Raw genomic sequence first — 131,736 nt, forward strand, 5'->3', positions numbered from 1 at the left:
ACCTTTCAAAGTTTTGGCCCAAGCGAGGCGGATGGGGGCATCATTTGAGCTCCCTGCCTCAGATGCCAAAATGTTGTGGGCTGGCCCTGCATCTGCAAATGCGCAAAATTCCCCTGGGAATAACAACCTCAGTTCTGCCCCTTGTGCATATGGCATTATGGCAGAGTCTTCAATTTCATTATCATATACTATTGTTTTCATCAGGAGTTCTTGCTCTTTCAGTGCATGGGATGGACTGTGCTAAAGCAGGGGCGGGCAAACTTTTTGGCCTGAGGGCCACATCGGGTTTCGTAAATTGTATGGAGGGCCAGTTAGGGGAGGGGGTCGTGGCCCGGCCCCCACCTCCTATCTGCCCCCCCCGGACTCTTGCCCCATCCAGCCCCCCCTGTTCCCTGATGGCCCCTCTGGGACCTCTGCCCCATCCACACACACCCACTCCCTGTTCCCTGACCACCCCCAAACCCCCGCTGCCCCATCCAACCCCTCCTCTAATTCCTGACGGCCCCCCGGGACCCTTGCCCCATCCAACCACCCCTTCTCCCTGTCCCCTGACTGCCCCCGGAGCCCCTGCCCCTGGCTGCCCATGCCACCCCATCCAATCCCCCCTCCTTCCTGACTTCCCCCCCTCCGGAACCCCTGCCCCCATTCAACACCCTGTTCCTCCCCAACCCCCCCAACCCCTATCCACACCCCTGCCTGCTGACCACCCACCCGAACTCCCCTGCCCTCTAGCCACCCCTTGCTCCCTGCCCCCTTACTGCGCTGCCTGGAGCACCAGTGACTGGCGGCGCTACAGCCGCACCTCCCGGCTGGAGCCGGGTCACGCTGCCGCTACCGCCACCATGTAGCACAGAGACTGGGTCAGGCCGGGCTGTGCAGCTGCGCTGCCCCAGGAGCTCATAGTTCTGCCACCCAGAGCATTGCATTGGCGGCGGAGCGAGTGAGCTGAGGCTGCGGGGGAGGGGAGACAGCAGGGGCTGGGCCGGGGGGCTAGCCTCCCGGGCCAGGAGCTTGGGGGCCAGGCAGGATGGTCCCGTGGGCCAGATGTGGCCTGCAGGCCGTAGTTTGCCCACCTCTGTGCTAAAGGAATGAATCAGGGTTGTTAGTGAATGAGGCTGTTTGTAGGATCTCTGCCTCATTTGCTCTAGAATTTGGAAGATGTACAGTGAGCAGGCAGGGGATTGCAGAAAGTACATGAGCTCCCAATGTGATGTAGCTAACAGGGTGAATGCAATCCTTGAATGTATGAAGAATATCAGGTAGGAACAGGGAGATGGTGTTACCTCTGTATACAGCATTAATGAGGCTGTTACTGAACTACTATGTCTAGTTCTGTTCACACTTGAAAAAACATGCTGAGAATTTGGAAAGGGTTCCGAAAAGTGCTACACGAATGATTAGAGATCAAAAACCATGCCTTATACCGACAAGCTAAAAAACCTCAATCTATTTAGTTTAGCAAATAGAAGGTTAAGAGGTAACTTTTCCACCGTCTATAAGTACTTAAAGAGAGAAGAGACTTCTGCTAGTTGAGGGCTCCTTCATCTAGCAGGAAAAGGCATAATGACATTGAGTGTTTGGATGCTGAAACCAGACAAAATGCAGACTAGAAACAGGATTGCAATTTTTTAACAGTGAGGGTAATTAACCATTGCAACAACTTCCCTAGGGATGTCGTGGATTCTCCATCACGTGCAGTCTTTAAGACAAGAGTGGAAATCTTTCTAGAAGATATGCTGTAGCTCAGGTAGAAGTTATGGGCTTGATGCAAAAATATTCTGAGGCTCTATGGCCTGTGTTATGGAGGTCAGACTAGATCAGAGGTCGGCAACCTGCGGCTCCAGAGCTGCATGCGGCTCTTTGCCTGCCCCCTTGTCGCTCTTTGGCTGCCCCCATTTTTTGAGGGGGTGTGAGGAAGGTGCTAGGTGCTGTACAAACGCAGGGGGTGTGCCTACATTGCAATCAGAAGTGTGATTGCAGCTCTGCTAGCTTTAATCTAGCCACCCTGGCTAAAGATATCAGTGAAGATGCAACGGCATGGACCCAGCATGGTTTAACACTGCTGCTACATACCCAGGCTGTGGGCAGTCTGGTACGGTCCTCGCTGAAGCACCTAGATTCTAGTCGCATTAAAAGTATTGGTGAGTAGTAATAACTTTAATATGTTCAATTATTATTAGTTGATAAATTCTAACTCTACAAGTAGCTTTGCGTGTGATGTGGCTCTCGAAATATTTTGGTCAAAGACAAATACAAAAAAATGGCTCGTCTTCTTTGAAAGGTTGCCGACCCCTGGACTAGATGATCATAATAGTTCCTTTATAATCTATGAGCAAAGAGTTAAGGAAGGTGAATAATACAGTACAAAGGAAGATTCAGGTCTAGCTCTGCCACAACCTTCATATGCAATGCAGAGCAAGTCACTTAAACAAAAATTTTGCTAGGTGACCACTAATTGTATATTTCTAATTCTCAATGTGCAAAACTTGACACAATAGGGGCCCGCTGTGCAGAAATGCTGAGCACTTACAGCTGCAATAGAACTCAGTGGTGCCACAGATGCTCAGCACCTCTGCCAACAAGACTTTGTTTTCACTGACACAAAGGTGTGGGGGGGTTTACAGCAAGAAAACAAACGTGCAATGGTTATCCTGCTATAAAATCCTAAGAGAGACAATAGTGTTTGCTGTGAGGCATCTAGCTGAGGTCAGCATTATATACCTGTGTTTGATCTCATGATAAACGCTACAAGTGTCTTTTCTCCACTATGGTAAAGCAGGATAGTTAATGTAGTTAGGTATCCCATGGTAAAAACATACCTTTTTATCAGTGACATCATAGTATAAGAGAGCTTAGTGTGGCGGCCTGGGCACAGGCTTAGGGATCTCATGGTGCAGAGCTCTAATCCTAGCTCTGTGTTCCTGTGGAAAAAGTCTTTGTCTGTTTTTCCCATCTATAAAATGAGGATAATACTCTTATCTTGCAGTGGAGATATGGAGATAAATTCATTAATGTGTGTGAAGCATTCAGGCATTACAGTGATTAGTGCCCTAGAAAAGACCATAAGAAAATGAATAATTATGTATTCATTGCATGGTATACACTAAATAAGGCAGAGGACACTAACTGTATGTTGAGGATAAAAATATTAAACAGCAGCTTCATTCTCTGAACCAGGCATTTTTTAAACAGCTTTAGAAATCCTAAATGTAAATATCAGAGACAAAACAATCATTACAACTGTGAGCTTTTGCTTAGTGAAACATTATACAGTAATATAATAATCAAGTCTCTCTATTTAAGCCGGGTGTTACCATGTGACAGAGTGAGCATCTTTATACTACCCGTGACATAGCATTTCTAGTGATTTGTTAAATTGAGTGAAATCTCTGATTACACATATTTAACACCAAGCCAATATCTATGTCTATCAAATGCTAATATTCAAAAAGATTGGACAGGTGTGCCAACGGGTTTTTTGCAGGTGAATGTACTTTTGTTTGAGTACTGAGTATATAGTAACCAAATATCTAAGTATCTATTTGTCCTCTGTCTATTATGCTGAGCATGTAACTGCTGCATTAATTTTTCCATAACAACCTCTCATACTTTGTGAACCATTCCTCTAGAGTTGGACCATTTTTTTTCCCAACGAGAGGCTATCAGTAGCCTAGCAGCTACTAGCAGATGACAGATTAATTCTTCATTTCCTTTTGTGTGACCATTTCTGACAGGAAGCCCCAGGAGGATTACCAAAGGATCATTTGGTAATAAATATCCAACAATTTGTGATAAATTATTATGAATGATGTCCCAGTACTTTCTAATGACTGGACATGTCCACCCTGTATGTGTAAAATCTCTTCGTTCACCACAGTTTCTCCAACATTTATCCCCATTAAATCGCTATATATATATATTTTAACCTGACTGGCATGAGATACCATTGAAACACTTTAGTAAAGAATTTTTCTTTTATCATGCTACAGACTGAGGTTACTGGTCCTCTTGTACCATATCACCTCTCATTCCTCTGGGGTAATTTGTTTATCCAGATCCTATCTCCAGCATGTCATATATGGACTTCTTTGGTTAAGAAAGTTGTCTGCAAAGATTGATGTAAATTAGTTATAATTTTTTGTTTCTTAACTGACCGTATGCTATCGCTTCTATTGAAGTCAGCGTCTTGTATAGAACAACTTTTCTAGAAAGTTGAGTAACATAATGCCTAATTTGAAAGTATCAGGGGAGAGTGGGCCAGTTAACGTTTGTTTTGATCTCTACATAAGTTAGAAAGGTTTCTTTACTGAATAGCTGGGAAATCGTTTGTATTCCATAACTCTCCCTGTCTTTAAAACTCTCTGGTTCATGATTTGGGTTAAGAACTGGATTATTTGAAATGGGTGTAATTAGTGAGGGAAAAGCAGTTATTTTTATCTCCTGTTCTATCTTAAACCCATGGAGTAGCCTTTGCTAAAGGTGTATATAAATTTCTGGAGGGCATGTGCAACATACATTCTGGCATTTTCTAACTTTTGAGAGCTTGACTTTGCAACCTTCATAATGTTCTTTTAACACAGTGGTTTGTATGTAGTGTGTCTTCACGCATGATTGTATGCAACACGTGTGTATTATGCACAGTTCTGAGACACTGCAGTTCCAAAGTACAGCAGGGTGAAATAAGGACAGAATGGCAACTTTAACTTGGAATTTCCTTGCTTTTGTCAGTTTAATTCAGACCCTGAATGTTATTGCAACATACTGTAACTTCTTGTATTTAATTAGATTTACATCCCACTCAGTTACCACAGGCTGGTTGGAAACAGACGTGTATGTACTTTCCTATGGTCAGCACATTGATGCTGCTACTGGAAAATAGCCAACAAGAAGTTACAAAAAGAGGACTGCATGGGGCAGCACCCGTTAGGGGAGTGAAAATAGTTGAATTTGGTTAAGCATGACGTTCATTTGTGAGGCCAGCTAGGCTTGAATATAGTTTTGGAGGCCTCAGAAAAAGCTTCATTTGTAATAATGTTTTCAGTCTTTCATAATGTGTCTGAAAGATTGAAAAAAGCAGAGCATGACTATCTCAGCAGGCTCAGAATCATTTTATTATTACACTAAATATGTCTTCTCTGACCTTATGAGCTTTAATTTACATTTTCAGTTGTTTTCTCATTGTCATTGCGTGTTCAGTTCTTACAGCTGAAATACCACTGTGCCTGGAGGCTTAAAAATACTATAGACAGACCGTACATTGTTCGTATGCAGCAGGTAGATCTTTTCAACAATTCCATTGCTCACAGTTCAATATCTGTAAGGCATTTTACTTATTAGGCAACCCAATTCAAATATTCCCAGTATGGGCACCTACCTGAAGGTCCCCTTATGCTGTGAGTACAGTTCTGTTCCACCTTTCTCAGAAAGCCACATCCATTAAAAGCAACTGATTTATCACTCTCAAGCAGTCACTTAGGACAAATTTTACTGTGTAAATAAAAATAAACTGTCAAAATGCAAGAAACACATTAATTTAATATTGATTTGGAACTTTTTTACATACACAGCAGCAATTGCACTAATGATTACAATATTCAGTGATACAGTGGACCAATGGTTTAAGACAAGAGCCCAATCTTGTTTTCCTTACTCAGACAGAAATCCTATTGACTTCAGTGGGACATTTTTCCTAATTAAGAATTGCAGGGTCAGGTGCTAGGTGCCTGTAGCATAGCCTCCACTATCTGTGAGGGTTTTGTTCAACTGTGGAGAACAAAAACTTCTTGATACACAAAGGCTCATTCTACTGAGCATACTCACCATGAGGGGAGGCAGACTGACCTTACACTGTTCAACTAGCACACTAAGTACAACTCACTCTCTCTGTAAACTGGTCTTCAAGCTTCTGAAAGGTTTGCGATAGACTCAGAAATGCATGTTTTAAAAGTTGTATTTGTTAGTGTCAAATGGCATTTGGAGATGGACATAGAGAAATTATACAAGAGGCAGCCTCCTACAGTAGAGAGAGGGAGATCTTCTATATCAAATTTCAGCCAAGAATTGCTTTTAATGGCTGAGTGATAAACACTGCAAAATACAGTTGGTAACAGAAACGCAACACTGACAGCATACTCATCTATAGCTGTGCTACCAAGAATTACTCTAGTGAATGTGATAATAATAAAGGCCTATCTTAAACAAAAGTGATTGCAAAGTTTAAAAAAGTGCAGAGTAATGTACATTTAGAAGATTAGAAACAAGAGAAATTAACTTTTTAAATTTAATTGAAAAGGTCTCCTCAGCCTAGCATAAAAGACTAGCTTTAGGTCTTAATCTGAATCTTTAAACAATGTGTAAATGAGTCTTGCATTGTGTGACAGGTGTACCAATCCCGCACTGGGTCAACAGGGCCTGACTAATCAATGTGGGCCTAGGAGACAATGCCCCTCACCACTGCTGCACATGCTCCCGGCGGAAGGGACAGATAAAAGGAGGCAACTCAGTTCAGTAGGGGCTGGCTGAGGAGGAAGGACGTGTGCTGCAGGTTTCTGAAGAGGAACCTTCGACTCTCCAAGCTGTTGAGACCATGGACTCAGACTACACTATGGATGACCAACTGACCATGTAGACTGAATGGGACGCTGAGCCCCTGCCAGCAGAGAAGATGCCCTAGATGGGCCTTATGGTAGGAAGTACCCAGGGAATGTGTTAGGGGTTCAAGCATCAGCTTCTAATTGGGAATTTACAAGCTTCCTAGAGCCCTGTGTTAGAACCCAGTGGAGTAGGGTGGGCCCAGGTTCCCCTATGCCTCTCTTCTGCACTAGGCATGGCTACTGGGGGGCCCAGCTATAGACTAAGTGTAAGCAGGGTCTGATTGAATTCTTCTCTGACAGCCAGCTGGGAGGAGGAGAGAGTTTAAGTATGTCCATGTAAATACAGTTTGCTCCTGCTCTGCTTAGACATCCATCAGATAGAGCGGTGTTTTGCTCAAAGTAATCAACTTTGGTTGATGTTGGGTTACAAATCACTTTACTACTGAAATGCTGTTATCAATGTGTTGTAATTACTGTATGAATAAAGGGGAGCAAAACCTGTCCCAAATGAGGGGGTCACCCTCAGTTGAAAGAACTTGTTAAGCCAGGGGCTCAAATGCCAGAGCCCGGTGAAAGTAAGAGGGTTGGGGACAGCTGTCCCAGTCAGGAGGTGTAGATCTTCCCAAGGGTCTTCCACGGACTCGTTTAATCAATGCTGGCCCACAACATTTTGGCATCTGAGGAAGGGAGCTCAAATGACGCCCCCCATACCCCCTCGCTTGGGCCAAAACTTTGAAAGATCTCAATTCTGCCTTCTTCCTGTTCTACACCTCTAATGGTACTGCTCTATTACCTACCCCAATAAAGGAGAACTAACAACTTAAAATGCCTTGTTCAAAAATTTTAAGTAACACAACTTTCAAATGCCTGAACACCAAATGTAACTTTTCTTGTCTACATAGTAAACACTGGCATTTTAAATTGTTTGAATAATCAAAGGGGTGCTTTCCGAGCCTTCTTGGTTGCAAAGATTTGAACTGCTTCCTGCTGAAGGTCCACAGTCTGGGCCAGCTCATGCTCTATTGAGATGGTTGCAAGGCTGACCAGCCTCTCCTCTGTCATTGTGGAGCGTAGATGTGTTTTTATTAACTTCAACTTGGAGAAGCTGCATTCTCCACTGGCAACTGTTACAGGAAGTGTTAGAAGTCTACGTGGAGCATCAAATGCATTTGGAAAGAGGGTGGTCATCTTATTTGTGCACATATATTCCAGAACAGCCTTTGGAGTTCATCCTGCTGAAATGTATCTAGAAAGGGCTTTCAGTTCATCATCTAAATCACTCGCATCAATATCGTGCATGTCATCATGTGTCAACACTGTCTCTCGTACCCTGCATTGTTGGTGTAGGTCTTCTTCAGGTATAGTGAGGCGTTTTGGAATATCATACAACATCCCAAATATACTGCTGTGTTCCTTGAGCTGCATGAAACGTCCTTCAACTGACTGTATTGCACAATCTAGCACCTGGTTAAAGAATTCAACTTTGAATTGTTGTTTGCGGTCTCTTATGGGATTATCCCGTGCCTCGTAATCAAAATGTCTTCTTCATCGGTGACTCTTGTATTCTTGAATGGGTGGAAAAATAGCTTCAGTGTGAAGTTCCTCTGCCAACTTCTGTGCACTCTTCAGAACGTTTTGAAATCCCTCATCTGACCGGTAAGACTGTAGGTATGACTTTACTTTGTCCAGTTGTTCCATTGCTCCAGATATATCAAGGTCAACACCTTGGAGTCTTTTGCTTACAACATTTATTTCAAACAGTATGTCAAGCCACAACACTAAGCCACACAGAAATTTGAAGTTATGTATGTTTCTGGTGATTCCATTTCCCTCTGCCACTGTTCTCCCACAAACAGTTCCTCTCATAACATTATCCTCCATAATGGCAACAATGGCATCATCTATCTTCCCAATTTGGTGTTTGATAGGCTTTATCGCTTCCACTCAACTTTGCCATTGTGTGGCACTTAGTGGTTTCAGTGTCAGAGAGTATGTTCCCAGATGTTGCATCAAAATTTGCCATCGATGAGTTGATGCAGAGAAAAATACATAGATGCTTTGAATTACATAAAAAAATTCAGCAGCCTCACTAGAAGCTGATGCTGCATCACTGACCACCAAGTTCAATGAATGAGAACTGCATGGGACAAGAAAAGCTTGAGGGTTTAACTCTCGGATCCGTGTCTGCACTCCTCTGTTCTTTCCTCTCATGTTGGAACCATTATCAGATATGGACTGGCTACAGAGCTTCCTTCCCTCAGAGATATACACCAGATGTGTTCACTATAAGATCCTTTAATGCTTTGCCAAGTATGGCTGAGGTTAGCTTAAATAAGGTAGGTTACACATAGTGCCACCTTGTGGCTATACAGTATACTACAATTTAGCATTCCATTACTTCTCCCCCCAAAAGTTCTACGTTCCTACCATTTACAAAATTTACACTGTCACGCTATCTCTAAAGTTTGATCTGCTAGTAGCAGCCCTGTAACCTACTGTATACAAGGTACAGTAACTCCTGGTTTAAAGTTGTATTTATGTTCCTGAAAAATGTGACTTCAAGCGAAACGATGTTAAGCGAATCCAATTTCCCCATAAGAATTAATGTAAATGGGGGGGGGGTTAGGTTCCAGGGAAATTTTTTTCACCAGACAAAAAACTATATATTATATAGATATACACACCATATACATTTTAACAAACAATTTAATACTGTTCACAGCTATGATGATTGTGAAGCTTGGTTGAGGTGGTGAAGTTAGAGGGTGGAAGAGGGAGGGATATTTCCCAGGGAATGCCTTGCTGCTAAATGATGAACTAGCACTCAAGGGTTAACACGTTGTTAATGTAGCCTCTCATCAAGGCAGCACGAACAGGAGGGAGGGGAGACAGCATAGCAGACAGAGACAGACACACACCTTGTGTGTGGGAGAGAGAGAGATGCACACTGCCCTTTAAGTAAGCTGACCCACTCTTAAGTGCATATCTTTTTAAGTGGATCAGGAAGTTGAGACAGCAGCTGCTGCCCCAAGCTCTCTCCGTCCCTGTCCCCTCCCTGCTCTATATGGAGAAGGGGTAAGCGGGGTGCAGGAGCAGGGGGGAGGGGAACACCCTGACATTAGCCCCCACCCTTTCCTTCCTGCACAGCAAGCAGGAGTCTCTGGGAGCAGCTCCAAGGCAGAGGGCAGGAGCAGCACATGGCAGTGGGGGGAAGGACAGCTGAACTGCCGATTGATAGCCTGCTGGACGGCTGCAGCACAGGGAACTTAGGGGAGCAGGGAGCTGATAGGTGGAGCTGATAGGGGGGCTGCCGGTCCACCCTGGTTACAAGCCCCCACCAGCTAGCTGCAAAGGGCTACTCTTCCTGCAAACAGTGGACAAAGCAGGCGGCTGCCAAACAACATTAGAAAGGAGCATTGCACAACTTTAAATGAGCATGTTCCCTAATTAATCAGCAACATAACAACAAAACAACGTTATCTGGGACAACTTTAAGTGAGGAGTTACTGTATACATGACAGGCAGCCACGCTAAGCATGCATCCTACTGTTTCATGATAGATATCTGGATGCCTATCTCCCGCCTAAGCTCAGAGCGATTGTCAAACCAGGAAAGATACGCATTTGGCTGCCCAAGTTGCATGTGAAGGTGCAGTCAGGTACGTGGTCTCTGAGCACACCTACTGGACTGGGTCCCTCAGGCGAGTTCACACAAAATAGCTGGGGGGAGGCCAGCAACCTCCCTTATCTTTAGGCTAGTGGCTAGAGTACTCACACAGGATATGGGAAACCCCCAGTTCAAGTACCCCTCCTCCTGTGGGAGAAGGGATTTGAAATGTGATCAGCCACTTCTCAGGAGAGTGTCCAAACCATAGACAATGGAACAGTCTGATGTGGGGCTCCATCAGTCTCTCCTGTTGAAGTTGTTCCACTCCAATTAAACAGCGGAATACTGAAATGTTAATGGTATCAAAGAAAGAATTAGAATAACTCTATAGTCTAGTGGTTAGGCACTCCCACTCAGGAGGAGGGGAAACTTCAACTGGGGGTCTCCCACATCTTGGGTGAGTACCCTAGGCTACAGGTTATAAAGGAGATCCTCCTCCTTCTTCTCCCCCAATCCCCAGCTGTTTTGTTTTGGGTTCTGCACAAGATAGGTGCCTCTGTGCTGCCCAGATTTAGGCACCTGTCTCTGAGAGAGGGGCAGAGCTTAGCACACACCCCTATAGTTGACATGTCCCATTGACCAGCTTAGGTGGCTCCCCTAGCATACTGGCTTTGAGGATTGTTTTCTAAGCTATCTCTCCCCATTCATTGTATAGGAGCCTAGCTGTCTAACTCGGCTTCGTGGATCACAGTGTTGTTCCTGTGATTTTTTTTTTTCTAGGCACCTAAAAGTTAGGAGCCGTGTGATGCTCAGCATTGCAACACTAAAGTCCCTTTGTGGATCCTATCCTAGATGCCATACTTCTTCCCTCCACCCCCAAAGGCCTGCAAAGCAAGTCAGATGCATTGGCAGAGTAGGCTGCATGCAACATTGTGCATGCAGTCTGCCCACTCTCTTGTGCACTGTGGGAGCTGAGAAGAACTGGTTTTGTTTGTTTGTTTTTTTCCTACCTTCTCCCGCTCAGGCCAGTGTCTAAATGGGTGAGATTGTGCCAAACACTGTTTTACCAAAAACTTCAGCCTTTTCACTGAGAAATTTAGAAATGGTTCCTTCTGTGCTTTAAAAAATAAATCATATTTCTCATCCCAAACATTCTTTTGTATGACACTGCTGTTACAAGGTCTACCCAAAATGCTTTATGTTTAATAGTCTCTATCCTTTCAGCAGAAGGGATTTACAGGTCTGAGAACAAACTATACAGTAAAAGGAAAACCTTCAGAAGTCCTTGGCATTCCTTCACATCTCCCACTCCTCCTCCCACTTTATGAGTTTCACTCTCTGGAATCCCTAAGCAAACAAACAGAAGGAAACTGCAGGAAACCCCATTCTATGCAGTTCTCAGAGATTCCCTTCTTCCTCAGACCCCAGACAAGAATTGGAGAAGGAAGGGGGAACATTTTCTTAAACAGATAAATCCCACTGTTATAAAACCCTATATACTGCTTGACTGCGCTCTTGAGTGCAGGATTGGCTACTTGCTAAAACAATATAGGTTACAGGTGAAAATGTTTAGTCCACCAAGTAATTCTAATCTCCATCACAATACCACCACACAATGGCAGTCCCTTCTCATAAGACTCTAAAGGAATGGAATAACAGGGGCATGGCAGATCAGGATTGAGATGCTTTGGGGGAGCAAGATTCAGATACTCAGATAGTACCCACCTGCAGTATATCTGGCTCTTCCAATATTATTAGCTCTTCAAAGAGAAAAACATGTGAAAATATATCTTTAGTTTAGAGGAAAAAATAACTTTTAAAGAAACAAACAGGTGGTACACCAGAAACTGACTGAATGAAAATGATTAGGGGTTTGGAACGGGTCCCATATGAGGAGAGATTAAAGAGGCTAGGACTTTTCAGCTTGGAAAAGAGGAGACTAAGGGGGGATATGATAGAGGTATCTAAAATCATGAGTGATGTGGAGAAAGTGAATAAGGAAAAGTTATTGTTCCCATAATATAAGAACTAGGGGCCACCAAATAAAATTAATGGGCAACAGGTTTAAAACAAATAAAGGAAGTTCTTCTTCACAGAGCGCACAGTCAACTTGTGGAACTTCTTGCCTGAGGAGGTTGTGAAGGCTAGGACTATAACAGGGTTTAAAAGAGAACTGGATAAATTCATGGAGATTAAGTCCATTAATGGCTATTAGCCAGGATGGGTAAGGAATGGTGTCCCTAGCCTCTGTTTGTCAGAGGGTGGTGATGGATGACAGAAGAGAGATCACTTGATCATTACCTGTTAGGTTCATTCCCTCTAGGGCACCTGGCATTGGTCACTGTCAGTAGACAGAATACTGGGCTGGATGCAGGGGTGAAAGTAACTTAAAGGACTTACCGGTACGCCGGAGTCCTGAGTGGGGGCATGGCCTCAACCGGAAGAGGGGGGGACCTTTCAAGATTTAAAGGCCCTGGGGCTCCAGCTGTGGCTGGGAGACCCGGGGCTCAGGGACGAATTAAAGGGCCTGGGGCTCTGGCCGCCGCAGAGCTCCGGGCCCTTTAAATCACCGCAGGAGCCCAGCTGCCGGAGTCCGGCAGGGATTTAAAGGGCCCGGGGCTCCCCACAGTGGCCGGAGCTCCGGCGGGGATTTAAAGGGCCCGGGGCTCCCTGCAGCAGCCGCAGCTCCGGGCCCTTTAAATCCCCGCCCGAGCCTGGCTGCCAGAGCTCCAGTGGGCATTTAAAGGGCCCGGGGCTCCCTGCAGCGGCTGGAGCCCTGGGCCCTTTAAATCACCGCCGCGGAAGCCGGTCCAGTCCGGCATGGCGAACTGGCTCTTGCTGGTGCGCCATACCGTACTGTACCAGCTTATTTTCACCTCTGGCTGGATGGACCTTTGGTCTGACCCAGAATGGCCATCCTTATGTTCTTAAACTGATAGCTGGGGTATAGATTCATTGTCAGTAAAATACTTAATTCTCAATTGTAATAAAATCCAGCACATAAATATAATATTTAATAGAACAAGCTGAACATAAATCAGAGAGCGAGCAGTGAAGCTGTGAGACCACTCCAGTTACCTCAGAAAAGTAATCATGGTTGCTGGATGTGCTAAATCACTCAGAAAATTTGTTTACCTGGACATTCTTTTCATGCTCCCAAAATATTCTGAGTGATTAACACAAAGGCTATTAGCTATAAACTCATAAACTACAATAAGATTAAGCAGTGAAAGTCTTTAAATGAAAAAAATGGTTTGTTTTAATGCCTTAGGCTCTATTCTTGCAAAGACTTACACGCATGCTTTACTTTATGCACATGAAGAGTACGACTGAACACTTGGGTAAATCTCTGCAGGCTCAGAGTCTAAGAATAAATCACAGCTATTTTAATGTAAAGACTTATAATGTTTGATCTTACTCTGTAGTTTATGTATGTATCAGTTTATGTGCAGTATGAATGGGACTGCTCATGTATGTAAAGTTAAGCACATGCATAGGTGTGACAGGTTGTACCAGCCCCGCACTGGTTTCGCAGGGGTTAATCCTACTCTGTGGGCCGAAAAGGGCCCCCTGTCTGCTCGCTGTGCATGCGCCATCTGGAAACAGGATATAAAAGGGAGCAACTCTGCTCAGTCTGGGCTGACCGCTCGAGGGAGTGGAGGTGTGCTGCAGGCTCCTGTGGATTCCGGCACTTCGGGACATGAAGGCCAGCCAGACTGTGATGACCCATGACCCCCAGGATCCTGACACCACAGAGAGAGGAGAGACATTGGGAACCCCGAGATGCCAAACTGCAGCGTACCGGGTAGGTAGTGACTCAAGGGAACTTTGCAGGGAATTGTTCATAGAACCATAGAATAGATTGGTGTGTTTCCCCTGCCGAGCTGGTGGCGTGCAACTCTGCCACCCCCAGAGCCATGGGTTGGGACCCAGTGGAGTAGGGAGGCCCTGGGTCCCCCTACCCTGGCCGATGCCCACCTCTCCAACCCTATTGACTCTGGCCGCTAGACCACACAGCCCAGACAGAAAGGGCAACCATATTGACTCTGACTGCTAGGCCACAGAGCCCGGCATAGGAGGACCACCTTGACGAGCCCCAAACATTAGGCCACACTGCCCCGAGACTAGGGGTGGTCATTCAAACTCAGCCACGGGGACATAATGCCCCTTCGCCCCGCCCCCAAAGCATGACAGGGTGTACTAGCTCCAGGGCAACAGGTCTTTAAAGTATTGGGGCTTAGAATAGTTAAGTAGATAGCTGCTAAAATATGTTTTAAAAATAATTTTTAAACTCTTTTTCAGAAATATTTTTTTTGTTGAATTGTTTTGGCCATATGCAACACCAAACTTCTAATAAACATGGCTAGAATTGTAACCATGAGGCTGCAGTTTATTTCTGTCATGAGGGAATGAGTACATTGGTAACGGAATGGTTCTGGCATGTGTCAATGGGACGGGAGGTGCCATTCTGCTGTTACCAGTACTTGCCAGCATGAAATTCTGTCTGCTGATGTGTAAGTCTCTGACAAAGAAATTGCTCTGCAACATATGATTGTATAATGGAACTGGAGACTTTCAAATTTATTTTAACACAAGTTCTATTTTGGGTAAAAAAAAATCTAAGTGGATTACATTCAATTATTTTTCATACTAAACCAATTTTAACAAACTTATTTCCAATAAGTAATACAATTTACCTTAAAACATCTGTGAGAAAAGCCTCAAAAACTGATAGCAGATAAACAAGATTGCAACTTCTTGTTTCTTTAGAAATCTTTGTTTTTATATGTAATTACTTGCACATATTTTTACAACTAGATAAAGTAATTGTAAAAATATTCTAATTAAACTCTGTTCATTTTTTAAAATGGCATCTTATCCTTTCTATACTATCAATAGCTTGTGTGCAGTTTTCTAGTGAATAGCAAAATTACTGACGTTAAGCATGCAGGACTGGGCCCATGATTAGAAGAGACAGTGATTTCTTTCTTTTTGTCAGGGACAATACATAAACACTTGATTCAGTGCTGTGGAAATCTATTTAAGGTTTCAAGATTTCCACACATTCAAATTGTGGTCAATTGGTACCTACAATTTACAGTCCTTTCTTTCTGGCTGTTACCAAATTCAACCCTAATGTTTGAGAAAAATGTAATAAAATGAGGAGTATTGTATAACTATATATCTCTGAAGGAATGAAAAAGTGGATAATGCATGTGTACAATGACAAATGTTTGATTAATATAGCTTTGGATTCTAGAATCAGTCATCTGACTTTTTTCCACTATTTATTAATTAGAGTTACATACTAGCTAACATATTAAGAGCTTTATGTATCTGGTAACTTAGTGCATAAGCTTATTTGCTTCTGTACAGCCAATAAAATGCTACTTCAAAGGGCAAATTAGAGTAATTAGTTTTAGAATTACACATATCATTCAAAGCTCCACAGGCTCCTTGGGAAAATGAATGGGAGACCTGGCCAAAACAAAACTTAAATAATGTTCTGCATACATCTGCCAAGACAATTTCTCGGTGTGACCTCAGAGCAAAGATCCTACAGTTACACACATTCATGCACACTTTTAGTGCAATCTCAAGAAAGAAGGGAACATAACGTTATGATGGAAGTTGGGAGAAACCTCATTGAAGTTGGTGAGAGAGAGCTGCTCTTCATTCAGGATAAACGTAAGAAGTAGTTATCTTTTGGATAAGATAGCTGAAACAATAGGAGCTACTGCCCAAAACACAGGCCACATGCAATGCCAGTCAGTTACAGAGCTAGGTGGGTGGAGGGATTTTGCTGGGGGCTGAATGCAAACACAGGGAGCTGGATATTGTTGTTTGTAGGTGTTAGCAGCCAGATCAAGACATAGTAGGCAGCAAGAAAGCCAAGGAGACAGTGAGAGAAATACTTGTAGAGTGGCCCTAAGAGAAGGACAAAGATTTTTGGGCAGAGCGCTGGCTGGAATGAGGCTTGGAAGTGCGGGCAAAGAGACTGCCTCCTGTTTGTTTCCTATTCTGTTCAGTGAAACAGGACTTGGTGTACATTCTTTGCAAATAAACAAGATTGCATCAAAGAAATATTTGCTTCCATCATCAATTTCTCCTAAGAGAAAAAACCTGCAAAATCTTCAATACTGGCTAACTGCTTGATGGTAATTATTATTACCAAAAGAGGTAATAATAATTTCACACGCATTCACAGTCCATTTTAGATTGTAAAGAACAAGGCTGCTTACAGGATGATCCATAAGTAAAAATAGTGTGATCTCAAAAAAGAAAATTTTGTCTCTCGCAGAGCTGCACCTTGCAAAGGAAATTAAAACCAATAGTGAAAGGTTCTTTAGTCATATAAATAAAAAGAAAACAAGGAAAGAAGTGGACTGCAGAACACTGAGGACAGGGTGGAGATTAAAAATAATCTAGGTATGGCCCAACATTTAAACAAATACTATGCCTCAGATTTTAATAAGGGTAATCGGGAGCTTGGGAACAGTGGCAGGTTGGCTAATGCGGACAGGGATATGGAAAAAGAAATTGCCACATCTGAGGTGGAAGTCAAACTCAAACAGTTTAATGGGAGAAAACTGGGGGACCCGGGTAATTTCCATCCAAGAATATTGAAGTAATTTCATGTGGCAGTAGAGTTCAAAGTGATGACCAGAGTTGCTAGAACAGGCATTATGGGACACTTCTGGAGGCCGATCAGAGCGCATTAACAGACCAGGTGCTCGGAGCGAAGGACTTCCCGCTGAATTGCCGCCGCAGATCGCGATTGCGGCGGGTTTTTTTGTTTTTTGTTTTTTGTTTGTTTGGCTGCTTGGCTCCCTGGAGTCGGCCCTGTGCAGTACATCTAATTTGCCTGGATTTCAGTAAAGCATTACTGATATATTTGACATAGTTCCACATGGGAAATTATCAGTTAAAAGGGAGAAATGAGGATTAATAGATGGAAAGATGGGCAAGGAACTGGTTAAAGGGAAGATTACAGCAGGTCTTGCTGAAAGGTGAACTATCAGGCTGTCTTGAGACCTATCTTATTTAACATTTTCATTAATGACCTTTGCACAAAATGTGGGCGTGTGTAGTAATAGCTATAGAAGACACAAAGTTGTGAGATATTGCCAATTCAGAGGAGGACTGGAATATCATACAAGAAGATTTGGACAATCTTAATGGGATGAAATTTAATTTAATAATGCAAAGTGCAAGGTCATGCACTTATGGAGTAACAGCAAGAGTTTTTGCTATAAGATGGGGATTTACGAGTTGGAAACAACACAGGAGGAGAAAGAGCTGGGTGTATTGGTCAGTCACAGGATGGTTATGAGCCATCAGCAAGTTTAGGCTTGGAATTAGATGAAGGTTTCTAACCATCAGAGGAGTGAAGTTCTGGAACAGCCCTCCAAGCGGAGTACTAGGGGCAAAAAACTACCTTGTTTCAAGACTGAACTTGGTAAGTTTCTACAGTGACATATGGCCTATCTGTGTCTGGTGTTAACAAATATCTCTAATGGCCAGCTATGGGACACTAGATGGGGAGGGCTCAGAGTTACTGCAGAAAATTCTTTTGCAGGTGTCTAGCTAGTGCAAGGGTTCTCAAACTGGGGATTGGGACCCCTGAGGGGGTTGCGAGGTTACATGGGGGGTTGTGAGTTGTCAGCCTCCACTTCAAACCACGCTTTGCCTCCAGCATTTAGAATGGTGTTAAATATATAAAAAAGTGTTTTTAATTTATAAGGGGCGGGGGGTTGCACTCAGAGGCTTGCTATGTGAAAGGCGTCACCAGTACAAACGTTTGAGAACCACTGAGCTAGTGGGTCTTGCCCAAATGCTCAGGGTCTAACTAATCACTGCATTTGAGGTCAGGAACCTCCATAGGTGCTGACTCCATGGGTGCGCCAGCCCTGGAGCACCCACAGAAAAAAACTAGTGGGTACTTAGCACCCATCGGCAGCCAGCTCACCCCTCCCCACCCAGCGCCTCCTGTCTGAAGTTGGCCCCACCGATCAACTCCTCCCCTTCCCTCCCAGCACCTCATGCCTGCTGCGATCAATTGTTCTGCAGTGTGCGGGAGGCACTGGGGAGTGGACGGGGGGGGAGGGAGGACAAGCGGGGATGGGGCATGTTCAGAGGAGGGGGAGGAATGGGTGGGAAGAGGCGGGATGGGGTGGGGACTTGGGGGAAGGGGTCAGGTGGGGGCGGGGCCTGGGGTAGAGCAGGGGGTTAAGCAGCCCCCAGAACCAGAGGAAGCTGGTCCTGTGTCCAGGTCAGATTGGCAGAGATCCTAGGGTTTTTTCCACCTTCCTCTGCAACATGGGGCACAGATCATTTGAAGGTTTGAACTAAAGGAAATGGTGAATTCTCTGTAACTTGAAGTCTTTAAATCAAGAATTGAGGACTTTAGTAACACAGCCAGGGGTTATGGGCCTGTAGCAAGTGTAACACTGATAGACCTTGGTCGGCGGCGGGTGGGATTGAACCTGGGACCTCTGGAGCTAAATGCGTGGGTCTCTACTGCATGAGCTAAAAGTCATGTGGCTGTTAGCTAAGGCTTTAGCAGGCTCATTAATCTCTAAGTGGTCTCGGTGCCACTAGAGGGGACAGAACACCACACCCAGGAGCAAGGGTGGCAAGTTGGTATATTTTTTGGTGGTGCCCAGAATGCGTCTAAGTTCTGTCTCTCCCCCGCCTAAGACTCTGGGAGGGAGTTTGGGTGCGGGATGGAGGAGGGGTCGGGCTCTGGGAGGGAGTTTGAGTGTGGGCTCTGGGTTGGGGTAGGGGTGTGGGGTGCAGGAGGGGATGCAGGGGGCAGGCTCTGGGAGGGAGCTAGGATGCAGGGTCTGGGCTCGGGCAGGGATGCAGGAGAGGGTGAGGGATGCAGCGCTTACCTTGGGCGGCTCCCAAAAGCGACCCACACCCCCCTCTGGCAGCACCTCCTAGGTGGTGAGCCGGTGAGGTCTCCATGCGCCGGTGCCCGCAGGCACCACCCCAACTGCTCCCACTGGCCACAGCTCTGGGCGTGCGGGGAGACATGCCCCCCCACAGGGGCCACAGGGACATGCCATCCGCTTACGGAAGTGAAGTGTGTGTGTGGGGGAAGCTCCCTTAGCCCCGTTGCGCTGCCGGTGGTGGCGGTGGCAGCCCGAGGCCCTTTTAAATTGCCTGGCGGGGGGGCAGGCAGGGCCAGGGGGGACGCTCCCAGGAAGGCACGCAGAGTGGCAGGTCAGGCCGGGGGACAGACCTGGTCCTGAACTTTGGTGGAGCTGGGCCCCCCGCTCTCATATTGGTGGAGCACGGGCACCATGGGCCTATACAACTCGCCGCCCCTGCCCAGGAGGTGTGTGGGTTACACAAGCACAAGAAATGGTGGTGTGCACTTTGTCTTTGACTCTTTTTTGTGTATGTCTACACTGCAATTAAAAACCCATGGCTGGCTCACGCAGGCTTGGGCTAAGGGACTGTTTAATTGCAGTGTTTGGGCTGGCACCAAGGCTCTAGGACCTGCGAGGTGGGAGAGTCCTAGAGCTCAGGCTGAAGCCAGAGCTGGAACCTCTCTACACCAGTAGTTCTCAACCTTTCCAGCCTACTGTACTCCTTTCAGGAGTCTGATCTGTCTTGCACACTCTTAAGTTTCACCTCACTTAAAAACAATTTGCACTGCTTGAAGATGGTATAGTGCTTACAAAAGCTTTTTAAATTTTAAGCTGGCAAGTTTGGAACTCAAAGCTTTTTTTGAAAAAATCTACTGGCTTATCTGCATACACAGGTTGTTTTGTCTTCAAATGTCATTGCAAATGCGCCAGGTTCATATCCATAGGCGTGCGCAGCACATTTCATTAGGGTGTGCACCCAGGGAGTCTTGCCCTAGCCCCGCCCCCCATCCTACCTCCATCCACTCCCTCCTACTTCCCGTCCCCTGACTGCCCCCCTCAGAACCCTCAACCTCCCCTGCTCCTTGTCCCCTGACTACCACCTCCTGGGACCCCTGCCCCTAACTTCCCCCCAGGACCCCACCCCCTATCTAAGCCTCCCTGCTCCTTGTCCCCTGACCACCCCCTCCAGAGACCCCCCCACCCTAACTGCCCCCCCAGGACCCTCCTTGCTCCCTGTCCCCAGACTGCCCTGACCCCTATCCATCCTCCACCCCTGACAGACCCCAGGACTCCCATGCCCCATCCAACCCCCCTGCTCTGTGACTGCCCCCTCCAGAGACCTCCCACCCCTAACCACCCCCCCTGGGATCCCACCCCCTATCCAACCCACCCTGCTCCCTGTCCCCTGACTGCCCCCACCCCTTATCCAACCAGGGCTGGCTCCAGGTTTTCTGCCACCCCAAGCAGAAAAAAAAAAAAAAAAAAAAAAGCTGTGGCACTGCGATCGTGCCGCTCCACTCTTCAGCGGCAATTTGGTGGCAGGTCCTTCGCTCCAAGAGGGACTTGCCGCCGAATTGCTGCTGAAGACCCAGACGTGCCACCCCAATAGCGGCCGGAGTGCCGCCCCTTAGTATCTGCCCCCCAGCTGCCAAAGGCTCTGGGATGGAGTTTAGGTGGAGGAGGGGGTTTGGGGTGCAGGCTCTCGGATGGAGTTTGGGTGCTGGGTGCAGGCTCCAAGCTGGGGCAGGGGGTCAGTGTGTAGGAGGGGGTGAGGGGTGCAGGCTCTGGGACGGAGTTTGGGTGCAGGCTCTGGCCTGGGGGTGGGGGCTCTGGGAGGGAGTTTGGGGATAGGAGGGGGTGCAGGGGTGAGGGCTGTGGGGCTGAGGATCAGGGTTCATGATGCAGGAGGGGGCTCAGGGCTGGGGCAGAGGATTAGGGTGGATGAGGGCTGGGGTTGAGGGGTTTGGGGCGTTGGAGAGGCTCAGGGCTAGGGCGGAAGGGCAGGGTAAGGGCAGCCTGCCCTGCCATTAGGGATGGGGGGCACTAGGACCCTGGGGCAGCAGACAGTAGTTGAGCAGGAATGAACTACGCCAGCAGCACAAGCAGGCACGGGAGAGGCGCACACTGCTTTCTTTCAGGCAGGGATGCTCCGGGTTGGGGGGGGGGGAAAGACCCACAGGGGGGTGGCAGGCGAGACCCATGGGGGTGGCAGGTGGGGGTCAGCCCAGGAAGGTGGGGGAGGGGCCAGCGGCTTGCTGCTACCGGGAGAGTGAAGCCATTTGCCCACCCCTGCATTAGGGTGTGCCTGTGCACGTCTGGCACACCCCATGCGCACGCCTATGTTCATACCGTTATTTGACAGAGTTTCTTTGCAAAGGAAACACAAAGCTTGAAGTGGATTGCTAGCTGTAGATGTGAATCCAAAAGCAATAGATTCCTTGCAGAAGCCACAATTTTTTTTCCAGTTGTTTTCAATTTCTTACTATTTTCGGTGTGGCCACTACTGCTGCTTCCAGCTTCTTGTTTTAAAAAAATCTATCCATTTTTATATCGCAACTGCATACACTCCATGACAACTTCAATTTCATTAATGTGCTTGCATGCATAAGTAAACGACATAGAACATGTGTAATACAGTGCGTATACACGTTACTTTACAGTATAATATAGTATATAGAACAGCATAAACAAATCATTGTATGAAATGGGCATGGCTACACTTGCGAGTTAGAGTGCATTAAAGCAGCCTGTGCGCTCTAACTCACGACATGTCCACACTGGCAAGGCACATAGAGCGCTCTGACTCCGCAGCTGGGGCACTCCTGGTAATCCACCTCCGTGAGAGGCATAACGCTTGGTGCGTCCTGGCTGGAGCCCCGCGGCGCTAGTGTGGACAACCTGGTCTGTTAATGCGCTCTGATCGGCCTCCAGAAGTGTCCCATAATGCCTGTTCTAGCGACTCTGGTCATCACTTTGAACTCTACTGCCCTGCCCTTAGGTGACCAACCGTCAGACCCGCCCTTTACATTCTCTGGGATTTTTGAAAATCCCCTTCCTGTTTGCTCAGCAAGACGTGGAGTGCACTCAGCGCATCTTTGCAGGTGACCATGCCTCCACCTGCCAGGTGATCCCCACTATGGAGCAATGGCAAGGTGCTGGACCTCATCAGTGTTTGGGGGGAGGAAGCTGTCCAGTCCCAGCTGCGCTCCAGCCGTAGGAATTACGATACCTTTGGGCAAATATCAAGGACATGATGGAAAGGGGCCATGACCGGGACATGCTGCAGTGCAGGGTTAAAGTGAAGGAGCTGCGGAATGCCTACCGTAAAGCCCGCAAGGCAAACCGCCGCTCTGGTGCTGCCCCCGCGACCTGCTGTTTTTACAAAGAGCTGGACACAATACTGGAGGGCGACCCCACCTCCATTCCAAGGACCACCATGGACACTTCAGAGCCCAGTTCAACAAGGCAGGAGGAGGAAGAGGAGGAAAGTGGGAGCGAGGGTGCTGAGGAGGAGGAAGACACCCCAGCATCCCTAGATGCCTGCAGCCAGGAGCTGTTCCCAAGCCAGGAGGAAGGTAGCCAGTCACAGCGGCTGATGCTTGGGGAAGGACAAACACCAGAGGACATGCCCGGTAAGCGGCTTTTATTTTGGGAAGAAAGTTATTCGGTGCAGGCTTTTGGGGCGAGGAGGGTTAGGGCTGCACACATACCTACATGCAGAATAGGGCATTGATGTGCAGGAGCGGTGCCAAGGTTTTTGCTGCCCTAGGCGGCAGTGCTCCTTCTCTGAGCATTTGGTGACGGGGGTCCTTCCGCTCCACGTCTTCGGGGCACTTCGGCGGCGGGTTCCAGAGCGAGTGAAGGACCCGACGCCAAATTTCCGCCGAAGACCCAGAACGGAAGGACCCCCCACCGCCTAATTTCCGCTGAGGACGGCAAAATGCTGCCCCCCAAATCCTGCTGCCCTAGGCGAGTGCCTAGGGTCGCCTAGTGGAAGCGCCGGCCCTGTTGATGTGCTCTCTCACATCTCGGTAATCGGCCTCAAGTGATCTCTTCAAAGGTCTCATCCAGTAGCTGTGCAATGCGCTTTCACAGGTTCCTTGGGAGCGCTACTGTGGTCCTTGTCCCAGTCAGGCTAACATGTCCATGCCACTGTGCTGTGACGGGCAGGGGGACCATTGCTGCACACAGGCAAGCTGCATATGGGCCAGGGCAGAAGCCACATTGTAGCAGAAGACACTTCCTTGCTTCCCAGGTCACCCTTGGCAGCGAGATATCTTCCAGGATGAACTCCTGTGGAAAATGTAGGGACAGTGTTCAGCATAGGGGCCCACTGCAGCTACTGGCTCTCCCCAAGGCACAGAACCCCAGAGGACAGTACAGCAGTGAAACCATCAGTTCCCCCCAACCTTGTGCATACTCACCATTTTGGGGCTCCTGTGGGTTATATGCACTTGCTTTGGGATGGGCAAATTCTACTATTGTGTAGACTGTGCTTGTCTTTAAGTATGGGCAAATCATTGCTCTGTCTGGTAGGAACAATGCTGCCTCTGTTAAGTGTTGCATTTTGCCTTATAGATGCAACCTTGAGATCTCAGCCGTCCATGTTATCACCGTCCGAAAGACTCCAAAGAATTAGGAAGAGGCCACGTAGATGCAACGAAGACATGCTGCATGAAATAATGCAGCAGTCCCTTCATGAAAATCAAGAAGCGCAGGAATGGAGGGAGGGTGAAAGGAGGTACCACCAGCAGAATGCGGCATGCCGGCACCAAAGCGTGGAGCACCAGCACCACAGCATGGAGTGGCTAATAAGCATTATGAAGCGCCAAGCAGACTTGATCCAGGCGCTTGTAGTCATGGAGGTGGAGCACTACCGCGCCACTCCCCCCCCCCCCCCCGCAGCCCTTGTCTCAAAACTGTTTCCCTTGTGCCCCCATGTCACTGCCAACCCACTTTCCCCAACATCCAGGTTCTTATCGCCACCAGCTGCCTCCAACACCTGTAGCTTCACCACCCAGCCCTGCAAACTATGACCCTTACCCACTGCACTCAACCCCCATCATCATGCATTTTAGCCAGCCTGAAGTGCAGCACTCATTGCATAGCACTCCAGACAGGAAGGCTGAGTATGAGAACAGGACATACACAAATCTGTGATTGAACAGTTCCCCACCCCTTACCCTTTCTGTTTCCCAAGCAGTTGTGTTTCTTTTCAATAATTTTCTTTTAAATAATTGGCTTTGAAAACATTCTTTATTAATGCATTAAGTAAAAGATACCTTAGCCCAGGAAAGCAACAGGCACTGCAAGTCAGTGTAGCAAGCACAGATTCCTACTAACATTGAAACCACTGCACTTCACTCCTGTGTAGGGCACCAAACATTTCTGGTGGCTTTCAGCCTCAAATTGCTCCCTCAAGACATCCCTAATCCTTGCAGCCCTGCACTGGGCCCCTCTAATAGCCCTGCTCTCTGGCTGTGCAAATTCAGCTTCCAGGTGTTGAACCTCCAAGTTTCATGCCTGAGTGAATCTTTCTCCCTTCCCTTCACAAATGTTATGGAGGGTACAGCACACGGATATAACTGCGGGGATGTTGTCATCAGCCAGGTCCAGCTTCCCATACAGAGAGGGCCAGCGGCCCTTTAAATGGCCAAAAGCACACTCCATGGTCATTCTGCACCGGCTCAGCCTGTTGTTGAACTGCTCCTTGCTGCTGTCAAGGCTGCGTGTGTAGGGTTTCATGAGCCACGGCATTAAAGGGTTAGCAGGGTCTCCAAGGATCACAATGGGCATTTTGACTTCTCCTACAGTGATCTTCTGGTCTGGGAAAAATGTCCCTGCTTGCAGCTTCCTGAACAGGCCAGTGTTCTGAAAGATGCATGGATCATGCACCTTTCCGGGCCAGCCTGCGTTAATGTCAATGAAACGCCCATGGTGATCCACAAGCGCCTGGAGAACCATAGAGAAATACCCCTTCCGATTAACGTACTTGGATGTTAGGTGGGGTGGTGCCAGAATTGGAATATGCGTTCCATCTATTGCCCCTCCGCAGTTAGGGAAACCCATTTGTGCAAAGCCAGCCACAATGTCATGCACGTTACCTAGAGTCACGGTTCTTCTGAGCAGGATGCGATTAATGGCCCTGCAAACTTGCATCAACAAGATTCCAACAGTCGACTTTCCCACTCCAAACTGGTTAGCAACCGATCAGTAGCTGTCTGGGGTTGCCAGCTTCCAGATTGCAATAGCCACCCTCTTCTCCACCGTTAAGGCAGCTCTCAATCTTGTGTCCTTGCACTGCATGGTGGGAGCGAGCTCATCACAGTCCCATGAAAGTGGCTTTTCTTATCCGAAAATTCTGCAGCCACTGCTCGTCATCCCAGACTTACATGATGATGTGAGCCTACCATTCAGTGCTTGTTTCCCGAGCCCAAAAGCAGCATTCTGCGGTGGTGAGCATGTCTGTGAATGCCACAAGCAATCTTGTGTCATATGTGTTACGCGAGTCAATATCATCATTGGACTTCTCACTGTCAGTTTGTAGCTTAAGGAGTAACTCGACTGCCAAACGTGACGTGCTGGCGAGACCTATCAGCATAATTCTCAGCACTTCGGGATCCATTCCCACAGACCGAAAGGGAAGACAGAGCACACAGTACAAAAGTTGAAAGATAGCACCAAAGGTGGATGGAAGCACAGGGATTGCTGGGATGCGAAGCAATGCATCACAGGGCACTAGGATAGGACCCAGAATGCCCCGCACCCCTTACCCCCTTCCAACAAGCCACAGTGCCAGAATGGGAAGAGGTGCTCTGTGGGATAGCTGCCCATAATGCACCGCTCCCAATGCCGCTGCAAGTGCTGCAAATGTGGCTGCGCCAGTGCACTTGCAGCTGACAGTATGGACACACTGCAGCGTTTTCACTACTGCGCTGTCCGATGGCTGGTTTAACTCTCAGTGCTCTACATCTGCAAGTGTAGCCATGCCCTTAGTTTGTACTGACTTTGCTAGTGCTTTTTATGTAGCCTGTTGTAAAACTAGGCAAATACCTAGATAAGTTGACATACTCCTTAGAGAACCTCTGCATACCGCTAGGGTACCCCTGATTGAGAACCACTGCTCTACACCACAATTAAACAGCCCTGAAGCTAGCTGAGGGTGTCTACTGCACTGCAGACATACCCATCATTTCTATTTTCATAATTCCTCCTTTTTCATCTTCATTTTTATTAACTATATTGCTCCCTCTTTATAATTTTATATACATCGGTATTTTAAAAAGAACATGAAGATACATTTTTACAGTGTTTGAAGCTTAATAAAACAGCATCTAAACACTACAGAAATCAACTTCTTGGTGTCCATTCACAAGTAATGAAAAAGCAATTTAAAACCCTCGTGCCTCATCTTTTCAAACGTGCAAAATCAGTAAGTTTCTACAAGGAAACTTCTGGCAGCCCTTCTCGGGAATGGGCCTGGCAAACGCACTTCTCTGTTGCCCAGCAGAAAACAGTAACGGACACACGCAAAATTCCTAGTTCTTCCTCCTAGGCCGCTTCTCTGTTTTCTTTAGCAACTTCTTTGAGGCCTGGGCTGCGACTTTTACACCACCAAAGCCACTGTCAGCGCTTAATACGCCGCGAGGATCCCAGTCTCCTGGGGCGGCTCCAGCATGAGATGACCCGCAGACCCTCGCACAGCCCAAGCGCCTCACTACATTGTGCACTGAGAGTCCGGGCAGTGACGCGCCAGATCGTGCAGCCTGCCCGACCCCAGGTGGGGTGCGGTGGGCAGGCTCAGCCCCGCACGACGGCCCGTGCGCTGGAGTTCTGGGTTACGTAGGAATATGTAAATTAGCTCAAGCAGGCAGCACTTGGGATAAACTGTTAGCGCGAAAGCGAGGCCCCCGCTACCCGAGCGCGTGCTCCCAACGAGCGGCTCCTCCCGCCCCGCGTGAGCCCATGGCTCTCCCTACCAGAGACGCCCCGAGCCCCTTCCCAGAATCACACCCCCTCCCTGGCCCCGGAAGAAGTTGTGGTGGTTGCCCCGGAAGTTGTCCTGGGCAGAGTCCGGCCCAGAGCGAGGCCCTGCTGCTGTCGCTATCGAGAGTTGCAGTTGTTCCCGGGGCTGTGGAAGGACAGAGCGCCGCGGTCTCCCCGCCCCCGGAGGCTCGGCCCGGTCCGGGCCGGTCCCGCCCCTGCCGGTTTCGCGGCCAGTCCTGGGCTCATGGAGAATGTAAGTGCTGGGCAGGGCCCGGCGCCTTCCCCCGGGTGCCTGCAGCCGGCTTCTGGGGGCGCAGCGTCCTGGGGCCCGGCCCGGCTCTTCCTGGAGGTGACTGGTGCCAGCGGGAGAGTCCTGGGCTGCGGGAGCCGCTGCTCCCTATTGGCCCTGTTCTGGGCGTCCCTTGGGGAGAGACGTGCCGCTGGGAGAGGGGGGCCGGGCTGGGGACGTGTTTCTGTCAGTGGGGGGAGGGGGACCTGCCACCGTGCTTGGGGGGCTGAGCGTGGGGTTGGCAAGTCGCTGAGGTGAGTGTAGGGCTGGAGACCGTCGCCGTGGAGGGCTCAGGTGAGGGGTTGGGTTTGGTTTGCGGGGGGGCGGGGGGCTAACCTGTCGTGGCGTGTGTTGCCAGTGGGGGTGGAGTGTGTGTTGGGAGGAGTTGGGGGAGGTCAGAAATGACTGTAAAAACAAAGGTGAGCCCTAAAAGCTGTCTTGAGTGTGGGTTTACTGGAGGCAGAGCCTTTATGGTGTGGTCCCTGGGCTTGCAGACCATTCACCAGCTGATTTGCGTGCTGGTCAGCCTTACTTACCCTGTGTGTCCTGTCAAGGTTCCCTCTATAGCTATTACTGCTTCCAAAATGTGCATTTTAGGACTAGTATGTTTGCTATTGCATGTCCCTGATTGTGGTGTATTAACTCCAGGACGCCCAGTAGTCCTGGAACTTTAAAGGTACTGGTCCTGACTCTCAAAACTAATTCTGAGTTTAACTAGATTGATGAGTTAGTGCCAAAATAGCAGAAGTGTCTGATATATGTGGATGGGGCGGGGATTCTGAAAATTTACCTCTGTCAGTGAAAATATATTAAAAGTTATACCTAACGGAATATATTTCAAGTAGAAAATTCCCTTTTTGTAATCTCCTGCTAGGATTGGGGGGGATTGGCCTCAGAAAGTTAAACATGCAAATGGTGTCTCACATCCTAGTTAATTATAGTGGGCCACCAGGTCTGCTATAGCTAAGGTTTAGACCAGCTTTTTGTTTAAATCAATTCTGTGACAGTTTTGCAACTTTGTAAGTGCTATGTCTGCAATACTGAGTTTTAACATTTTGAGAAAATTCTTAGTTAATTTTAATCTTCCTTTCATTGGCAATCCATAGAGATCAATGATCATATTCAGGTACCACTTAAAATTTTATTTGACACTTAAGTCATAGAATGATATACCTTTCAATTGTGGTGCATGTACATAATAGAAGTCAGGCTTAATATTGGGAAGAGTTTTGTATTTGTAATTTTCTCCAGTGTAACCTCAATATTTTGTATTTGTAGTTTTTTCTGATGATTTCATTTCCTAATGACTCTTTTGTAAATATACTCCTCTAAAACTTCTTAACTCTTTTGACTGAACACTAATACGTAAGTGACATTTAGCATAATGTGCATATAGTTTTTCTGAATAACTTATTTTGGTCTTAAACAGCCTTAAAATATTCGTAGCCCTTCTACATTAAAATACCACTTTTATAATCTGGTAACTATGTTGTCATTTTTTTCCTTTTTGGGAGATGAGCTGTATGCATTATTGCATGTTTTTGTGGTGCATTTGCGATGGTCTGGTATTAAGACATGTGGGTTCAGATCCAGTAAATGCCCTGTATTCCTACTGAAGTCAGCATGAATTCTGCAAGTTGACTCTGTATATTTTCCTTGGTTAAATACTGCACTGAAAACATACAGTGCTTTATAAATGTATTTGCTGTTTTTTTTGTTTGTTTAAAAGGAAATGTGTTTATATTGGAATAAATTTACTAGTGCAATACTAATATTAATAAATTTCGTTCCCTTCCTTATTTGACTCTAATTTGGATGTCGCTCCTTAACTAACAACCCCTTAGTTCATATGATTCTGTGTCAAGAAAAAATGAAAATGCTTATTGAAACAATATTCCTGCAAATGTATGTCTAGCTAAACTTCTTTCCATGATTTTTGCTTACTTTCATGCTTGTTTATTTTAATCACAAGGTGGTCACTTTAGTTGTTTAAGATTATACTGCAATTTTTCTGTGGACCATCTCCTTGTAAGGTTGTCAAGACTTCAGATTTGAAGTGAGTGTGGAGGAAAGAAGTTTAGTTTAATTTTACCTGAAAATTTGCTGTATTTGGTGGAATTATGTATGCTCAGAGTAGCAAGGCTAATCAGTTCATTAGAGGACAACCTGATCCTTCCCAGGGTCATCCCTCTGCAGAGCTGTCGCAAGCACTACTTTGAGACTAAAAGTAATTTAGCACTCAGACTGATAAGTGACCAATAACAGAGTCATCTGACATAGGTAGGTGGGGAGGGGATTTTCAAGATGTACCAAAAAGTAATCCTGTATGTACACATGTATGAAAAGACATCCCTAACTGAAATATTTATGCTGCTGCTGTTTTGCATTTTATTCAACATGGAGAATGAAACTAAAACAGTGAAGTTGATCAGTTTGTAGTTGATTTCATTTTCTGGGTTTTGCACGTCAGCAGTTAGGTTTCTAAAAATTTCCGACAACACTTAAACTTTAATTGAAACAAGTTTATTTTTTAACTTACTAAAATCATGAATAGAGCTCTATTTGTGTTAGGTATTGGTAAACTTTTTAGCAACCTTAGACTGAAAAATACTACATCTCTTTAATTCTGGGGTGTCAAACTCATTTGGCTCAGAGGGCTGAATTGCATGTTAAATTATGGTTCATGGTCTGGGGCATAGAGGACTTCAGACTCTTCTCGATCCAGACCAGTCTGACATTGATGTCACTAGGAGCTTTGCAGTGAGATCAAGGGAAGGATCTGCCCTTTTTGTAGTAACTAAACTTAGGCATTCTTCATTTAGTACTTTATTGTCACATTCAGTAGGAAAAATATGACCCCCTTTTAGAGCCACTGTTTCTGTCCTCTTCCCCCCCCCCGTCTCCTTTCTTTCTCTCTCCATCTTCCCTGTCTGTTTACTGTTTTTCCCTCTGCATTTCCCTACCTGAAGCAACTCCCAGTTCCCACCTCCTTGTAAGCTTACCTCCCACACCTCCTTCCCCATTCTATCCATGAAAATGATCAGCTGAAAATAGTTGATGTGGACACTGAAATGTTGTCACTGGATTTTAGATCTGAGCCACCAGGCTCCTCCCCCACACCCCATGAGATTAATAGGAAGAAGGGGAGTGCATGCTCCTCAGTCACTGTTTCCAGCTGTCTGCAGACTCAGGCACCTGTCATTGCAGCAGTTTAGCTAAGTTCACATTTACAAACTTTTTTTTTTTTTTTTTAACTATTAGGATTAGGAACTTGTTTAAAGAAGAAAAAGAGAGCTGAAATTCTACACAGTCTGAACATGTCCTGTGGGAAACGTAAATACATCAAGCACACCATATCCAGCCCATGGGCATTATGTTTGACAACCAGCTTTAATCAGTTTAACTGAGAAACTTTTGGTGGTGAGGTTAGGAGGGACAAATCTGTTGAATATGTGCATGTTCTTAAAGGCATGAAGAATCACAACATCCCTACCACCTAAATTAATAAGAGGCTTCAGTATAAATTGACCTTTTTAGTGTTGCTACATTTGTTATAATTTTCTATGTATTTACATTAGTGTGGTTTATATTTTGGCAGTGATCATTCATAATGCAAATAGGTTCCTGAAACAATGATTCTTAATTTAGCATTTATAGCAGATGCAGCAGTGAATTAAAACGTCTACCAAGGAAATGGTAAGACTCTACAATGTAGTAAAGGGGTGTGTGTATGTGCTCTCTCTCTGTCAGTAAAATTGATCACATTGACATCTTCAAAATAATTGAAATGGTTTTTATCACCGTAACTCTTACACACACACAGAGAAACGATTGTCAACGGTGGTCAAATTTCTTGGTATAACAGAAGTTAATATTCTGATTGTGTGGAAGTTGAAATACAGCAGCTCTAAACTGTTCCACTATAAAAATGTTTAAGGGGGATGGATTTAAAATTTTCTGTTAATAGCCTTTTTCTGTCGTAATCAGTGTATACAAACTCATTCTCTTTATACTTGGATCTGTGATGTATTCTCTGGCATACCACTATCTTCTGCTCTTACCACTTCATTGCTTCTAGCTGAGTTGCAAAGCAAAAGTTTCTAATTGTCATGTTTGGGGAGAAGAGTTTGCAAATATGGATGCTAATGACTCAAAAACCAAAGGGTGAATAAAAAGAACCCCACATTTATTTAGTTTTAAAAATCTCATGATTTGTTTGGGGGCTTAGCTCATGATTTTGGTGTGGTTGGCCTTGACAATATTCTGCACACTGCTTGGTGAGGACAGAGTGGTGCTCCTGCATTGTTGTGACCAGCTGCTGTCTTTCTGTCTAGGACATCACATCTGTTACCCACACAACTTGTTTTGGCTTTACCCAAGGTGCTGTCAAATCCATGAGCGTGGTTCAATGGTTGGAGCAGAGAATTGGGTGTCAAGACCTGGGTTCTGTTCCCATATGTCACTGATTTGCTTTTAAGTTAATGATAGCTGGTTTGTGTGGAAACAGTCCTATTACAGTACACTTCTGAATCAAGGTCTCAAGTACATTTTTAGGTTTTATCTACCTTCTCTTTCACGCTATGTAGTAAGTCAAAGAGGAAATATTCTCTACTGCAAGTGAATTAGTTTGTTGGATGTAAACTTCATTTTTTAAGTTTATGTTCAATAGGCTTTTGGCTTTTTTTCAGGTATTCAGATTTCTTTCTGTGTATATTTGACTTTGTGACTTTTGTTCAGGAAAATGTGTGCTTCAGAACTACTACTTTTTTGAAATATCTATATCTATAATAAAAGCCAAGTACTATACAGCAGTTGGCATATTTGTAATACTGCAAGATTTTTGGATGACTACTCAAATTCAAGAGGGGTTTGATCATCACATTTTTAGTTCTAAGAGAAGACCTTCTTTTTCCTTGACTCCTCTCCGTTGGTTTTTCTTCTTGGTGGTATTGGTACTGGCAGAGCTGAGATGCTGCTGCAGTCATTCATATAGCAGATGACGGTTAGTGTAAACCACTGATCCATTACTGTGTGCTGGCTCAATGGTGAAAAGTTGCTGTAATTTCCTGCCTCTCTTTCAAAGAGAAAATGGACCCTCTATCCTGGTATTCTGGAAGCTGGAATTCTGTAGTTTGCAACAGTTGATCAAAGTTCTTTAACGTCTCTTCAGAGCTGGAATTTAAATCATGTTGCCTTGCTGATAATTCTGGTGATTACTATTGTGTGGTCCAACAAACTTATGTCACCCCACAGACTTATTTGCCGAATTGCTTATCCTTGATTGATCCTATAACTGCAAATGTTATTTTTCAAGCAAGTTGGTCTGTAAACACTTTGGGGGAGAGGCCATGCCTTCCAACATGTTTGTACAGCATCTAGCACAATGTCATCCCACTCTGGATGGAGACATTTTCAGTATTACCGCTATACAATTACTAATAATGATTATAATTGCTTAAACATTTGGATGATTGTACTTAAATGTTAAAATATGGATGTCAATAATCAATATAATACTAGTTAAGAACCTGACAATTGTATTTTCATCTTCATGCTAGTTGACAACATTTCCTTAATTGTACAAGTATTCCTAGTATGGAATGGCTTTATTTTATTTTTTGTGTGGTAGAACAAGCGTTTTAGAGGAAATCTTGAATGTGATGGAGAGTTGGCTGTTTTTGCTATGTCTTTAGAAACTAGTGACACCTTTGCCCCTCATGGAGACATTGAAGCAATAATTTTAGAGGAACTCCCACTGTACTTCACAGAAATGCAAACTTGGTTTTATATATAAACTGTTTCAAGTGAAGAATGAATGATCTAGTGTTTGCTATATTCCAGTTCAGTACAAATGCATCGTACGCTGAGCTTACTTGAAGTGACAGCAATAGTTCTTTATTTACTTGCATAGCAGAGCAAAACAGAGCCGACTATACAGCAGTTGTCTTTCGGACATGTCTAAATTTTTCAGTCTATTTATGACTATCAACAAACACTTTGTGCATAGTTTTGCTATGTGTTGAATGCTTCTATTTTCCTTTAATTTAGCTTAAAACTAGTAATGGAATTCCTGAGGTTTTGAAAGGAATAGTTCTTGGCAAGCCTACAGTTTTGAAACCAAAGGCAAATTAAGATACCAAGCAACACAGGGAGGACTAGGAATAATTCAGAGAAGAATGTTAAAATTCTTCTGACATTTTAGAGACAGTCGTATTTATATATATATATAAAAAGACTTTTCTTTTTTAAAATAAGTGTTTAACCGTGCAAATGTAAATATTATAATTTTTTTTTAAAAAACAAAATATAATCCTCTAGCTCTACTCAGTGTCACTTAGATGTTAGTTTTTTTTCAGCCAAACATTAAGGCTACAGAATATTTCAGACTTTTGAGGTTTTTCTCTGATGGACTGTATTAAATATTATTTCAAATATTGATTTGCAGATGTAATTATTTCCTTAATCTATAGAATGATATTGCTTTTAAATTACAGCAAAAATGGTAACTGAAAAACAAATCTAATCCTCCTCAGCAGTAAAAACTGTACAACTATCAGAGGGGTAGCCGTGTTAGTCTGTCTCCACAGAAACAATTAGGAGTCTGGTGGAACCTTAAAGCCTAACAGATTTATTTGGGTATAAGCTTTTGTGGGTAAAAAAACCCACTTCTTCAGATGCATGGAGTGAAAATTACAGATGCAGGCATAAATATACTGACACACGAAGAGAAGGGAGTTACCTTACAAGTGGAGAACCAGTGTTGACAGGGCCAATTCAATCAGGGTGGATATGGTCCACTCCCAATAACTGATGAGGAGGTGTCAATATCAAGAGAGGGAAAATTGCTTTTGTAGTGAACCAGCCACTCCCAGTCCCTGTTGAAGCCCAATTTAATGGTGTTAAATTTGCAAATGAATTGTAGCACTGCAGTTTCTCTTTGAAGTCTGTTTTTGAAAGTGTGTTTGTTTTTTTGGAAGGATGGCTACTTTTAAATCTGTTATAGAAAAATTCTCTAAGTTATATCCAGGGAGATTGAAATGTTTTCCTACTCGCTTTTGTATGTTACCATTCCTGATGTCTGATTTGTGTCCATTTATTCTTTTACGTAGAGACTGTCCGGTTTGTTCAGTATACATGGCAGAGGGGCATTGCTGGCACATGATGGCATATATCACGTTAGTAGATGCGCAGGTGAATGAGCCCCTGATGGTGTGGCTCATGTGGTTGGGTCCTCTGATGGTGTTGCTAGAGTAGATATGGGGACAGAGTAGGCAACGAGGTTTGTTACAGAGATTGGTTCCTGGGTTCGTGTTTCTGTGGTGTGGGGTGTAGTTGCTGGTGAGTGTTTGCTTCAGGTTGGGGAGTTCTCTGTAAGAGAGGACTGGCCTGCCTCCCAAGGTCTGTGAGAGAGAGAGAGAGAGAGAGGGATCATTTTCCAGGATAGGTTGTAGATCGTTGTTGATGCGCTGGAGAGGTTTTGGCTGTACGTGATGGCCCGTGGTGTTCTGTTATTTTCCTTGTTGGGCCTGTCCTGTAGTAAGTGACTTCTGGGTACCCGTCTCACTCTGTCAATCTATTTCTTCTGTTGCCTCACTTCCCCAGGTGGGTATTGTAGTTTTAAGAATGCTTGATAACTGTACAACTATTAACCAGTGCAATATGCCAGTCCAAAATTTATTTAAAACTGGGTGAGACACACCTGACTGCCCCTCTACACACCACTTCATGCACCATTTCTATGAATCACTTGCGCAGTACTCAGCCTTTTTTGGTGACTGCATCACCTCCTGATTTGTGTGCCACCATTCAGTCTTGCCACCATTCAGTCTCCTGCTCGATTTCTTGCAGTCATTTTAAGACTAATGTGGCCTAAATTGAACTCCTCATTCCTTCCAATCTCTGCTCATTCCCTCACCATTCTCAATCACTGCTGACAAATACCACCATCCTCCCTATCACTCGGGCCAATAACCTGGGAGTTGTCTTTGATTACATTCTCTCCCTGGACCTGCACATCCATGTTTTTTGTCCAAATACAGCTGCCTCTTTCTCCAAAATGTTTCCAAGATAAGTCCTTTCTTTTTATCTTCACAGCTAAAGCCCTCGTTCAGGTCCTTATGTGACTTAAGGTGTCAGGGTAGCCCACACTGAAAATGCCAAGATCAGGGCAGGCAAAAAGGAGAGCAGATTTTCCCCAAACTTGTGGCTAACACTAGTTAGTTACTAGTCAGTTCACAAACTGAGCTCCTGATCCCTCCTACTGGTTATCAAGAAGCTTAAAAAAAAAGAAATCACACAGCCCCCTTTATTGCATTCCAGTTTCTGGCTCCCAATCAGCAAATAAGTCTAATAAAGTGAGAAGTTATTTAAAACTCTAGATGCTACAAAATGTTCTTCTGATCCCTGAAAGGCCAGTCACATTACCAGATCAAGATAGTTTGGATCTTACCCAAAATACCACGCTGCCAGTCAATCCTTTAGTATCTAAAACTAAAGATTTTATTGTAAACAAAAAGAAAGAAGAGAGTTGTTAAGTGGTCAACACAATCAGATAAATATATAGACTTCAGAGTCCATATTTCAGGTTCTTAGCAGCATTGGTGAGTTTGCTGTCTTGTAAAGTCCCTTTGGAACACATGCAAAGTTTGAATGGTTGTATCAGTCCTTTATTCAAAGCTTCAGTTTGTGGAGAAGTTACTCCAAGGTGAGAAGCAGGTTTGAAGACAAAATGTAAGTGTAAGTGCCTCTTCCCCAGCCTTCTTGACATCCATATTGCTGCAGTCCACACAGAAGACAGATGCTAAGAATTACTTCTGTAGTTGCTAGGTCCCCCTTGTGTACTGCATCAATTTAGAGCTCTTTTTCCTTACCATGAAAACACTGTTTAATTCTTATCCTCCCTCCTTCTCTGCCCTTGTTCTTTTGTGCATAAACCCACCCCCACTCCTCTGCCATTGATGTCACTCACCACCCTATATGTCTGTTGCCTTTCTTTCCATGCCACATTTTATATCTTCAGAATAGGGACTATCGCTTAATATGTATTGCACAACACCTATCACAGTGGAGCCCTGATATTAGTTGGAGAACTGTTATTTATTAATATAAATAAGTAATATACATCTATGCCTATGCACAACAAGAAGACCAAGTTGTTGTCCTAGTTGTGTCTCAACCAAGAGTAGGTCAGCATAGCTATGATGCTCAGGAGTGTGGATTTTTCACACCCCTGAGTGGGTGTAGTTATGTTGACCAGACCTCATGATGTTCAGGTACCCTAGCATGTCTGTCTGTCTGTTTATAAAGCACCAATTCCTGAAGCCTGCCATGGGCTGCCACCTTGCCTCCTTAAACTGATAAGGAGGCAGGCCAACTATGCACCTCCGATTATAGACACACATTTGGTCTCTGTCTTGTGAGTGTAAATTATTCCTTCTAATAGGCGTATCCCACAGTCTTATACTTAAGCACATAACTAACTTGCCTGAAAAAGTGTGTTGGGTGAGTCTTCCAAAACTGGTTCCCTTTCCTAGTAATTCAAAGTGCTTTTTACCTGTCTCATAGAACTGGAAGGGACCTTGAAAGGTCATCAAGTCCAGTCCCTTGCCTTCACAGCAGGACCAAGTGCTGTCCCTGACAGATTTTTGCCCCACATCCCTAAATGGCCCCCTCAAGGATTGAACTCACAATCCTGGATTTAGTAGGCCAATGCTCAAACCACTGAGCTATAGTGGGGGGCTCATTGGTGACACTATGACAATGCCATACAATAAAGGTTTTGTGGGAGGGAAAGATGGCTTTTTATAACCATAAGTAAATAGTTGCTAACAGTGATTTCTTGCATGTGGTTTGTCTCTGAAACACTTTTGAGCCCAGGGTATATGGTTTGGTGAGAAAAGTAATACAGTAGGTTGTCATCACTAATCTGCTGACCGAGGTGAAAATGACCTAAATATTTGTTTAAAACTTGAACAAAATTAATATTAAACAAGTTGTCCTTTAAATGGTCTTACTGCAGAATTAATGAGGGAAACACATTTTTGAAATTGGGAAGGCCAAGTGGATATTTTAGTCACAATGTTGCCAACTCTCACGATTTCATTGCAAGTTTTGTAATATTTGGTGTTTCTTCTTAAAGCCCTGAGCTCTCGGAGTTAAGTGATTATGGTTAACTCTTTTTATCGCTTTTCTTTCTTTTAAAAAAAAAAAAAAAAATCCTAGGTCTCACATTTGTGGAGAAAAGCTTAAACATGAACCCTAAAGGCTCAAAAACTAAAAGGTAAATAAAAACATCAGAATATTTTTAAAGTTTTAAATCTATTCCAATTACTGTAAAGAGTTTTTGAGGCCTTCATGTTTTGAATGTTTGCAGTTCACGGACAGTGAAAAGATGAATTTATTGTTAAGCTGTCAGTTGAAACATAGTTACAGTTTCTAAACGTATTTTAAAAGCAGTTTGGTTCGCTGTACAGTAGGAGGTCAAACTGTTAGAAACAAGACCTACTTTTAAATCAAATTAAAGTCTGTTAAAGGCCCTCTGTTAGGGGTATAAACAAGTTAGACAAATGCTACAAAAGTTACTTCATCAGTGCTTTTGAAGATGTCCTCCTGTTGCCTCTTTCTTCAGGAATTTATTTTGTTGACATTCAGATTGATTGGGGCCTAGATTCATCATAACATCTGACAAACTTTACCTGTTGCATCTGACTTTTATAACTTGTAGAATTTTAGAACTTAAAGGGGCAGATCCTCATCTGCTGTTTTGGCCCAAAGTGTTTGCCTTTTGCGTGTTTAAAACCTTTGATCAATTAGGATAGCACTTAATATTGTAGCTTTTATTGTACAGCATTTAGGCTAGTCATTGGTTTGGGAGTTTCCAGATAATAAATTGCAAAAGTAGAAGACATTGGTCATTTGAGTATTAATTTTCTTTTTATACACAAAACATGACCAAAAAAAATCTAACTGGGTTAATATGGTAAACTGGACGGTCTTCATCATCCTACATGATACTCATATTGGTACAATGGATTATAGTTAAAACAAATAATTATTCCTTAACCTCTGCTTTAAATTTTTTAAAAGAATTTAATTGAGGCATGGTTGGTCTGAGAGGATGCCAGCTTTTAATGCATTCTGGGACCTTGCCATTATAACTGACTGCAGTTTTTCTTCGTTCACTGTGTTTTTTTTAGAAGTTATGATATCCCAGTTCCTGATTTACCCTCCCTCCCCCAAGTTGGAGTTTTGGTGGGACAGATAATACTGCATGAGCCTTATTAGTTATAGACGCTTCAGATATTAAATAAAATAGTCAGTTTAATTTTAATCTTAAACTGGAATTTTAAAGTAGAGATGTTTAGGTCTAGGTAGGTGGTGGTTTAGGGTATTTGCGGGTCCCACTTCTGCAATGGGGTGAAGCATTGCCCAACTCTGTACCAAACCTGTATGTCCTGGATAATCTCATGTTGGCTGCTATTTAGTATTATGCAATAAGGAAAGGAGTTGCATTAAAACTGGGCATTGACAAGGACAGGATACATTTATGCTAATAAATGGAGTGACATTAACCAGCTTGTTATGCCTTCTGTATGTTTTTCTGTTAATTATATAAGGTAAATGGATGAAATGGAACTCTAGAGATCAACTGGCTTCTATACTGATTTAAATTCAGAATAGGATTGAGTGTAATACTTCTCTGAGATGTTAAATCCTAGGCATAAATTATTAAAATTTGAATGAATGCAATAGTGTGTGTATAAAGCAAGTAGTTATATTCTTCAATAAGGATGTCTTCTGCTTTATAAAAATTCGGAAAGTTATTTTTGTTCCATTTGCTATATCTTTAGGTGCTGCAATGTTTGACAACCATATACAGTTGCATAGTTCCTTTCTTAAAATAACAGTCAACATTTTATTCCAAAACCTGTACTCTGTTCTTCATGCGAGAAAATCTAGACGGGATGTTCACATTTTTACTTTCAGACTCAAATATTCTACATAAAAGCTTGTGGCTCTTTTTTTAGAGAGATACTTTATTCTAGTTATGAAAGGTACTTCAGTCGTTATGTAGATTTATATCTAAAATTATGGTTTTGTAAAAAGAGGCAATTTGCTACAATTTAGATGACAAATTAACTTATGTTTTCTTGAGAATGCTCATAGTTTACTGATTATATACTTTTTCTGTAAAACAGATTTTCAGCTTTCTCTGTTTCATCATATGAGTGCATTCAGGCTTAAATAAGTTCAGCTCTTCCATTACTAGAGTATACAAATGCTAGTCATTCAAAATGTCAAAATTTGGATGTAACCCAGAAGCTGAAAAGAATGTAAGCTTTCATGTATTGAGAGATATTAAGCCTTCCTAGTGGGGAGGGATAAGTGAGATACTGTATTTATGAGGTTATTTAAACAGTTAGGCTTTAGAGTTGTTGCGTGCCAAATGTCTTTCTGAAGTGTATGGCATACTGTACCAATTAAAGAAATGTAGCTGCAGAGTCCTTTAGTGTTCTTGACTTTTTTCTTGAGTTTTTAAGATTAATCATGGAAACATAGCAGAACACTTTGAAAGAATGATGGAATACTAAAAACTAGCAATTTATGGTGAAAAGTTGGAGTATTTCTGTGTCTCTGCCACTAACAGTATACGTTCTGGGCTGTCGGTTGGAGTTCTTTTGAGAATGAGCTTTTTTACTTACCACTACAAATGTTTGATATGAATCCAGCACCAAACAAAGTATTAGTGGATTTTTCAGTCAGACTACCTTCCATGAATGCTCTACTTGAGGTAGCTGGTCAGGAATGAAACTTCAAATTATAAAGTGACCATGTTTAACATTGTGGCATTTAGGAAGATTATAGAAATGGAAGGAATGAGAAGATGTTTCATTTTGCTTATAAACCTATAGTTGCTATAAGTGAAACTGTAGCAAAGACTATTAGTAAAAAGTATGGTGTTAAATTCTTTTATATCAAAGGAAGCTTCCTGCCAGGTGCCTCATAATTTAACCCTATTGACAAATGTAAATTAACTCTCTTCTTGCAAATTCTAATTCTAGATTGGTTGATTGCTTTTTCCTAATCTAGATTGACAGGGAGCAGAGATTGCTAATCTCAGGAGTTTTGGCTCAATTTCAGTCTGTTTTCCAGTGCTTCAGGAGACAGTGGTACCATACTGCTGCCCCTTCACATTTACTTTCAGCATGGAGAGAAAAGCAGCACGTTTAATCTTGAGAAAAGAAGGTAGGGGTGTGTGTGTGTGTATGTATGTATGTATGTATTTGGGGGCGAGAGGGGGCGCTGATAACACATTTCAAATAGGGCTGTTATAATGAGGATTATAATTAATTGATCTCCATGTCCACTGAAGGTAGGACAGGAAGTAATGGGCTTAATTTGCAGCAAGAGAGAGTTAGGTTAGGTATTAGGAAAAACTTTCTAACTATAAGGGTAGTTAAATTCTCGAATAGGCTTCCAAGTGGAAAGCCTCATCATTGGAGATTTTTTTTAGAGCAAGGTGGACAAACAGACAGGGATGGTCTCAGTTTACTTGGTCCGGTCTCAGTGCAGGGCGATGGACTTGATGACTTCTCATGGTCCCTTCCAGCTGCACATTTCTATGATTTTATGATAAATTGGTTTTAATCTGAGCTTTCATCAGAACAGTTTATAGTTCTGGCATTTAGGATTCTGCTGTTAGTGCAGGAGCCCAAGTTAGAACTGAACTTTGAACATGAAGCTAGGAAATCTCAATTTCTCTCTTGGTGCCACTATAGATTAGTCCCACTCACGCTTCCCCTAGATGTGTGCATTTCTGTTTTGGAAGTTAACCTTTTGTCCAGCACCCTTTAAGTGTTAGTAGCTGTTCTATGAAAAGGGGTAAAACAGAAAAGGTTTTTCAGATGACATCCATTAGTGATATGATAGGTAGCATCTTGATTAGATCTCCAGTTATACCAATAGTTATTTCCTGGAACCTCAGTTTGGCTCAGAGGAAACTCTGAAAGCTCGCGTTTGAATGGTCTAGTTGTGTATGTTAGATTGCATCTTCCATAGAGAATTGAGTAAGTGGGATATGTAGTACTATACGTACCATGGTAGCCCTGCCATTTTAGGTGCAGTTTTATCCTGAGTCTGCATTCACTTAATTACTTCATTGCAGTTGCATTGGTTTTTTTTGGGGGGTACTTATGCCATAATTTCTGGCACAGGTCTCTGAAGCAGTGATCTGAGAGAGATTTTGAAAGGCTTTTTGGAAGTCGCGTAGCATTGTGGAAGATGTCAACCTCCCATGATTTTAAGGAAACGTCTGTAATTTCATGGCCACTCTGTAACATTCACCTCTGCTAGATGCACTGACAACCAGTCATAAACCAAAATGTTCCAAGTGACTAAATTCAGGTGGGTCTGGATCTCCTAACTCCCTTGATGGCTGGTCAGCAGCAGGGTGATTTTTTTTTTTTAAATTATTTTTTAAAAAAATAAAAATCTTTTTTTATTTAAATCAGATTTTTTTGATAAAATGCTTTTTGAGGCAAAAACTTAATTAAAACTAAGTTACATTATAGCTCAAAGACATCTCATCATGGAATAGGGATTATAAATTCTAATTCTATAGTATGAGACAATATATTCATGTAATGTTTAAGAAAATTTTGTAAATGAGTTCCAATAGTTCATAGATTAGGGACCCAATTTTATGGGGCTCCAGGGGCTTCTGTATAAATTATTCAGGTTAATCTTTCTATCTACCCAGTGGTGCTCAGTCTAGAAGATACCATCAGAGATGCTTAGTTTTGCGGTTCTCAAACTGTGTATTTGTGTCTCCAGAGATAACATGCTTGTTAACGGCAAAAATGTTTTTAAATAAATAATGTGTAGAGCTGAGAAATAACAGATCTCAACCCTATTGTCCCTCTGGAAATTTGTGTACACAGAGTCAATCCCTTACCTCTCTCTAAAAGTGCAAAGTTTCAAAAAGTTCAATGAATAGAAGAGTTTTGGGGGTGGAAGTCTGGAGATAAATGTGAGAAGCGAGGGACAGGCAGTAGAAAGAAAAGTGAAACTGTTTGAGCAGCATATTCCAGAAGACTTGGGCTGTGGCTACACTGGCACTTTACAGCACTGCAACTTTCTCGCTCAGGGGTATGGAAAAAACACCCCCCTGAGCGCAGCAAGTTACAGCGCTGTAAAGTGCCAGTGTAAACAGTGCCCCAGCGCTGTAAGCTAATCCCCTGGTGGAGGTGGAGTACCTGCAGCGCTGGGAGAGCTCTCTCCCAGTGCTGGTGCGTGACCACACTCGCACTTCAAAGCGCTGCCGCAGGAGCACTCCCATGGCAGCGCTTTGGAGTTTCAAGTGTAGCCACGGCCTTGAGGTCTTTCTGAATGTAGCCTTCATTGATTTGAGATCTACCATACCATTCTCTTGCTAGAGGGGAAAACCTATAATGTCAGCAGGCTGTAAAAGAGATCCAGTTTGGGGAAAAGAACCATTCAAGAAATAAATGTTTGCTGATGATGTTTGAAAGAGAGTCACACCAGTGAACTGGTGGAAGTCACTTAAGCACTTGGATTCAGAGACTGTTGAAGTGATAATCTTACTTTTAACAGCAGTAGCTGCTTCTTCTGATGTAGAAAGAATATTTTCTTCCTTTGGACTAATTCATTCCAAATTGAGAAATCATTTGGGACCTGAAAAAGCAGGGAAGCTTGTTTTTCTTTTCCAGATTATGAATAAACAGGAAAATGAGGTGAAGATGCCTGAGTTAGCAGCAGGAGCCAATATTTTAAGTTTCTCATGTTGACCTGGCTGACATAGTCAATTAAATTTTTGTTTTTGTAAAAAGTAAAAAAAAAAAAAAAAAAAAAAAAAAAAATTAAACAAAACACGAATTTAAAAAACTTGAATATTTAACTAAATTCAAAAATTCATATGCTTGTTTTATTAAAATATTCTGTTTTCTGTTGAAGAAGAAAATCCAGAATACATAATGTTGTTGTTTTAGTTAAATAAAACAATTTAAACGTCTGTCTGGTGGTGATCTCCTCCTAATACAGCATGGCAAGAAATCCTCCAAATATTAATGATTAACTTGTTGAAATGGAGATAGTTTACCTCCCAATGACTTCATAAATATCTGCTTCCATTACCTTTGGTAAATTCATTTTCTGATATAGCTGTAAAACTAATCTGAAAAGTTTTCAGAGTAAATCACTTAAAGTATAGTGTGTATCTTCTAAAAATGAAATCTACATCTATCTCTGAGTTGTGAAGAATATGTCTTAAGGTTATAACAACCAACAAGAATGCACTTTTATATAGAAATCCATGATTAAATCGAATCTTCCTGACTAGTGATTTAAATCAAATCCACCCTGGTCAGCAGTTCCAGTGTGTCGGCTATAGGCCAACTGACAGTACACTAAATAGGAAGGCTGCGATGTGCTATAGATTGAAGCAGAACAAAATCTAATGAAGCTGAAGAAATCAGCCACTCCTTAAATAGTGCATAAATGAATTCCACAGTGTTTGCAGAATTAATTTGTACAGGGAAATGTCTTCTACCTAACTCAACTCCCATGTAGTGGAATGTAGAAACAAGACCACAGACTACCTTAGCAATGTGGGGTAAATGCGTGTGTGGTAAGGTAGTGGGAGGGTTATTTTACACCATTGGTGCCCATCCAGACTGACTCTACACTGGTGGACATTGGTATGGTGGAGGATTATATGCTGATTTGTCTTGCTTGAAGAAAGTCTAAATCAAAATAGTAGTGTGACTACCTGTCTACTGTTGGGATATTTTATGTGAATGAATGGAGCCAGATCCTTAGCTAGTGTAGACTGGCATAATTTATTAATTTTAATGGAGTGACAACAGTTTACAACAGCCCAAGATCTTGTCCAGGAGGTGTTGCAGGTGTGCTATAGGAACCAGTTGCTGATTGTCATGCTAAGTTTTTCTAGGATAGACTCAGAGTTAGGTTTCTTACTTGAAAAGTGACTTTTCTGTTAGCCCTATACTTATAGAATGATAGTTAGGAACTTTATCATATAGATTACAATTTATAGTTTTATCGCTGGTAGGAGGACATGATGTACAACTTCTGGGAAGTTGGCTGTTTGAAACTCCAAGATATTGCTCTTCAGAGTTTCAGCAGTTGTTCTACTGCAGAGGTAGGCAACCTATGGCACGTGTGCCAAAGGCGGCACGCGAGCTGATTTTCAGTGGCACTCACACTGCCCGGATCCTGGCCACTGGTCTGGGGGGCTGTGCATTTTAATTTAAATTTAAATGAAGCTTCTTAAATATTTTTAAACCCTTTTTACTTTACATACAACAATAGTTTCATTATATGTTATAGACTTATAGGAAGAGACCTTCCTAAAATGTATTACTGGCAAGCGAAACCTTAAATCAGATTGAATAAATGAAGACTCAGCACAGCACTTCTGAAAGGTTCCCGACCCCTGTTCTACTGTAATACCGAAGGTAGTCCATTTAGAATACTCTTAATTGCAATACCTCGATGCCTTTCAGAATTCCTATTAACTGAACACACAATATGAATAATACTGCTGTTCAGGAACTGTAAATGCGATCATGCTACTGGACAGGCCCATGGAGTTTGGAGACTGCAAATCAGTACTGGGACAGAGACTGACCTTGCTGTCTGGCCAGGGGTATCTGTGGGATGGGATGCCAACCTTGATTTGTTGGTGTGGAAGAAGCAAACAGGTAGTGATGAGCAGCTTGTATGCTCTTTGTTTGTATGGAGCAGGTCGAATACAAATCATGATTTAAAAAATCAGTTTGTATTTAAATCATTTTTTTGTTTAAATTTGCTAGTTCTTTTCTTCCAATTTTATTATCTGAAATTGCTAATATGGATATCTTGTTCTTGTTCCTTTAGTTTTCTAATGTTCAGATTTTACTTAGATTTTTTTTTCTACTAAAAAGTTTCAAACTTAAAATGTTCATCATGCTGAAAGAGATGAGTCCAGAAATTCAACCACCATCTTCCAAAATATTGAACCATCACAATTCAGGAAAGCCAAAATGCTTTGATCAGGCTACACTCCTACAGCAGGGTTTGAAGTCAATTAAATTTGTGCTCCTAAATCACTTGTGATTTTGAAAATCCCACTAATGGGTACCTAAATATGAGTTTAGGAGCGTCGCTTTAGGCTCCTGTTTTTGTTAACTTTGGGTTGTGCATGTACAAATAATTGTACTGCAGATCTAAGTAACTTGAGCATTTTTGTTTTGAAGTGACAAAGATTTTTGTGCCAATCAGAAGTTTTTAATAAAAATACGTCACTTTCTGATGCTGGAAGCACTTATTCAATTATTGTACTTTAAGTACTTAAATAATCCCATTGGAATCCACAGGACTGTACATGTGAGTTAAGTTTTTGTTTGTGTTTGTGGTATCAAGGCCTTAATTTTCAATATAGTGTGTTTTGCTTTTAGCCTATAGCAGTTTTGTAAAATCAGTACTGGCATTTAAAAAAAAAAAAAAAAACAACTTAGCAATATATAATATAGTTGAATATACCTATTAATCTAAAATTGGTATAGCAAAATTTTCAATATAGTTTTATGAAGTCCCAATCTGATTTAAATCAATGACTTCAATTGCTCCACCCTGCTATGGATATTGAAAGTTTTAACAGCAAACTGCCAAAACCATCGTGACACACTGCTAAATCAGTTGAAGGCATCTCCATTGAGCAGAACTACTGTCCCATGCCAAATATATCAGGATATGTGAGGAAACCTTTGTTGACGGAGTTCCAATTTCTAACATCCTAAAAGCCCATTTCACTGTTTGTACTTTTATATATTTTAATACAGTATGATTCTGGTAAAAAATTAAACATCCAACAAAGATAAATAGTCAGAATTCAATAACAATACATGTACATGGACATATGGTCTACATAATAGTATGGCTGCATGACAAGCAGCAATGATCATGGAACAAAGAACCCATATGTAATGACCTGTTGCAAGGTTAGTGAGCCTTTCAGATGGTTCAGGTCCCAGCTTTCACCTGAGCTTAGGTTCCTTAGCTTGTGTAACTGTTGGCCTCAGCAAGGCCTGGACTGGGCTAGAAAAGATCTCCCTCTTGCTCCTTGTTGTTAGTACTCTTGTAGCAAGGGGTCTGGAGCCAAGACTGGTGTGGTTCTGTGCTGAGTGAGAGTTGTAGAAGGAGCAATAGAGGTCTACACCTAGGACTGGCCTGGAGAGAAGGTCTAAGAGGAGACAAGCAGATGTTTGACATGGCCCTGGGGAAGAGTAAAGTAGAGCAGTTTGGAGTGAACAATTACTTCATGGTTTTGGGTCCTAAGGCCATAGATAATGGAAGAGAGAAGCTCCTCTGTAGTGCCATAAGTAGGTTGTATGAAAACCCCTACAGTTTAGGGGAAGGACTTGGAGGAAGCTGTGGCCCACCAACAGCAAAGTACTTATTTGTGAAAGGCTTTGTTGTGTTTTTGGTCTTTTGTTTGCTCCAGAAAGGAACTTTTTGGTTTGGCTGCAGTCACAGGGAGCCCAGGACTGGTGGGGAAACCAACGCATGGCCATCAGGCTCAGACAAGGTAAGCTACATCTTCACTGTGCCCAAATAAAGTGAAACAGACCTCTAGAAATAAGGCATAATACAGTCACTCCAAATCCCCTGTATACTTCCTAGGAAAGCCTAGAAGAACAGATATGTCTTGCATCATGCCTGGGAAGTTAACAGACTTGGGGTCTCTTGGACCAACAGGAGAATTGAGTTCCAGAGTCAAGAACACATTCTCAGTAGTAATTAACTTTTAAAATGAAGTGGCTGTGAGCTTTGTTGCCTCTGATTGCAGCTGCTGGAGCAATGCACAAGGAGAGATGTGATTCTTTAGGTAGTTCGGGCCCAAGCATTTGAGCAGAGATTTTCAAAAGAGCATATGGGAGTTAGGAACCCAAAAGTCATTGAAATTTGGGCTTGTGGCTAACTCACTTATGGTTTACAAGTCCATAACTTGTAAATTCCCTCTGGAGTTTAATTTAAAGGCAGTGCAGCTCTTGGAGCATGCTAATGTACTGTCTGTATAAAGCACTGCTTGCTTGCTTTTCTGCAACTTAAATATCACCTCGGTTCTTCATTGTGTCTCAGCTGGCTAGCACATCTCCATCCTTCAGTCTCATAAATTAGGTAAGTAACTCAACTGCTTCAGCAAGTTCAGATGAGATTGAGAAATAAGGCTGAGTTTTAGTGTACTAAATGTGCTGTAGCTCATACTATCTCACTAATTCTCCTAGCAGCCTCGCATACACACTGAACATGACCAGCTGAGAAACCTGTAGCACTGTAAATGAAAAAGCTATGGGGCGTGGAGTTATTGCTCAGCATAATCAAAGTGACTCCATCAGTCACTGCTAGTGACTCCAGGCATGTGACCAAAACCTCATGATCAGTAGTAACAAAGGCAGTAAGCACCTAAAAGAATCTGCTTGCATACTCGATCGTAATCCATCACCAGCAGGAGATTTACCAACAAATCCATTGCAGCGACTGTATTATCTAGGCTTGAAACCAGGGTCACATGGATGAAGGATATTTGAGGATCCCAGATATTGAAATGCTGTCCGTCATCTTCTCCCAAAAATATTTCTGTACTTCCTCCATATTATCTTTCCCCAATGGTAGGCCTATGAGATGTGCCTAAAGGGATCTGGAAATACCTGAAGTGAATTTAAAGGTACTTTACCATATGAGAAGAGAATAGCCCACTCTTCAATTCAGAATTGTTAAGATAAAGTAATCAAGCAGGTAGAATTTTCCTTTTTGTACTTTGCATTCACTAATCTGGTACCATATTTCTGTGTTGAGGGTTTTTTGGGCGGGGATGGAAGGAAGGAAGTGTATGTCTTTGTATATTTTTCTATCCTATTTTTTGTGAAGGAAGGATTTATGTGAATTTCCTCATAGTTTAAATTTATTCCCGATTTTGATAGCTATTTCTTAAGTATACTATGGAAGCTGCAATTTCAGATGCCTAGTGAAGGCAGGAGTGCAAGTTCCTAGGGTATATAAAAACCTTTCCTAGGCACTGGTTCTGCTACCTTTCAATGTAGATGATAAATGCTCAGCTGACTAGTTTTAGACTGGTATACTGAGATGCCAATGGGACAAAATTCTACTGGTTCTCCTCTAACAGCAGTTGGCCACCATATTTTTACATTTGCTGTTCTAAACTACTTTTTTAACTTCTTTAATATTGCTATGTACTGTTAAACGGCTGCTGTGCTCCATTTTGGAGGTAGCTGGCTTCCAGTAGTGGGCAAAATAATCACAATATAATTTGTAAAGCATCTTTGGGATCTATTTGGATGAAAGATGCTGTGTAAATAAGATGTTAAATAACTTATCTGAAAATAAACTATAGTACAATGGTACATCAGGTGTTTAAAATAAATTCTTATGAATGCTGAATGAAGGGGAAAAGTTGTCAACAGTATACATATACTGCTCGTGGTGGCTATGAACTATAGAGCTTTATAGTCCTGTTTCAATACAGAGCTTTATGTCAAGATCTATTCTTGTAAAATTTGCCTCCATTCAAGTGCAGAAGTGAGGTTTTTACTCTCAAAAGCTTATGCCCAAATAAATCTGTTAGTCTTTAAGGTGCCACCAGACTCCTTGTTGTTTTTATAGATCCAGACTAACACGGCTACCCCCTGATACTAGTAAGGAGGAAATTCTGTTGAATCCATTGACTGTTTTAAGAAAAAATCGTTACCTTCTTCCTCTATAAAAATGTGCTTGCTTGCTATTGTGAAGTATCTGAAATGTGTGGTTTTAGTACTCAGGTTTAAGTTCCTCTGTGAAGAATAACACCGAGAGCTTTATGTTGTTTGCTTGAGAGAAGGGAGAGCGGAGTGATGAAAATCTTCCTAATGTTTGTAACCACCTTCGTGTTGGCCATAATTGGATAGACGTAACAAATAAAGAATTTCCAAAGGGACAGTCTGTTCATTAATGCCAAGTTTTACATACATGCAATTTTTACTGAGTCAAGTCAACACTTTTGAAGGCAGCCCTTTAAAGGCTTGGCTTTCATTTCAAAGCTGCTGAGCACCCACAGTTCCCATTGACATTTTAATGATGCTGGGAGTGCACAGCATGTCTGAAAATCGGGCCAGTAGTTTCATTTTGATGGGCAAAGGTTTGACCAGAACTTCCTGGGCATTCAGGTGAGAATACACCTCTTATTTCCAAGAAGAAATAGTTTGGAGCATTTAGCTTTATCTTATAAATTTCTCCCTGCTAGTTAAGTGGGCTATACTCTAATTCCTAGATATTTGGAATTTTGTATTGGTTCTGTCATTTTTGCATGGTATATGGTTTTGGATGCTTCTAATGCAATATAAAAATAAGTTTAAAATATAGACAGAGACAATTTGAAGGTCACCATGCTATTCACGTATGTCTAGATTTGCTAAGTTTTAAAAAGATGTATAAATGCCATTTCTGATATTAGAATTTAAATTTCTATCATAAGCCCTATTTTTCAGGAGTTTATAAATGGGGTTTCAGTATTTGTTTGAAATGAAACTTTTCTTATGTGACTGCAGATTTGTGAAGAATTCATAGAAAAATCTTATTAAGCAAGCTTAACAAACTGGCTATTTTATTTTACTGTAAGTTTAATGTATTTTGGTCAAACTCTATGTGAAAAGTCTAAAGTACAAAAAGTCTTAAATTTGATCAGATGCCTCTTGGTATCTTTCTAAACAGTCTAGTGATTTGTTGATTTTGTGTGTGTTTTAAAAAAAAAAAAAAAAAAAAAAAACTACTGAACATTCATAGTAACTTTTTTTAAAAATAACTGCTTTGGGGGAAAAATAAAGCCTTGATTTTATTTTTATTGGCAGTTGATCAGCAATAGATGATTCATCAGAACGAAACATTTTAACAGATCTTTTAGAACTGTTAAGATACATCTCCTTGGGTCTACTTAATAACATCCTTATATTATAGAGCAAGGTGCTTTTTTTGTGTGTGTGGGTACTCTGTTCCATATAACTGTCTTAAGAGAGAAACTACAAAACCTGTTTTAAAATATTTCAGGTTCTGACACAAATCCAAAGCAAGCTATTTGAAATGCTCCAGCCTTCTTTCTAGGTTGCAGTAAAAACAGTATGTAAGATCATTTTTAGCAGATCCATGCAATACCTTAATAAAAAAAAAATAATCATAGTGAGATAAAGGAAAGAGATCCTTAATGTAGAATTTCCTGACTTAAGATTTTGACTTGAGTGTTTAGCATTTTAAAGTTTTTCATTCAACCCTTTTATGTCCTTAACCTGACCTTTTCTATGTGGTTGGAGTATCAGAACCCCCACTCCCACAACCATGGCTACAGATTTGTATAAATTTAATTTGTATTGCCATAGGAATAGAAGAGCTTACCTTTTGATATGTGCATACTGATAATTACTGAAGCTTGTATAATTTACAAAAATTTCAATATTCTTTTGGTATACTAAATGTTAATGGTGACCAAAAAAACCCCAACCCCAGCAAGTTGTTTGGGTGTGATTAAAGTATGTAAATATTAATCCTGAGTCACTTGGATTTCTTTTGAAGTATTGAAGATCATAGCAGGAAAACTAGTCTGAAGTTAAGGTAGAAAAAAGAGCTGGTAGTCTAATAGTTTGCGCAGGAGCCCTCTGCAATATTTAGTCTGTGAGCTGTATTGAGTCTTTTGTCTTTTATAAAATGCAGTTGTTGGATTGTTTCTGGATATTCACAATATTTTGGCTTGGTTAGAATTGGCTTTATAACATATTTTCAACTTAAGATATAGTACTGGTGTTGCTCTTATTGAGTAATATCAACTGCTCTTGTTGAAGTACACAGATTATACAGTCATGGGTATGATAAAAGAATAGCATATAACTGCATTTCCATTACAAACCTGATTTTGGTCCCTTTCTCATTCCTCCTTGCCTTCAAACCACCAAGCCACCACACATTCTCTAAAATGGTCAGATTTAAGGTAGTTTGGCTTCCTTAACTGTGAATTTTCATACTTCCAAAGGTTTGAGTTTTGTGTATGTTTTGAACACTGAATTTATGGGAATTTAACTTTTTTGCTAGTGCTAACATTTTTGAAAGATCATATATGCTTTGCAACGTTAGCTTCACTTGAACAAAACCTTTTTGTGGTAGGGGTATAAAATGTGCAAGCTGCTCAGTTAAATTGTCTATGTACAAGAGCAAAAGAAACTTGTTTCTGTAGTCTTCGGTATTCCTCTCCCTTTCACCCCAATAGGATGACTTGTTCCTATGGATAAACTTTGGGTGCCTGTGCAAACTACATGTTGTTCTACCCTGAAGTGTGAAAGATCATATAGCCTGTAATTACATTTTCCAGTTTTTTAAGACTTCCCTTTGTTAGCAGAGGTCAAGGTTGCATTGCGTGGTCTCTGCTCACTCGTCTTGTGAATATGGACAATTAAATTTTTTTGAAGGGATCCACCTATTAGTGAACTAGGCAAAGTGATCCTTATGTCAGATTACAGATGGGCATAATGGGGGAGGGCCAGTCAAATCCCAGTTCAGTCCAAGGAATAGGTACCAGAGAGAGAGTGTGTGTGTGCGCAGCATCCACCAGCTGGAGTACTGTGTCCAGTTCTGGGCACCACATTTTGGGAAAGATGTGAACAAATTAGAGAGAGCCCTGAGGAGAGCAACAAAAATGATTAAGGTTCTAGCAGATACAATCTATGAGGAAAGATTTGAAAAAAAATTGGGTTTGTTTCGTCTGGAGAAGAGATGACTGAAAGGGGACATGTACTTGAAGACTTGTTATAAAGAGGATGGTGATAAATTGTTTTCCTTATCCACTGAGGACAGGGCAAGAAGCAATGGGCAAATTGCAGTAAGGGAGATTTAGATTAGGCATTAGGAGAAACTTCCTATTTGTAAGGGTTAAAGCCTGGAGCAAATTACCTAAGGAGGTTGTGGAATCTCTGTCATTGGAGGCTTTTAAGAACAGGTTTGACAAACACTATCAGGGAAGATTTAATCTAGATAATACTTAGTCCTATCTCAGCAGAGGACTGGATTAGATGACCTATCAAGGTCCCTTCCAGCCCTACATTTCTATGATTATATGATTGGAGGTTTGCAAGCACTTTTTCTTCCATGGATATAATGGACTTGGGCTGGTTGTGACAGTCAAAATGGTTGGTGCGGTTTTCATACATCAGCTAGGAAAAACACGATTGGCCCGACTCCATAGAAAGTATCAACTCTGCTCTGCTCAAGACAGAAGTTTCCTTTCTCTGTGTACGCTACCCCTCAAACGAGACATGGAACACCAAGGCTTATGTAAATCAATTTGATAGGCTGATGATTGACTTATTTGCATCTAGAAACAGCAGTGAAGTGCCCTGTAGTCTCTTCATATGTCAGGACCTGGGATGTGAGGAATTGAATGAACTGTTCTAAAACTGGGCCATGTCTCTGTATTCCCACCTCTTCCACTACTCCTCAGGACCATACACAAATAGTAAAGAGAGAGCAGCAGTCATACTGTTTGCTTTTCTGGCTGTAGAATTTATGGCTCTCTGGCTTTATGAACCTACTGTGACAGTTTGGAATCTGTGTGATTTCATGAATTCCGATTAGATTTTATGAACTCTGTTTATTTCCTGGCTGTCTTCCACTATATCTCTTGTATCATATTTATTGTAATAAAGGGAGGGTATTGGCACCTGGTGACTGCTCCTGAATGGGACAGTGGTGAAGGGCCATCAGCAAATGAAAACTTTGCCGTAGACCTGAGGAAGAGCTCTGTGTAACTCAAAAGCTCGTCTCTCACCAGCAGAAGTTGGTCCAATAAAAGATACTCTCTCACCAACCTTGTCTTTCTAATTTGACATATCAGGACAGATAGTGAATGCTCAGTGTAATCTGTTCTTCCAGGTAGCTGGGTAATCAAGCAATGGATCAATCAATGAGGGATTGGGAGTCACTGAAAAGTAGTCACCTGACAAAAGGACCTGCAACTGTATAAAGGGAGGCCTTCTGACTGGACACTTAGAGAGAGAAGTGAGCAGATCAGGACCAGAAGCAGGCAAGGTGTATAGGACTGAAGGGAGAATCCTGCACCCCTGAAAAGGCACTACCATATCCCAAATGACTCTTGGAATTGTTAAGAAATTGAGGTAGGCTTTTGTTGTTTTTCATAGATCTGTATATCTCTTGTACTTTCTCCAAGTGCATTCACTGTCACATCTCCTTGGGGGAGAATAAACTGGAATGCAGCAGCTGCTTGTGAGGTTTGGGAGAGCTGGTGCCAGTTTCAAGGCCTAGGCAATTGGACTGTAGGATCTCTGCAGCCAAGAGGAGTATCACTCACAGGTTCTGCACCTAGTGAGGGTGCCTAGAGGCAGAGCTAGAGAGATGGTGTCTAAACTATGTCAAGTCCCAGCAACCCAAGGTCATATGGGATCATAGTTCCACCAGTAAACAAGTAAAACATAACCTTGAGTTTCTCTAGGAGGGTCTTAATGTAGTTATGAATGTCCAGGAAAAAGCCAAATCTCCATAGTGTATTATCAGCATGTTCAGGAAAAGGAAGTTTTGTACAAATCCCATCCTTAAATGCTCTATTTGGGCAATGATCCTTATTCCTGCCCCATAAGGTCATACAGAACAGCCTTGGAACCTGGTTCTGCTCCTTACAGAATTGCTCAGATTGAGTTCCTGCAGGAGGTGTCATATTTCCTGTCCATTAAGGAAGACCTCCCGATTGACACTACCTCCAATCATGAGGTGTGGGGCTTTTTTTATTTTTTTATTATTATTTTAAAGTTAGGAGCTTTCTTGGATAAAACCCAGTATTGTACTTCTAGTTCCAATCAGTAGTCCTTTCAACTGTCATATTATTAATTTGCAGAGTAAATCAAGAAATATTCTTCCTTTGGCGAAGCGTCAAAGTCCAGTCCTTTGCAGCACTGAATCTCAGAGCAGAATAGTCATGTCTCCTGTATTGAGAACTTCAGATGGCCACCTGGCCATGAATACAGAAGTTCACCTAATTTTATACATCTGTCATCCAGTCTTTAACCAATGCCATTTTTTGGCATAACTCACTCCACATCTTAATGCCAAGTGGAAGATAAGGGGATGTATAAGCCTTATGTCCCTCGGTTTCTCAATCTGTAAAATGGGGATAATGCTACTGACCGCCTTTGTAAAGTGCTTTGAGCTCTATGGATGAAAAACACTATATAAGAGCTAGGTATTATGTATTATTATAATATACTTCATTTTGGATTTCCATATTTAAATGATGATTCCACTTTCTATCCTGGAAATGTGCTGCTGTGAGAATCACATTATAACAGATCTGTTGACTTCAGCATGATGAATAGGCGAATGTTTCTCTGCTTATCTGAAAACTTTCTTCAAGTCTTAAGGTCCACAGATCTGGGCCACCCGGAGACAAATGGAGCATTCAGAATAGAGACAGAAATTGACCTCCAAACTTTTGAGAGCGTTTTCCACACTCTACAGTAGGAGAAATTATTGTGCTTTTTCCTAAAAGTATACTTAACACAATTTGTAAATTAGGAAATGAGAATTGAATTAATCTGATTGTGGAAGTTCACAACTGTAAGGAACCTTAGTAGTGGAACATTTTTGTTTCTAGTGACTGACAGTTCTGGTGCTGTTCCAGGAAGTATCTATTGCATTGGTTCTCAAACTTTTTTGTATTGGTGACCCCTTTTACATAGCAAGCTTCTGAGTGTAATTAATATAAAAAAAGTGTTTTTAATTTATAACACTATTATAAATGCTGGAGGTGAAGTGGGGTTTGGTGGTGGAGGCTGACAGCTTATGAACCCCTCCCCCCAAATAATAACCTTGCGACCCCCTGAGGAGTGTCAACCCCCAGTTTGAGAGCCTCTGACCTATTGTAACAGTTTGTGGACTTCATTATTCAAAGGAAGGAAGTTTTCAGATAAGAACAGATAAATTTCTCTATTTGGCGTACATTTTTATGTTTATGTGAATTAAATGTTGCACTGTAATTCTCTCTCGCTCAAATTGGAACAAGTGATTTTATTTTCCCTAGATGAGGAGCTTGGTTTTTAATGAGTTTTTCCCCTGCAATTGGGTGGATTGATTTAAATCAAAGCTATTTAAACCATCAATTGTAATCACAATTTAAATCAGCAAGCAGGGAACCTTGATTTAAATAAAAGATTTTAATCATGTTTTGCAGTAGTACTTTTTTAGTTATTTTCCTACGGAAAGGTTGATTCTCATTGGTTGGTAACCCATTAAAACGTTAATTTTCAACTAATTACAGTTTTTTCTCTAAATTTGGTGCTGCTTTTTACAAACCAGGAGAATACATTATATCTATACACTTGTATAGTTTAACATATATTCATGCACATTCTTTTTTTTATATTGTTAGAAAGTGGTGAATGATGCATTTCTTTAATTTTTTTATTCATGATTTGTGCCAAACTCTGGGTGGAAATTCAAATTCAATTAATGCACAAAACAGAATTTTGAAATTATTCAATAAAACAACTAAATGTGCTGGATACATTAAAGTTTATGAAAACATATTTTGCATTTAAATGGATTTATTAAACAAAGGAAGTATTGTCTGTAGTTGGTGAATGGACTGATTGTTTCTGGTCACTAGTCCTTCAAGATTTTAGAACTACTAGATCTCATGCTTCTACACCTACTTTTTACTCATAGCTTGGAAGGGGAAAACAAGCTTTCCTGATTTTTAACTCCCGTTGGTTTCTGAACTTTGAACAAGCTAGTTGAAAAAAATGAAAAAAAAATTCTTTCTGCATTTGCAGAAGAGTCTGCTGCTGTAAAGTAATTTAATATGTCAATAAGCTCTGGTTACTAGATACTTAGCCAAAGTTTCCTACCAGATCAGTGGTCTGACTTTCTTTAAAATTTTGACAGCAAACATGTACTGCTTTAATTAATAGATTATAGTTAGCTCAGGCCTTAACATAAGTTGTTTTAATTTCAAATATAATTTTAAATAGGTTTATTTTTTAAAATCCAATTTAAATAAATCCAATTATTTTCTTTTAAAATAATCTTCCCCCACCCCCCATCCACCTTGCCAGGTAGTAATTAATCAGATTTGATTGTTCTGGATTGGAATGTGTGACAGTCGCAACATTCACCATATCACTTGAAAAGATATGTTTAAACGTGTTGTTGTTTTTTTACTCCTACGATCATATCTTTGCACCTACAGAGGTATACTTTGAGTGATAGTCATACCATTATTTTATCATACTTAAGCCAGTATGTCATGAATCTGAAGTCAAAGCTAGTAGTGTACACTTAATCATCAATGGAAGGTAATCTCATGTTTTTAATTATACTGTACATATACATAGAATTTTCTTGAGTATGTCATGCTTAACAAATATATAGTAAGAGTCTTTCCTCAATAAACCCTAGTTTTATACTGTTCAGGCCCCCACCTCCACAAAAATAACCTTGTTAGAAGATCATTTATGAAGGTTGGAAAGTCAAGGATATAGAAGTTAGGGAATTCCAGTATTTTGTCTTACTGATTTTACTCAAAACCTGTGTGTGTGTGTGTTCGTTCGCACACACGTACATATATATATATTGCTAGTGTCTCTGTAACCGTGTTTCTGTTGCTGATACCTGGTCTTCCTTCTGAATCCTTTTACTGTACAAAGAGGGTCCTCTGCCATTGCTTTTTCTTTCATTGTTTGCTTTGCTACTGTTTATCTGTAGAATTGCACATAAAATCTCCTCAGTGCTGCAGTTTCATTTTAAGGTAATCTTCAAGAGGTGTGATCAACTTAATAAATGGAATCCTTTCTAACATTAGTGGAAATTACAGCCTGCTTAACAGCAGCTGTTGTATACAACAAACTTTTACTGTCTGGGTAGTCCAAGGCAACAGGTTACTCCTGTTGTGAGGAGAGGAGTGCAGTAAAATGGGCCAGCCCAGTTAAACAGACCTAGATTGATGGAAAGCGCTGCTCCTTAGGGAGCTAGATTTTCAGGGAATTTTGACTGTTGACACAGCTCATCGACCAAAATAGTCAACCGTCTGGTACACATCCCCCCATTGATTCGCTGAAACCTCCATTGTTTATAGGGGAGCCAGTTGCTGCTGCCAGGTATCACTCAGCTGAATCGGAAATTCTCTTAGGAGAAGGAACAGTGTGTTTTCTCTCTTGAGAAAAGACAAACATATATAGATAGAGAAGGCAAGGGTAAGAAAGAAGGAAATTGAAGAGATTACTGTTTTCAGTAGTTAGGTTTAAGGGATCAATTATTACATATTATAACTTAGTTGGAATATGCACTCCTTGAAACTGTTTCCTTATTTGTAATTACAGTGAGTCTTGATTTTTATTTATTTATTTCTGTCTGTGCACACTATAATTGGCAAATTTGAAAATACAGGTTTGGGCAGGCAGAGTATATATTTAACTTTTATAACCTTGCTGCTTAGTGAAGACTTTTTATGTACGAAATCTGTCTAAAATATATTTGGTACTCTTTCAAGATGCATATACATACACGCACGCTAACATTGTCTTCCCCCATGCTAACAGTTTAATTTGGTCGTCCAGTAGCCACTTACATGTTTTTAGTCAGTCTGAGAAGTTTGACAGTGGGATATTCCAAATCTTATTTAACAGAACAACATATAAGGTAATTTAATGTTGCAATGCAGTCACCGACTGTTCAGCCTTGCAAGGTAAAATTTGAACGGTAGCTTTTACTTTTATGTATCAGAATTCTGTGTAAAGCCTGTGTGTAGATGTTCAGTAGTATTTTGTCTTATGGTCTTTAAACATTTTGAAGCACAGTTTTTGTTTCAATAATGTAGACAGTGTGACAGATTCAGAGGGTTTAAGGTCAGAAAGGGCTATTAGATAATATAGTCTGACCTCCTGGTTATCATAGGCTATTGCATTTCATCAGCTACCCCTTTATGGAGCTAAAACAGGGGTGGGGAACTTTTAGCTTGTTTGGCTAAAACGGGTGGGGAACCTACGGCCGGTGGGCTGGATCCAGCCCATTGGTTAATGTCATCCGGCCTGTGGCGGACCCGATTTCCCCCCTCCCCCCCGCGCTCCCCGGGGCTGGAGCCATGAGTACTGGCTCGCCCCATGGGGAGGTAGGGGGAGGGAGGCCTGAGTCTCTGTGCCCCCTCTTATCCCCCCAGTGGGGCTGGAGCCATGAGCACCAGCTGTCCCCGCTGAAGGGGAAAGCCCTGAGCCTCTGTGCCCCCCGAGCTGGTGAGTGCTCTGTGATTGATTTCCCCAAATATGTCCTCCCTGAGTTCTTGATTACCAGATACTTGGACTGTTCCTCTCTGTTTCTTCACTCCCCAAAAGTGTGAAACCAGTCCCCAGTTCACTTTGGGATATACACTCCACACAGTTTGCACATCAGAGACCTGCTTAGGGTAAAATTAAACAAAAAGCTAATTTAATAGAAAAACCACAGATTCAGAGATGAAATAATCAGGAAAAACAAACATATACAATTTCTTATAAAGTCAAAGTTCAAGCTGCAACCTCAGGCTTTACACTTTCATATTAGATAAAATCCCTTTTCTAATAAGAGTTACCTATTGCCTTAAAGTAGTTTCCTAGCATAATCCTAGCTAGGGATCCAGTGTTCATGGACTGCCTTGAGACTGTCCCCCAAGTTCTGGATACTCTTTTAGTTCAAACCCCTTCCATTTTAAAAGGTTTTACATTATTTCTTTTCCCTTCAGTCACTATAGGCTGGGGTTTTCTTTTCAGTTTCAAGCTGTTCCTGTTTGCTTTGATGGTTCCTCACTCTTCTTTTCTGCTCTGGACAATGTCTAGTTGCTTGAGGCTAGTCACATTGGGTTGGAGAGGTAGCCCCTCCCTGTCTGTCTGCTTCCCAGCGCTGTTTTGAGGTGATGCTGAAGTTGCATCACAGTTATCATTACAGGTGGGTGGGTGGTACACATACATTCACACCATCGGTATACATATCTCATAATGTCAAGTTCCATGCATTACAAGCTTTCATAAAAGAGCTTACTTGATGTACTTTTACAGTAAAGTAAAGTAGTTGGTTTCACTGATTACTTTTGGAGATTTAAACCTTCTGATCTCCCCTTGGTGTCTTTACCCTGATTGTCATAGTTGTCTTTTTAGAAAACATAGTGTTTTGGTTTTTAGTTATTTGTGTTTTTAAAAGACCCTTACTCTTAAAGGTGCTACCATGATGCCATGGGGTGTAAGCAAAGGAGCAGCCCAGTCTCCATTTCTAACACATTTGAATGTTTGGGGTTGGCAATACTGTCTAGATTGCTAAATCTAGAAATCTATTGCCAAAATCTTATTTAAGGCTCATTTGCTCATAGCAGTGACAATCACATGGGCTATAATATCCTACATCTCCTGTGAAGACATTATAAATCATTATTGCCCTCCTTCACAAAATAATACAAAACCAATGTACATTTCTCACCTGACAATGTTCAGAGGGAAAAATCTACATGCAGTGGTTCCCCAATAATTGCTGTTAGATTAGTGTACTTAGTTACTAAAGACAGCTAATTATTCCAGTTAAAATCACCATCTGTATTTTGAATGCTGTTGATTAAATTTGATTTTAGGATCTCTGAACCTATATTTGTTGATGAATGGTAAAACATGCTACCTAAATTGTCCTTCCTTCTAGTAGATGAACCAGTAGATCTGGGTACCTCTATCAAAAGCAGAGAGAGAAATCTAGTCAACTGTCTATTTTGTGTTTAGAGTTTTCCTGTCTCTTCATTAGAGCCGTCTACTTACAAACTAATCATTTAACTTTTAACAGAATTAATTGGTTTTATCTGTCATAAAACCTAAGATATACTAGCTTTGACATTTGTTGCACTGAGTCAATGAGTGAGGCTTAGCACCATGCTAGTAGCCTGCAGATATAGATCTCCCTCCAGAGCTACCTAAAGTAGTGTCTGTGGACCTGTCTACTTGAAGAAAGGGATTTTTAAAATAAGTAAACACATTTTCCTATTCTAATTAGCACATTGTCAATAAACTGATAGAAGATCCATGGTGTTACTTTCCGTTTCTAACTTGATTATTTTGTTTTTGATGGTGAGATTCTGATCAAACAATGCATTAAAAGAGAAAAACCATTCCTGGTTTCTCATGGTCTTAATTGTATTTAATTTCACTGTCTTTCCCGGTGGACTGAAAAATGTTCTGGAGTGTGAAAAGGTGTGGATATTTAAAATAGTGACAAATTCCTTTTAATTGAAACAATTTTAGTTTAACTGTACAGCTTTATTTCAGAAATGGTAATAAAGATAGACGCTAAGGGCTTGTTTACACTAGCAAGCTTACAGCAGAGCAGCTGTGCTGTTGTAAGATGGCTCATGTACCGCTCTAAGCCGATGGGAGAGAGCTCTCCCGTCAACATAACACATCTCCCCGAGACATGGTAGCTACGTGGGCAGGAGAAGCTCTCCTACTGACATAATTGTCTGCCGCTGCGCTTCTGTCGGTGTAAATTTATGTTGCTGGGGGAGGGGTTTCACATGGGGTAGTGTAGACAAGCCTTAAGTCAATGAGCGAGTCTACTTTTGATTGTAAGCTCTTGAGGTAGGGGCAGTCTTTGTCTGTTTATACAATGCCTAGCATAGTGGGGTCCTGGTTCATGACTAGGACTCCTAGGTGCTACAGTAATTCATAATATATGCATATTGCTGTTATGGTTTCTCACCTAGAATAGTATATATAGAAGAAAATTACTCTTGAGCTTCTAAATTGGTCAGAATTTTGTCTAAATTTGACTTGATTTTTAGGTTCAGCACTATTTTGGATCTGATCTTTGTATATTTTGTGATAGACCCAGGCCAGTTGGGAACAGTAGAGTAGTCGAAGGGAGATATACTGTTCACTGGATAAGCAGTTTTCTGTTCCCTGAGTGACCAGAACAGGGGCTGCTCCAGGCTAATAGACCACCTGACTCCAATTAACCTGCTAAGAGTCAGGTGAGGCAATTAAGCACCTGACTCTAGTTAAGGCCCCTCTGATGCTATAAAAGGGCTCACTCCAGTCAAGCCAGGGGGAGCCAGGGAGCGGAAGTGTGTGTGTGAGGAACGGGGAGCAAGAGGTGTGCAAGAAGCTGAGAGTGAGTAGGCGTACTGCTGGAGGACTGAGAAGTACCAGCATTATCAGACATCAGGAGGAAGGTCCGGTGGTGAGGACAAAGAAGGTGTTGGGAGGAGGCCATAGGGAAGTAGCCAAGGGAGTTGTAGCTGTCGTGCAACTGTACCAGGAGGCACTCTAGACAGCTGCAGTACACAGGGCCCTGGGCTGGAACCCGGAGTAGAGGGGGGGCCCGGGTTCCCCGCAAACCTCCCAACTCCTGATCAAACACAGGAGGAATTGACCTGGACTGTAGCTTCTACCGGAGGGGAAGGTCTCTGGACTGTTTCCTGACCCACAGGGTGAATCTGTGAAGCGAGTAAATCCGCCAATAAGCGCAGGACCCACCAAGATAGAGGAGGAACTTTGTCACAGTTTCTTTACTTGAATTAATGTATAGCTAACCAAATTCTAGTATAATTTTTGGACTATGTCATCTAATTTTAAACTTAAAAAAAATGCTGGTACTAAATGGGTGTGTTCTTAATATTAGGCACATTTGAACTTTTCTTTGAGCAGGCTGTAGTGCAAACACTTATTTCTAAATGTATATGTATGCAGGCTTATGCATTTTTTAAAAATACTTTACTACTAAAAATATTTTAAACCAGCTGTGTTAGGTCTTGAGTCGATTAAAATAAAAGTCTGGCATCTGCTTTGCTCCAAACTCTTTGTCTTCAGCCATACGATCACATTGCTGAAGCTGTGGGAGCTGTGAAAAATCTATTTTGTGGGGAACTTGGGGCAACTTTTAATCTAATAATGCCCTTAATATGTAACTGACTTACTATTCAAAAAAAGCTTAAGTTTAACTGGAAACCTCTAAATTTTCTAGAAAGTGATTGTCATAAAAGAAAATTGCATCCACTTTGTTCATTCCAGTGGCTTAAAATTCAAAAGATGAAAGGATCATTATGAATGAAGCGTGAAATTTGTTTGAGAATAAGTTTAAATATAAATTCTATTCCCCTTTTCATCAAGACAGCAACCAAAAATAGCAAAGCATTTGTCACACTTGCATTACTAGGAGGAGGCATATGAACAGTGGAAGAGAATGAGGTTTGGGCCTCGACTGTGGCGTGTACTTTTGCCAACTCTTGCAATATTTGGTATTTTTCTTAAAGCCCCAGCTCCTGGAGTCATGTGATTGATTGCATGAAAATCTCAAACATACATTTAAACGAAATAAGTATCTAGCTTTCCTGGCTGCAGAGGAAAAACTTGAAAATGTGACCGTAAAGGCTCAAAAAACAGATGGTCAGTACAAAGACCCCAAATTTTATTATGTTTTAAACCAATCTCATAACTGTTGGGGGACCTAACTCATGATTTTTAGCGCCTTTTGGGACTTGGGACTATGATGTGTAAAGCTTCAATTTGATGCAAAAGACAAGGGGATTTGAAGAGGCAAATTAGTGTATTGACTATGTCGATCCTGCATAAATAGGGCCCTACCAAATTCACAGTCCACTTTGGTTAATGTCACAGTCATAGGATTTTAAAATAGTAAATTTTATGATTTCAGCTATTTAAATCTGAAGTTTCATGGTGTTGTAATTGTAGGAGTTGTGGGGGGGTCGCAAGGTTATTGTAAGGAGGTGTTGCAGTATTGCTACCCTTGCTTCTACGCTGCTGCTGGCAGCCATGCTGCAATCAGAGCTGAGTGGCAGCTGGTGGCTGGGAGCCCAGCTCTGAAGGCAGAGCTGCTGCCAGCAGCAGCATAGAAGTAAGGATGGCATGGCATGGTATTGCCAGCCTTACTTCTGTGCTGCTGCCTTCAGAGCTGGGCTCTCAGTCAGTAGCCGTCACTCTCCGGCTGCCCAGCCCTGAAGGCAGCAGCGCATGGTATGGTATGGTCACCCTTACTTCTGTGCTGCTGCTGGCAGGGCGCCTCCTTCAGAGCTGGGCAGCGGCCAACAGTCACTGCTCTCTGGCCGCCGAGCTCTGAAGGCAGCAACGAAGTAAGAGTGGCAATACTGCAACACCCTAAAATAACCTTGTGACCTCCTCCCCTGCAACTCCCTTTTGGATCAGCACCCCCAATTTGAAAAACGCTGGTCTCGCCTGTGAAATCTGTATAGTACTGTATAGTGTAAAAGCATACACAAGACCAGATTTCACGATCTGTGACACGTTTTTCATGGCTGTGAATTTTGGTAGGGTTCTATGCATAAATCCATCCAAATGATTCGATATTTAAATTTATTTTAGGATTTTTTTCGTCTGGTTAACTGGGCCCATCTCTTCTCCCAGCACCCTCTGGGCCCAGAACTGTATTGAAGAGACCCCCCCCCATACTTTGGTGGCTCTAGGACCCAGGTGGTGCCTCCCCTCCACCCAGCCATTGAGATTTGGGGGAGGGGTTGTAGAAAGGAGCCAGGTAGAGACTCTAGACGATAGGTTAAGAAGCAGCTAAGCTCTTTGGGGCAGGGACTATCTTTTAATTCTCTGTGTTTCTACAGTGCCTAGCACCGTGGTGCCCCATTCTTGGGTGCCCCTTAGGGAGTGCTGTAATAAACACAATTAATAATAATTTATTATTAAGCCAGAATTGTGGAATGTTGGAATCTGGCCTACATTTTAATTCTGGGCTTCCAGACAACCTGACACATGAATGATGTCACCTCTTAGCCAGAGAGTTGCTCTGAGTAGTGGCTTAAGAAATGCCAGTTATAATTAAAGCTTTATTTTTTAAAGTAACTTCAGTTTGTTCATGCAGAACTTTTCTTACCTTTTGAACTTTCAAACTGCTGGACTGAGCAAAATGAGCATGATTTTCTTTTATGCTGGGGACTATAAAAGGATTCTTCAGTCCCTCTATGCAACCTAAATTGGCTGCAAAGTTGAGTATGTTTAAAGGCTATTTTGGAGTCATAATCATATTTAAATAAGCTGTTTTTAGCCAATTTCAATCTAATTAGATGTTCTTTGGATTGAATATGGAAATAAGTGCTGTTCTAACTAGAAAACTGTACTTCACTGTTTTTCTTAGTGTTGCCTGTCCCATGATCCAGATTTTTTCAGACTACTTTTTTGTTTGTTAGAAACCATGCAAATCAGAGAACATCTACTCTGTATACAAGTAAATATTTAGTCCAAAAATTACTCTTATGGGCTGAAATTTCGACTTTTTAAAATGTTTTCGCAAATCAGAAACTGCAGTGGAAAAGGTTGTCTCGTTCTCTCTCTTTTCTCCCCCTACCCTCCAAGTTTTCTTACTGGTTCTGCACCACCTGTATCTCCTGTGTCATTATGAATGGGTCTTTGATTGTAGTATAAGATGGTGAGAGAGAATCTCCAATACATCTTTGTTATGTATGGGGGTTGGAATAATACTATTGTGATGTTGTCCAGTGGGGGCCATTTGTTTATGGTACTCCTTAGAATGAACATAATGGTATTGTTCCTTTATTTTAGGCCTGGATGTTATAAGTATAAGCCAGGAAGGAACAAATTAGTTCTGAATTGTGCTCACAGAATGTTTTGGTCAGGTACTTGAGAATTATTTGCATAGTTCTCCTGGCTAGTATAAGATATTAGGTTTAATTGGGGCTTGGGTTTCAACAAGCTGGCTGGGAGGCAGTCCTAATAAGACTGAGGTGATGCTGGTTGTTTGAGAGAAGTAGTGAGTAGGTATGAATGGAGACTGCCTTCATGATTGAGGCATCTTGCCTGTTCCTAGTCAACGAAGAGCATAATTTCAGGGTATTTCTGGATCCCTGATAGTTCCTGGAATTTCAAGTGGCTTTGGTAGCCAGAAGTGCTTTTGTTGGTATCTGCAGTAACTGATTATCTGATGTGGACCGTGCTGTAAGCATCCTTGCTTTTTGTAACCTCCAAACAAATGCGTTCTACCTGCCAAATGAAGATATCTTAGATATTACAGCTGTCACAGAATGCAGAGAGTTGTCTCTTTGCTTACTTGTATATATAACATAAACTTGAAGGCTGGCTGTATTATTTAGCTGGTGCTTGTAAACTAATTTTTGTACTATTTTAGCATGTCCTCTCTGGCTGACTGTCAGCCTGCGTGGGGCTCACAGCTGCTGGGCACACTCTTCTCCTTTGGCCAGGGGCTGACAGCAGGAGCTCGAGAACAAACGCTAAATAGCAGCCATGAAGCTGACAAGAATGACAATTTCACTGCTGGTAGACTTCCTGCTGTGAAGCTGAGTCCCGCCCCACACTGGGCTCACAGATGAGGCTGTCAGCCAGGTGGCAGGAAGGGGGGGCCTCCCACTTTGAGCCTTGCTGCCAGGGCAGGGAGCTGCGCTCAGGCTTTCTCCCATTCGTCACTGGGAGGTGGCAGCAAGGCTCCCAGCCAACAGGCGATATAAGTAACCGTGTCTGTATAGACACTGTGTTGCCCTAACTACGTGGACCTAAGCACTATGCTTCTCGCAGAGGTGGAGTTATTAGATTGATTTAGTGGGCAACTTACATCGATGGGAGCACAATTCTAGTGTAGACACTTGCATAGTTAGGTTGAGTAAGCTGACTTATGTCAACCAAACTCTGGAATGTAGACCAGGCCTGAGTACCTTTCCCGGGCCTGAAGAAGAGCTCTGTGTAGTTCAAAAGCTTGTCTTTCATCAATACAATTTGGTCCAATAAAAGATATTACCTCCCCCACCATGTCTCTCTAAAGTTACTATTTGGCAACTTGACAATATTTTGTTAATTACATTACATTACTATCTTTGATCAAATTTTCATGTGTGTACATCTGTTTTAATTTTGGCATAGACATTCTGTACAATAGATATGTATGGGATAAAACATGGTTTTAAACTGCTTAATAAACAAATGCTTAGAATAAATAAAACATTGGATAAGACACATTCTTGAGTAAAATGTTTTATAAATGGGAGCTAGCCAACATGGAGGAATAGAAACATTGCAAAAATAAAATGTTGTTGCAATATTGGCTCATAGGTTGTGGGTAAATAGATATGTGAAATGACAGCAATAGGCTCTCAATCATAATTCATAGGAAGTAAATATAAAGATTGTGTGAAGGGAGGAGGGTTAAAGTTTTATTTTAATGTTTTCTTAACCTAGTTTTTAGAACTAAATTCCTTATTTTTAATAATAAAGGCAGAAGAGTGAAATGAGAGGGCTTGAGACCTTGCATTATTTTTGAAGTATTTTGCAGAATGTTAACACCCACTACCAAATTTAATTTTTATCCATATGGAATGTTGTTAGAAAAATTAGCTTTTTTTCTCTTCACCTGCAGAGCCATTAATTATTATGCACCCCCTTAAAAATAGCAAATATAGAAATCCATCTTGCCATAAATAAAATTGGGTCAGTTAGAATAGCAAGGTTATTTCAGTTCAAGATTATAGCACATGTCCAAGTGAACAAACAAATAATGAAAGCTTCTCTTAATTTGCAGTTTGTGACATAGTCCCTCCCCCCCTTCCCGCCCCCAAAGTACCTTTACCAGCTAAGAACTGGAAACCTTTGCATCTCATAGCAATATGTATTGGACTGATATGGCCTGTGCAACAACCTTCTTGGAATGTAGGAATGTCCAGTCAATGAAAGATGGTGTGTGTGTGTGTGTGTGTATATATATATATATATATATATACACACACACCCTTCATCAATCCTGAACTGCTTTATTTCTTTAGTAACTCGTGGTGATGCACACTAAGGTCCATAGCTCTGTTATATTGGGTATTGCAGCCTCTATGCAGTTTAGGGACAGAACCAAATCTGTCAGAATTGACACCCGGAGAATGTCCTACCCCAGAAGTTCACTAGAGTTTTATTTGCCTCCACAGTGACAGGCACAAACAAGCAGATCTCTCTCCTTCAGTGCTTTTTCTAAGGAAAATGCTAAACTTTATTTCAAATTTCTGACTATTTGGCTGATTAATTCCCAGCTGTGTGCCAAGGCTGAATTTCCCTTTTCTCACAATGCAGTTGGGTGGATAATTCTCAGCACCTGGTTACATTGTTCACCTTCAGGGAGTGTAACATGGAATATTAATGCAGAAAAGACCAGATTACAGATATGTTGATTTTTGTGGCGTATGTGCATACACATACGTAGGGAAATTCTTCCTTTGGAGAGGAAGGCCAGCAGAGTATTGTTTTAACCACGATCAGGAGGTCTGCAGCTGTCCTAAACAATAGTTTATATACCACTCATTTTTTCTAGTAAAATGTAATAGAGGGGTGGGGGGAAATATTGGGCTGTCATCACCTGCCGCTTCTGTGGGTTGCCGTGGGCTAACTATTGGCTGTCATTTCCAACTAAGGGCTGGTCTACACTTGGGGGGGGGGGGGGGGGGTCGGTCGATCCAAGATACGCAATTTCAGCTATGCGAATAGCGTAGCTGAAGTCGAAGTATCTTGGATCGAATTACCTGGGGTCCACATGGCGCAGGATCGACAGCCGCGGCTCCCCCATCGACTGCGCTACCGCTGCTCGCTCTGGTGGAGTTCCGGAATTGACGGTGAGCGCATTCGGGGATTGATATATCGTGTCTTAACGAGACGTGATATATTGATCCCAGATAAATCGATTGCTACCCGCCGATACGGCGGGTAGTGAAGACGTACCCTAACACTGTGGGTCACCATACTTTAATGTCCAGGATATTGTCCCCAGCTTCTGACTTCCCTTCCAACCCTCCAAGCAGCTGGCCATGAAGTAATGAGAAGGCAAGTAACCCAGATATGGAAGAACTAAGCAGGCAGTAGGAGGCCCACCATTTATCTTTCTAGTCCCACTGTACACTATTTTATTAGGTCAGAAGATTCCTTTGTGTGCACCAATCCATATTCAATGTGGTATCACTAACGGAATTAAACATGGCTATCTTTCCTGGTGACCAGAGTTCAACATTTCTAAGTGGGGGATACTTTCCATTGACAGTCTGCTGTACAGGCCCTTCACAGGCAGCCAAGACCAGGCGGGCATCACCTCAGCCCTCTCCTTTGGCTATGAAAGCTCTGAGGTGGCATCATACCAACCCAATAAAAAGAAAAATATTCTGAACTGCTATCTGACATTGTAGGTGCCTCTATATGCTTTCACAAGGAGGGATAGTATTGCAGGTATGGTCCCTCTCAACCTAAAGATCCTATGTGCTAACTGGGTTCTCCCTGGGAAACTGTGTGGGTTACAAATCTGTTTCATGCAAATATATGGGGCTTTGAACCTTGAGATTAGGCACTCAGGCAAATGAGTTTCCAAGTCTCAGTGCTACAATGGGAAGCTTCATGGAAAGCTGAGGCTACTCATAGTAATTGGAAATGTCTGCTTACAATTTTTGGCTTCTGCCAGACACTATAGAAAGAAATACATGTAATATAGCTAGTCGAAATTGTCTCTGAAGTACACAAGGGGAAAGACCACTCTGCAAGTTGTAACTAGAATAAGTACAGGGTGCTGAGGTAAAGTTGGCAGCAGCTCTCAATTGGCAGACAAAGAAGGGGGAGCCAATGGATGGAAGGAAAGAGAAGGGTAACATGCTGAAAGAATTCACATAGATATTGGAAGTTTTTTATAGTACATATCAAAATTACACTGCCTTACTTTTGGTAAATTCTGCTGCATTTACTGAATCTTATAATAAGAGGGTAGAACTAACATTTAAAAAACCAAAGATCTACTATGGCTTTAAAAGACTGTGCAGACTCTGTGCTCAAAAACTTAAAACAAAGTTTAAAAAATCTGTATAAAAATGTTTGGATGAGTAATATTCAGCCATTAAAATATAAAAAAAAAAATTTCATGACACTGAAAGATATAGTTAAACTGACAGGAATTCAGAGGAGACTAATACAGTGATTAAAAGTCTGGAGGGATTGTTCTATGAAGAAAGATTAAAATAGCTTACACAGGTATGGATTGGCTAAATAATTATATCAGATGTGTTGGACATGGACATATCAATCTATAAGTATCTTGAAGGTGTGAATACCAAGGAAGAAAGAGTAAATTGTTCAGACTGGCACAAAGGAGTGGAACAGGGCATAGTGTGACTAAATTAAGCAAAGGAAAATTTAGTTAGAATATTAGGAAAAACCTAACAGAAAGATGTATTTGATTATGGAAAAGTCTCCCTAGACAAGTTGTGGAAAGACCATTGAGACCGTTAAAACTAGACATACAGAGGACTGAAAAGCAAAATGTATGGAACAATCCTATGCTACAAAGGAGGGATGGGCTACATGACCTAACTGGGTCTCTTCTGTGCCTAACTACTGGGACAATAATGTGGCTTAGACAGCTCAAAATCCTCTTGGAGTTGATGTCACCTGACTCACGTAGCAGATGGACCAGTCCAGCAGCCCACAATGGTGTAATCAAATCACAGGAAAGAATTGATTATATTGTGTTGTGCATATTGCTCCAGTTCTCACAACAAACTTGTCTTTAAGGTTAATTTAGATTTCCTGCTCCATATTTAGGATTTATTTTAATTATTTCTATTTTTATCCCATTTAATTTTTATTATTTGTATTGTGGTACCATCCAAAAACTGCATTCAGGATCAGGGTCTCGCTGTGCTAGGTGCTTTACAAACACAGGACTCCAATCTGCAAGTAGTTAGTTCCCTAGTCCTGTAGACAGGACTGAGGAAGTAAATGGGGACTCCACATGTGATCTCTGGGTGTATAAATGTGAGTAGCAGTAGGGTACTGTGTCCAGTTCTGGTGTCTACATTTTAAAAGGATATGAAAACTAGAGGGTGCAGAAAAGAGCCAGAAAAATTATTTGGGGGCTGGGCTTTACAGTGAAACACTTTTAATATAGTCTTTTTAAATTAGTTTTTAAGTCTTGACCCGTCTTAGTATTTGTCTTGCCGTTTTCTATTTTTCTATTTAATCTTAGCCTTATCTAGCTGTTTGAATTATACCCTTTTTAATGTAACCCTTGCCTTTTGCTATTGCATATTTTACCCAAATCTTTTCTATTTTTAATTTTGTTTTGAACTCTTGCCTACTTTCAAGGTGGATGACAGATGAATGATGGAAAGCTTGTTGTTGCTGCTGGAGGTGTTTGAATTGCTGTTGAACTTGGTAGAATGCAAGGTAAATCAGAAGAGTAGATTAATAGAGTCCAGAATCAAGGTGCTATGCCACTGGGGAAGCTGTGGTCTTTGAAGATTGTCCTGCAGTATATTGCCTATGTTGTACTGAAATATGATGGAATAAATGAGTGAGTGCTATCATCTGAGGACTTTAATAGAAACAGTGTGTATTTAAGTAAAATTTTAAACAAATGGAATGGTGAAGATTGAAAATTGTGTTTAACATACAGGAACTTCTGTATTGCTATTAAATAGAATAATTCATACCCAGCTCTCCCCTCAAATCCAAAGTATGGTTACCTCTTTTACCACCTGAAGATATGCCAGAGTGTATTTACCTTACTTGATAACTTGATATATATTCCAAGTGGTAGAATTAAGGGAGTAAATGATATAGAGTGGAAAAAAGAATCATAAGAGAGATCTTATGAAAAAGATGTCATATATTTGGTAGGTTCAGCAGTGCATAAATCTTGGTCTTTATTAATCCCTAAGTATTTTGAGATTAATCTTTGATTTTATCAATGGCCAGTTCTCCACACTCTCTCCTATACCAACCCCCTGATAGTCTCTCTCTCCGGTCCTGTCCCCCCACCCCTCCTCTTTTTTTTTTTTTAAATGAGCACAAAGGCATCCTCAGAGTGATTGCCCTTGCATGGTTTAAGTGTGTGTTTGTAAATGGCCATTAGTCAGGAACAGTTGCGAAACAAAATTTAGATAGCTTCTTGCAGTTTAATAAAATCATTATTCTCAGTTTTGAGAAAAATGCTGTGTTTTTGAAATCAAGAGAAGTGAGCTTTCTGGAATGGATGTTCTCAGTTTTACAATTTAATATACTGGCACTTCAAGATTTTCAGTTTATTTTTACAGGAGGATCTTCAGAGATCTTTCCTTACAGCTTAGTCTGTTCTCTTTCCTTCCCTCCCCCAAATATTTTCTCAAACTGTGTTGTTTTATGTACTATGACATTTACTTTGATTAACAATGTTTGACAAATACATAGGAAATAGCTCATCAGTTTTTTTTTTTTTTTGGCCCATATAGCTTGAAATACTGCACAAATCTCTGCAACAGAACAAAAGTGCTGATCAAGTTTCAAAATTTTAAGTCAACCCCTGTGATTAGTAGTTTGGGAATTAAGAGGACAAACTCTTCTGAATTTGAGGGAATAACCATTTCAGTCGCCATCTAAGGCTGACTTTAAATGGACCAGCTGTCCATATTAGGAGCAGAGGGTTGCTAAGGTTACAGTGCCTGTTTTGAAGAAGAATGCAGCTGAGAGGGCAAGTTCTTGATGTGTGAGCTGAGGGAAGGAATTTAGTGTGATCATGCATCAGCCCTCCTAATCACATATTCAAAAAGTGCTGTGTGGGCAGTATGTAGAAACTACAATTGTGTGTGCTGGCACTTGTGTGTGGTTACAATAATTTTGTTTTTCTAGGAGTCAGATTTATTACAGTTTTATCATGAAAATGTCATGATTTTGTTCTGGGAAAGGGGTAGAGAGAAAAGCAGTCTAAATTCAACATAATTCGAATAATTAGTCTGTGAATGTATTTAATTTTAAAAAAAATCTTTTACTTAACACTTCTTATCAGAGACAAAGATATAAAGTACACTTTTTTTAATACCTTCAGCTCCACCATTCAGGATTTTAGATTTTATTCACCTTTCATAATCGGGCCACAGCACTAATCAAAACGATTTCCCAGTACCTTTACTTCCCACTTGCATCTCCTTCACTGTAGTTTTGGGTCTGCTTTAGTTTGATATTAGCGACACTGCTTTTTTTTCCCTCAAGTACTTGTTCTCTTTTTGTTATGATTGATGCCAGACAGATGAAAGTGCAGGATTATGCTCAGTGACCCCACTCAGCTTTCTTAACTGTTAAAATGCCCCTATTGTCTCTCAAATAGACAAAATGGGAAGCTAGTTGCTGTTAGAGCTTCATGAGCCAGAGAATGCAAGGCAAGAACTCAGCAGGACATCTTGAAGAAACAGTTAATTTGAAGAGAGGCTGCATATATGGGGGTGTACGGGAAAGAACATCATGACCCTTCTGAATCTTCTTTCAAGGGTTTCTGCCTTTTTAAACATCCATATGCCCCTTTAAACTACTCTCTTTTCATGGGAGAAGTTTCCTCCTCTGAAACCTATCACTTTTTCTGTTTTATTTCCAAACTCCTAGTGAATGTTCCAGTCTGGGCTAATAAGCACAAATCTGGTTTTTCTTCAGATAACTCTTAAGAAGTTCACCGCTGTGGGCCAGCTCCAAGAGGCTTGCCTGCACAGCTAGCAATTACTGGTTGGAAGCAAAATTTTGATACAGAAGAGATGTTGCATGTGATGCCTTATCCCAGGATAACCTCATAGCAGCAACACATGCTCTCATGACCGTAAACTCAACTGCAGTCCCCTCTCCACAGGGCTTCTGCAGAGCTTGCAGCTTGTGCAGTATGTAACAGCACTTACTTATTTTCAGCATTTTACACCAGCCCTGCCTTCTTTATAATGCCCTAAAGTGGTGAATGGACTATATATCGATACTGTTGGTTTTTCAAACTCTTACACCACAAGCTGGTGTAATCTAAAGAATTTGGCATCATTCTAGGAAGACACTCTAGCCAGAAAAAAGACAACGGTCAAAGTAAGAGCTACTTAAGTCTAAATAGGATACAAGACTTAATAGGTTTCAGAGTAACAGCCGTGTTAGTCTGTATCCGCAAAAAGAAGAACAGGAGTACTTGTGGCACCTTAGAGACTAACAAATTTATTAGAGCATAAGCTTTCGTGGACTACAGCCCACTTCTTCTTTATGCATCCGAAGAAGTGGGCTGTAGTCCACGAAAGCTTATGCTCTAATAAATTTGTTAGTCTCTAAGGTGCCACAAGACTTAATAGGATTTGCCACATCTGAGCAGCCAATGGTCAGAGTGTTGACTGTATTGTCACCTTATGCTCCTTATCTTCTGGAGGGAATAAGGTGGTTCTTAAGGATAGTCCCTTTGTTTTACTCAATAGCATTTTTTCTATATGGTAGGTTTCCCATCTGTTTCTGTCTATCCAATTGCTGACACTAACTTAGTGTCTGGAGGGCTTTCCAGTTCTATCTGAACACAAATCTGTGTTCTGTGTAGGCCACCCAAAGACATCAGCATTCAGAGTACTAGTTTCTTGCCCAGAGAATGAAGTCAATTCCCATGCAGCCTATCTGCTGCATTATATAGCAGGAATCTGACATAATGTAGTCACACAATACAGTCCCTCATTTTGCAGACCTTCTTTGAGGTGTCAGTATTTCAATGGAAACCCTGCATTTCACTGAATATTGATAAATGGCACAGTGGAACAGTGATTTTGGTGGGAGTCGGGAAAACTGCAAGATTTATTTTAAATTACGTAGAAGCTTGGCTGTATTTTCTCCAGACACTACAGAGTTAGCACTTTTTTCATTGGGCTGTTTTTGGTAATAGGGTCCTTAAAGCAGATGGACTCTGGGTATAAATCTGTCCCATCTAGGTTTCATAAAATTGAGGTTCCAAGTAAAGACAATGTTATTAACCACTATCGTAATAGTCAAACAAATAAAAAGCAAATAAGGCCATTAAAAAATGTTGGTGGAGGGAAAGGAATGAGAGAAATATAGCAGGGACCAACTGTGATTGTTCTTTTCTAAGGGAGGAGATGACAACTTACACTCTTTGCAGACAGATAAAAATATTTTAAAAAATTGTGAAATAAGTATTGGGATCAATTTCAGAGTATTTCCATGCTCTGGAACCCTCCTCAGTAAAGGCATGTTTGTTTTACCAACCTGAGAGGCAAAGATGGTTCATTGAAAGGCAGTTGGTGTATGACTGCAGACACCTGTCAAAATGAGGCCTCAGCCTCTAGTATAGCTTGGGCCTATAGCATTAAAAGTTTAAAAAACCAACAGTGTCAGTTTATGGTCCATCCGTCAATTTAGGGCAATGTAAAGAAGGCAGGACTGGTGTAAAATACTGAAAAATAAATGTGTGCTGTTGCAGTCTGAATGAACTGGAAGCTCTGGAGAAGCCCTATGGACAGTGAATTGCAATTGAGTTTATGGTCATGAGAACATGTGTTGCTGCTACAAGGCTACACTGGGATAAAGAAAGATGTCATCTGTGCAAATTGTGCAATTGTAAATTTGTTCTGTGTCTAATATGGCAACTGTTGTGGCAAACTGAATGTTCCTTAAAAGGGGAATGTTTGAAAATAGGATTTCATAACTCATGAACTCAATCCTTTAAAAACGCATTTTTTCTCCTTAGTTCTGTGAGAGCACCCAGTACTCAAGTATTTTTCATTAAGTATGTAGGTTGATTTATAAAATACACCCCTTATGTGCTACTTAAGTATTTTTGCAACACAAAAGAATTCGGTGTTAAACAAAGTTCAGTAAAATGGATGTAACTAAACAAATAGCAAGTAATCTTAATGACTAAAAGTATAAGACAGTTGTGGATGAAAACAAGACATGTCAAAACTGAAGGGAAATCAGTTACAATGTAACTAACCTGTAGATAATCTTAAACGAGATTTTTTTTTTGTAATAGGTCAGGCCTCAAAAATCCAAAACCAAAACAAAAAAACCTCTTGCGCTCAAATTTAATGACTGTGTTGTAGGAAGAAGTCAGCTAATAGTGATATGAATCAGTAAATGCTGCTGTTAGTGATGTGACATTCCATATTCTTGAGATCAGAGCTAGTTTACTGTTAGAAAACTGATTTTAGAAGTATATGAGAAGCTTGTTAAGGTGGGACAACAGTGGGGATTTCACTTTCCGAAGCCAATCATCCAAGTATGGTAGAAGTGTATTTCTTGTCATCTTGAATGTGCTGCTACTACTATCAGATACCTTGTGAAAACTCTTAGGTTGTAGACAAGTTAGCTGTCCCAGACAAGCGGCAGTGATAGTGGTTGAACTGAACCTGCGGCCTAATCAGCACACAGCTGTGGCCCATGTGACCTCCTCAGGGCCATACAGGTAGTATTGGATGAGGCCCACAATGGTAAATGGATTGAGAACCACTGATGTATTCTGTGGGCTGGATGAATCACTACTTGAAAATAAGCATCCTGAAGGTCAAGAGCAGAAAACCAATTCTATGCTTCTAAAGAGTTGATTATGGAAGCTAGTATCTCCATTCTGAATTTGAGCTGGTGTCTGAATTTTAATTGTCTGAGGTCTAGGATATGATGCACTTGCGCAAACGCACACTTTTTTTTTTTTTTAAATAGGGAAGTAGTGTGGCTAGAAATCTTTTCCTCTAAATTCTTGAGTTGGTAATTCTAATGCTTCCTAGCTGAAATAAGGAATCCACTTTCATCCCTCTTCTCCCCCCCCCCCCCCAACCTCCATGTGAGATTGGTTCTTGCAGAGGGATGGGGAAGGGGACTAAAAAAGGGGCAAAGACTAGAATGTAACGTTATAGTTATTCATGCATAAGATACCTACATTTAAGACTATTTTATGCAGGAATTGTTTGGCAGAGAATAAGCCATTTCTTCAGCATACAGCTCTTTAAAAGAGTTCTACAAGAGGCAGTGTCCAAGCAGCAATAGGGTTGTCATTTTTTAGAGCTAGCCTAATTTGAGTTCTCATTAATACTGAGTTAAATATTAAGTATTAAAAATGGTCCATTTTTGGGCCCCTCCATGTCATTTTTCAAAGTGGGATTTTCACCATCTCCATGACAACTAGAGCTGGATGACATCTTTGCTCTAAGGCTCTTCCTGCATGCTGCGCACACAAGATTATTGCAGGAGCTTCTGCAGGATTCTTAAGACTATCAACTGTGTGTCTCAAATTCTTCATTGGCTCTGAGGTTTTTCCTGAAAACAACTAAACTTAAAAAAAAAAATAGGTTGGCTTTCTGAGGAGGGTTTGAAGAACAGCACCTTGCCTCCCCATCCTCTCCAGAAATGGCAGACAGCAGGCCACAGGAATTCAGCTCCTAGCTAGCATGTGGGCAAGGTCCATATTGAGACAGTTGAGCAGACTGCATGGAAGCTTCTTTCACAGAGACCAGGCCTGAATCAGTGTCATTAAACTGGGGGTAAGTTTCCCCTTCCCCAAAACATGGGATCTCTTTTCTTTTTTGCTTGTTCTGAAAGCTGAGTTTTCACTGGAGCCCCCTGAATCTTGGGGTAAGACTTGGTCCCACTCCATGACAAATCAGGAGGAAGAAATTCTGGTTTCTAGCCAGTTAGTAGGTGTAGACTGTGCCGAGATGGCCAAGAAGGCTACAAAGCATCCCCCCTTTCCCACAAGCTCTTTTACCTGCAAGGCCACAGCCTGTGACCTCCCTGATACCAATGGGTCACTTGTCTCCAGTGGCCCCAGCTCATACCTCATTCTGTGCAGTCAGTTCTTGCTCAACTTGGACCCAGCAGCAAGGAGCACGGGGTAAAATGATTTGAATCCCCTCCTTGGGAGATGAGCCTACTACATCTCCCCTTCTATCCTCCAGAATTCACAAAGGTCATAAAGTGGCTACTCTTTTCCTTGTATAGAAATGAAGGATATATGCCTGCAGACTGTCATTTCAGTCTCTCTGGTAATGCACTTTCCCTCTCAGAGGGCTCCTCCCCACTTCTCTCGAAGGTTTGATCCAAGGACTGGTGGTGAATGTTTCTCACACTCAGATCTTAAAAGGAAAGCACAAAGTCTTAAAACCTCTCATGAGTGTCCATCTAGGTCCTCTAGGAGAAATCTCTAAAGTTGAGGCTTTTGAGCAAGATGCTCAGACCGTTGACTAAGCTTTTCACAGTCAAGCACAAATTGCGGAGGGAGGGTGGGGTCTAACTTCACAGATGCTTATGGATTTTTAGAAAATGAAACACAAACAAAACAACTTGCAAAGTTAAAGAAGATTTGTGGTGTTAATCACCTGATTTGTGGGGGTGTGATTTTAAGATGGAGTGGCAATTCCCTACCTAAAGTCTTCATTAGTCTGCCTAAGGTTAAGCCTGTTGTGACCTCTTTGTTAAAGGGCAGAGTCATACCAACTGAAGGGAGTAATCTTGCTAAACCTGCAGATGAGAATAAGATGACTCAGACTAAACTTGGATACAGTAGTCTCAGCCTGAGCATTTGGGTGCAGTCATATTGTGGAGGTCTATGCTTAACTGTTAGCAGCTTGTGACCACGCAGGAGGAAAAAGAAAAACAATCTACTCTAAACTAGAGTTCTTTAGTAGCTTTTTTTAGGATTGATGCTTCACCTGATTCTGACTTGCTGTATGTAGTGTTGTTGTAGCCATGTTGGTCCCAGGATATTAGAGAGACAAGGTAGGTGAGGTAATATCTTTTTATTGGTCTGAAGCTCTGTGTAAGCTCAAAAGTTTGTCTCTCTCACCAACAGAAGTTGGTCCAATAAAAGAGATTACCTCATCCACCTTATATCTCTGACTTGCTGAACATTCAAAGCTTCCAAAGTTGTGTCCCGGGGGCAGCTATGGCTGTACTTGAAGAAACTGGAATTACGGGCTAAACTCTGATATCCTTCCAAATATCTTGTTGTAAGCATTTTGGGAGCATAGAAGCAAAGCAGACACTGAGACTTTAGACAAGGGAATAATTTCCTCCTAGTGAGAGAGACTTCAAATTACCTTATCTCAGCAGGTATTTCCTTTGAAGCCAATCCTCCTCCAGATTCCAGCATAGATATTACAATTGGGAAGAGGCCATTCTCTCTCGTGGACTTAGAAGACCATCCAGCCCTGAAAGCTTCTCTTGTTTTTTTTGGTTTCCCAAGTTTGGGAAGAACTCCCTCCCCTGAGCAGGGATGCTTCAGGGTGGGCCCTGATCTAGAAGTGAACCACCTCCAGAGAATAGGAGCTTGAGATAATCAGGAAAGGATATTCAGTAGAACTCACTTATTGTCCTAGGGAGAAGTTTATCTTTTACTCACAGTAAATTAAAACAAATCCGCACTATCAGCAAGAACCTTTGTAGCATCAGCAGATAAAGCGTGGAATAGTCCATCTCCCATACATTGAAACAATAAGAACCAGTTCTGTGAGAGATGAATATTTTGGAAGAGGCAAAAGATTCTTTGTGGTACAAATTTTAGATCTCTGGTCCCTCAGCAAGTCCAGAAGATCATATATTCCAGTTAGAAATACTAAAATCCATCATTGCAGCATTTTCTTTCCAAGACTTTGGAATATGAAAATAAACCTCCCAGGGCTCTACTGAAGATATGATTGGGGAGACTTGCCCAGAGATACTTTAGTTTCTGCTACAACAAAGTATCCTTTTTTGGACTTCTAACTTTTGTCGACTCAACTTCTACATGGATATTCACAAATGCCATTTCATTCCTTCCTTCTACTGAAAGGGATACACGTTTACCCTAGTCTGGACAGTCTTCTCATCATATTACACTGGACCCAGCTGCCATTGCTAAAAAGTCTTCAGAAACATGGCTTTGAGCAAACAGGTTTGAAGAGCCAATTACAGCCCTCACAAAACTCTAGCATCTAAGTTATTGTCCGGGACAATCTTTATTTGGGAGCGGCAGGAGGGAGAGAAAAGAAAATAGTGTCTTATTTGCCAAACATTAGCACATCTCTCATAGGAAATATCTGACTCAGCTCCTGGGCTAGTTGGTCTTGTGTGTATGCCTGGCACAATTCTTGCTTCGCTTTGAGCCAGCAATTGCAACAAAATAGTATATAAAGTTCTTGGTCCAAATCCAGTATTGGTATCTCAATGAACTTATTCTTAATATTATTTAACAGCTGCCTGATGTTGGGTCTGGAGGAACTGGTCATCTGCACAGATACCAGACCCCATGTAAGGGGAACATAGCTGGACTCCTAGTTGACTTGGGAGAGGAATATAGCCCAAAAACAAGACATGGAGTATAACCTGTCTCATTCTGTGGGCTGTCAAGCTTACTCCTGCATTTCCAGCCTTTTTGATTCTTTGGAAACATAGTCTGTATGTGCCTGCTAAGGCTGAAGATCTTCAGCCCTGCTGGGAGAAGTATTCTTGCTTGTGCCCTCGGCAGAAACATACATATATGCTCACTTGCTCTCCCTCTCTCCCCCCATGGTTCTACACAAAGAAGGAAAGTCGGCATCTGAAGATGCACTTAGAACCAAAGGAATGCAGTTTAGATCAGCTAGCCTTTCTGTGCTTCACGGGTCAGGCTTAAAGCCTATTCATGAACCCATTTACGTCCAACTTCAGTTGGAAAGCCAAGAGGTATCATGTGAGCTGCACACTCAAAAGCGGAGGCTGTGGTCCCCCTATCTGTGAAAGTGGGCTAAAAGTCTCCTTTTTGTTTTGTTTCCTTCCTATCCCCAACTTCCTGCAGCCACTGAGGATCAAAATGGTAACAGATTGTGAAGGAGCAGACTACAGTGATTACACCTCATTAACCCTCACGCCTGACCCATTGGAACCTCGTCTCAGACCCCACTCCTGCTTCTTGTGCCCCTCACCCTTCGACCCAATACTGCAACAGGGACCCATCTTGAACCAATATCCAGTGCTGCCTAATCAGTCAGCTGGGAAGCAGATAGAATGAGCATCTGTAATTCTTTCCTAAGAAGTTGATAAACTTTCTCCTCGAGAGAGAAGGTGGGTGAGGTAATATCTTTTATTGGATCAACTTCTGTTGGTGAAAGAAACAAGCCTTCAAGCTACACAGAGCAATTCAGGTCACATTCTGGGGTACAATCCAGCCCAGTGAGGGTTTGTCACTGCCTGCCCTGTAACCATGAGTGCCTCAAAATGCCTTTCTGCTGTAGCTCTCTTGACGGGGTGTTTCCAGCCAGCACACAAGCACGCACCGAGTAGCTGTGTTAAGAAGCTCGGGTTCAGCGCTCTAATTCCAGTAGCCTGCTTGTTACACCACTCCACTCTGGCTTCCATCAGCCTTGGTTACATCTGGGAAGAAGAGCTTTGTGTAGCTCAAAAGTGTTTTTTTTCACCAATAAAAGATACTACCTCACCTACTTTGTGTCTCTAATGTCCTGGAACCAGTGTGGCTACAATAATGAGCATTAGCCTGCTAAACCCAGGGTTGAGAGTTCAATCCTTGAGGGGGCCATTTAGGGATCTGGGGCAAAAATCTGTCTGGGGGTTGGGCCTGCTTTGAGCAGGGGGTTGGACTAGATGACCTCCTGAGGTCACTTCCAACCCTAATAGTCTATGAATTCTGTAACAATGCAAAAAACATTCTCCTAGGATTTTGGAGGAAATTCACAAATTATGTCTGTGTATCATGTGGTGTTTATATATTGGTGTTACAAGGGATACATATCAGGGAAAGTCAGATGAGGCAAAGAACAATGTTGGTTGTGGGTTTTTTTTTTTTTGCAAGACACCCTGACCATGGATGTCAAGGTCAACACTTTTTTGTTTTAGAACAAAACAGTGGTCCCCAAACTTTTCATGATTGCCCCCCCCCCGCCCAAGCCGGGGCCAGAAGCGGGGCCACTGCTCCCGGGAAGAGGGGTGGGCGCGGACAAGCGTAATGGGGGGCCATGGCTGAGGTCAGGAGCGGAGCCAGGATTGGGGAGCTGCGGTGGTCAGAGGCCAAGACTGGGAGTGGGACTGGGGCAGGGCTGGAGCAGAGCTGGGGATGAAGAGGGGTTGGGGGGCACTCCCTCCCTGTCCCCCATGGGGGCTGGCCCCAGGCCCCATTGTGACCCCTGAATGTTCCTCCATGCCCGTCTGGGGGGAGAACCACACAGTTTGGGGACCACTGTTTTAGAAAGACAAGTCAGTTTCTGTTAGCATATTGCACTGTAAGAAAGGCATAAGAATCTCTCATTATTGCCATATAATAGATTCCTAACAACCGCCACTTTTATCAGTCCTCTGGCAATATGCAGGCTCTTGGCATGAATTTAATCTATGTCCTACAAGTACTAATAGAACTACCTTTCAGTCTCACAGTTGGGTAGGTGCCTTTCCCTTCTCACTCAAAGTATCTTGCTTATTCACCACTTTCTTGTCCGAGAGTTTGTTTTTGGTAGGATCTTGATGAAACCTGACTTATACTTTCTCTCAAATGTGGTTTTGTGAATTAGCCAGCCCTCCATCCCCAAGGTCACTACAATCTTTCTTGTATAATAGGACGTTTCATATTGCCCTTCTGGTTGAATCCAGACATCCTAAGGAAGTAGAAATGCATTAAGCTGGATGTGAACAGAGCCTACAGATAAAGATGTTCATAGCAGAGGCATTCAACACTCTTCTTTTATTTCTGTGCACTCTGTGAAAAGAGTAGTGACTTTTTTGTGGATGGAAATCTTAAAAGGAAATCCATAAGGCTACTACAGGGTTTTCCATCAACTTTTTCAGACACTAGAGTTGACATCCTGCAGCATTTGGTAGAAGGGTGTTAAGGATTACTGGGGTACCCTGTTCTGTAAATTCCTTTTTAGTTCTACAGGAGTAAATGGAATCCTCCTTCCCAAGGGATTATTTGCTGCTTCCCACTGTGAAGACTCTTGATATGGAAGGGACTGGAAGGGAAAATTCTGTCTTATCCATGAATTTTCATTTGAGGAACCTCCATGTTGCAGTCTGACTCTCTCCCTCAGAGAATTGATTAATGTCCAGTTCTCCCCCTCCCCCCGACTATTGTTTCAAGCCTCTTAAGAAGGTAAACAGAAGAAGGTATTCTTCCAGGAAATTTCTAAATTTCTTGTCAAGGCTCTGCTGCAAATGGTTTGTGTTGACTAGCACTTGCAAACTTTTATATAGATTCCAAAACTGGAAAAAAAATACTCTCCAGAATGATTGTTAGTTCTTCCTGAGGTGTGCCGAAGCCCAGGCTCAGGGAAGAGATTTAGTATCCTTCTCCTTGCCATAGAGATGGGGACTGCCCTACTACAAAGACCTGACATGGAGGGTTCTAGAAAGAAAACTCACAGGTAAGACCGAATTTTTCCTTTCCAGTGAAGGGACTTGAAATACTGTACACTAAATTTGGAGTCTGAACAGGTTGCAGACTCAAAAATTTGTTTTTTCTTGTTTCAAGAACTTAGAAAAAATAACCGGCCTTTTTTGTTCATTCTCTTACATAATTCATTGTTGGTGTTACCACTGGTATTTTCAGCAGAATTCTTCCGTTAAATCAGTGTTTCCCAATCTTGGGACACCGCTTGTGTAGGGAAAGGCCGGGCCGGTTTATTTACCTGTTGCGTCCGCAGGTTCGGCCGATCGCGGCTCCCACTGGCCGTGGTTTGCGGGTCTAGGCCAATTGGAGCTGCTGGAAGCAGCGACCAGTACGTCCCTCGTCCTGCGCTGCTTCCAGCAGCTCCCATTGGCCTGGAGCAGTGAACCGTGGCCAGTGGAAGCCGCGATCTGCTGAACCTGCGGACGCGGCAGGTAAACAAACCATCCCGTCAGGGGCTTTCCCTACACAAGCGGTGTCCCAAGTTTGGGAAACGCTGCGTTAAATAATTGACAGCAGTGTTTTTTCCACATACTTGCCCAGGATTTTAAAATGATTTCCAGTTTTAAAAGTCAGGTTATGATTTTACCAAGAAGAATCTGAAAGAAGAAAAATATGTTTAGTAATCTGCTTTGTGATTGTGCTACAGTAGCATACTTAATTTAACCTGAAAAGTGAGCAAACCAGACACTTAATAAAAATGTGATAAAATGACAGTTTACTCTGTAGCTAAAAGAGCAGTTTTGTAACGTGAGTTTGAAAATTATTTGAGGTATTGTTGTATTTCAGTTTAAGTAGAAGTAACTGTCCAGCAGGCAATGACTTGAATTCACTGCCCAGAGGGGACGCCATGAAATAGAATTCTTCCCAGGTTCAATCCACATCACAAACATAACATGTTTTTCCAGTTATTCAACTTTCCTCCTTCAAAATCTCAAGGATTTATCTTGAAGCTTCAAATGCAACTAATTTCCAAATTTTTGTTTAATGAGCTGGCCCTAGAATTAAACTATGGTGTTTAAGTGGACCTACAAATAGAATGTAGTCCTTTGCTTGTTTTTGACAACAGGCAGTTGTGAAAACCCAGTTAAGTATTTCTAAAGCCTTTGACCATGGTAGTACTACTGCAATTGAAAATTCTTAATTGTAACATTCAAGGAGTGCTTGTAAGCTTTTTGGCATTGCATGTTAAATATTTGCTTTCAACTCTGGTACAAACGTAGTAAATTAATTGTTGGCTAACTAGTTTAGAGTTTAGACAAACCATGACTTTCGTTTTACTGTTTTAATATGATACTTATTTTGAGAAAAAAATATTTAGGAATGGGAAGAATTAAAACTGTTCGAGGATTTGATCCTTGTTCTATTACATTTGTATTTTCTTGGATTTTAGTACCCAGGTATCCCAGCATTAGTTATATTATTAAAATGTGTACTGTAATATAAATTAGTGATCTCAAAAACATTGTTTATCCAGTATCTCAAATTAACTGTTAAGGAAATGCACGTTGTGGAAAAAATAGTTTTTTAGCTTCATTCTCTTCACTCTTTTTGGCCACAAATTTGCAGTCATAATGGAGTTCCTAAGTTTAAAAACCAACAAACAAAAAAAGCCTCACACATTACACACAGCTTTAAGCTAAAGTTGAATTAATGCATCTCAGGAGCAATGGAATAACCTCATTGTTTACACTGATTTCTGTCCTAGCTATTCTGCTTTTTGGTGCTAGATAAGTTAATGTTCAAAACCAATTTAATTTGACTATCCTTTATCTTCTGTACCTTTTTAAAATCAAATATATATGATATGTAAAGTTAGAATTTAAGGTAAGCATTAAAATAAAAGCACAGCAGTTCTGTGTTCTAGTTTCAGGATTAAGCCCCTTCTTAAAAAAGAAAAATATCATAAAGTAGAAAGCTAGAGTGTGTGTGTGTGTGTGTGTGTGTACACATATATGTGTGTACATGCATGCTGACACTTTAATTTTAAGGTTAAAAAGTAGATGTGGTCTTCTAAAGTGTTGCATTTAGAATGCTCTAGGTGAAAATAGAAGAACAGGAGTACTTGTGGCACCTTAGAGACTAACAAATTTATTAGAGCATAAGCTTTCGTGGACTACAGCCCACTGATGTAAGTATATTTAGCGTAGCTGTGGTCAACCATTTATCTCATGGTTGAACACTAAAAATCTGCCAGAGAGAACTGTTTTTAAAAAAAAAAAAAAAAAGGGGGGGGGGGAGGCCTAAACTTCCTTTCCTTGAGGTAAAAATGTGCTAGAGAAGAAAAGATATCTTACAATGTCTTTTGACTGAAATAATATTTTATAAACATGTTTTGCAATGCAAGAACTTAAAATGGAGTTATTGGCAAAGTGGGCATGATCACAGGACTACTCATTGCTCAGTCAAAACTGGAAGCTATGAGCAAATGGACCTAGCCATGTCGTAGCTATTGGATTTGAAGAGTAATACTCTCCTTAACCAACTCCCAGATGACGGGAGAGCTTTCAAAGGAATGAGGGCTAGAGAAAGAAGGCTCCTTTTCTTTTGCTTCCTACACTAATAACTCAATTTTTTTTAACTTGGACGATTGCACACTTTATATCTTTTATCACATACAACCTCCGCCCTGCCCCTCCCCCCCCCCCCCAATATTAACAGGTTGCAAAGTCAAGCAATCAAAAATTAGGAATTGCCAGTTTTATGTCCATTCAACTTTAACTTTGCCCCCTTGTGCATCAAATAAGCTGGGGGTCTTGTGGAAAAATGTGATTGTGTAATTAAAAACTGTATCATAATGCATAAATGCAAGGGGGCAAGATGAAATTATATCAAGATTGGAAGATGAGACGCATGGGGGGTAGAGGTAGTAAAGTTTATGTAGTCTAGTAAAGAAGATTGTGAGGAGGACATGAGTTTACAAATAACTTAGTTACAGTGAAAGCTAGAGTAGGCAGACTTCAGGTTGGGTGTTAGGCAGTTGTCCCTGAAAGAGCAATTTGAATGGAAAATTTAATGCAATTATATAAATCATTTATACATCCTCACTTGCTGCAAGGCTTTGATATTGACTACCACATGTCTTCGAGGCAACAACATAGCCATGTTAACCATGCTTGCACTATATAAATTTCTTTCAGTGTGTTTGTGTGTATACACACACTTAAATGTACAGCATATAAACTGTGATCATCCTACATCTCTGCACAACTCATATTTTATTGAAGTTCAGCAAAGCTTGTGCAGTTTTGTATGTAATTGTAGTGTCTTAAATGTGATCACTCAAGTTTTTGTTACAGTCTAATGAAAAACAAGCAGTATTATGATACTCTGCTTTTGAATGTCCACTGTGGTGACTTTACTTTTTAATCTATATAATTTAAAGATGGGGTCATCCATACTATCCCTAATTAATAATTTGTATTACCGTGGCACCTAGGAGCCTTGCCATGGATCAGGACTCTGTTGTGCTAAGCGCTGTAAATATACAGGAAAAAAAGACAGTCCCTGTCCCAAAGAGCTTACAATCTAAGTAACACAGCAGATGTCTAAATATTATATAAATGAGTACAAGGGAACAAAGAGACAGCATTGGTCAGCTTGATAAACAGTGCCACCAACAGCCTAACCATTGTCAAGTTTTTGTAGGCATCACATCAAAGGAGAGTTGCAAGGAGGGAGTTGAAAGTGGTTAATGGGGTAGCTTTACAGATGTTCCCAGGGGTACCTGCGAAGAGTGAAGGACAACATGAGAGAAAGCACAAAGGTGCTTGTTTGAAAACAGGTGGGCAGTGGAAGTTGGCATCATGGCCCAATGGAAGGTGGGAGTCAACCTTTCAATAGTAAGTGAGATGATCATTCGTTAAGGGCCTTGTAAGTGAAGACAAACCACTTATGTTGTGATAGAGAAGGAGAACCTAGTGGAGGGTGCAAGGAGGGTTGGCATGCTAAGAATACCCATTGATACTATCCTACACGTTCTATAGGACAAGGAATAAGAGACATACATGCTCCTCTGTGCAGCCTCCCCAGTGTGTCTGTTAGCTCCTGCTATACACCACATGTCTGTGTATCAGGTACTTCCCTTCTCTCAAGTAGTTGGGGTGTGGGTAGCGAGTGGGTATAGTCCCCCATTGCAATGGTTCTCAACCTTTCCAGACTATTGTAGTCTTTTCTGGACTCTGAATCCCAAACCCCACCACCTGGGGCTGAAGCATGTAACTTAGCTTTGTGGGGCCCCTGTGGTGTGAGGCCCAGGCAGTTGCCATACTTGCCACCCCCTAATGCCAGCCCTGCACTTGCAATCCCACCATAATCTCTCCGGTGACTCCTCTGGGGCTGATGACTCCCAGGTTGAAAAACACTGATCTATATGAATTGACGTAACCCCTGGAAGATCTCTATGTACCCTGGTTGAGAACCACTGCTCCAGTGCACTAGTATTAGCAGATTTCTTCTCCCTGCAAGCAAGATGGGAGCAGGAAATGTATTGTGACTCTGAGACTTCTGGGGCAGCACCGTTGTGCAAAGATTTGCCTCTTACACAAAACTGTACCTAAAGCCGTCTAACCCTATACAATGCCTCCAAAATACAGTGTTGACTACGTATAAATGCACATTAATAGCAAGTTTTTGCTGAAGGAAAGGATGTATAAAGACAAGTTGTTCAACTTTTCCCCTCCTCACTTATATTTTTAGTTCAAGTGGTTGCTAATGTGAGAAGACAACATGCCATTTTGAAGTATGACAGAAGTCCTGATGCTGCAGCAGAGGTTAGGAATATTAATGGCCAAATCTAGGTGAGTGAATTTAGTTAAGTTCTATCAGTTCTCAAGCTTCCATACTGTGAGCCTTTTAACCTCAATTCCACACGGTCCCTGAAATAGCTTTAAGTGCTCTGTGTCCTAAAACATTAAGGAGGCAAAACCATAAACTCCTCTGACTATTGGATTATATTTCCCTTCTCCCTTTTTGTATGTCTATTTATTTCCTCTTCTTGGGGGGATAGTGTTGAAAATTAAGTACCAGATCTCTTCACTTCATCTGCAACTCCCATTGCTCTATATGTGCAAGTCACACTTCCCCATTGTAACTGAAACAGCTCTTCACCCATCTGGAAGTGCTCTGTGGACGACAGAGCGAGCCCTTCTGTTGTAAATGTGTTTATTTGTATTAACTTTAATATCTATCTGCATTATAGCTACCTTTCATAATTGTTTTCAATAATACTTCCTCAAAATAAATGAGCAGCATCAATAGACTACAGTAGGGGTTCTCAAACTGGGGGTCAGGACCCCTCAGGGGGTCACGAGGTTATTACATGGGGGGGTCGTGAGCTGTCAGCCTCCACCTTAAACCCTGTTTTTCCTCCAGCATTTATAATGGTGTTAAATATATAAAAAAGTGTTTTTAATTTATAAGGGGGGTCACACTCAGAGGCTTGCTATGCAAAAGGAGTCACCAGTAAAAAAGTTTGAGAGCCCCTCCCCCAGTTCCCGTGTCCCTGGATGAGCTTCTGTGCTATGTCTCCAAGGGCACTCCCAATACTGGGATGCTTTGAAGGCTGGAGAGGTCCCTGATGTAGCTCAGACATCCCTGGGGCCTGTCTAAGTTAGGGCAGCCTTCCAGAGCTGCCCTAGAAACTTCTTGTGCTGCCAGCTACTGGGACACTGTCCTGGTGCATACTCCTTATAACTGGAGTTTGCGTAAGGATCCATAGGCTATCTCCATGGTGCCTGTGCTGAGGAAACTCTCCCTGAGCCAGAACTGGGCCTTTTAGAGCCTTTTGGCCCAGTGTGAATAGTTTGGAGAGGGGTGAGGGTCTCACCAAGAAACGTTTCCGAATGTTGTCATGGGAATTCAATTCACAGCTCAAATGAGTCTATTTGGTTACTGCAAGTTTTACTTATGGCAGGATTCTTACAACTTTGTATGGACATTTTTTTTCCCAGTCAAATTGTTAGAAAATAACATTTTAAAAAAGGGCATGTTATCATTATGTAATGTTTTAATATTTTTATAACAGCTTGTGTGACTGCTGCAAAATACGTCAGACATTTGTCATCTCAAGGAGAAATATTAGTGCATTTGGTTTTGTTGTGTCAATGAGATGTATATATGGTTAGTGGCTGTTATTGGGGTGTCTGAAAATTAATTTTAAGTTTAAAAAGGGATTTAAATTAAATAGGTATATTTTTAAAAAGAAATATATTTAAAATTGACAACCTATCCTAAACTTACTAAAATCTATTAAAAATCATTTAATTAAAAAAAAATCAGTGCATATTAGATGCTGAAGTTTAAAAGGTAGTCAGAACACTGACTTGGAGAAAGTCACTGATTAAATACCTAGAACCAAAGTGTGTTGAAATGTGAAACCAACTCTTGATAGCAGTAGCCTCTTCTGCAGATAGAGAGAAAATATTTTCTTCAAATCAGTTTATTCAACTAGTTTTAGTTCAGTGACAGGTTCATTCAAAGTTAAGAAACTGGTTGGGAATCAAAAAAGCAGAAAAACTTGTTTTCCCTCTTCCAATCTATGAACAAAAATAAGATATGAGAGAGTGAGATTGACTAGTTTTAAAATCTTGGAAGACATGGTGACCAGAAACTATTAGTTCAATTCACTAACTACAAGTACTTATTTTGTTTAATCAAATTTAAATACAAAACATGTTTTGGTAAGCTTACTTTTCCCCTTAGATATCTATCATATTCAGGGTAGTTTTATTTAATCAAAAACAGAATTTTAAAATTATTTTATTAATTGAATTGCAATTTTCGTCCAAATACAACTTGACTCAAATCATGAGTAAAATATTAATCTAGTAAATAAATTCATCATTAACTATTTTCTAACATAATATAATGTAAAAATTAATCTGAAATGTTAAGGTATATAATTGCTTAAATAAATATGAACAGATATAATGTATACTCCTGATTAGCAACAAGTACCAAATTTAGTGTAAAGGCTATATTTAGTAGTTGCAAATGAACGTGTTTTTAATGATTACATGAACCAGTAAGAACCATCTTTGTTAGGAAAATAAAAATGCAAAAAAAAAAAGACCTTAAATCAAGCTTTCCTGCTTGCTGATTAAAATTGTTGATGTAAATGTCTTTGATTTAAATCAATCCTCCCTGTGTATTCTTCGGTTCCCTTCCCCCAAGTAAATTACCACTTTCTTTTTTGGCTCTAGAGAGTACATGGTCTTCTAAAGAAGCCATGGGTAGCTGCTGTAGCTGTCCAGATAAAGAGACTGTCCCAGACAACCATCGAAACAAGTTTAAGGTAAGCAGTTGATTTTTTCTGTTGCAAACTGTTTTGTCATTCCCTTGCAAAATAGAACCCAGATATAAGAATTGGAATGAAGAAAGTGTTTGTAATGTTTATGAAAATCAAGCCATCAGAGACTTACCAGTTTATATGGCTAAGAAGTCTTCTTTATCCATAAGGAGCCCTATATTCGGTCCAGTAAAAGGAATATTTTAAACAGGTCTGGTTTTGAGTAGTGATGGATATTCATAGACCTTTGGCCTTCTGTAAGGTGAAAAGCCATGTGTCTTAGGCAATTCTTGGGTGGTGTATCTCCATTTAAACAGAAGGTCAGTATTAATGTAGCATTTTTGAGAAAACTTTCTTTACTTGAAGAAGTAGTAGTGGTATTTCCAAGTCCTTGTTGTCACATGCAAAGAATTCCTAGGAGTTTTAGGCCTGCAGATACTTTTATGCATGTGCTTAACCTTAACCATAAGTAGTCCTATTGACTGCAATGGTCTCATGTTGCCCAGTTACACAAGATTGATATTTGATTTTCTGTCCCAGTCTGTCTCACCGAGATCCCAGGAGAATGAGGGCGAGTGGCTGTACTTTCCATCATGAACAGTGACTCTTGCAGACAACTTAAGGGGATGCTGTTAAATACCACATTAATGTCTGGACATTTTTATTTACTTTTGTTACAAATAGCACCTAATAACCGAAAGATCAGAGACTTTATTTCTGTTTTTTCAATTTGTGCTTTGACAGCATTTTGTTTGGTAGTCAGTTTCTCTTTTCCCCCTATACAGTTAACTCCTCTGTTGTTTGTGTGAGTCTTTTACTTAAAAACCAGGGAGAGAAAAAAGAGACTATTTGCGAAACCACAGAAAATGTCAGGAGCCTCAGTGGCAGGTGAAACAACTTCTCCTTTTTAAAAATTGACTAGATTTCAATTTGACAATATCTCTTTTTAAGAAGAAAATTAATTCTAACCAGTTTTTTTTATTGAGTAAGGAGTGGTTAGGACAAAAGGCACTGAAATAGGGGCTGTTACACTGAATAAATGTGAGAATTGTCCAAGTTCTATCAGGGATAAAGAGGGTGCAGTGACAGTTTTAATGCGCACATTATATATAAAAAATACAGACTTAGATTTTATTGGACTTACACTTTCTGCTTGAAATGTCTGTAGTGTTGAGGTAACAAGTTACAGTAATGGTTTGCGCCTTTTGATACACACTTCTTTAAACATACACTTCTTTTTTTAAAAAGAGGCAAATACTCTCATCTAGAGAATTAGCACTTCCTGACTTGCTCTTATACAAAAACATTTTATTTTAAAAAATAGTTAAACCTGTAATGTGTTGTATCTCACCAGCAGCTATAAACTTTTTTCAAATTTGTATTTGATGGGTCAGATGCTGTATGTTAATGAAATGTCCAAGAAGCTTATCTAATGGTATATAACTCTTATTTTAAAGGTCATTAATGTAGATGATGATGGTAATGAACTGGGTTCTGGCGTAATGGAACTTACAGATACAGAACTAATTTTATACACCCGTAAACGGGATTCCGTAAAATGGCACTACCTCTGTCTCCGTCGCTACGGCTATGATTCAAATCTCTTTTCTTTTGAAAGTGGTCGACGATGTCAAACTGGACAAGGTAGGTAGCACCTATATGTGTGTATATATATAAGTATTTTAGCAACCTATTTAGCTGAGTGAAATGCAGCTCACTCAGTTTTGCCTTCTTGAGAGCAAGAACGGAAAGAGTGGGTTTTTTCTCCTTGAATGTAGGCATCACAGAAAAATCTTATAGGTAGCACTTTGGGGAACAGTTCTGGTTAAATGGCCAGCATTTTAAATAGAGTGCGCCTGATTGCTCTGGAGCAGTTTGTCTGCACTATATGAAAGAAGATCTGGGAGACTTCTAGTTTCTGAAATCACCAAAGACTTGGAATATTTTGTACTCCTTTGCTGAGCTCGCTAATCAGTTTAGGAGCTGATTTAATGGGTTTTGTAGAGGGTTGCAGCCAACTCTCCTTGCTCGAAGTGTTGACTTTTCTGATGTTTCTCATTTTGGGGAAGGAAAAATATAAAAATGAAGATTTCAGAGCAGCCTTTCTGAAAACTAACTGATTATTTTAGCTGAATTCATCACTACACCTGTTATGAGGGCAGCAAGTGGGGGTGGGGGGGAGAGGGAGGGAGAAGGGAAGTATAATAAACCTGAGCACTTGCATGATCAGGTCTGTCTGCCTTGTTTATTTTTAAACATAGTATTTAAAACACACACTTGCATTTTCTATCCTTCTACCTTAAAAAAAAAATACAATTTTTTTTATAAAAGCCAAAAACATCAGTGAAATCATACTTTTTCCTAAATTCTGTTTTAAATATGAAGCACTTAATTTCAGCACATTTGAGAGGAATGAGGGAAAGGTGGCTCCTACTATTCCATTCCCTTAATCCTGAGCTGACTGGGGCGTCAAAATGGCTCCCAGTTGAAGGGCCAAACAGCTACACTAAGTTACACCCACTGCAGCAGTCCCTATGTGACAGCTGCACTGGTCAAGGAACAGGTGAAGTACCGTGTGCTCCATGACACCATTTCTATGCTTCCCTATCCCTGACGCACCACCTTCATAAAGGTATTGGGGTGGTGGCTACCCCATCTCCAACGTTCAAGAATTCCTCTGTGTCAAGGGGAATCTATGGCTACCCGTTCATTGCAGCTTCTTGCAGCACAGTGCAGCCAGACGGGCTGGAGATCTGGCTTGAAGTGATGATTAACTTTACCTTTTAAAAAGCAACCACTATTTAAAGCAGGTGAGAGTAGTTGGAGTCACCCATTTTTACTCTTTTGTTAGATTAAGTTGCATTCTTAATCACCCTTAACATTGTTTACTCACTATTTTTTTTTTTATTATGAGGCTGGTTTAAAAAAAAAAAAAAAAAAAAAACTCCACACCCCCTGAGTGACATAGTTATACCTATTTATCTCATAGAACTGGAAGGGACCCCAGAAGGTCATTGAGTCCAGTCCCCTGCCTTCACTAGCAGGACCAAGTACTGATTTTGCCCCAGATCCCCAAGTGGCCCCCTCAAGGATTGAACTCACAACCCTGTGTTTAGCAGGCCAATGCTTAAACCACTGAGCTATCCCGCCCCCTCCCAACTGAACTGCTGCTGTAGACCGTGCTATGTCGACAGGAGGTCATCTTCCATCAACATAGCTGCAGCCTCTCAGGGAGTTGGAGTACTTATGCTGACAGGAGAAGTTCTCCAGTCAGCACAGGTAGCATCTTCAGTAAGCCCTATAGCAGTACAGCTGCACCACTATATGTGTAGACAAGAACCAGATTATTTGTTGTCTTTCTAAACTTGAAGCCCACTTCAGAACCTCACTGACCACGCAACATTGTTTCTGTGTTGGTAAACTGGGTATAGTACATGATATGAAAAAACCCATGGCATCCTAGCTAACTTGAGGAGGGGAGGGAGTTTCCTTTTCATAGTTTGGCTTAGCCACAGGTAGTTTGGCTTTTAAGATGAAAATATTTGAGAAATTGCTGCAGTAAAAAGTCTTGATTTTTTTTTATTTATTTATTTACTTTCTTTCTATATATGCAATTTAAGTATACCTCATGTTCTGAAGAACTAACAATTTGGGAACAGAACACATTTTATTCTTCCTTTTTAATAGAAGGGCAAATTTGAATTTCTCAAGAGTACACAGTTATTTCAAGTATTAATACTATATCAGGCAAAATGTCAAAAAATTTTGGAGAGGTTTCACAGAAATTGTTTAGACCTAGAGTACTGCACATCTTGTAAGCTTCTACCTTTGGAGCATTTTTTTTATGATTAACACCAAAATATAGTCAATATGTTCGCTCCTTTTTCCATGGTATTCAAATCAATCAAAAGCTTGTAGATCACAAGAAGTGAATGTCATGATATATAAACATAATTGCATTGTCAAAATGTAGTAGGATGTAGGTATCTTAAAATAAAGATACTTTTTAGATGTATTCCAGTCTTCTTAAAAAACACAACCACACACACACTCTTCTTTTAACAAGAATATGTCAACTTTAAATTAATGCTTTCAATGGAAAGAATAATCCAAAGCTGCGACTTCACTGCTTGTCTCTTTGCTTGGGATGGTAAGTTGGGCTCCCTCTACTGTTCAAAGACAAAGTGGCACAATACTTGGGCAAAATGCATAGTATTGCTGCCAACTTTGTATTTTGTGTCTATCCCTAAGGCAGAAAAAAACAATTGGTTTGTTGCTGTTTGTTTCACACAATCTGTCTTCTAGCCCTTCATTTTAACCTTCTTTAAGAACCTGGACTTTTACCCTGTGTCAAAACCCTTCTTCCCTATTGTGCAGGTATTTTATTTTTATGGTAACTCACTATAAACCTGATAAACACATAACCTTGCAGCACCAAAATTCTATTCTTTTTACAGGTCTACTTATCAGATTATTCATTTTAAAACTTCGCTGTTTCGTGAAGTGTTTTTCCTCATTTAGCAACCAGAAATTTTAAGATTTTTCTCTTATTGGATCTTTTATTTTCCAATCTGTTTTTTGGTGCATTGGAAGCTTATTCATTTATCAGGTATTCATTTAAAAGGGTCTCACTGTATATTTTTATTTTGATTGTTGCACAAAACATATAATAGCTCAGTTCCTTTAACAGGTATTCGTTAAGTGGACTCCCGTTTAGTTCTTAAAAATTAATTGCATAACTGTTTTTAGAAGCAGTTGTTGTTTCACGTAAAGGGATCTAAAACAATTTGTTGTGTGTTTATAGGAATCTTTGCCTTTAAGTGTGCTCGTGCAGAAGAACTATTTAATATGCTACAAGAGATCATGCAGAACAATAGCATAAATGTGGTAGAAGAACCAGTAGTAGAAAGGAATCATCATCAAACTGAGTTGGAAGTTCCAAGAACCCCTCGAACACCCACCAGTAAGCATGGTTCTGCTGTCAGAAATTATACTTTGTGTGTATCATGTTACCTTGCTTTAAATTTGATTTAGCTCTTCAGTTAGCAGCATGCAAGTAATCTAGTTAAAGAATGAATACTGATTTAAATGCTATTGCCAGCTAAAGTGTTTGCTGTAGGTTTTTTTTTTTCTTTAAATACCATCACAGAATTACATAAGAACATACATAAGAACGGCCATACTGGGTCTGACCAAAGGTCCATCAAGCCCAGTATCCTGTCCTCTAACAGTGGCCAATGGCAGGTGCCCCAAAGGGAATGAACAGACAGGTTATCATCAAGTGATCCATGCGCTGTCACCTAATCCCAGCTTCTGGCAAACAGGCTAGGGACACCATTCCTGCCCATCCTGGCTAATAGCTATTGATGGATCTGTCTAGCTCCCTTTTGAACCCCTTTATAGTATTGTCTTCACAACACCCTCTGGCAAGGAGTTCCAGAGGTTGGCAGCACATTGCGTGAAAAAATACTTTCTTGTTTGTTTTAAACCTGCTACTTATTAATTTCATTTGGTGGCCCCTTGTTCTTGTATTATGAGAGAGAGAGTAAATAACACTTCCTTATTTACTTTCTCTATACCACTCATGATTTTATAGACCTCTATCATAGCTCCCCTTAGTCGCTTCTTTTTCCAAGCTGAAAAGTCCCAGTCTTATTAATCTCTCCTCATACGAAAGCCGTTCTATACCCCTAATCATTTTTGTTGCCCTTGTCTGAACCTTTTCCAATTCCAATATAACTTTTTTTGAGATGGGGTGACCACATCTGCACGCAGTATTCACGGTGTGGGCATACAATGGATTTATATAGAGGCAATATGATATTTTCTGTCTTATTATCTATCCCTTTCTTGATGATTCCCAACATTCTGTTTGCTTTTTTGACTGCTGGTGCACATTAAGTGGATGATTTCAGAGAACTGTCCACAATGACTCAAGCTCTCTTTGAGTGGTAACAGCTAATTTAGACCCCATCATTGTATATGTATAGTTAGGATTATGTTTTCCAATGTGCATTACTTTGCATTTATCAACATTAAATTTCATTTGCCATTTTGTTGCCCAGTCACCCAGTTTTGTGAGATCCTTTTGTAGCTCTTCACAGTTTGCCTAGGACTTAACTATCTTGAGTAGTTTTGTATCATCTGCAAATTTTGCCACCTCACTGTTTACCCCTTTTTCCAGATCGTTTATGAATATGTTAAATAGGACTGGGACAAATACAGGTCCCTGGGGGACACCACTATTTACCTCTCTCCATTCAGAAAACCGTATCTCCTTGCCCTGGGGCAGGACTGGCTAGAACTCCCAAAACTGAAGAATTTGGCTAGGCTCTATTGGGACCTAAGATCACTACACAAAAGCACCACTTTAGAATGTGCACATATGGTCGCTTTACGAGATCTTGTCTAAGGATTGCCTTATTGCAACCACAGAAAATTATTCGACAATTGTAAACGTCAGTCATTGTCTAAAATGTTCATGCTTTAAGTGTGTCAGTGGGCCCCGAGGAGCTGAATGAAGGTGGAACAGCAGAGTTGGATCTCTCTTCCTATCAGTGAAACAAGAAATTACTGACCTTTTCTTTATAGGGAAGGCTCCTGTAAGCATTTCCAACGCTCTGTAGCAGCAAAGGGCTTGGCAAAGTTTGAATCTTCTTTGAGTATTGTCCCTTTGGCACCTTTGACTGGAGGTTTTCAGTAACTGCCCATTTGGCTTGCGCATGCATTCCAGACATCCTTGTGCCCATACCAAGGAGGATATATAGAGCTGCATAGGAAAAATGCCCTCTGTTCCTTCTCAACTGCCCTTACACCAGAGACTGAGCACCAAGCATGCCTGGTTCACTTTAGGTGTAGTTTAGCTTGGTTTGTTCTTCTGTTAGTTTTCTTACATTTAATCTAGTTCTTATTATTTAATTTTGGGGGGATTCTGTTTGTTTTATTTTCCCCTCTCTTCTTTCTCCACTTGAGGGGTTATTTTGGAGATCAGCACTTCTGGGGTACACTAAGATCCCTAGGCTTCAAGAACTCTCTCTCCTGCCAGGAAGTAATCAGTCAGTGACGGCTATTCTCAGTGCCTCCGCTCTTTGGGAGACATCCATATACTGACCAAGTGTAAGATCTGCACCTCTTTTAAAAGCAGAACTCGTTAAGAATAGAGTGAGAAAATTTAGATTGATTATGACGGAACAAGCCCTAAGACTGGACTCTGATCCAGGCTCATAGAACCCCTCTGTACTCTGGCCTCTGAGTACACTTAATCTACCTCTGGGTTCAGGTCACCAAGAGTCTCATGAAACAAGACACTGGGTGCCAACAAGAGGATGAGGAAAACTAAGTTTCCTACCTGGGCCTTACTAATGGAGTCGGCATTGACCTCAGCACTGGCATGCTGACGCTATCTGGCGCCAGGTGCGTTGTCAGTGCCCAGTGACGCCCCATCAACTAGTCAGTACCGCTCCCCCTGCTAAGAAGCAAGGGAAGACTCAGTGGTACTGAGAAAAGGACAGGGGTGAGGCCGCACCTGAGTTGGGCAGCCCACGATCCCCCTCGGGACCCAGACCTCTGACTCGTGCTGAGCGGAGTATTCCGGTCCCATCCACGCGTGCCTCCCCTGTGGGGAGAATACTGTCAACGCCAGAGGTAGCGCAGGCAATGCGTGATATCCTCGCCCTTCCGGTGCCGAGTGTGCCGCCCGAGATGGGCCCTCACTCCAGAGGGAAGCCGCCCCTAGGAGCTCATCGGCCCTCTCAGGTTCGGCATAGCCCCCGCTCCGAGGATGAGCTGCCTACCCGTTCTGCAGGGCCATCTCGTAGCCCGCGTCAGACGCCCACGCCATTGGCCAACTCACCTGAGAGGGAGTCCCGAGGGTCCTCCGCTACCAGGAGGGGTCGCAGGCACCGAGGCAGCAGGCATCGACACTCCTCTTCCTACAGGAGTTATAGGAGCAAGTCTCGACGCCATTGGCACCGACGCTCAGACTCAAGTGATCGCTCCGACAGGCGTCGTTCGCAAAGCACCCTTCGGCCGGCACCGGCACCTAGCCATCGTAGCCACGGTTGCCGTGGTGACTCTGGAAGCAGTACCTCTGATGGGTACAGGTCTTCCTCGTTGAGATCAAAATCTCGAGGCCTGCACCGACAGGGCCATGGATGCTCCCGTCGCTCGTTTGGCACTGTGCGCTCGTCAGTGACGTCGGCCTCAGCACCCCGCCACCCATCCCCGGGGCACGCCACCCTGCATGATCAAGCGGCTCCGCTAGGTCCCCAAGTGGGGCACTGGCAAGGGGCAACCTGGCAAGGGCAATGGTGTCAGTGGGCACCTTGGCCCCAACCGCCGGCACCGGCGAGACCCCGTTTGATGGCCAGGGCATCATAGGTGCATTCAACGTCCCCACCTCGACACCGGGAGAAGTCAGCTGGCACCGAGGCAGTGGCACCGCACCCAGGCTTGGATTCGGGGGTTGAACCACCGGTACCACCCGATGCCCTGGGAGCAGATCCGGTCCCTTCACCGGCACCGGAGAAATTCATTGTGGTGCCACCACCCGCCTTACAGGAAGATTTTAAGGCTCACCAGGAGCTCCTTAGGCGGGTCGCCTCCAATCTCCAGCTCCAGGCTGAAGAGATGGAGGAGCCGTCAGACACGTTGTTCAACGTCTTGTCCTCCTCGGCACCGGGCCATGTGGCCCTACCTCTCCACCAAGGGGTGGCCAATATCTGCACATTGCTTTGGCAAACCCTGGTGTCCTTGGCGCCTATTTCAAAAAAAAGCAGAGAGAAAGTACTTTGTTCCAGCAAAGGGGCACACATATTTGTACTCTCACCCGGTACCCAACTCTCTGGTGGTGGAGTTGGTAAACCAGCGTCAGAGACATGGCCAACCCGCTCCCACCCCCAAAGATAAAGACGCCAGAAGACTGGATATCTTTGGCAGGAAGGTTTATTTATCGGCGAGCTTCCAGCTCAGGGTGGCTAATCATCAAGCCCTCCTGAGCCGCAATGATTTTAACTTGTGGGGGTCCCTGCGAAAGTTCGAACCTCTTCTTCAGGAAAAGGATAAGAAGGAGTTCAGAGCTCTGGTAGACGAAGGTGCGGCGGCGGTGAAAGTGGCCCTCCAAGCAGCTTCGGACGCGGCGGATACAGCAGCCCGTTCGATGGCCTCCGCTATTGCCATGTGCAGGGCATTGTGGCTCTCGCTGTCAGGGCTGTCCGTGGAGTCCCAGTCCCTCATGCAGAACTTGCCTTTCGACGGGAAGGCCCTGTTTGCAGATCAGACAGACACCAGTCTACACGGGATGAAGGACTCCCGCATCACCCTCAAATTCTGGGCCTATATGTTCCACCAGCTAAGGACAAACCCAGGCCACAGACCTCAGCTCCTCCAAGTAGGGGCAGATATGAGCCTCCCTCTAAGAGGCCGAGGGAGCAGAGACATAGGTCCCAGCACCAGTCCCGCTCGGCCCCGTGACCTGGGCCCTCCAAGGGCAAAAAGCAGGGGAAGAGGCGCTTTTGACTCTTTGTGGGGGGCCACCGGGCCTGTTGCCAGCGGAGCCCCCCAGTTAATAAAGTTTGTGTTCTGCAACCATTTTATCTGCCTTCCGAGTGCAATGGTCCCATATAACGTCGGACCAGTGGGTCCTCAGCACCATTTCCAGGGGCTACATGTTGCAGTTCACTTCGCCCCCCCCCAACCCCCAGAAATCCCTGGGGACCCGGAACACGCCCTCCTTCTAGACCAGGAGGTGACGCTCCTCCTCACCCTGGGCGCAGTGGAGAAGGTGCCTCGAGAATTCGAGGGCAGGGGTTTCTACTCCCGGTATTTCCTGATTCCAAAGGCAAAAGGTGGGCTCAGACCCATCCTCGACCTGCAGAGCCTCAATCAGTTTATGGTTCGTTAAAAGTTCCGCATGGTTTCCCTGGCCTCTATTATTCCATCCCTGGACCCGGGGGATTGGTTCGCAGCTCTGGACCTCCAGGATGCCTATTTCCACATCCATATTTTCGAGGGTCACAGGCGCTTCCTCCGCTTCCTGGTAGGGCGGGATCACTACCAGTTTACGGTCCTTCCCTTTGGCCTCTCCATGGACCCCAGGGTTTTTACCAAATGCATGGTGGTAGTGGCAGCCTACCTCAGGAGGAACAGGCTGCAAATTTTCCCCTGCCTGGACGACTGGCTGCTCAAAGGCAAGTCTTGGTCCCAGGTGCAGGCCCAGATAGAATTCCTGCTGGCCACTTGCTAGAGTCTAGGCCTAGTGGTAAACGAGGACAAGTCCACGTTAGTGCCGGTTCAGCATAGGAGCGCAGCTGGACTCGGTGGTGGCCACAGCCTTTATTCCCAGGGACAGGTTCGAGAAGCTCAAAAGTCTCATAGCCTCGGTCACGCCCTTCCCCGTGACGATGGCAAGGGTGTGCCTTCAACTCCTGGGCCACATGGCAGCCTGCACCTCCGTGGTGCGACATGCCAGGCTCAGAATGAGGCCCCTCCAACTCTGGCTGGCCTCCCAATATTCCCAGGCCAGTGACGGCCTGGACAAGATTGTCACGGTACCTCCCAACGTAGTGGCTGACCTACAATGGTGGTCCCTCCCGGGCAATATGTTACAAGGGATCCCCTTCTGAGATACCCCTCCCTCACTAGATCTAGTTTCGGACGCCTCGGACCTGGGGTGGAGAGCCCATGTGGGGAACTTCCAAACCCAGGGTAGATGGTCAACTTCCAAACCCAGGGCAGATGGTCAACCTCGGAATTGTCCCTGCACATAAACATCAGGGAACCCAGGGCGTTGTGCCTGGCGTGCATAGCGTTCAGCCTGCACCTTCGGGGAAAGATGGCCAGAGTCCTCACGGACAATACGACCGCGATGTATTACATCAACAGGCAAGGGGGCACGTGCTCCTCGGCCTTGTGCCAGGAAGCCCTGGACCTATGGGAATTTTGTATAGCCCACATCTCTCTAAGGGCTTTTCACCTACCCGGCACGCGCAATATGTGAGCCGATCACCTCAGCAGGGTTTTCTCCCACCAATACAAGTGGTCACTCCACTGGGAGGTCACCCAGCAACTCTTCCGAGAGTGGGGAGCTCCCCAGGTAGATCTCTTTGCTACTGCCCAGAATCGTCTCTGCCCCCAGTTCTGCTCCAGGGCAGGGACAGAAAGGGGGGCGATCTCGGACACATTCCTCCTACCGTGGTCAGACCAACTGTTCTATGTCTTTCCAATGTTTCCACTGATAGGCAAGGTCCTGCAGAAAGTAAAGGCAGACAGGTCGAGGGTCATCCTCATAGCCCCGGATTGGGCCCACCAGCATTGGTGTGGGACCCTCCTGCAACTGTTAGCGGCCCGTGGAGGCTGCCACTCCACCCGGATCTCCTCTCCCAGGAGAGGGGATGCCTTGTCCATCCCAACCTAGCCGCACTTCACTTGACAGCATGGTTGCTCCATGGTTAAACCAGGAGGAGGGAAGGTGTTCAGAGGATGTCAGACAAATTCTGCTGGAGAGCAGAAAGCTGTTTACATGACCGACCTACCTTGCCAAATGGTTTAGGTTTTCTAGGTGGGCAAGGGAGCAGGGCACCTCCCCATCATCCGCATCCCTCCAACTTATTCTAGATTACCTCCTGTCCCTTAGGACCCAAGGTCTAGCTTCGGCCTCCGTCAGGGTACATTTAGCGGCCATTTCCGCCTTTCACCCTCCTTTGCGGGGTCACTCAGTGTTTCCCCATTAGATGATCTCCCACTTTTTAAAAGGACTAGATTGTACATTTCAGTATGCCAGGGCCCTGGTCCCGCAATGGGATCTGAACCTAGTGCTATCCCGCCTCATGGGCCCTCACTTTGAACTCTTAGCCACGTGTTCCTGGTCCCACCTGTCCTGGAAAGTAGCATTCTTGGTGGCTATCACCTCAGCCCGTCAGGTCTCAGAACTTAGGGCCTTAATCTCGGAACCCCCGTATACGGCCTTCCATAGGGATAAGGTCCAGCTTTGCCCACACCCTGCGTTTCTTCCCAAGGTGGTCTCCGCCTTCCATATGGAACAGGACATTTTCTTACTGGTACTCTGTCCTAAGCCCCATTCCTCTAATGAGGAGCGCCGCCTACACACGCTAGATGTGCGTAGGGCGCTTGCCTTTTACCTGGACTGTACCAGGCCGTTCAGGAAATCCTCGCAGCTGTTTGTGGCATCGGCTGAGCGTATGAGAGGGCAACCAGCCTCCACCCAGCACCTTTCCCGCTGGATCACCTCGTGCATACGTACGTGTTACGACTTGGCAGGGGTTCCCCCGCCGCCTATTGTAAAGGTGCATTCTATGAGAGTGCAGGCCTCGTCAGCTGTCTATGTAGCCCACGTCCCTATCTAGGACATATGTAGGGCTGCCACGTGGTCCTCTGTCCACACCTTTTCCTCGCACTATGAGATCGTCTCCCAAGCATGGGATGACGCCGGGTTTGGTAGGGCGGTACTCCGTCCCGATAACCTTTGAACTCCTACCCACCTCCATCAGATTTAGCTTGGAGTTCACCTACTGTGGAATACACAGGAGCTATCACTTGAAGAAGAAAGGACAGTTACCTGTTCCGTAACTGGCGTTCTTCGAGATGTGTTGCTCCTGTCTATTCCACACCCCGCCCTCCTTCCCCTCTGTCTGAGTGGTCTGGTAAGAAGGAACTGAGGGTGGGGGGAGTGCACAGCTCCCCTTATAGCGCGATATAGAGGCGCTACTCCAGGGGTCGCAGCGGTGCTCCCCCACTACGGGTACTGCTAAGGGAAAAACTTCTAGCACCGGTGCACGTGGCGAGCACGCACACCTACTGTGGAATAGATAGGAGCAACACATCTCAAAGAATGCCAGTTATGGAACAGGTAACTGTCCTTTTTGTTATGGCCACACCCTAAATTTGTCTAAAGTATCTTCTGAATTTCAGATTAACCAGGTCACTTATCTCCCAGTTTCCTTTTCCTCCCTTCTCCGCCCCCCCAATTACATCAGACCAGGGATGTCTTCCATATCTTGGATGTCTGAAGGGCATTAGCCTTCCATCTGGACGAAACTAAACCGTTTAGAAAATATCCCAGACTGTTTCAATTGCAGACGGATCTAAAGGACCGAGAGTCTCCTCCCAAAGACTCTCAAGGTGGATCTCTAGAGGTATTATTTCATGTTATGAGTCTGTCAAATCCAACCTTTTTCCATTGTGCTAGCCCATTGTACAGGCTGAAAACCTGTTATGAAATCAGCAAGGCTGCAACCTGGACCTCTCTACATGCTTTGGTTCATGCCTATAGATCAGATGCTGGAGTTGGTAATGCAGTTTTGTCTTCAATATTAGACTTGGCTCTGAAGCTCCTGCCTCTGGGTGAGGATACTACTTGGGAGTCATCTGAAATAGAGAACTTGTTACAGGGAAACTACTCAATGAAGGAGAGGTTACTCACCTTGTGTGTAACTGGAGTTGTTTGAGATGTGTCCTGAGGGTGCTCTGCTACAGGCCCTCCTTTCCTTCTGTTTCGGAGCTTCCTTTCATGGAACTTTGTGGTAGAGAAGGAACTGAAGGCAGTTTGTCTGTGCAGCTCTCTGTATCCCCAGTACAGGGCACAAGGATGTCTGGAGAACATACATAGGCCAAATGGGCACCGCTACTGAACATCTCCGGTCAAAGGCTCATGGGGCTATGTGCACCTCAACTGGAGCACCCATAGGAACGCATACCTTGAACTCCAGCCACTGCATAGTTGAGTTATCTCTCCTTTTCCAATATCCCCATATTAGCCAAGACACTGTGGTTTTTGACTTTATAAATATCTAAGATGAGCTTTTTCAGGCTCAGAGTGTGGTTTTTAAAGAATGCTCAGAACTCCTGTGACCTTGTTCCATCCCAAATTGAGCTCTCCTCTGACACTTGTTTTTGACAGGATGTAGTTCTGAGGGCATGGTATGTATAGCTGAACAAATGGCTTGAATTCTGGCTTTTTTGGAAGACCTTTATCTCACAGATGTTGTGGTCATAGATATCTGCATCATGGCTTGCAGTCAGCTTCCATCTCTCATGTCTACAGAACATATTTCATAGTAGGGGAGCCCAAACTCTCCCACCCCTATGAGTTTTGTTTCTCAGGATATCTTTATCTGGGTATATTTGTGGATAATTCTTGCTTATTGAGCACTCATCCTCAAATCCCTCTGCATTGATGCTTCTTGGTTAGTAGGAGGTGACTCATCCTCTCTTTTACTAAAGAAAAAAAGAGCTGCTTTGCATCTTGCCTGAGGTACATGTTAATCACTGCCTGATGCAGTGCCTTTTGTTTTATTTTGAAACATCACATCCCTTAAGCTACTTACTCACCCAGAGTGAGAATCCCATAATGATGGTATCTTTAAAGAAGAGAAAATTCTTTCTACATCTTACATGATTCTCACTCACCTATGCATCTTCTTTCAGAATCTGGGAGTTCTCGTATGAAGAGGTGTGCTCTGCCTTGTGGTGATTGTGTATTTGTGCGTATTTATATACAAAAATAACATTGTCTGCTGGAAGTGTTTTTTATATGCACTCACCCTTTATCCCTGCAGACTTAAGGATATGTTGATATTGATCATGTTCCAGCCTTTCACAAAAAAAAAAGGGGGGGGGAGGGAATTGGCAGTTAAGTTGTACCTTTTGCGCTGCAGGGTTGGACTGTTTCTTCTGCTGTTGTGGGGAGGGTGTGTGTGAAGCCCTCCAAAACTCTGTTTTTGGGAGTTTTGGCCAATCTCAGGCTGGAGGCTTGAGATCTAACAGTGAGGATCCTGTGGTGATGATGCTTTAAGAAAGTAGAATTACAGGCAAGTAATTTTCTTTTCCTTAAGGAGACAGCTTCATATTGGCAATATTGAAAAGAAGTTTGATAAGAACTAAGTTCTGTCAGAGGGTTATGGTTCATTCTCCATCTAGATCTAAAAATGTAAACTTCTTGTTTCAGTGTTGCCTATACATTCACTTCAGATGATAAACTAGAGTTGTAAAACTGTGAATTTGAAAAGTGGTGGAATTAAGTTCTCAAAAGTAGACACTCTTGTGACTAGTGACATTACAGGAATATCTCTTGTGACAATCTTATATAGTTAACTGGAAAATTGCATTAAAATTTGGCAGTGTGAAGAAAAAACTGAAATTGTCCAGAAAATCCATTGGCTTAGCAATTTTTCTGATGAAATACTTGTAACCAATGAAACTAACTTATTTTCCCTTTGTATATTTATCTTGGCCTTTGTTGCAAACTCATTTATTTTATTCAATCATTGCTGTCATTCTGTATCCTAAGTATACTGACAAACAATGCAATGCAAAATTATGAAAAACAAATTAATTTTTCAATAGTATTTATATCTAATATATATTCCCATACTGTTTTCTTGTTTATGCATGCAAACAATACAGCTTAAGAAGGCTGAACTTAAGAAAATGAATGTTGATGCCAGTTCCACTTTGTTACTCAGTGATAGTTGCTTTTCATATTTTCCTGAGGGGATTAAAATTTTTGGCACATGGTTTGTCAGTTAAATATTGAGGCGCTCCAATCCAGATTTTATTTTTTTTTAGGCACATATCTGGCCCTGTGAGCATTTGGGATTTGTTAAATATATTTATTTTGATATTGCACACAATGTACAGTGCACTTTCCAAAGACAAAAGAAAGCAGCTGAATGATACATAAGGGGTCACTTTGAATATTTTTTTAATGCATCTTTTCTTAAATTGAATTAGCTCCTGGTTTCGGTGCACAAAGTTTACCTAATGGGTATCCCAGATATCCCTCCTTTGGAGATGCTTCATCACATCCTTCCAGCAGGCATCCCTCTGTAGGAAGTGCACGGCTTCCTTCAGTAGGTGAAGAGTCAACGCATCCATTGCTTGTCGCAGAGGAACAAGTAAGCATAGTCTTTATTTTCACATATTTTGGGTTCAGTATTAATTCTACTGTTCTTGTACTGATCCTGTAGATTTGTATTTGCACTTATTTTCCTAGCTCTGTTTCCATGATGGAAAAACATGGGTTTTTTTCTGATCTTGGCTGTGCGTATCTGCATAGTATGTTGTATTGCTATAGAATGTTTGCATGTGGTACCATTTTAGGATGATGATTAAAGCTAAGATTTTGTCATGGGTATTTTTAGTAAAAGTCAGGGACAGGTCACTGGCAATAAAGAAAAATTCATGGAAGCCCGTGACCTGTTCCTGACTCTTACTAAAAATATCCATGATAAAATGGGAAGGGACCGGGGCAGCTGCAGGGTGGCTGGGAGTTCTGGGGTCCCAGCACTCATGGGGGCTCAGAGCTCCAGGGTCCCCCTGCCACCAGCAGTGGAGGGAAACTGCGAGAATCCCTCCTCCCCAGCCGCAGGGAACTGCGGGGGGCCCCCTCCCCAGCCGCAGGAAGCTGCGGGGGGTCCTGCCCTGCCACGGCTGCAGCTGGGAGCTGCAGGGTACCCCCGCTGATGGTGTCTGAGAGCTTGGGGGCCCACCGCCTCAGGTGGTGGGGGTACCTCACAGCTCCCTGCCGCCAGGGCTGAAGTCACAGGGGTCTTTGGAAGTCATGGATTCCGTGACTTCCGCAACCCCTGTGACAAAACGGTAGCCTTGATGATGATGTATATGGTGTGTATCTGGCGAAAGAACAGCTTTTTGTTTTCTTAGCTACTTGATTTAAAATACACATTATTATGCATTTATTTGTATTGTTCCCAATCATGAACCTAAGTACCTTTGTGATCAATACTGTGCACACATGTATAACAGTTCCTGCCCACAATCTTAATGTGATAAGAAGCAGGTGCTGAAAGGAAAATGAGCCAAAGTACCAGGAAAACCTATTTTGGTGTACTAAGGACAAGAAGATATGTGGGTAAGAGTCATATGGGGAGTCAGCATGGAAAAGTCACTGAGGATGATGATGAGACTGGGCGGAGAAAAAGAGGCAGAGCCAAAAGTCAGAGAGGAAGATAGATGGCGATGAGTCAAGGGAGCACCTGCAGGGAAGGAAGAGGAGAGAACAAATGGTTGGAGTGTTCAAAGGGGAATGAATTAGGTGAGAGAGGGAGAACAGGGGTTGGAAGCAACTGGAGTGGGAGAGAAGCTGAGTGCCTCACTGTGGCTTTTTGAGCATGTCACTGGGTAAGTGGTGTGGGAGAAATTACATCTTTGTATTTGATTCTCAGCAATGCTCTTTGGTAAAAGCAAATAACTTGAAAAATTAAGACACACGTGACTGTTGATGTGTGAGGCAACCCAGAAAAGTAATAGTTCTTCTTCGAGTGCTTGCTCATATCCATTCCATTAGGTGTGTGCGCGCCGCGTGCACGATCGTCGGAAGATTTTCTACCCTAGCAACACCGGCGGGTCGGCTGTGGAGCCCCCTAGAGTGGCGCCTTCATGGCGCTGAATATATACCCCAGCCGACCTGGCGCCCCCTCAGTTCCTTCTTACCGCCCCTGACGGTCGTTGGAACTGTGGAGCGCGGCATAGCTGTCCTCCACTCTCCCTAGCTTTGTTAGTTATTCGCAGTTGTAGTTATAGTTATAGTTCTAGTGTTTGTAGTTAAATAGTTAAATAGTTTTAAAGTTGTTATAGTTGTTATAGTAGTCCAGGGGACTAAGGGGGTCGTCTCCCCCTTTCTCCCCCGGCCGCGGGCCCGGGCTCATGCCCAAAGCTCCCGGCTTCAAGCAGTGCGCCTCCTGCGCTAAGCCTATGCCCACGAGCGACCCGCACGACTCCTGTCTGAAGTGCCTGGGAGAGTCCCACCAAACAGATAAGTGCAAGATCTGTAAGGCCTTCAGACCAAGGACCAAGAAAGAGCGGGACTTTCGGCTCTGGCAACTCCTGATGGAGGCGGCACTTAGTCCGGACACTCCCTCTACGAGCCAAGCCACGGCACCTAGCACCTCGGTGCGCAGTGCCCCAGCAGCACCGGCAATGCCGACCGCGCGGGTGGTGTCGGACAAGCCTCCCCGGCACCGGACCTCGTCGGCACCGCAGCAAGTACCTCGACGCCGGTCATTATCCCCGGGGCATAAAAAAGCCCATAAGACGGGGACCTCCGTGCTGAAGGCGCCGGCTCCCCCAGTGCCGGGGGTAGAGCCGAATCCGCCGGTGGAGCACCGGAAACAGGTGCCTCCAGCACTGTCGACTAGGGCACCGAGGCCGTTGAGTCCGGTGCAGATAGCGTCTCCACCGAGACCGGAGATAATACAACTCCCGTCGACTCCGGAGACCTTCGTGGCGGCGAGAGACTTGATAGCTCTCACAGAGCCGGCACCGCCTCAACCACTGGCACCGACGGCACCGTTGACTCGCCCGGTCCAGTCAAGGGGGAAACCTGCCCTGATGCGCCCTCCATCGCAAGGGCTGGAACCTCGGCACCGGTCCAGGTCCCGAAGCAGGTCCCCACGCCGCTCGCAGTCCCGGCACCAAATATCACCTCGGCACCGGTCGTACTCGCGGCCAAGATCTTCGTCGCGGCACCGCTCTACGTCTCGGCACCGCTATGATCGTCGGCACCGATCAACGTCGAGACGTAGTTCTCGGCATTGCTACGGTCGACGCTCGACGTCGAGAGGCCGCTTCCGGCACCAGGCATACTCCAGGTCCTCGTCGAGGTCCAGATCCGGCTCCCGACACCGACGAGATCATCGGCACCGATCGCGGTCCAGGCACCGTTCGCCGGCACCGCGCAGAGATAGATCATCTCCGGACCGGCACCGTGCGGCACCGCAGCCCACGGGAATCGTCTCGTCTCTCTCGGCACCGCCATGGCCATCAAGATCGGTGTCTCGCTCCTCGGAGGACCTGTCGAGATCGGCATACCCCCCTCAAGGGCAAGCCGAGGAACGGAACTTGGGCCATTGGCAGGAGATGGCAGAGGACCACTCTCATGGCCCATCTCACTGGTCGTTTTGGACCCCGTGGGCGTACCACCAGGAGCAAGGGGCTCCAATACCATCGACCTCTCGCTCGGGTCACTCAGTTAGAAGGGTCCCGGAATCCACCATCTCTCGGCCTCCGCCAGGGGGCATGGAGGCTTCCGTGTCCACGCCACCCGACACCATAGATCCAAGTACAGGTGATGCTCCGGCCCAGGAGCAGGGGGATCAGGACCCTTCATTGGATCCAGTACCACCGGAGGCATCTTCCTCTTCCTCTCCGGATGAGGCAGTGGCGGGCACGTCATGTACAGGTCCCCCTCCGATAGATCTTCGGGCTCACCAGGATCTCCTGCGTAGGATGGCCCGTAATATGGACCTGCAGGCGGAGGAGATAGTGGAAGTGCAGGACCCTATCGTTAACATCCTCGGAGCGGATGCCCCATCGAGGGTGGCGTTACCCTTGATCCGCACGATACAAACCAATGCGGATACGATATGGCAAACTCCTGCCTCTATCCCACCCACAGCGAGAGGGGTGGAAAGGAAATACTTTGTCCCGTCTAAGGACTATGGGTACTTGTATACCCACCCCCAACCGTGTTCACTGGTGGTGGCATCAGTGAACGCAAGAGAGCGCCACGGTCAGCAGGCTGCAGCGCCTAAATCAAAGGAGGCTAAGCGGCTCGATTTGTTTGGCCGTAAGGTTTACTCAGCCGGAGGGCTGCAACTTAGAGCGGCGAACCAGCAGGCGCTCCTGAGCCGCTACAACTTCAACTCCTGGAACTCTATGGGGAAGTTTAAGGAGTTGATTCCCCAAGAGTCCAGGGAGGAGTTTGGAGCCATGGTAGAGGAGGGTAAGAAGGTGGCTCGGACCTCCTTGCAAGCCTCCTTGGACATAGCGGACTCGGCTGCGAGGACCATGGCTTCGGGTATCGCTATGCGGAGGATCTCCTGGCTTCAGGTTTCGGGGTTGCCCCCGGAGCTGCAGCAAACCCTACAGGATCTGCCCTTTGAGGGACATGGATTGTTCTCGGACAAGACGGACTCTCGCCTGCAGAGCCTCAAGGACTCGAGAACAATCATGCGCTCCCTGGGGATGCATGTTGTGGGCCCTCAGCGCAGACCATTTAGGCCGCAGCCTCAGCGCTTCTACCCCCCCCCCCGCCTCGTCAGAGACAGGACTCGACCCGGAGGCGAGGGCGAGGTGGTAGAAGAAGGTGGACCGGCCCTCAACCCGGCCAAAACCAAGGGCCACCTAGACCACCTTCAGGCCCCAGGCAGAACTTTTGAAGGTGCGGTCGAGGACGGCGCCCCAGTCATCCCCCAGGATCCAGCCCCCTCCTTCCGGGATCGCCTCTCCCACTTCCACCGTGCTTGGTCCCTTATAACTTCGGACCGCTGGGTCCTCCGCACGGTGGAGAAGGGATACGCTATCCAGTTTTCTTCTATCCCCCCCCTCCCACTCCCCTTCCCCGTCCCTCTTCAGGGACCCTTCTCACGAGCAACTTCTTATACAGGAGGTTTCTACGCTCCTGGCCATGGGGGCCATAGAGGAGGTTCCGATAGAGTTAAGGGGCAGGGGATTTTATTCCCGTTACTTCCTGATCCCCAAGTCCAAAGGAGGTCTGCGGCCCATCTTGGACTTGCGCGGACTCAACAAATTCGTAGTAAAGTTGAAGTTCCGCATGGTCTCTTTGGGGGCCATTATCCCTTCCCTCGATCCTGGAGACTGGTTCGCCGCCCTCGACATGAAAGACGCATACTTTCACATCTCAATTTACCCACCTCACAGACGCTTCCTGCGATTCGTGGTAAACACGGTGCACTACCAATTTGCAGTCCTTCCTTTCGGCCTATCCTCGGCCCCAAGAGTGTTCACGAAATGTATGGCTGTCGTGGCAGCGTACCTTCGTCGGCAGGAGATACAGGTGTTCCCGTACCTAGACGACTGGCTGGTACGCGGTCGCACCAAAGAGCAAGTTCAAGCTCACGTCCACAGAATAGTGCACACATTCAACGAGTTGGGCATCCTACTCAACAAGGACAAATCCACTCTAGAACCTACCCAGAGAATAGATTTCATCGGCGCAGTTCTAGACTCCAGACGTGCACAAGCCATCCTGCCAGACAACCGCTTTGGCACCATCACGAGCCTCATTCAAGGGCTACAGGCCTTCCCAACTACCACGGTGAAGTCGTGCCTTACCCTGCTGGGTCACATGGCTTCCTGCACGTACGTAACCAGGCATGCCAGACTTCGGCTTCGCCCACTCCAGACCTGGGTGTCATCAATATACCGTCCACATTGGGACAGCCTGAACATGGTGGTCACGGTCCCGAACTCGGTCCTGACCTCCCTCACCTGGTGGCTAGATCACAATGTGGTCTGCAAAGGGATGCCATTTCACGCCCCACAACCCTCTCTGCAGCTGGTCACAGACGCTTCATCTCTGGGTTGGGGCGCCCATCTCAACGAACACCATACCCAGGGCCTGTGGACTGCACCCCAGTTAGCCCTGCACATCAATGTTCGGGAGCTGATGGCGGTGCGCCTGGCGTGCCAGGCATTTCTCAATCAACTACGTGGCCGTTGTGTGTTAGTTCTCATCGACAACACCACGGCCATGTTTTACATCAACAAGCAAGGAGGAGCACGTTCGTCAGTTCTATGCCAAGAGGCCATTCGCCTGTGGGACTTCTGCATCGCCCACTCAATCCATCTCACGGCATCGTTCCTCCCTGGAGTCCAGAACACTCTAGCGGACCGACTCAGCAGGTCCTTCCAGACGCACGAGTGGTCTATCTGTCCGGACGTCATACATTCCATCTTCCAGAAGTGGGGGTTTCCCCAGATAGACCTGTTTGCATCGCGAGACAACAGGAAGTGCCACGTGTTCTGCTCCCTACAAGGTCGAGCTCCGGGCTCCCTCTCGGATGCATTTCTCCTTCCCTGGAAAGACCACCTGTTTTATGCCTTCCCTCCGTTTCCTCTGGTCCACAAGGTACTGCTCAAATTGCGCAGAGACCAGGCACACGTAATTCTGATCGCTCCAGCGTGGCCGAGACAACATTGGTACACCACACTGTTGGAACTCTCGGTTCAGACACCGATCCCGCTTCCATTATGTCCGGATCTCATCTCTCAGGACCACGGCCGGCTGCGTCACCCCGACCTGCAATCACTCCATCTCACAGCGTGGCTGCTCCATGGTTCACCCAGGCAGAGCGGCAATGCTCGCACTCTGTCCGACAGATTCTGCTGAGCAGTAGGAAGCCCTCAACACGAGCCACGTATTTGGCCAAGTGGAAGCGGTTCTCCTGTTGGTGCGAACAACGAGCCACGTCCCCGTTACAGGCACCTATTCCTCTCATATTGGAATATCTCCTCTCCCTAAAACAGCAAGGGTTGGCGATATCTTCAATTAGAGTTCACCTGGCCGCTATATCAGCCTTTCACCCAGGGGAACTCACGTCCTCGGTATTCTCTAACCCGATGGTCGTTAGATTCCTCAAGGGCTTAGACCGGACGTACCCACAACAGCGTCATCCCGTCCCGACGTGGGACCTCAATCTGGTTCTCTCCAAACTCACAGGTCCTCCATTCGAACCACTAGCCACCTGTTCACTTTTGTACCTATCCTGGAAGACAGCCTTCCTCGTAGCCATCACCTCAGCAAGGCGCGTTTCTGAACTCAGGGCGCTTACATCCGAGCCCCCTTATACAGTTTTCCATAAGGATAAAGTGCAGCTTCGTCCACATCCTGCCTTTCTCCCTAAGGTGGTTTCTCCATTTCATATCAACCAGGACATATTTCTTCCGGTTTTTCACCCTAAACCACATGCTACTCGCCAGGATCAACGTTTGCATTCCCTGGACGTACGCAGGGCCCTGGCCTTCTATATTGACCGCACAAAGCACTTTAGAAAGACGACGCAACTCTTCGTTGCAGTGGCCGACCGAATGAAAGGCTCACCGGTCTCCTCACAACGCCTATCCTCCTGGATTACGTCTTGCATCCGGACTTGCTATGACCTGGCAGGTGTCTCTGCACCGCACCTCACCGCTCACTCCACGAGGGCCCAAGCTTCCTCGACTGCTTTCCTGGCACATGTTCCGATCCAGGACATTTGTAGAGCGGCGGTTTGGTCATCAGTCCACACGTTTACAGCTCACTATGCACTAGTGCAGCAGTCCAGGGACGATGCTGCATTCGGATCAGCGGTTTTGCACACAGCAATGTCTCACTCCGACCCCACCACCTAAGTTGGGCTTGGGAGTCACCTAATGGAATGGATATGAGCAAGCACTCGAAGAAGAAAAGACGGTTACTCACCGTTGTAACTGTTGTTCTTCGAGATGTGTTGCTCATATCCATTCCAAACCCGCCCCCCGTCCCCACTGTCGGAGTAGCCGGCAAGAAGGAACTGAGGGGGCGCCGGGTCGGCTGGGGTATATATTCAGCGCCATGAAGGCGCCACTCTAGGGGGCTCCACAGCCGACCCGCCGGTGTTGCTAGGGTAGAAAATCTTCCGACGATCGTGCACGCGGCGCGCACACACCTAATGGAATGGATATGAGCAACACATCTCGAAGAACAACAGTTACAACGGTGAGTAACCGTCTTTTGTCACCATCTACTAGTGTGCCCTACACACACTCAGCAGGCAAATCCTGGCAGAGATCTGGTATAGTGTGGAGCATAGAAGGGAGTTGTTCTCAAGCAGTACCTTTGCCCTCCAAGTTTCCAGATCCAGGAGTGGTATTAGGGGATGAGAGCACTGAAGGGATAAAGTGTGAAGCTAGTGGTGCGCTCTTCCATCTTTATTCCTGAAACAGTTTTATAATTTGACAATTAATTAATAGACTATATGCTCTTTGGTGGAAGAGCTGTCACTTTACTATGGGACAGAGTCTCTGGTATGATCCAGCACTTTTCCACCATTCAGTTCACACAACAGGTTGGATTCAGGCTTTAAGTGGCCAGCAGAGAAATTTCCTTTGCAGAGGGGAACTCTGCTCATGTAAACTTAGCAAAGGCAACTCCTGCACCACATTCCCTGTGTGTGTGTGTGTGTGTGTGTGTGTGTGTGTGTAAGGTGGAGATCTGCTACCCTGACCCTCCAAGTATACCAGTGGCTTTAGTCAGAGTAGCCCCAAAACTGTTCTGACCAATGTTGGGGCTAGCTTGGCCCTGGATCAGGGAGCTGTAGCCTCAGCAGAGCTCAGATATAGGGTAGAATTGAGCTTATTATTACATTTAATAGTAGAAAAAGATTCTCATTGGCTAGTCTGGGCACCTTTGACATTATTTAAAACAACATTGCAAAAATGAGATGAGTAGCAAACCTCTGGCAAAGCTCCACGTTCAACACAGCCCAATAGTCTGGACTTTCACCACAAAACTCTGTCCCCCGAAAACAGTTTCCTTTACTCTTCAGATAGTCAGGCAAACAGGTTGCAAGTCTTTGAGGGGAGGGAAGGGAAGGGCTAAGGAGATTAAGAAAAAGTGCAACTAATGTTTGAATTTGTCCTCTACAGGTGCACACCTATGTCAACACTACTGGTGTACAAGAGGAAAAAAAAAATAGATCAAGTGTGCATGTACCGCTGGAATTAAGGCTTTCTAATGTTGAAACAAACAAGACAACAGAAGAACAGAATTGCACTGATGACCGAGATGCTCAGGTTCTTCTGGAGCCTGAAGGAGTCAAATTTGTTTTAGGACCAACACCTGTTCAAAGACAATTAATGGAAAGAGAGCAACTGGAGCAACTTGGGAGAGACCAAGTTAGTGGCAGCAGTACAAACAACTCTGAATGGGACACTGGGTACGACAGTGATGAACGTAAAGAAACACCTTCTGGTAATAAACTAGTGTATGAAAATCTAAATAGATTATCAATCCCTAGTGCCTCAGGAGTCAGGAGAGGTCGTCTGACATCAACAAGTACCTCAGATACCCAGAATATTAACAACTCTGCTCAAAGGAGAACTGCATTGTTAAACTATGAAAACTTGCCATCTTTGCCTCCTGTTTGGGAAGCCCGCAAGCTAAGTAGAGATGAAGATGACAATTTAGGACCAAAGACCCCATCTCTGAATGGCTACCACAATAACCTAGATCCAATGCATAATTACGTAAATACAGAGAATGTAACTGTGCCAGCAAGTGCTCATAAAGTAGAATTTACACGACGTCGGGACTGTACACCAACAGTCTTTAACTTTGATATTAGACGTCCAAGTTTAGAACACAGGCAGCTCAATTATATACAGGTTGACTTGGAAGGTGGCAGTGACTCCGACAACCCTCAGACTCCAAAAACTCCTACCACTCCACTTCCACAAACTCCAACCAGGCGCACAGAGCTGTATGCTGTGATAGACATTGAAAGAACTGCTGCTATGTCAAGTTTGCAGAAAGCACTGCCACGAGATGATGGTACGTCTAGAAAAACTAGACATAACAGTACTGACCTGCCTATGTGAGCCCGGGAAGCGTTAAATCATTTGCACCTTTTGTGAAGTTTATAAAATTGAAGATGCAAATACTTCATTTGCATTTCTTAACACTAACGCCTTTTATAGAGTAATAGACTTTTTTCTGAATATTTCATGTGCTTGTCTAACAAAAGGGAAATAATGTAGAGCAGGTACTCATTAAATGACACCATTTTATTCTACAGTAATAGTAATTGCTGTGTAGAAGCATTGCCACTTTTCACAGTGCCTCTTTACTTGGTTAGAGTTGGAGTGACTGACAGTTCTGAAGTTACCAATATTCTGGCCATGTGCCTATAGTCATTAATGGCATTTATAACATTTTATAAAGCCTCTTGATGTGCATTACTAGCTGATAGCCCTAATCTTGCAAGGTTGATATTTGTACCTTCACTCTCTTCATTCATGTGGCCTCCTCCAATATGAGAGGTGTGAGTAATTCATTATTCAATCAGTTTGACTTATCTGATATATTTTGGCTCATGTGAAGGGATATAAACACTAAGCTTCCTCGTATGTCATCTGGACAAGCTTCAGATTCTTGAAGGTTTTTTTAATTTCTGTAACATTGAGGGGTTACATCAAGTTCACTTGGTCAGAGCTGGAGTTGGGTCTGAAATAAGCCATAAGTCATTTCCCCTAGAAAAGATTTCCAAGTGATAATACCTGAACAGTTTTACAGAATTTTAATCTGAGTTTTCTAAAGGAATACACAGGTTGGTTGTATCTGTGATTTTAAGGTGTTCTTTAATTTCACAGTTCTGCTTACCTTTCCATCTTCATGTGTGCAATGTCTTCTTTGACCTATTCTGTAATATCTATAGGTTAAGAACAGTCAAGTTTTTGTGCATAACTTTAATTATTGTTTAGGATTTTTGTGTGTTGCTCCTATTCAGTCTGCACATTGTCAAAGAAAAAATCCAGTAGGAGCTTTTTTACTTAATAGGGTTGCCTTTGTCCAGTGTTTTATTGATTTACTTTTTATGTCTGACAGAAACATCCCAAAAGTGTTAGTGTCCAGCAGCATACAGCATTGCACAAGTGGAAAGGCATATTATGCATTTTTGTCTTCCTCTGAAGCATCAAATATAAGTCACCATGGGAGGCAAGATATTGCATTTGGTAGTTCAGTGTGACAAATCTTAAATTCTAACTGTGGATCTGTAGATGATGTACTTGGATTTAGAGAGAATTAGTTACTTACAATATGTTGAGAATTTTTTGAAGGTAATATCTATGGGCATACATATTTTCCCTTTTCAGCTAGTTAACTCAGTTACTCTAATGGCTTAACTGCTGATCGATGTTACAATACATCCAGGCAGAATGCATCTGCTGAACGTGCCAGGTATGCCCTTGACAGCCCCTTGTTCTATACTGAATATTAATAGAATTGATATCAGTATTGCAGGTGCAGTGCAGGACCGGAAAGAAAACAGATTAAGCTTGAGCCTGTGATTTCAAAGGAACTGACTGTTATGTGAACTGGTGTGATGTATAATAATCCTCGAGCTGTGGGTGAGAAAAATCACATGTAAGAAACCGGGGGGAGGGGAGGTGTTTGGAGGTATCTCAAAAATGCTTAGGGTCCTCATGTAATATTTAAATTGAGCTTTCATTTAAAACGTAACACTATTTCCAGTCCTTTGAATTGTGTGGAGGGTGTTCCTGTTTTCCTATTAAATTTTCCTTTTGTCTTCAGCCAGATAAATAGTAAGGAAGAGTGATAGCTGAAATACAGTTTTCCCGTTCACACCAGTGAGATAATGGCAGGCTCATTTATATAGGTCAGGCCTTTTTATCCTGAAGGATTTCCAGTGTTCTTTATAATACCGAAATGCATCCAGGCGCACAATCAGTACACTTCACAATAGTAAGGGAACAGGAGTCTTAGTTGGGACAATTGTAAGAAAACTTCACTGAAAACTTTTCCATAATCATTTCACTATTAGTCTGTGCACTTGTATACATTTTTTTTTTTTTTGTGATTTAGGTGCTCGAAAAGGTGAGGGACTAGTAGCATTCACTAGAACCAGAGGTAGTGCAGATGCATGGTGCTATAAGTGTCCCTTGCTTCTCCCTGACATTGCACCTCTGTTGTGATTTGCAACACATCATGCATATACTAATCCTGGGTCTGTCTTGAAGTGTTATTACCAGTTGTTGCAAACTGTGTGGTGGATGTGTGAAGGTGGGCTAGGAACTAGAATCAGACCAACAAACTCTCGCTAATTTGTAAACTAAGACAAGATTTCAGCGCACATTTCAAGCAGTTAAAAGGCTAGAACACTTAACTCACCAGCTAGCTTATCTAGAAACTTATATGGCCTTCATCACCATAATATCGGAGTGTCTCAATTATTAATGTATTTTATCCTCAGACACTCCTGTAGCGTAAGGAAGTACTGTCCCCAGTTTATGGATGGGGGAACTGAGGCCCAAGTAAACTATACACGACTTGCTGAAGGTCACACAGAAAGTCTGTGGTTGAGCCAGGAATTCAACCCAGCTCTCCTGAGTTTTAGTCCAGATCCACTAGATCATCCTTCCTATCCAACACCTACCATAGACCATTCAGAATAACATTGTTGCCAACTCTTGCAATTTTATGAGTGTTGGCTTTTCTTAAAGCCGTAGATCCTGGAGTCATGTGAATACTACAAAATCTCACTTTTTTCCTTTTTTTCTCTTCCCTTCCCTCCCTGCCCAGATAAAGCTAAATTTCTTGCCCTTGGGGAGAAAATCTTGAAAATGTGATCCCTAAAGGATCAAAACCAGAAGGCATCTAAAAAGAAGCCAAATCCAATCTTGTGATTCTCCCTCCCCCCCCCCCCCCCCCCTCCGATTCATGATTTTTTGAATGCTTGGTGTTGGTAATACTTTTAATATGACAAATGCAAAAATACATCATGCTGCACCTAAAGGGAAGTGTATCTCTAGCATACAGAGTGCATTTTAGCATTAATGGTAATGATGGTGGTTAGGTTCAGGCTGATCCCTTCCCCCACATTTTCCATTTCTCTAAGCAGGTACTAAATATATGGAGTTATACCTATCTCATAGAACTGTAAGGGACCCTGAAAGGTCATTGAGTCCAGCCCCCTGCCTTCACTAGCAGGACCAAGTTCTGATTTTGCCCCCTCAAGATCCCTAAGTGGCCCCCTCAAGGATTGAACTCACAACGCTGGGTTTAGCAGGCCAATGCTCAAACCACTGAGCTATCTCCCCCTCCCTTGATTAAGCAGGAAAGAGATAGAAACTACTCAATTCATCTATGGCATTGTTTTTATTTAATTTTCCCATGAAGTAGTTGCACTTTACCCTTAGAGACTTGGTTGTATCTTAGTCTCTTTAAAGTTGTGGTGTTAGATTCATTATCTGCAGATCTGGGGTTCAGTTTTTAGCTGAAATTTCTCAACTGTATTTTTAAGCATATTTATTTTGGACCCACAGATGTACAGAGCAAGATGCAACAAATATGTAACAGTTTATTGGAAAATAACTGGCCTAATATGTGAAGATTACCTAACCAATGCCCACAAAAAGTGGCAAAATTTCTTTTAATTCTGTTATTTATCCACAGTGTGCAGCTGGCCCCTGCCTTTCAGGCACATGACATATTCCACACTACTAATCCTCCAATGTGTAAAGCCTTTAAGCTAGAAATCGCTCCACCCGATGCCATGACTAGTAAAAGGTGCGGTGTGTTCATATATTGTACTACTTTTCAAGTAACTGCTCTAAACAATTCTTATTTGCAGTATATAAAATAATATTAGGAGGCACTGTCCAAGACTCCATTGTTAATGTTGCATTGAAAATGCAGTTAAAGTGGGAATTTAATCCACTGGTTACACAAAGAAAGATAAGTATTTCCTTCCGAAATTGATACTGCATACTTAAGAGGTCCAGAATTATATTTTGTGAAAGTTTTTTTCCAGTGATTCTATCAAATACATTTTAAAATAACCAATTCTGAAAATTTTGATTGGCTTTATAACATTCTTTTGGTTTCTCCTCATGAAGTGTCTAAATTAAAAAATAAATAAAATGTACTCATGTACTGATGATGTATTCAGTATATGGCAGGTGTTGAATATAACAAGTTACACAGTAAGGCCCTAATCTTGCTCTCATTTAAATCAATAACAAAACTATTATCTTCAGTAGTGCAGTATCAGGCCCCCAACTATTTTTCTTTACATTTTGCACTTACTACTTAAATGCTGAGATATTTGACTGTCAGTGTGTTCAAATCTCTGACACAGAAAGCATTTTATTGCAACATAGAATGCAGTTAGTCTGGGCCACAGCTATGATATACAGGGCCCAGGTCAAGATTTCAAAGTAGGGCCACTCTGTGGCCCAGCTCCCTGCAACAGCCGCAATGGAGGCATCTACATTCAATTCATTTAACGTAAGGTAAATTAAATAGTACTTTCATGGTCATGACAACCTGAAAGTGTTATCTAAGTGTGAGAGAGACAGAGACAGATCTCCTTGTGTAAATCAACAATTGGTTTAAGTGGAGTTATGGCAACCTACACACACTGAAAATCCAGCCCAGAATATTCGTGTTGGTATCTGGGGTAGATCCATTTTGTCTAGGATGAGGCAGTATCAGTAGAGGACAGATTGCCTTTGCCGTCTTTCACTTCAATTAAGAGTAGGGCTGTCAAGCGATTAAAAAAAATAATCGCAATTGCGCAATTAAAAAAATTAATTGCAATTAAAGGATAATAGAATATAATTTATTTAAATATTTTTGGATATTTTCTACATTTTCAAATATATTATTTCAATTACACCACAGATACAGTGCTCACTTTATATTTATTTTTATTACAAATATTTGTGCTGTAAAAACAAAAGAAATAGTATTTTTCGATTCACCTCATAAAAGTATGTAATACAATCTCTTTATCATGAAAGTTGAACTTACAAATGTAGAATTACGTATAAAAATAACTGCATTCAAAAATAAAAGAATGTAAAACTTTAGAACCTACAAGTCCACTCAGTCCTACCTCTTGTTCAGTCAGTCAGTCACTCAAGCAAACAAGTTTGTTTACATTTGCAGGAGATAATGCTGCCCGCTTCTTGTTCACAATTGTCACCTGAAAGTGATAACAGACATTCGCAAGGCACTGTTGTAGGCGGCGTCGCAAGATATTTGTGTGCCAGATGCGCTAAGGATTCATATGTCCCTTCATGCTTCAGTGACCATTCCAGAGGACATGCATCCATGCTGATGACGAGTTCTGCTCAATAATGATCCAAAGCAGTGCAGACTGATGCATGTTCATTTTCATCATCTGAGTCAGAGGCCACCAGCAGAAGGTTGATTTTCTGTTTTGGTGGTTCAGGTTCTGTAGTTTCCACATTGGAGTGTTGCTCTTTTAAGTCTTCTGAAAGCATGCTGCACACCTCATCACCTTCAGATTCTTAAAGCTTGGGTCAAGTGCTGTAGCTATCTTTAGAAATCTCACATTGGTACCTTCTTTGCATTTTGTCAAATCAGCAGTGCAAGCATTCTTAAAACTAACGTGCTGGGTCATCATCCAAGACTGCTATAACGTGAAATATATGGTGGAATGCAGGTAAAACAGAGCAGGGGACATACTATTCTCCCCCAAGGAGTTCAGACACAAATTTAATTAACGCATTATTTTTTTAATAAGCGTTATCAGCATGGAAGCATGTCCTGTGGAATGGTGGCTGAAGCATGAAAGGGCATACGAATGTTTAGCATATCTGGCACATAAATACCTTGCAACGCTGGCTACAAAAGTGCCATGCAAATGCCTGTTCTTACTTTCAGGTGACATTGTAAATAAGGGGGCAGCATTATCTCCTGTAAATGTAAACAAACTTGTTTGTCTAAGCTGAACGAGAAGTAGGACTGAGTGGACTTGTAGGCTCTGAAGTTTTACATTGTTTTGTTTCTGAGTACAGCTATGTAACAAAAAAAATCTACATTTGTAAGTTGCACTTTCACTTTAAAGAGATTTCATTATGGTACTTGTATGAGGTGAATTGAAAAATACTATTTCTTTTGTTTATATTTTTTACAGTGCAAATATTTGTAACAAAAGTAATTTAAAGTGAGCACTGTACACTTTGTATTCTGTGTTGTAATTGGAATCAATATATCTGAAAATGTAGAAAAACATCCAAAAATATTTAATACATTTCAGTTGTTTAACAGTGCTATTAAAACTTCAATTAATCGTGATTAATTTTTGTTAATCGCGTGAGTAAACTGCAATTAATCAAGAGCCTGAATTAAGAGTGAACAAGTTTTCATTAAATTGTTACTACATAGTGTGTGATGTTGCATCCCTGATGTGGAGCTCTGTTTCTTAACAGAACTGCCTGCTTCATATAAGGTGGAATCTGTAGTAGAACTCCCTATCTGCACTGTACTGTGTTATTTATGGCTGCAAATAAAGATGAATTTGAGGAAACGTACTGTAGAAACTGGTAGTGGATCTAATTGGTTTCTTAGAGGAAAATTTATTTTCTCTCAACTGTCACTAGAAGAGGCTAAGACAAGTTTGAGCCTGCTTGTTGGCTCATAGAAATTGATTTTGGCATTTAAATGTAGGTTTTTTCCATGAATAGCAATTCAGGCATTCAAATTTGACAGTATTTACTTCATAAAAATATTTAATCAAGCTCATGTAAGATGTGTTCATGTTGAATTCTTCATTTACATTCTCAAAACAAACAAACAAAAAGCCATGGGGAAATTCCAGCACAAAAAACTGCGTTAACATGGAGATAAGGTTGCTGATGTCCATTCCTAAATAGTACTCATTAAAAAGATAGGAAATCTTGAGTGAAGGTTCTTTCACAATCTTTAGAAATTATTTCCTCTTCTAGGCAACACACACATAAGATTAATAGGAAATTAAAATTTACATAGCCGACTTAACTCTGACCATGTATATGTTAATGTTTCTTGTAATTGTACTTTAAGTATGACTTCAGACATTTGTCAGATGTATTATTAGGATATTTCCTAATGTTGTTTAGTCCAATTTAACGCAGTATTTTGTGTGGAAATCTGTAGGTATATAGGTGGAAATATGTCTGAGATATCTTTAAGTCATGAAACAAGTATTGGACATTTTTATATTTTTTTATATATTTACAAAGGGCATTTAAAATTTTTCTTGCAGTTTTAATAATTATCTAGTGTGATAATACACACATTGTGACAAAGTTTTCTGATATATCCATTACCTTGGTGTATTTCTATTTAATGTAGCAAATATGTATATATACAAATGAGATGATGTAAAAATATAATTAAGAATTAGGTTGTATGCTCCTTGGGGCAGGGACTAAGTCTTCCTTTGTGTTTTGTAAAGAACCTAGCACAATGGGACCTCAGTGCTGACTGGTGTCTGAGAATTAGTGATAAAAATAAGAGATGATGATGAAGATGCAGGGCCAGAACTTCACCTTTATTTGAGAAGCATGAGTACTAAGGTGCCATGAAGCTCACCTTTCCACTCCCTGATTCTGGGGACCACAGTGTGCCTGGCTGTTTCCCAGGAACATTCTCCCTATCAGCTGCAAACCAGCCCAAAATCACAGCAGGTGAATGATAGAGCATAGCCATGCTCCCATTCCTCTAATCACATCCTCTGTGCTGGCAGCAGAGGTGGGGGTGTGAGGTAGGAGCCTCTCTGTGGATTACTTTTGTACTGGGGTGATCTTGAGCTGGATACACTGTCACTGGGCCCGTTGAAGCCTAAAGAAAGATTTCTGTTGATTTCAGTGTCTGGACCAGGTGCTACCTGATCAGATTCAGCTGGCAATGAGTGTGAAATGGCTGCACTATACCAGAAGATCTGGCTGATCAAGCTATTTGGGAATGGCCTAAAAATACTGTAAAAGTATAAATATATTTAATTACCTATACTAAAAAAAAAATCCTATTTGTGGTGGCCAGAGTTAAAATTACTATATAAATTTTTATTTTAGTCATACATATGTGTATATTGAGCTGTTATGTATGAAAGAGGAAATGATTATAAAGAGTGTGAAAGAAACAGCTCAGGATTGCTTGTATTTTTAATTCTAGGAATGGACATCAGCAGCCTTGACTCCAAATTAATGCAAATTTTGGTATTGGATTGTGGATGTGTATGTGTGTATGCGTACACACACACAAAATATACTACATATTGGTACTAACTTTGTACTTTCCCTGAAGTTGCCAAATCTTTAACACCTACATTCTCACTTGTAAGATATTGGTACTTAATTACTGAATGTATAGGATATGCTTCTGGTTTGAAAAGGAAAATTAGTGTTGTATGGTATCCCACAATACAGTGTGTCCCAACTGTAAACATTGCCTTTTTTTGCATGTAACACCTCATTCTGTAGTTGCATCACCTAGGACTATTACTTCTGAACCATTGTCTGCATCTTAACTAAACTGCAAATTTGCAATTACAGTACAACTGAATACGGCTCTAGCATGAAAGCTGACTGGTAGTAATAGTACAGCAGTCACCATTGTGCCACAAATGCATTTATTAAATGCAGAAATATATATTTCTATAAAGGCCAAAATCATGTTTTTATGTTCCTTTATTGTCATTACATTGTATGATATTGTAAGATTATTTTATGTTCTAATTTGCATTATAAAATGTTTTTTCCTACTTAAAGGCATAAATATAACAACTTTGTATAAAGGTAGCTTTCTAGATTTTTATTTCTTATAAAAAGTCTAAATAGTGGGAGTACCATTGCCAAATTGTTTATACAATTTCCATGAACTTTGCCCTGTTTGGTTAATCTTTTACAGACATTCCATGTTTCTTTCTATGAGAAAATTGACACTTTCTGCATAGTACAGTATTTTTATGCTGTTCCAAATCAGCATATTAGAATTTTAATTTAATTTTGGTTTGCATTTTCATTACTGATAGCTTACCAAATGTTCATTTTTAAAAAATGTATTATGTAATGTTGACAACATTGTCCTCCTCCCTCATCAGTGCCAACTTCATTTTTAAAAAAATTGTAGCATGGCAATAAAAATGATTTTACATTGTAGGGAGCATGTGAATTTCTTGTCTGAGACTGGGTTCTGGTTTTCATTATTCAATATTGCGTGTGTTGTACCTTCAACCCAATGGAAAAGATATTTGTCCTTTTTCACCATTGTCCCTGGCATATCCATAGCCTTATTAGCTGGCATTGTGTATTCACTTTATTTTCTGAATCTCATTTATCACAAAGATGCCTCTATTCTATTTCTGATGTATTACTAGGATATATAATGTTTTAAGTTTGGAAATTTTCTGTGGTGGCCCTGGAAGTATCTCTGTGAATTTTTTTGAGTAGTGTTCAGGCCTTACATCTTTGTAACATATAGAAAGTTGTTGCTTTTTCAGTATGGTTCCATTTAAATTGATACATACCTCATATTTCTTGAAGTAAATAATCAGTTCTATAGAAAATGAACTCAGTCTTCTTCAAGGCAGATAGCAAAATTAGGTCAAGAGTCATCCCCTTAATCACAAGAAGTTAATATGTCATTACTGAATTAACAGCACCAGTAAAGGTATCAAAACAGCCTTGTAAAATCACAGTGGCAAGGACTATAAATTTTAATTTGCGATAATTTAACATACAAAACTGAACTACTGGTTCAGCAGTAAGCATAGGGTAAAAGACTTTATTGATGAAGCCCCAATGATAGTCATTTATGCTCTGACTCAACCGTCCATCCATACGCAGCTAAGCACTTAGCCTGTGCTTAACTCTAAGCCCTTCCTTATGTTCCACTGACTTCACAGAATCATAGAAATATAGGGCTGGAAGGACCTCAAGAGATCATCTAGTCCACCCCCACCCCCTATTCTGAGGCACAATTGAGTATACCTAGACCAGTCCTGACAGATGTTTCTCTAACCTGTTCTTAAAAACCTCCAAGGATGAGGATTCCACAATCTCCCTAGATAACTTGTTCCAGTACTTAACATCCTTATCGTTAGAAAGTTTTTCCTAATATCTAACTTAAATCTCCATTGCTGCAAACTAAGTCAATTACTTTTTGTTCTACCCTCAGTAGACATGGAGAACAATTGATCACCATCCTCTTTATACTAACCATTTACATATTTGAAGACTGTTGTCTCCCCTCAGTCACCTTCTCTCTAGAACAAACGTGCCTCGTTCCTTTAATCCAGGGGTAGGCAACCTATGGCACGTGTGCTGAAGGTGGCACGCAAGCTGATTTTCAGTAGCACTCACACTGCCCAGGTCCTGGCCACCGGTCCAGGGGGCTCTGCATTTTAATTTAAATTTAAATGAAGCTTCTTAAACATTTTTAAAACCTTATTTACTTTACATACAACAATAGTTTAGTTATATATTATAGACTTATAGAAAGAGACCTTCTAAAAACGTTAAAATGTATTACTGGCAAGCGAAACCTTTAATTAGAGTGAATAAATGAAGACTTGGCACACCACTTCTGAAAGGTTGCCGACCCCTGCGTTAATCTTTTCTCATAAGTCATGTTTTCTAAGCCTCTTAGCATTTTTTTTTTTTTTGTTCTGCTCTGGACTGTCTCCAATTTTTTTCACATTTTTTAAAAGGTGGTACCCCAAACTGGACTCAGTACTCCAGATGAGGCCTTGCCAGTGCTGAGTATGGCGAAACAATTATATCCTGTGTCCTACATATAGGGTGACCAGACATCAAGTGTGAAAAATCAGAATAGGGGTGGGGGTTAATAGGAGCCTATATAAGAAAAAGACCCCAAAATCGGGACTGTCCCTATAAAATCAGGACATCTGGTCACCCTACCTACATATGACACTCCTGTTACTACATCTCAGAATTGCATTTACCTTTTCCACAATAGTATTATAACTTTGGGATCCTTTTTCTGCAGTACTACTGCCTAGCCAGTTATTCACATTTTTATTTGTGCATTTGATTTTTCTTTGTTCTGCAGGTACTTTGTATTTGTCTTTATTGAATTGCACGGTTATTTTGAATTCTGATACTTTGAAGGAAAGTATTTGCAACCCCTCCTTGCTTGGTGTCATCCACAGATTTTATAAGCATACTCTCCACTCCATCATCCAATTCATTAAAAATATTGAATAGTACCGGACCAAGACAGATCTCTGCGAGATACGCTCCTCCCAATGTGACAGCAACCCATTGATAACTATTCTTTGAGTACAATTTTTCAATCAGTTTTGCATCCACTTTTTAGTAATTTCATCTAGACCACAAACCCTAGTTTGCTTGAGAATGTCACATGGGACTGTGTCATGTCATCATCTTGATTTTTAGTAAGGCTTTTATCTACCACTTCACCCCTGTCCACTAGGCCAATAACCCAGTCAGTGACAGAAATTAGTTTGGTATGTTTTTGTTGTTGATAAATCTACATTGGTATTCCTTATAGCCCTATTCTCTAAGTGTTTACAAATTGATTAATAAGTTGTTCCAATATCTTTCCAGGTATCAAAATAAGACTGATTAATCTATAATTCCCTGAGTCCTTTTTCTTTGCCTTTTTAAATATAGGTACTATGTTTGCCCTTCTCCAATTCTCTGGGATCTCACCCATCCTCCCTGAGTTCTCGAAAATAATTGGTAACAGTTCTGAGATTTCTTCATCCAGTTCCTTAAGTACACTAGGATGAAGTTCATCAGGCCCTGTTGACTTGAGTACATCTAAGTGATCTAAATATTTAACTGTTCTTTCCCTATTTTGTCTTACATACCTCCCCCCTTGTTGTTAATATTAATTGTGTTATCTGGTCACCATTAATCTTATTAGTGAAAACTGAAGCAAAATAGGCATTAAACATGTTAGCCTTCTTGATGTCATTTATTAGCTTTCTTTCCCCGCTAAGTAGAGAACCTACACTTTCCTTAGTCTTTCTCTTGCTCCTATTATATTTAAAGAACCTCTTCTTGCCCTTTATGTCACTTGCTAGGTGTAACTTATTTTGTGCCTTAGCCTTTCTATTTTGTCCCTACATGCTTGTGCTATTTTTTTTTAACTCCTTCTTAGCAATTGGTCCATGTTTCCACTTTTTATAGGATTCTTTCGTGATGTTCAGGTCATTATAGCTCCTGATAGAGCCATGTTGGCCTTACTGTTCTTCCTCTGTGTTCTTCGTGATGGGACAGGTTGCAGTTGTGCCTTTCATATTGTCCCCTTAAGAAACTGCTGGCTCTCCTGAACTCCTTTATCCCTTAGATTTTCTTCCCATGGGACCTTATCTCCAATTCTCTGATGTTAGTTTGCTTTTGTGAAGAATGTAAGACTGTCAAAAGCCTTACTAATGTCAAGATAATATCACATCTACTGCTTTTCTCTATTCACTAGATTGGTACCTTGTTAAAGAAGAAAATTAGATGGGTTTGGCATTTGTTCTCAATAAATCCATGTTGGCTGTTACTTATCACCTTATCCTCTAAGTTTGAACAAATTGATTTTGTTTAGTTCAGTATCCTTCCAGCTATTGATGCTAGTCTGATTAGTTGAGCTGGCTAAAATGCCTCAGCTATTTTAAAAAGTGTTTAAAGTTATCAATTTAAAAATAACTAAAACTGTTTTAATTAACAGTAGATTTCTCAAAACCTTATATTTTCCCAGACTACTTCTCCACAGAGCCTATAAAAAACAGTTCTTAGAGCCTATGAAAGTTTCATAAATATTGAATTCAAACTGTGGGAGAGGGGGAAGAGGAATGATGAGCATGGGTGATTAAAGAAAGAAAGGCAGCAGTAGCTGCTTAAACACATTTTCCTTTCTATCTCATACAGCGACTAGCTATACCTAATACAGGCTTTAAAGGTAGTAAAACATGAGGATAAAGTTTTAAGCAGTTGAGTATTCATAAAGAGGTACATGAATAATGCAGGGTTAGTGATAGTGTGGTTTCTTGTGTGCCAAAAATGGCATCAGGCCAAGGCTTGGACACCTAGTTGACAGTCTGGAAAATATAGGGACAGATGGCTGCTTTTCAGCTCTCTTTGTAAGAGACTATGGGTAAGACATTTAAAAAGTGCACTATAGTACTTTAATGAAGATGCTACTACACCCATGTATCAGGGGGTAGCCGTGTTAGTCTGTATCCACAAAAACAACGAGGAGTCCGGTGGTACCTTAAAGACTAACAGATTTATTTGGGCATAAGCTTTCGTGGGTAAAAAGCCCACTTCTTCAGAGTCATGCATGGAGTCATGCATCTGAAGAAGTGGGTTTTTACCCATGAAAGCTTATGCCCAAATAAATCTGTTAGTCTTTAAGGGGCCACCGGACTCCTTGTTGTTTTCCTTTTCTTGTTTTATAATCTAGCGGTTGAGAAGTCCAACATCTACAACATAAAAAGAAAGCTCCCCTCTAGCCTGCCCCCCCCCTACTGATTTGTGTATAGGAACCTCAGCTCTCCATGCTATTACAGTGGCTAAAGCCTGCTGATGCAAGATGAGGTCTTCAATTAGCCTACATAAACTCTTACTATTCCACCTCTGTGCTGGTAAAGTGCCTATATAAACAATTCTTAACAGTAGTGAATAGTGGGGAAGCAGTGTGATGCATTTGCTATTGCAGCATGTAGTTGCAAGAGCCAAAGACTAATGCTATAGTTCCAGTGGCATGTAGAGTACATATGCTCATTGCATGGGTATAAATAGCAGTGTGGAGACAGTGAGCCACTGCTTAGGTGAGTAAAGACACAGAAGCCTTAGCCTATGTACATGTGTATACTGCATGCCTCACCTCTCTATGCTATTTTTAGTACCGTTCCTGTCTTACTGCCTTCCCCTCCCAGAGCCTGTCCCTCTACAGGGAAAGGCTCTGGAAACCCCAATGCCTCCCCGTGCCAGAGCCTTTCACGGCCAGGTCTAGCTACACCCGGCAGCGTGGATGCAGTGGCTAGCTGTCTCCAGAGCCCTTACATGCCCCCGCAAGCGTAGACAAGGCCAAATGCCCCATCCCCATTATCGTACCACTGCCCCTCCTCCAACAAGCTTTTGGGAAAGGGGCTGGGGCCTGCTGCATGGGCCAGGCCCGATTGAGACAGGGAGAAAGGGGGTGGTTGCTGCTGTGTGGGGTCTGCTAGGTTAGAGGTAGTCCCCACTAGGGTGGGCACAATGCTACTGCATTACGGGACAGCCACCAGCTCTTAGCGTGGCAGTGGGCTGTTCCCGCCCTCCCCCCGGTGGCGTTCTGTGGAGTCCAGCATCACCACGGCTCCACGCCCTGTTGCCAACTACATGTAGCAGGAAGTCACCAGAGAAATCCTGAAAAGTCGCTAGATATAGCAGTTTAAGCACTCAAAAGGAGTCAAAAATGTCACTAAACAAAATTTCCAGAGAATTTAACAGAATTTTTACTTTTATATGAAGGCCCAGGTGAGTATAGTTTCAAAATCATTCACAAGCAGCTCAATCATGTTCATAAAATCCATTCCATGCTCTTCTTGCTACATTCTGTTGTACACCAAGTCAACGTCATTATGTCTTAATTGAGCATGTCCTCAGAAGGAATCTCATTCCAGAGGTTCTTGGGTTGAGATCAGTATAATCTGCAGGTGAGAAAAAGAAGGCAATGGACAGCATCGGCAGGTTTGTATAAGTTTTGGGGGTGCCCAGAATAGGTCCAAGTTCCGCACCCCCCACCGCCTGCCTAAAGTTCGGGGAGGAAGTTTGGGTATGGGATGGGTATGGGCTCTGGAAGAGTTGGGGTGCCGGGTGCAGGCTCTGGGCTGGGGCAGGGATTTGGGGGTGCAGGCTCTGGGAGGAAGTTTGGGTGCTGGGTGTAGGCTCTGGCCTGGGACAGAGCATTGGGGTGCGGGAGAGGGTGTGGGGCTGGGCCAGGGATGAGAAGTTTGGGGTGCAGCAGGCAGGCTGCCCCAGGGTTGGGGGCCAGAGAGGAGGACTCTCCTCCCCCCCCCCGCCCTCTCTGCCAGCAGAGGTGAGCTCTGGGGGAGGGCCTTCCCCCCTGGCCTGACACCCAAGGCCCACCAGGCTGCTGCTCTGGAGGTCCAGCCAGGATAAGGCCCCCCCTGGAGTCACCTTGGAGTCATCTGCCAGGGAATGGGGGGGCTTCCCTGCGCCTCCTCTCCTCCTCAGGTGCAGCAGCCACTTCAGCCTGCCCCCAGTGCTACTCGCTTGTAGCTGGCAGCAGCCGGCGTGGGAGCACAGCGTGGAGAAGCAGGGCAGCCACAGATGCTCGGGGGAGAGTCCTGGCCCCGAACATTGGTGGAGACAGGCCCAATGGGCCCTGAATTTGCTGGAGCCCAGGCACCATGGGCCCATACAACTCACTGCCGCTGTTGGTGGAAGCTAATTAAATACTTTGCTAAGGCCAGGTGCACTGTGGAGAGAGCAGCACATTAACCTGGGCCTGTTTTTACCCAAATGTGTTCTTTCTTGCTGCTCTGTAGTAGGTAGCAAACCTTGTGATGCAGGGAAACATGGTTAATGAAGTGGGCAGGGCAGGGGAGGCAGGAGCGCTGCAGGGATGGATGGTGAGATGGGATGATAGAGGGCCATGTTCCCCAATGGAGCAAGGGCCACGCTGCTTTCAGGGATGAAGCCTTTACTACAGGATCAAAGATGGAGTTATCTTGATTTTGGCTCCCTTTTACTCCTTCCTCTGGCTTGACCTGGGCTTAGCTTTCCAGCTGTTTTCAGAAATCAAACCCTATAAGCGGGGGGAATTGGGGAGGGGTCAAGCTAGCAGATTTTTTAAAAATCTTCTTTTTTGGCTCCCTGCAGTGCAGCGCTCAGGTCAGACAAATGCCCTCTTTCCTCTGGCTCTGGGCACTCCCTTTCATTAATCGGTTGGCTCAAATCCAGACTGCAAGAAAGGGAGGCTTAGCTGCAATTAACCCACCTGCCTGATCTAGGCTGCTTTTCCTTGCCTGCAGATTGTAGTGATCTCAGCGCAAGAAGCCCTGGAATGTGATTCCTTCCGAGGCCATGTTCAACTGAGATGTAATGACATTAGGAACAGGAGTACTTGTGGCACCTTAGAGCCTAACAAATTTATTAGAGCATAAGCGTGACCAGTCAGCAAATGTGAAAAATCGGGACGGGGGTAGGGGGTAATAGGAGCCTATATAAGAAAAAGACCAAAAATCAGGACTGTCCCTATAAAATCAGGACTTTGGTCACCCTAAATGACATTGCCATGGTGGGCAACAGAATATAGCCAGAAGAGCACAGAGTGGATCGTATTAACACTATTGAGCTGCTTGTGCCTGAGTTGCTAGATGTGTCACTGGTCACTTTGACATAGGGTGACCAGACAGCAAGTGTGAAAAATCGGGATGGGGGTGGGGGGGTAATGGGAGCCTATATAAGAAAAAGCCCCAAATATCGGGACTGTCCCTATAAAATCGGGACATCTGGTCACCCGACTTT

The 131,736-nt window shown here is 42.7% G+C and overlaps 2 protein-coding genes across 5 annotated transcripts; both read left to right on the forward strand.

The window, feature by feature from the left end:
• The first annotated feature begins 21,833 nt into the window (after positions 1-21,833).
• LOC128839984 (uncharacterized) lies at positions 21,834-33,147 on the forward strand. The gene is made up of 3 exons (XM_054033812.1): positions 21,834-22,710; positions 23,657-23,943; positions 32,983-33,147. The coding sequence occupies exons 1-3, from the start codon at positions 22,329-22,331 to the stop codon at positions 33,145-33,147; spliced, it is 834 nt and encodes a 277-aa protein (XP_053889787.1). The 5' UTR covers positions 21,834-22,328.
• FRS2 (fibroblast growth factor receptor substrate 2) lies at positions 27,162-118,132 on the forward strand. Of its 4 annotated transcripts, XM_054026239.1 has the most exons (8): positions 27,162-27,317; positions 46,876-46,959; positions 87,306-87,406; positions 89,810-89,901; positions 91,353-91,539; positions 94,700-94,858; positions 105,643-105,806; positions 114,337-118,132. In XM_054026239.1, the coding sequence occupies exons 4-8, from the start codon at positions 89,836-89,838 to the stop codon at positions 115,285-115,287; spliced, it is 1,527 nt and encodes a 508-aa protein (XP_053882214.1). In that variant the 5' UTR covers positions 27,162-27,317; positions 46,876-46,959; positions 87,306-87,406; positions 89,810-89,835; the 3' UTR covers positions 115,288-118,132. The 4 variants fall into 4 exon arrangements, with proteins under 4 accessions (XP_053882214.1, XP_053882204.1, XP_053882232.1 ...); XM_054026229.1 differs by lacking the exon at positions 46,876-46,959; XM_054026257.1 differs by lacking the exons at positions 27,162-27,317; positions 46,876-46,959 and adding an exon at positions 27,614-27,647.
• Positions 118,133-131,736: the final 13,604 nt, after the last annotated feature.

The sequence above is a fragment of the Malaclemys terrapin genome, chromosome 1 (genome assembly GCF_027887155.1).
Source record: "Malaclemys terrapin pileata isolate rMalTer1 chromosome 1, rMalTer1.hap1, whole genome shotgun sequence".
Taxonomy (NCBI): Eukaryota; Metazoa; Chordata; order Testudines; family Emydidae; genus Malaclemys; species Malaclemys terrapin.

What these genes read in the sequence shown, in the direction of transcription:
- LOC128839984 (XM_054033812.1), top strand. Translation starts at nt 22,329, where the DNA reads ATGATGGAAAGGGGCCATGACCGGGACATGCTGCAGTGCAGGGTTAAA. An exon ending in AACACCAGAGGACATGCCCG is followed by an intron (nt 22,711 to 23,656) that starts GTAAGCGGCTTT and finishes TTTGCCTTATAG; the next exon opens with ATGCAACCTTGAGATCTCAG. An exon ending in AGGCGCTTGTAGTCATGGAG is followed by an intron (nt 23,944 to 32,982) that starts GTGGAGCACTAC and finishes TTTGTGTGGTAG; the next exon opens with AACAAGCGTTTTAGAGGAAA.
- FRS2 (XM_054026239.1), top strand. Translation starts at nt 89,836, where the DNA reads ATGGGTAGCTGCTGTAGCTGTCCAGATAAAGAGACTGTCCCAGACAAC. An exon ending in ACCATCGAAACAAGTTTAAG is followed by an intron (nt 89,902 to 91,352) that starts GTAAGCAGTTGA and finishes CTTATTTTAAAG; the next exon opens with GTCATTAATGTAGATGATGA. An exon ending in ACGATGTCAAACTGGACAAG is followed by an intron (nt 91,540 to 94,699) that starts GTAGGTAGCACC and finishes GTGTGTTTATAG; the next exon opens with GAATCTTTGCCTTTAAGTGT.